Genomic DNA, 144179 nt, shown 5'->3' with positions numbered 1-144179 from the left:
TTCTGATCAGAAACTGCAAAAAGCGCAGCAAACCGCAGATCTGAATTGACCTGCGGTTTGTGGCGATCGCCGATAGGGGGGGTCACATGACCCCCCCCAGGCGTTGTGACAGGATGCCGGCTGAATGATTTCAGCCGGCATCCCGTTCCCATTAACCCCCGCGGCGCCGGAATCTGCATTTAAAGTTAGGACGTATTGGTACGCCCTGAGTCCTTAAGGACTCGGGAAATAGGGCGTACCGGTACGCCCTGTGTCCTTAAGGGGTTAAAATAGCACCCAATTTTGGCAATACCCTCCATCTGGGGCCTATGCAAGCTTTTTCAGTGTGCAATATAAGCTTGAAATACTTCAATAATTTTCTGGGTTTAAAAAAACACCCATTTTTGGCAATACCCTCCATCTGGGGCCTATGCAGCATTAGTCAGTGTGAAGTTTAAGCTTAAAATACTGCAATAATTTTCTGGGTTTTAAAAAACACCCTTTTTGGGCAAAATACTACATTTTACAGCCCTTGTTGCATCTCTCAGTGTGAAATACACGCGTTAGATACTGCTGTCATGTTCTGTTATTAAAAAAACACCCTTTTTGGGCAAAATATAAAATTTTACAGCCCTTGTTACATCTGTCAGTGTGAAATACAAGCGTTAGATACTGCTGTCATATTCTGTTATAAAAAAAACACCCATTTAGGGCAAAATCCTAATTTTGCTGCGTTTGTTGCATCTGTCATTGTTAAATACAAGCTTGAAATACTTCAATAATTTTCTGGGTTTTAAAAAACACCCATTTTTGGCAATACCCCAATACCATCTGGGGCCTATGCAGCATTAGTCAGTGTGCAATTTAAGCTTAAAATAGTGCAATAATTTCAGGGCTTTAAAAAACACCCTTTTTGGGCAAAATACATTTTTTTACATGCCTTGTTGCATCTGTCAGTGTGAAATACAAGCGTTAGATACTACTGTCATATTCTGTTATTAAAAAAACACCTATTTAGGGCAAAATAATAAATTTGTGGCCTTGGCTGCATCTGTCATTGTTAAATACAAGCTTGAAATACAGAAATCATTTTCTGGGTTTAAAAAAGCACCCATTTTTGGCAATACCCTCCATCTGGGGCCTATGCAGGTTTTGTCAGTGTGCAATATAAGCTTGAAATACTTCAATAATTTTCTGGGTTTAAAAAAGCACCCATTTTTTTGCAATACCCTCCATCTGGGGCTTATGCAGGTTTTGCCAGTGTGCAATATACCGGTAAGCTTGAAATACTTCAATAATTTTCTGGGTTTAAGAAAGCACCCATTTTTGGCAATATCCTCCATCTGGGGCCTATGCAGCATTAGTTAGTGTGAAGTTTAAGCTTGAAATACTGCAATAATTTTCTGGGTTTTAGAAAACACCCTTTTTGGGCAAAATACTAAATTTTACAGCCCTTGTTGCATCTGTCAGTGTGAAATACAAGCGTTAGATACTGCTGTTATATTCTGTTATTAAAAATACACCCTTTTTGTGCAAAATATTAAATTTTACAGCCCTTGTTGCATCCCTCAGTGTGAAATACAAGCGTTAGATACTGCTGTCATATTCTGTTACTAAAAAACACCCTTTTTGGCCAAAATACTACATTTTACAGCCCTTATTGCATCTTTCAGTGTGAAATACAAGCGTTAGATACTGCTGTCATATTCTGTTATTAAAAAAACACCTTTTTGGGCAAAATACTAAATTTTACAGCCCTGATTGCATCTGTCAGTGTGAAATACAAGCGGAAGATACTGCTGTCATATTCTGTTATTAAAAAAACAGTAATTTTGGCCAAAATACTTAATTTTACAGCCTTTGCTGTATCTGTCAATGTGAGATGCACACGTTAGATAGTGGTGTTCTATTCTGTTATAAAAAAAACACCCATTATGGATCAAATACTAAATTTGCGGCCTTGGCTGCATCTGACAGTGTGAGATACACACGTTAGATAGTGGTGTTCTATTCTGTTATTAAAAAAACATCCATTTTGGACCAAATACTAAATTTGCGGCCTTGGCTGCATCTGACAGTGTGAGATACACGCGTTAGATACTGCTGTTCTATTCTGCTATTAAAAAAACACCCATTTTAGGCCAAATACAAAATTTGCGGTCTTGGCTGCATCTGTCAGTGTAAGATACACGCATTAGATAGTGGTGTTCTATTCTGCTATTAAAAAAACACCCATTTTGGGCCAAATACTAAACTTGCGGGCTTGGCTGCATCTGTCAGTGTGAGATACACGCGTTAGATACTGCTGTTCTATTCTGTTATAAAAAAACACACCCATTTTTGGCAAAATACTTAATTTTGCGGCCTTGGCTGCATCTGTCAGTGTGAGATGCAATAATATTCTGGGTTTAAAAAAACACCAATTTTGGGCAAAGCACTTAATATTGCAGCCTTTGCTGCATCTGTCAGTGTGAAAAACACGCGTTACATACTATTGTTCTATTCTGTTATTTAAAAAAAAACTTCCTCAGGTGCGAGTAGGCGACAGAACCTTCAGCGGTATTTGGTCAGGCCTAATGCGGCTCTACGAATGGTGAGGCCAGAACAAGTACAGGCGATAGTAGATTGGGTTGCTGACTGCCTCTGGTTCCTTTACATTGTCTCCCACCCAGTCTCCTGCTGAAAGATCAAAGTTGGCACCTGCAGCCGATGTCTATCAGTCATTCATCTCACCCCCTTGCAAATCATCCAAGCAGTCTGAACCCCAAGTCATGCAGCAGTCTCTTCTGCTTTTTGATGACTCTGCTAGCAGGCTTTCCCAGGGCCATCCATCTTTGCACATTGTGCAATCAGAGCCTGAAGCGAGGCATAAACGTTCTCAGCCTGAGCACAACCTGCATGACCAGGCATCTAAGCGCAAAGCACGAGCTGCAGTGGAGTAGACACCTTTAAAAACAAGAAAGGTCTCTGGCTCCTCCTGCTTCCTCTTCGGCTGCAGTCGCGGCCTCTTCATCCACCTCTGGAGTGACAGTGGCACCTGCCACCCCGCAAACAGAGGATGTGCCAGCAACACCACCACCTGGGTCACCAAGCATCTCCACAATCTCCCACGGAAGCGTTCAGCTCTCCATCTCCCAAACACTGGAGCGGAAGAGGAAGTACCCCCCTACCCACCCGCAATCCCTGGCCCTGAATGCCAGCATTTCAAAATGACTGTCCTTTGAAATGCTGTCATTCCATCTGGTGGAGATAGAGAGTTTTAAAAGCCTTATGGCGGTGGCTGTCCCACTGTATGTCGTGCCCAGCTGCTACTACTTTTCCAGGCATGCCATCCCTTCCCTGCACAACCAAGTGGGGGACAAAATCAGGTGTGCACTGCGCAACGCCATCTGTGGCAAGTTCCACCTAACTACGGATACGTGGAACAGTAAGCACTGTCAGGGACGTTATATCTCCCTAACAGCACACTGGGTAAAGGCAGTGGCGGCTAGGCCTGAGGTGGATAGCAGTTTGGCGCATGTCCTTCCACCACCAAGGATTGCAGGGTGCTTCAGTTTGCCTCCTGTTGCTTCCTCCTCCTACTCCGCTTCCTCATCCTCTACCGGCTCCTCATCCGGTCAGCGTAAGACCTTCACCACCAACTTCAGCACAGCCAGGGGTAAACGATAGCAGGCAGTTTTAAAACTTATCTGTTTGGGGGACAAACCCCACACCGCGCAGGAGCTGTGGATGGGCCTTGAACAACAGACCGATGAGTGGCTGGTGCCAGTGAGCCTCAAACCTGGTGGTGTGCGATAATGGGCTAAATCTCGTAGCAGCTCTGGGACTAGCCGGTTTGACGCTCATCCCTTGCCTGGCGCATGTGCTGAATTTGGTGGTGCAGAGGTTCCTTAAAAATTACCCTGATATGTCAGAGCTGCTGCATAAAATGCGGGCCGTCTGTGCGCGCTTTCGGTGTACTCACCCTGCTGCTGCTCACCTGTCAGCACTGCAGCGTAACTTCAGCCTTCCCGCTCGCCGCCTCATATGCGACATGCCCACAAGGTGGAACTCCACCTTGCACATGCTGGCCAGACTGTGCGAGCAGCAGCAGGCGATATTGGAGTTTCAGCTGCAGCATGCACGGGTGAGTCACTCTGCGGAAAAGCACCACTTCACCACCAATGACTGGGCCTCCATGCGAGACCTGTGTTCCTCGTTGCGCTGTTTCAAGTACTCCACCAACATGGCCAGTGCCGATAACGCCATTCTCAGCATTAATATCCCACTTATATGCCTCCTTGAAAAAACGCTGCTGGCGATGATGGAAGAGGATGTGGCACAGGACGAGGAGAAAGAGGGATCATTTCATAGGGTTTCCGGCCATTCATTCACAAGTGGCTCCGAGGGTGGGTTCCTGCACCCACAAACGCCAGGTACACAATTGTCCAGCCAGGGCACAGTTCTGGAGGATGACGAGCTGGAAGATGAGGAGGAGGAGATGGAGGAGGAGGGACTGTGTTCACAGCAGGGTGGCACCCTCATGGCTATCACTGGTGCATGGCTGGGGGCATACAGAGGACACAGACGATACACCTCCCACAGAGGACAGCTTTTCGTTGCCTCTGGGCAGCCTGGCACACATGAGCGATTACATGCTGCAGTGTCTCCGCAACGACCGCCGAGTTGCCCACATTCTAACTTGTGCTGATTACTGGGTTGCCACGCTGCTGGATCACCATTACAAGGACAACGTACCATCCTTATTTCCGATACTGAGCGTGATTGTAAGATGCGCGAGTACAAGCGCACGCTGGTAAACGCGCTGCTGGTGGCATTCCCACCTGAGAAGGAGGAAGAGGTCTCCAACATAGCTGGGGCACCACCAGCACCTCAGAAGGTAGAGTTATCATGCCTGAAATGTGGAAAAGCTTTGTCAGCATGCCACAACAACTAGCACCACCAGCTGATATAGAACATCTTAGCAGGAGGCAGCATTTCAGCAACATGGTGGAGCAGTATGTGTGCACACGCCTACACGTACTGAATGATGGGTCTGCCTCCTTCAACTTCTGGGTCTCCAAATTGAGCACATGGCCTGAGCTTTCCCTTTACGCCTTGGAGGTCCTGGCCTGCCCTGCAGCCAGTGTATTGTCTGAACGTGTGTTTAGCACAGCAGGGGGCATTATTACAGACAAGCGCAGCCGCCTGTCCACAGCCAATGTGGACAAGCTCACGTTCATTAAAATGAACCAGGCATGGATCCCACAGGACTTGTCCGTACTTGTCCAGTATCCGTAGTTTCAGGTGCTGCACATCTCATATAATCTGAAGGCAATCGTCTATGCTGTGAAGATACGAGATGTGCAGCACCTGAAACTACGGATACTGGAAGCCTGTGCTAGCATTTCTCCTGCGGTGTTGCTATCAGTGTGTGAAGAGTGGGAGAAGAGGGTTGCATTGACAATCCAACACAATGGGCAGCACATTGAACACATTTTATAAGTGGTCAGAAACTTGTAAATAACTCATGAAATAATAAAGTTACGTTAAAACCAAGCACACCATTGTTTTTCTTGTGAAATTCCCAATAAGTTTCATGACCCTCTTCCTATTGAAAAAACTAAAGTTGGATTCAAAATGGCCGACTTCAAAATGGCCGCCATGGTCACCACCCATCTTGAAAAGTTTCCCCCCTCACATATACTAATGTGCCACAAACAGGAAGTTAATATCACCAACCATTCCCATTTTATTAAGGTGTATCCATATAAATGGCCCACCCTGTACACTGCGTGCAGAATTATTAGGCAAATTAGTATTTTGACCACATCATCCTCTTTATGCATGTTGTCTTACTCCAAGCTGTATAGGCTCGAAAGCCTACTACCAATTAAGCATATTAGGTGATGTGCATCTCTGTAATGAGAAGGGGTGTGGTCTAATGACATCAACACCCTATATTAGGTGTGCATAATTATTAGGCAACTTCCTTTCCTTTGGCAAAATGGGTCAAAAGAAGGACTTGACAGGCTCAGAAAAGTCAAAAATAGTGAGATATCTTGCAGAGGGATGCAGCACTCTTAAAATTGCAAAGCTTCTGAAGCGTGATCATCGAACAATCAAGCGTTTCATTCAAAATAGTCAACAGGGTCGCAAGAAGCGTGTGGAAAAACCAAGGCGCAAAATAACTGCCCATGAACTGAGAAAAGTCAAGCGTGCAGCTGCCAAGATGCCACTTGCTACCAGTTTGGCCATATTTCAGAGCTGCAACATCACTGGAGTGCCCAAAAGCACAAGGTGTGCAATACTCAGAGACATGGCCAAGGTAAGAAAAGCTGAAAGACGACCACCACTGAACAAGACACACAAGCTGAAACGTCAAGACTGGGCCAAGAAATATCTCAAGACTGATTTTTCTAAGGTTTTATGGACTGATCAAATGAGAGTGATTCTTGATGGGCCAGATGGATGGGCCCGTGGCTGGATTGGTAAAGGGCAGAGAGCTCCAGTCCGACTCAGACGCCAGCAAGGTGGAAGTGGAGTACTGGTTTGGGCTGGTATCATCAAAGATGAGCTTGTGGGGCCTTTTCGGGTTGAGGATGGAGTCAAGCTCAACTCCCAGTCCTACTGCCAGTTTCTGGAAGACACCTTCTTCAAGCAGTGGTACAGGAAGAAATCTGCATCCTTCAAGAAAAACATGATTTTCATGCAGGACAATGCTCCATCACACGCGTCCAAGTACTCCACAGCGTGGCTGGCAAGAAAGGGTATAAAAGAAGAAAATCTAATGACATGGCCTCCTTGTTCACCTGATCTGAACCCCATTGAGAACCTGTGGTCCATCATCAAATGTGAGATTTACAAGGAGGGAAAACAGTACACCTCTATGAACAGTGTCTGGGAGGCTGTGGTTGCTGCTGCACGCAATGTTGATGGTGAACAGATCAAAACACTGACAGAATCCATGGATGGCAGGCTTTTGAGTGTCCTTGCAAAGAAAGGTGGCTATATTGGTCACTGATTTGTTTTTGTTTTGTTTTTGAATGTCAGAAATGTATATTTGTGAATGTTGAGATGTTATATTGGTTTCACTGGTAAAAATAAATAATTGAAATGGGTATATATTTGTTTTTTGTTAAGTTGCCTAATAATTATGCACAGTAATAGTCACCTGCACACACAGATATCCCCCTAAAATAGCTAAAACTAAAAACAAACTAAAAACTACTTCCAAAAATATTCAGCTTTGATATTAATGAGTTTTTTGGGTTCATTGAGAACATGGTTGTTGTTCAATAATAAAATAATCCTCAAAAATATAACTTGCCTAATAATTCTGCACTCCCTGTATACTTACCATTAAATACCGTAGAATTGAGGTTTAATTACGGTTTATGGTTATACTCGACTGTATAATTACATTATTGGTGCTGTATGAGGTCGTCACTGTTGCTGAAGTTCTCAAGATCACCTATGGCAGGCAAAGAGGAGAGTTTCTGTGTTCTATGCCACATAAAGCACAGCATTCATTTTACTGATTATAGGACCCCCCCCCCCCCACCCCCATCTAAGGCCGTATGCACACGAACATGAGCGGTCCGTGGTTTCCCGGCCTGGCATTCTGCTGACACCAGGAGCGCACGGCGTCATTGGTTGCTATGACTCCGTGCGCTTCATGCCGCCACTGCACTACAGTAATACACTCGTATGATCTATATCTAGATCTATATAGCACTGACATATTCTGCATCCCTTTGCAGACATTATTAGCACTAGCTGTCCCTAATGATGCTCACAATATAAGTTCCCTATCAGTAAGTCTTTGGAGTGTTACTACCGATATATACTGTACCATGAAATGGATGAATGTGAAGCTTTACAGAACCTTCGCAAACCATTTAGCATGCACAGTACATGTACAGTAGCTTTGACTTTTCTTTTACCCTATTGCTTATTTTTATTCTTATTAGGAGGCAAGCTTTTATCTCCCTTTGCTTGCCAGGACTATGATCAGCTTCAAGCACATGATTTGGATATTGGACATATTTTTTTTTATAAATAGGTGGGCTCACTTCTGAGGGCAATATTTTATCAGCATACATGATTGCATTTATGATGCAATTCAATCAAAAGAAAATGTAGAATCTAGTATCTGTTTATATACACCAACAATGGAGCAGGTGGATCCGTCGCAGTTATGTAGAGGCGCCAACCTCTACATAACTTAGGTGCATCCAGCGCCAGTTCTAAATGTAACACAGCTTCCTTGCTGGCTTAAATTTAGACCATTTTCTAAGCCTAAAACAGAAGTATAAAATGATGAATGAGATGGGCCTGCTGGCCTGTCCCCTTCCCCACCCATGCCATGCCCACTTTTTTAGACGTGGTGTGAGTGGGCAAAAGTCACAGATTGCGAGGTGCAAATTATTTGTGCTGCAATCTGCACCAGAAATACACCTAATATAGGCGTATTTCTGGATAATAAATGTCTAGAGCTGCACCAGTTTTATCACAGTGGCTCAGACTGGATGATAAATTTGGTATGTGTCTAGACAGTTTTCTTTAACTCTATACCAACTAATGGTTTGATTGTGTCACACATCTGGTATCTCCGTATTCAGGAGAAGTTGGGGAATGTGTTTTGGGGTGTCATTTTACATATACCCATGCTGGGTGAGAGAAATATCTTGGCAAAAGACAACTTTTACCATTTTTTTATACAAAGTTGGCATTTGACCAAGATATTTATCTCACCCAGCATGGGTATATGTAAAATGACACCCCAAAACACATTCCCCAACTTCTCCTGAATACGGAGATATCAGATGTGTGACACTTTTTTGCAGCCTAGGTGGGCAAAGGGGCCCATATTCCAAAGAGCACCTTTCGGATTTCACTGGCCATTTTTTACAGAATTTGATTTCAAACTCCTTACCACACATTTGGGCCCCTAGAATGCCAGGGCAGTATAACTACCCCACAAGTGACCCCATTTTGGAAAGAAGACATCCCAAGGTATTCGCTGATGGGCATAGTGAGTTCATGGAAGTTTTTATTTTTTGTCACAAGTTAGTGGAAAATGGTGATTTTTTTATTTTTTTTTTCTTACAAAGTCTCATATTCCACTAACTTGTGACAAAAAATAAAAACTTCCATGAACTCACTATGCCCATCAGCGAATACCTTGGGGTGTCTTCTTTCCAAAATGGGGTCACTTGTGGGGTAGTTATACTGCCCTGGCATTCTAGGGGCCCAAATGTGTGGTAAGGAGTTTGAAATCAAATTCTGTAAAAAATGACCAGTGAAATCCGAAAGGTGCTCTTTGGAATATGGGCCCCTTTGCCCACCTAGGCTGCAAAAAAGTGTCAAACATCTGGTATCTCCGTATTCAGGAGAAGTTGGGGAATGTGTTTTGGGGTGTCATTTTACATATACCCATGCTGGGTGAGAGAAATATCTTGGCAAAAGACAACTTTTACTATTTTTTTATACAAAGTTGTCTTTTGCCAAGATATTTCTCTCACCCAGCATGGGTATATGTAAAATGACACCCCAAAACACATTCCCCAACTTCTCCTGAATACGGAGATACCAGATGTGTGACACTTTTTTGCAGCCTAGGTGGGCAAAGGGGCCCACATTCCAAAGAGCACCTTTCGGATTTCACCAGCCATTTTTTACAGAATTTGATTTCAAACTCCTTACCACACATTTGGGCCCCTAGAATGCCAGGGCAGTATAACTACCCCACAAATGACCCCATTTTGGAAAGAAGACATCCCAAGGTATTCGCTGATGGGCATAGTGAGTTCATGGAAGTTTTTATTTTTTGTCACAAGTTAGTGGAATATGAGACTTTGTAAGAAAAAAAAATCATCATTTTCCGCTAACTTGTGACAAAAAATAAAAAGTTCTATGAACTCACTATGCCCATCAGCGAATACCTTAGGGTGTCTACTTTCCGAAATGGGGTCATTTGTGGGGTGTTTGTACTGTCTGGCCATTGTAGAACCTCAGGAAACATGACAGGTGCTCAGAAAGTCAGAGCTGCTTCAAAAAGCGGAAATTCACATTTTTGTACCATAGTTTGTAAACGCTATAACTTTTACTTACACAAACCATTTTTTTTTTTACCCAAACATTTTTTTTTTATCAAAGACATGTAGAACAATAAATTTAGAGCAAAATTTATATATGGATCTCGTTTTTTTTTTGCAAAATTTTACAACTGAAAGTGAAAAATGTCATTTTTTTGCAAAAAAATCGTTAAATTTCGATTAATAACAAAAAAAGTAAAAATGTCAGCAGCAATGAAATACCACCAAATGAAAGCTCTATTAGTGAGAAGAAAAGGAGGTAAAATTCATTTGGGTGGTAAGTTGCATGACCGAGCAATAAACGGTGAAAGTAGTGTAGGTCAGAAGTGTAAAAAGTGGCCTGGTCTTTCAGGGTGTTTAAGCCCTAGGGGCTGAGGTGGTTAAAGGTAGGCAGACAATGTCATAGAGCAGCAGGAAACGCTAGCAGAATGCTTGGGTGTATAGGGAGAGGCATTACCAGTAGAAAGAGGGAGGTGCTCATGCCGCTCTATAGAGCACTAGTGAGACCTCATTTGGAGTATTGTGCTCAGTACTGGAGACCATATCTCCAGAAGGATATTGATACTTTGGAGAGAGTTCAGAGAAGAGTTACTAAACTAGTACATGGATTGCAGGATAAAACTTACCAGGAAAGATTAAAGGACCTTAATGTCATGGTCTTACCTGCTTGCTGCTCTCCTTCGTTTGACATGTGCTGGCGGCCATCTTGGGTCCTGGGTTTCTTGTAGCCTTCCACCCTGCGGCTCCTCCTTCCCCTGGGAGGAGCTGGATGCCTAGCTCATATATATAGGAGGTCTGTGGCTTCAGTTCCTTGCTTGGTCCTCTTGTGTTCACATGCTTCTAAGACTGCTGCTGCTTCTGGTTCCTGATCCTGGCCTCGTCTGACTACCCTGCTGGTTCCTGATCCTGGCTTCGTCTGACTACCCTGCTGGTTCCTGATCCTGGCTTCGTCTGACTACCCTGCTGGTTCCTGATCCTGGCTTCGTCTGACTACCCTTCTGGTTCCTGACCTCTGGCTTCGCAAAGACTCTGCTCGGTTTCACCATCCGTTTGGACTTTTGCTTTACAGCTTTATTTTCAATAAAGCCTTCTTATTTTCACTTATCTCTTGTTGTACGTCTGGTTCATGGTTCCGGGACATTAGGACCAAGCCATGAATTCTGACGGTACAGGGCCATCCTCGCTACCCACGCTGGTTGCCAGACTTGATCAGCAGGATCACCTGTTGGGTCGGTTCGCTGTGGCGTTGCAAACCCTGCTTGAACGCACGGCTCATTTCGCTCCCGTTGCCGATGGGTCGGTTGTCGCTCCTGGGCTCGCTCCTACTGCCGCTCCGGTTGTTGCGCCAGAGTCTACCCCGACACCTGTTGTTGCGCCTGCGGTGTTTCGGGGTATGACCGGTTCTGCCCCTCTTCCACAGCGCTTTGGGGGAGAGCCAACTCAGTGCCGAGGTTTCCTTAACCAGGTGGGCATTTATTTCGAGTTGCTGCCACATGCCTTTCCTACTGAGAGATCAAAGGTGGGCTTCTTGATCTCGCTGCTCTCGGACAAGGCCTTGGCCTGGGCCAGCCCTTTATGGGAGAACAACAATCCGGTGGTTGCCGAGTTTTCCGGTTTTGTTGCTTCTCTTCGGAAGGTATTCGATGTGCCGGCTCGTGCTGCCTCTGCTGCGAAGCTCCTTATGTCCATCAGACAGGGTTCACGATCCGTAGCTGAATACGCCATTGAGTTTCGTACCCTGGCAGCAGAGGTGGGCTGGAATAATGAGGCTCTGGTCGCTGCTTTCTCTCATGGTCTCTCGGATGCCGTGAAGGATGAGGTTGCAGCTAAGGACCTACCAGTTGAGCTCGAGTCTCTTATTTCTTTCCTGATTTTGATTGACACCAGACTCAGGGAGAGACCTTCCTTTAAGGAGAACCTGCGGAGGTCTTCTAACAGATTGGTGCCTACGTTTGCTGTCCCACCCGTGCCTCCCTCTCCTCCCACGCCTCCTGGGGATGACTTGTCTGGGGGTGAACCCATGCAGCTGGGGTTTGCTCGCCTGTCCGAGGGGGAGAGGGCACTCCGGAGACGCGAGGGCCGATGCATGTACTGTGGTCTCGGTGGGCATTTTCGGTTGGCATGTCCGAACCGTCCGGGAAACGCTCGTACCCTGAGATCCTGTCGGGGGCAGATCTTGGGTGGAGTCTCCTCGTCCCCGGTTTCCCGTGTTGACAAACCACTGATCACTGTTGTCCTCTCCTGGGTCGGGGGCTCGGTGACGACCCAGGCGTTGGTGGACTCTGGTGCTGGTGGTTTGTTCATTGATAGTGTGTTCGCTGCCGCCAATTCCATTCCTCTGCAGGCTCGAGGTTCCCCACTGGCTCTTGAGGCGATAGACGGCAGACCCCTTCTGCCGCCACACGTGACTCATGAGACCCTTCCAGTGGGAATAGCCATTGGTGCCGTTCACAGAGAGTCGGTCTGCCTCCAGGTTATTTCGTCTCCACACTACTCGGTGGTCTTGGGGTACCCGTGGCTCCAGAAGCATAATCCGACTTTCGATTGGAGATCGGTCGAGATCCTCTCGTGGTCACCGCAGTGTGGGGCTAGTTGCATCCATGGGTCTGTCAAGTTGCTGTGTACTTCCTCGGACTCTCTGTTGCCTCCTGAATACGAGGAGTACCGGGATGTATTCGATAAGGTGCGCGCGGTTGCCCTACCTCCGCACCGCCCATACGATTGTGCCATAGAGTTACAATCTGGTGCCGTTCCTCCTCGTGGCAAAGTCTATCCACTGTCAGTAGCGGAGAATGAGGCCATGGAGGAGTACGTGAGGGAGGCGCTTTCACGCGGACACATTCGCAAATCTTCGTCCCCGGCAGGGGCTGGATTTTTCTTTGTGAAAAAGAAGGGCGGTGAGTTGAGGCCTTGCATCGATTACAGGGGTCTCAATCGCATCACGATCAAGAACGCTTACCCGATACCCTTGATTTCCGAGCTGTTCGATCGCCTTAAAGGGGCCACGGTCTTTACCAAACTCGACCTGAGGGCGGCATATAACCTGGTAAGGATCAAGGCGGGCGATGAGTGGAAGACCGCGTTTAACACCAGGACCGGTCATTACGAATCCTTGGTTATGCCCTTTGGGTTGTGCAATGCGCCCGCAGTCTTTCAGGAATTCATCAACGATGTTTTCCGTGACCTGTTGCAGCAGTGTGTGGTAGTCTATTTGGATGACATCTTGGTATATTCTGAATCCATGGAGGCCCACATTCTGGATGTCAGACGAGTGTTGCAACGGTTACGAGAGAACAAGCTGTTCGGTAAGCTTGAGAAATGCGAATTTCACCGATCCCAGGTAACCTTCTTAGGTTACATCATTTCCGCTGAGGGGTTCTCCATGGATCCTGAGAAGGTTTCGGCTGTCTTACAGTGGCCCCAGCCCAGTGGTCTTCGTTCCCTGCAGCGCTTTTTGGGCTTCGCCAATTATTATCGGAAGTTCATCAGGGACTTTTCCATGCTGGCCAAGCCTCTCACGGATCTGACCAGGAAGGGCAGTAATTCCCAGGTCTGGCCGCTCGAGGCCATCCGAGCTTTTGAGGCCCTAAAGTCCGCCTTTGTGTCGGCTCCGATTCTGTCGCATCCCAACCCTGGGTTGCCCTTTGTCCTCGAGGTGGACGCGTCTGAGACGGGAGTAGGCGCCCTTCTGTCTCAGCGTAGAACACCAGAGGGTCCTCTGCTTCCTTGTGGGTTTTACTCCCGGAAACTGTCTTCCGCGGAGTGCAACTATCAGATTGGTGACAGGGAGTTATTGGCCATCGTGCAGGCCCTTAAAGAATGGAGGCACTTGCTCGAGGGTTCGGTGGTTCCGGTTCTCATCCTGACGGACCACAAGAATCTGACCTACCTTTCTGAGGCCAAGAGATTGACACCACGTCAGGCCAGATGGGCTCTGTTCTTGTCACGTTTTAATTACGTGGTCTCCTACCTACCCGGTTCCAAGAACATCAGGGCGGATGCCTTATCACGGCAGTACTCCGAGCTGTCCAGGGAGGAGTCGATTCCGACTTCGGTCATACCTCCGAATCAGATCCTGGCCGCCATTCGCACCAGCCTGACCTCTCCCCTGGGTGAGCAGATTTTGGCGGCTCAATCTGGTGCTCCCTCTGGGAGACCCAACGGCAGATGTTTTGTGCCTGAGGAGTTGCGCACTCGGTTGTTGCGAACCTACCATAACTCCAAGACCGCGGGGCATCCTGGAAAGAATCAGCTGTCCTGGGCTGTTTCACGTCTGTTCTGGTGGCCTTCCCTACGCTCCGACATCGCCGCATATGTAGCGGCATGCTCCGTTTGTGCCCAGAGTAAGTCCCCTCGGCACCTTCCGTTGGGCCTTCTGCAACCCATAGCCACCGGGGAGCGCCCATGGTCACACCTGGGGATGGATTTCATTGTGGACCTCCCTGCATCCCGAGGCCATACGGTCATTCTCATGATTGTGGATCGGTTTTCCAAAATGTGCCACTGTGTTCCTCTCAAGAAGTTACCCTCTGCACAAGAGTTGGCCACGATTTTTGCCAGGGAGGTCTTCGGTTGCACGGTTTGCCTAAGGAGATTGTGTCGGATCGGGGGAGTCAGTTTGTGTCCAGGTTCTGGCGCGCCTTTTGCTCCCAGTTGGGGATTCATCTCTCCTTCTCCTCGGCCTACCACCCTCAGTCCAATGGGGCCGCAGAACGATCCAATCAGGCCTTGGAGCAATTCCTTCGTTGCTATGTCTCCGATCACCAAGACAATTGGGTTGACCTCCTGCCTTGGGCTGAGTTTGCCAGGAACACGGCGGTGAACTCTTCCTCTGGGACGTCTCCCTTCATGGCCAATTATGGGTTCCAACCTGCCGTGTTACCGGAGGTATTCTCTCCCCAGGATATTCCGGCTGTGGAGGATCACCTTTCCGTCCTACGTGCTTCTTGGGTACAGATCCAGAAGTCCCTTGAGGTCTCTGCGCAGCGCCAGAGATTCCAGGCTGATCGCAGACGAGCGCCTGCTCCTTCCTACCAGGTCGGAGACCGTGTATGGTTGTCCACCCGCAACCTCAACCTTCGAGTGCCCACTCCCAAGCTGGCGCCTCGCTTTGTTGGTCCCTTCCGAGTGCTTCGCAGGGTAAACCCGGTAGCCTATGCCCTTGCGCTTCCTCCTGGCATGCGGATCTCCAACGTGTTTCATGTCTCCCTGTTGAAGCCACTGGTGTGTAATCGTTTCACTTCCTCGGTTCCTCGGCCTCGTCCGGTCCAAGTGGGCAATCGTGAGGAATATGAGGTGAGCAATATCCTGGACTCACGCCTGGTCCGCGGTCGGTTGCAGTTTTTGGTCCATTGGCGTGGTTATGGTCCAGAGGAGCGTTCCTGGGTTCCCTCCGCAGATGTCCATGCTCCTGCCTTGCTCCGAGCCTTCCACGCACGCTTCCCTCAGAAACCGTTTTGTGCTCCGCGGAGGAGGGGCCCTTGAGGGGGAGGTACTGTCATGGTCTTACCTGCTTGCTGCTCTCCTTCGTTTGACATGTGCTGGCGGCCATCTTGGGTCCTGGGTTTCTTGTAGCCTTCCACCCTGCGGCTCCTCCTTCCCCTGGGAGGAGCTGGATGCCTAGCTCATATATATAGGAGGTCTGTGGCTTCAGTTCCTTGCTTGGTCCTCTTGTGTTCACATGCTTCTAAGACTGCTGCTGCTTCTGGTTCCTGATCCTGGCCTCGTCTGACTACCCTGCTGGTTCCTGATCCTGGCTTCGTCTGACTACCCTGCTGGTTCCTGATCCTGGCTTCGTCTGACTACCCTGCTGGTTCCTGATCCTGGCTTCGTCTGACTACCCTTCTGGTTCCTGACCTCTGGCTTCGCAAAGACTCTGCTCGGTTTCACCATCCGTTTGGACTTTTGCTTTACAGCTTTATTTTCAATAAAGCCTTCTTATTTTCACTTATCTCTTGTTGTACGTCTGGTTCATGGTTCCGTGACACTTAACATGTATAGCTTGGAAGAAAGACGAGACAGAGGGAATATGATAGAAACTTTTAAATACATAAAGGGAATCAACAAGATAAAAGAGGAGAGAATATTTAGAAGAAGAAAAACTGCTACAAGAGGACATCGTTTTAAATTAGAGGGGCAAAGGTTTAAAAGTAATATCAGGAAGTATTACTTTACTGAGAGAGTAGCGGATGCATGGAATAGCCTTCCTGCAGAAGTGGTAACTGCAAATACAGTGAAGGAGTTTAAGCATGCATGGGATAGGCATAAGGCCATTCTTCATATATGATAGGGCCATAGTATTCAGTATATTGGGCAGACTAGATGGGCCGAATGGTTCTTATCTGCCGACACATTCTATGCTTCTATGTTTCTATATGTGTAATTTTTTTGGTAAATAAATTCCATTAATCTATTCACAATGTCATGCTTTTCCAGAGGTTTTTGTAAGATTATTGGGCAGTTTCTCTGCCTACAAGATATTATCACAGATGCTTGGTTTACTTTTGCAGTTCTCAAAACTGAATTTAACTTAGCAGAGATCACATGCCTCTTCTTCACAGCAAAAATGTTATAACATGAACAGAGTTGAGAAAAATACCTTAATCCTAACTTCTACAAACCTATGAATGCAGAATCAACCTAATCAAACTAATATGAAAAGTTGTTTAAATCTTCATCTACTTGCATATTATAAGTTATACCAGCAAGAATTAGTCTTTATGTAGAAAACTATGATTTAAATCAAGCCTTACTGACTAGTGATTTAAATCGTGATTTAAATCAAATCCACCCTGGGACCAAATATAATTTATGACATCTTTGCTTTTAATAAGCCTTTCAGACTCAGAGACTCATTTTGTCTGCTATGGATGAATGAGGACTTATGGCTCGAATGCATGTGGAGTTTTTTTAGATGCATACATTTAACATGTTCACAGAATGAAATGTGAGCATAGCCTTAGGTATATTGTGTTGGATAGACTCTTCTCTTTTCCTAATAATGTCATTTAACCTAATTTTGACGAATATATACTGCACCTTGCAAGCATTTGCCCATTATGCATCACACATCTACACATATTTGGGTAAAACATACTGTATATGTCAAGAATATAGCACACCTATGGAAAATAATGAGTTAAGTTTCAAATCTGTCTTCTTGTTATTTTTTTTTTAAGTACAATGTGCTATGCAGAATTTCCATTTTTGTCACAATGCATTTATGTACTATTGTTGCTTAGCAACAGCTTGTTCTTGGTTTGATCCTCATTACTTGCTACTTCCCAGTTGCTTGGAGATATTCTGAGAGTGCTCTTAGAAATTATATTGCAAAGGAAATGTATAAAGTGGGAAATTAACCTTTTCTTGCATTTGCTTTATAGAATATTCAACAATTTCAGCCTTTATATACACAATACTTCCAGACATATAGAGCTGTGGTTTGGCTGAGCTGTCACTCATTTAAAAATGCTGATAAGTAACACATGGAGCTTTAGCACTGCAACTATCTTCAAACATAATTAAGGTGCATGGCATTGCCTTTTTACAATGTGTGTCCATCAGTAAAATAACAGTTTTTTATTGACTAGTAAAGTTCAGGTGGAAGCAGTGATAGGTCAACAATTTGTTGGTCATATTTTTTTCAAACTCAGTTGGACCAGAAAAGTGGAAAAGCAATAATATTTCCCTTATACTTTTCTCTCTAGAACTTCAAAATATACATATTTCTGTGTGTCTATTGTATACAGTATAAGTACTTGTGCATATTATGTATATTCCACATCTACTGTACTGCACTTTACCAGTACTACATGCACTGTCCTGCTTTTTACCTCTTCTACAGTACCTATACTGTGCGGCTCACTAGTTGTACTGCATGTAGTGCACCAGTCTCTACCTGTACTACGTGTACTGTCCTGCTCTTTACATTTTCTACATTACCTATACTGTGCGGCTCACTAGTTGTACTGCATGTAGTGCACCAGTCTCTACCTGTACTACGTGTACTGTCCTGCTCTTTACCTGTTCTACAATACATATACTGCACTGCTCACTAGTTGTACTGCATGTAGTGCACCAGTCTCTACCTGTACTACATGCACTGTCCTGCTCTTTACCTGTTCTACAATACATATACTGCGCTGCTAATTAATTGTACTGCATATAGTGCACCAGTCTCTACTTGTACTACATGTACTGTCCTGCTCTTTACCTGTTCTACAATACCTATACTGTGCTGCTCACTAGTTGTACTGCACATAGTGCACCAGTCTCTATCTGTACTCCATGTACTGTCCTGCTCTTTACCTCTTCTACATTACCTATACTGTGCTGCTCACTAGTTGCACTGCATGTAGTGCACCAGTCTCTACCTATACTACATGCACTGTCCTGCTCTTTATCTGTTCTACAATTCATATACTGCACTGCTCACTAGTTGTACTGCATGTAGTGCACCAGTCTCTACCTGTACTACTGTACATGCACTGTCCTGCTCTCTACAAGTGCTACATGTTCTGTACTGTTCTCTGCTTGCAAGCATACACTGTACAGACCTACTCTCTGCCTGTGCCTCATCCACTGTACAGCTTTTTACCTCTGTTACATATAATGTGCTGCTATCTACATATGCTACAGTATACGCACTATGCTGAATGTTACCTGTGCTGCATGCACTGTATCATTACTATACATGTTCTACACTACTCCTTACCTGTGCCACATATATTTTACTGCTATGTACATATAGTACACATACTAGTATTAGTGCCCTCTACCTGTTCTGTGTAGACTCTAATGCTATCTACTTGCACTTTTTGTATTTTCATGCTCTCTATTTGTGTTTTATGTACTGTATTTCTATTAATACTAATTAATATTAATCTGTGTTACTTTACTGTACTATAGTCTATATTGACTACATAACTTCTCTTGACTTTTGCTGAAACTATTGTTATCTACCTACCTGTACTTTTATGTGATATATCTGTAATGCGTGAACTATACTGCTTTCTATTAGTTCTACAAGTAATGTACTATCCTCTAGCTTTATTATGTTTTACTGTACTGCTGTCTACTTGTATTATGCCGATATCTTCTTGTAAGACAGTACATGCACTATGTTGCTATATACATGTAGTACATATACCTTCATGCTAGATATCTAAACTGTGTATTTGTAGCTGTGATACATGTATTATCTGATTGTGCTCTTCTACTGTACTGTTCTCTACTCATCACACCAATTGAAAAAGCCAACTGCCATACAGTTCTCAATGAATTTAGAAAAAATGTATAGCTTTATTAGTGCATATTACATAATCTTAAAATTCATCATATAATAGCAGCATACATATACACCAAATGGAGATACACAGGACGTGTGACCCCAATGATCAATCCAATGTTGGACTCGGCGCACATGAGTTTGACGCCTTCTTCTATTAGCACATACCCCCAATAATCACATGTAAAGTGCTTAGTGCAATATACTGTAGAACAAAGGTTATAGTAAACGTAGTAATCTCATTAAATACAGTACAATCCTTCCCCTGAGGAAGATTGAGGCGAAACGTACGTTGGGGTTGGAGTTACACTGGTCACATTTTACTTGTATTATTTATTTCCCTGTGGTCTTATTTCATATGTTGCACTGGTTATGTCTATATGAACTTGCGCTGAAGGATTGTACTGTATTTAATGAGATTATTATGTTTACTATAACCTCTGTTCTATATTGCACTAAGCACTTTAAATGTGATTATTGGGGGTATGTGCTGATAAAAGAAGGCACCAAACTCATGTGCGCCGAGTCCATCATTGGAATGATCATTGGGGTCACACGTCCTGTGTATCTCCATTTGGTGTATATGTATGCCGCTGCTATATGATGAATTTTAATATTATGTAATATTATTGCACTAATAAAGCAATTGATTTTTTCGAAATTCATTGAGAACTGCGTGGGAGTTGGCTTTTTTAATTGGTGTGGTGAATTAATTCTGAACAGTGGTTATACTAATTTTGGAGCCAGATAGTAGGTGGGGTGTTCTCTACTCATACTACGAATACTGTACTAGGTACATTTCTAGGTGTGCTACATGTATTGTATTGCTAGCTACCGTATATGTACCACATATACTTCACTTTGGCCTAGCTGTACTTTATGTACTGTACTGCTAACTGTGCTACGTTCCCTTCCTCTGCTACCAATGCTACCTCTACTGTCATGCTATCTACCATCCCTTTACTATGTTTACTGTACTGCTTTTGACCTATAATACATGTAAAGATGTAGCTGAGCTAAAATTGACTGATAACTCTGACAACACATGGCACAGTGTTATCTCGTGCTATCTTGTGACTAAAGCCATTGAAATATATTGAAAGAGTTACAGAGTTATAAAAGTGAGTACACTCCTCACATTTTTGTAAATATTTTAGTATATCTTTTTATGGGACAACACTGAAGATATGACACTTTGATACAATGTAAAGTAGTCAGTGTACAGCTTGTATAACAGTGTAAATTTGGTGTGCCCTCAAAATAACTCACACAGCCATTAATGTCTAAACCGCTGGCAACAAAAGTGAGTACAACTCTAAGTGAAAATGGCCAAATTGTGTCCAATTAGACATTTTCCCTCCCTGGTGTCATGTGACTTGTTAGTTTTACAAGGTCTCATGTGTGAAAGGTGAGCAGGTGTGTTAAATTTGGTGTTATTACTCTCACACTCTCTCATACTGGTCACTGGAAGTTCAGCATGGCACCTCGTGGCAAAGAACTCTCTGAGGATCTGAAAAAAAGAATTGTTGCTCTATATAAAGATGACCTAGGCTATAAGCAGATTGCTAACACCCTAAAACAGAGCTGCAGCACGGTGGCCAATTCCATACAGTGGTTTAACTAGAAAAGTTCCACTCAGAGCAGGCCTCGCCATGGTCAACCAAAGAAGTTGAGTGCACGTGCTCAGCGTCATATCCAGAGGTTGTCTTTTCAAAATAGATATATGAGTGCTGCCAGCATTGCTGCAGAGGGTAAAGGGGTGGGGGGTCAGCCTGTCAGTGCTCAGACCATACGCTGCACAGTGCATCAAATTGCTCTGAATGGATGTCATCCTAGAAGGAAGCCACTTCTAAAGATGATGCACAAGAAAGGCCGCAAACAGTTTGCTGAAGACAAGCAGACTAAGGACATGGATTACTGGAACCATGTCCAGTGGCCTGATGAGACCAAGATAAACTTATCTGGTATAGATGGTGTCAAGCGTGTGTGGCAGCAACCAGGTGAGGAGTAAAAAGACAAGTGTGTATTGCCTACAGTCAAGCATGGTGGTGGAAGTGTCATGGTTTGGGCTTCATGAGTGCTGCCGGCTTTGGGTAGCTACAGTTCATTGAGGGAACCATGAATGCCAACATGTACTGTGACTGAAGCACAGCATGATCCTCTTCCTTTGGAAACCTGGCTGCAGGGCAATAGTCCAACATGATAACGACCCCAAACTCACCTCCACGATGACCACTGCTTTGCTAAAGAAACTGAGGGTAAAGGTCCTGGACTGGCCAAGCATGTTTCCAGATCTAAACCCTATAGAGCATCTGTGAGGCATCCTCAAACAAAAAGGTAGAGGAGTGCAGGGTCTCTAACATTCACCAGCTCTATGATGTCATCATGCTCAAGAGAGTTAAGGCAGTAATTATGGTGGCCACACAAAATATTGACACTTTGGGCAGAATTTGGCTATTTTCACTTAGGGGTGTACTGCCAGCAGTTTAGACATTAATGGCTGTGTGTTGAGTTATTTTGAGGGCACACCAAATTTACACTGTTATACAAGCTGTACACTAACTAATTTACATTGTCTCAAAGTGTCATATCTTCAGTGTTGTCCCATGAAAAGATATAATAAGATATTTACAAAAATGTGAGGGGTGTACTCACTTTTGTTAGATACTGTAGTTAACCTTTTTGTGCCATTTTTTACTTAACGCATTAACCATCAAGTTTAGCTCGGCTGCATCTGTATCATGCTACAATCTATCTATGTTACATCTACTGTACTGCTCTCTAACTGTGATGTATCTATTGTGCTGCTATCTACATATACTTTGTTCATTGCTTTCTACATGTGCTACAGTACATGCACTGTACTATTATTTACCTATCCTAAATGCACTATACTGTTCCATACATGTGCCGGCAGTTCTTTCTGACTGTGATGTTTGGATTAAAGTAGGTTCTGAATAATAAAAAGACACTAACATTTAAAAAAAATGGCTCATATTACCTAGGGCCGTTAGATATTTTACATTGGGTCGAGGATTGCTGCTGCTTGATTATTCTGTATTAGTCATCTTCTTATTTTTTTTCTTATTTTGTGGTGACATTTTAGGGATTCATAAACCAATTATGACTTTTCCAAACAGTTACAAAATATTGATGTTACAATGGTGAACCCAGAGCAAATTAATACTTTGGAGGGTCTACTATCCTTTACGTGGATTGCTTACCTTTCTCAAGATTTTAGCTTGCTATTGGAAACCGTTATTCATTTAATGGCTGTTCTGTATGAACGCATGTGTAAGCATCCATACAAAGTTTCGGAAGACTGGAGATTGTTTCTATTAAAAGTCCTTTCAATACCTCTTATCTTTAAAACTAAGCAGGTGGCTGCTGTAATACAGTATGTATTAAATATCAAGTAAACATGTTTTGCAACTATCCAAAGTATAAATAGTAAGGAAAAAATTTATGTTTGTGATTTATTGTGATCCCTTGCATATGGTTTTCAAAAAATTAAATCATACAGGAAAATGTAAGCCTTCTAAAATGGCAAGTAATGGTAGTCTTATCCCTTTGAGAGATTAAAAATTGATAGGGTTTCACATTTGTATTCAACATACATTATCTGCTGGAAAAATTAATGAGCTATAAAATAGGTGTCTTATGAGGACATTTTCCTTTACAGGATAACATTACTGCATTTCACTTACATGGTCTAAGATCTGTACTTACTTTAAAGAGTTTAAATTGTCACAACATATTGGCTTTAATCTTCATGGACACAAACTGACATAAGTACTTGAGACTCTATTACATCTGTAGTTAACATCTGAACAAGTAGATATATCTGAGTAGTAGATATATCAATATTAATGTAGTATATTAAAACAGATTTGGTGCCACAAGCTAGGCATGTTAGATGCATTTAGTTTCCATCTACATACTTCAGTTGATCAACAGTGGAGGATCCACGGTGTCACTTGAACAGATTTGGCTTGGGGCTACTCCTAAGGGCATTATTTGAGTAGCAACACTGGTCTTTACCCCTTAACCCATGTATAGGGATCTGGATTCTGTTGCAGAGATAATACCAAGCCTCTACCTCTTGTAGTAGTCTCTGTTCAAGTAATTGCTGACCCACCAGGGTCAAGAGACACCAGTGCTGAGCATCAAGGGATCAAATAAATCCATGGTCAGGAACAGGACACTGTCAGGGCATAAAAGCTTAGCACAATCTAATAAGCAGTATGAGGTCAGGCAAGGCAGCTCAGGGTCAGTACGGAGATCAGGCATGGTTCAGTTGAGGCAGCGAAGGGTCAAATCCAGAGGTCAGGCAGAAGTTGGTACACAGAATGGTTAGCATACTAGAACCTCTTGCTCAGGCACTTTCTATCAGGAGAAGATTCCTTAAATATTCCAGGGTATCCAGCCATAGGCTGGGGAAGAACAAGGTGGGCACCAGCTGGCCCTTCAAGATTTGCTGTGGATTTCACTATATGCAAAAGAAAAGGTGTACTAATTTGCTGTGAATGCTCACAACATAAATTTAAAATATGTGCTACAGGTCAATTCCTGAGAGGCTTCTATGTGGATTTTTCTGCAACATTAAAATCTCCATATATTATGTGTATGTATTTTTAAAATAAAACAATACCAATAGGGTACATAACAGTAGTGAGAACCAAACAGAATCAGTACACTCTTTAATTCAAACATTTTGAACAGTGTATACTGTTAAATTATAAGACAGAAATATATGATCGAAATATATATTAATCAGATCCTCCCTACTTAAAATGTTTACAACATTCTGAAATTCCAATTTTTTAGTCTGAAAGTAGGCGAGACCATTAAAATGTCAATGTTTTCCTAATGTCCTGTGTTGAGTCCAGAAGCAGAGGCAAAGATAATAAGCATCATATTAAACAAAAAAAACAAAAACATCCTTATGTAGAGCATTCATAAAAAAGTCAAAGGTTGAATGTCAGATCAAAATACTCAGGAGAGAAGTAAGAGTAGAAAATAAACAATCATTAATAGTAAGTAAACAAGTAGAAATAATGGAAAGGTCAAGTCTAAGCAGTCCATTACAGTAATTCACAGTAAGAAAACACTTATTTCCAAAGGTATGGCCTATAATGCCCCAACAACAATAGGTGACAAGTCATGATAAAAATACAAAACTCTATATTATATGCAGTAATCTACAGGTTGCAAGTCACAAATCACTTTTACTTAGGTCACAAATGTAGGAAGGTCAAAGGATCCTATGATGTTATGACATCTGTTCTTTTATAGCTGGACTTAATTATATGCTTACTGAAATATTGATGCATATGTAATATAAATTTTACTATTAAAGAGGTTTTCCATTATTTTATTTAGAATGAGTCTTCAATATTTAACATGGTATTCTGTTATTTAATTTTTATTTTTTATTTATTTATTGAATAAGATACAATACAGTTTTCTTATATACAGTGTAGAGAACTGCTAATACTGCTGAAATGTAGAGTATTTAGCCTCTTTGCCCCTGTTGCTTTGCTTCAGGAACCCCAGGGATTCAGTACAATGTTTGTTTTGTAAACACAGTCAGTCAGAACCATGAGGGACAGTGCTGCAGTAAGGATACATCTTATGTCTCCAGAAGTCTAAGGCAAATGGCATGTGCAATCTTTATAACTAGGAGGAATAGATAAGTAGATCTTTGAGTATCTATATCCTTAAGATCAGCTAGTAAAGCTGGAATGCATAGGAATAGATTGCCACCTGCTTCTCTTTTTCTCCCTCACACAGAGCTGGTAGTTCTGCTCTGTGTTACTTATTAGTGTCGAGCGCGAATATTCGAATCGTGAATTTTAATCTCGAATATCAGCACTTCGAGAATTTGCGAATATTTAGAATATAGTGCTATATATTCTTAATGACGAATATTCGTCATTTTTTTTCCATCTGAACACGATTCCTCCCTGCTTCTTGCTTGTGGGACAATGACATCAATGACCCATAAGCAACTTAAGCAGGGAGGAATCATGACATCAGATGGAAAAAAAAGACGAATATTCTAAAAAACAAATATATTGAATATAGTGCTATATACAGGGTGGGTCATTTATATGGATACACCTTAATAAAATGGGAATGGTTGGTGATATTAACTTCCTGTTTGTGGCACATTAGTATATGTGAGGGGGGAAACTTTTCAAGATGGGTGGTGACCATGGCGGCCATTTTGAAGTCGGTCATTTTGAATCCAACTTTTGTTTTTTCAATAGGAAGAGGGTCATCTGACACATCAAACTTATTGGGAATTTCACAAGAAAAACAATGCTGTGCTTAGTTTTAACGTAACTTTATTCTTTCATGAGTTATTTACAAGTTTCTGACCACTTATAAAATGTGTTCAATGTGCTGCCCATTCTGTTGGATTGTCAATGCAACCCTCTTCTCCCACTCTTCACACACTGATAGCAACACCGCAGGAGAAATGCTAGCACAGGCTTCCAGTATCCGTAGTTTCAGTTGCTGCACATCTCGTATCTTCACAGCATAGACGATTGCCTTCAGATGACCCCAAAGATAACAATTTGCCAAAGAGCACATTGACTGGCCTAAAGAGACATTTTGTGGATTGATGAAAGTAAGATTGTTCTTTCTGGGTCTAGTGGCCTGAGACAGTTTGTCAGACGACCCCCAAACACTGAATTCAAGCCACAGTACACTGTGAAGACAGTGAAGCATGGTGGTGCAAAAATCATGATATGGGGATGTTTCTCATGATAAGGTGTTGGACCTATTTATCGCATACCAGGGATCATGGATCAGTTTGAATACTTGAAGAGGTCATGCTGCCTTATGCTGAAGAGGAAATGCCATTGAAATGGGTGTTCCAACAAGTCGACGACCCCAAACACACCAGTAAATGTGCAACATCTTGGTTCCAGACCAACAAGATTGACGTTATGGAGTGGCCAGCCCAATCCCCGGATCTTAATTCAATAGAAAACTTGTGGGGTGACATAAAAAATGCAGTTTTTGAGGCAAAACCATGAAATAGAGAAGAACTGTGGAATGTAGTCCAATCATCTTGGGCTGGAATACCTGTTCACAGGTGCCAGAAGTTGGTTGACTCCATGCAACACAGATGTACAGCAGTTCTCAGAAACAGTGGTTATACAACTAAATATTAATTAAGTGATTCAAAGGAAAGCAAAATCTTCAAACATTTTTCAGTTTATATAGTGAATGTTTGAGTTTGTAAAGAAGAATACAAACACTGCTATTTTTTTGAACAGTCTAATATTCACTTTTTTTTTTTAAGAGGATCAAAACAAATTTGATATATTTTTCTTCATGTTTTGATTTGGAATAGAATGTGTAGTGATCCCAATGCATTTGTGTGTATGAAAATAAAAGCTATTAGAAGGACTATTAGAATCTTTATTCACTTTTTTAAACACACTGCTATTATTTTGAACACAACTGTATATACCCAGGTATATAACTTAAGTGTTGCAGGATCCCTGGTTATTGCAATACTGCTGCGTTCTCAGTATACTGCGTATGTACTATTATCCTTCTTACCCTTATAAAGTTTTTGTTATAAGCTTATGTGGTATTTATATGTATCCTTCAGACTGTGAGATTAGTACAGTAATCCTTGTTAAGGCTACTAACTGTTCTTCATAGGTAGGTCCCAGGAAGAGATCCCCCCTGTAAGGCCTCATGCACATGGCCGTTGTTTTGGTCCGCATCCGAGCCGCAGTTTTGGCTTCTCGGATGCGGATCCATTCACTTCAATGGGGCCGCAAAAGATACGTGGTCTACAAAAAAATATATAACCTGTCCTTTTCCTGTCTGCCCTTTGCGGACAAGAATAAGCAGTAATATTTAAAGGCTGTCCGTGCCCTTCCGCAAATTGCGGAACGCACACAGAAGCCATTCGGTCATGTGCATGTAGCTCAATACAGAGGCTCTAACCTGGGTGGAGGCACTGATATACTTCACTTATGTTCCCACTTTTCCATTCAGCGAAGGCTCTAGGTCCCATTGTACACACAGGTCAGCCCCAGAGTCTGTTGTGGGAGGGATATTACTCATACCCCCCCCCCCCAAATAGGGCTACAACATATACCTAAAGGTCTGCTCACTAGTGTTGATCGAGCATGCCCGGCCGAACACCAGTCTTCTCCCCGCATCTCCTCCTACGCAGCCAATAAACGTGCAGGTAAGTACTGCCACTCACTGTAATGCCATAGCCATGTTGGTTACTGGCATTACAGTGATTGGCTGGCCGAAACGTGTCATCAGGTGTATTTAACTGTATTTCTTTAACTATCAGAAATGCAGCACAGGGCAAAAAGGTACTTTATTGCACCAAAATTATTATTTTTTAACTGTAAATGAAACAGATGGATTTAAATGAGATTATATTTCACTTCACAGATGAAGCAGAGGTTTTAATTTTTTACATAAAAAATGGTGAATATGTCACCCCTACAATGGAACACATGGATTTGCTGAATTTATGTGCCTGCTTGTCACATGTGCAGGCCTCAGAAATACTGGGAATTTGAAGCCCAAATATGTAACAGTGATATTTACTGGTTTTATTTGACTGACAGGAACACAGCGTAGGCCGCAAATGTACTTTCTAGCAAAAAAATATAGAATTTTCAACAAAAAATGTAACTGCAGTTTTTGGTGGTTTTATTGGACTGTCAGAAATGTAGCACAGGGCAAAAAGGTACCTTATTGCACCCCAAAAAGGGTTTCTTTAACCATAAATGAAACAGATGGATTTAACTGAGATTATATTTCAATCTGACAAATTAAGCACTGGGGTTTTTTACATAAAAAATTGTGGATATGTCACCCCTACAATGGAATAGATGGATTTGCTGAATTTATGTGCCTGCCTGTCACATATGCAGTGCAAGCCTCAAAGGTACTTTACAACAAAAAAATTAAATATGTCACCCCACAATGGAAAAGATGGATTTAACTGATTATATTTCACTCTCAGAAATGCAGCACAGGTGTATTTTAACAGAAAAAAATTGGGATATGTCACCCCCTGGGTCCCTGAACTCACAGACGGTATTATTTTCCCTTCCCCTGGCACATATGCAGTGCAGGTGCACTTTAAAAATGGGTATATGTCGGCCACTGAACTACAAGAACAGGATTAAATGATTGTCCCTGGCACATATGCAGTGCATATTTTTTATCAATCGCAGCGGCCTCCGGTACTTCGCTAGCCTCCCCTTTGTAAGACAGGCTTGCTTTTTTTCTTGGGTAGTCTCAGGCAATACCCCTAAATTTAGTAGACCAAATGTCAAACAGGGGGTATTCTTCTGAAGAGGCCTACAGGATTCTGACCCAGTCGGATGAGGAATGGGAACCCTCATTTGACGAATCTAGCGGGTCAGAATATGAACCTGTAGAGAGCAGTGGCAGTCTGACCCAAAGTTCGAACGAGGAGGTTGAGGTCCCTGATAGCAGCAGGCGTACCCGGCCCCGTGTCGCTAGACCACAGGTTGTGCAGGATCCGTTTCAAGGGCAGCAGAGTGGGGCTGGCGCTGTCGGATCACGTGGTGAGGCATACACCAGCAGCGCAGCCCTCCCTGGACCTAGTACCAGCACTGCCGTACAACATGGTGAAGTGGCGAGCACCAGAAGGGCAGTTGAAGCTGGTACGGTGGCACGTGCAATAGTTACCCCGTCGCAGCCACCGTAAAGACAGGCCCGTAGAGCCCCTAGAGTCCCTGAGGTGCTGGCAAACCCTGATTGGCAGTCACCAACTTCAGCCGCACCTGTAGTTCCCCCTTTCACCGCCCAGTCTGGAGTTCGGGTTGAGACAGCTCAGATCGGTTCGGCCCTGGGATTTTTTGAGCTGTTCTTGACTGCGAAGCTCTTGGACTTAGTCGTGGCAGAGACAAACCGGTATGCCACACAATTTATATCCGCCAACCCAGGAAGCTATTATGCCCAGCCTTTCCGGTGGAAACCAGTCCAAGTTTCCGAAATTAAAATTTTTCTGGGCCTTCTCCTGAACATGGGTCTAACCAAAAAGCATGATTTGCGGTCATATTGGTCCACGAACCCGATTCATCACATGCCCATGTTCTCTGCTGCTATGTCCAGGGCACGTTTTGAGACCATCCTGCGTTTCCTGCACTTTAGCGATAACAGCACCTCCCGTCCCAGATGCCACCCAGCTTTTGACCGGCTCCACAAAATTCGGCCCCTCATAGACCACTTCAACCAGAAATTTGCAGATTTGTATACCCCCGAGCAAAACATCTGCGTAGACGAGTCCCTAATACATTTTACCGGGCGCCTTGGCTTTAAACAATACATCCCAAGCAAGCGTGCCCGGTATGGGGTCAAATTGTATAAGCTCTGTGAAAGGGCCACAGGCTATACCCTCAAATTTTGGATCTATGAGGGAAAATATCCGACCCTGGAATAGGTCGGTTGCCCTGACTACCTGGGGAGCAGTGGGAAGACAGTCTGGGACTTGGTGTCACCCTTATTTGGCAAGGGGTACCATCTTTATGTGGACAATTTTTACACAAGTGTGCCCCTCTTCAGGCATTTGTTCCTAGAACAGATTGGCTGCTGTGGCACCTTGCGACCTAGTCGCGTGGGCTTCCACCAACGGCTCGTTACCACCCGTCTTGCAAGGGGGGAGAGGGCTGCCTTGTGTAATGAAGAACTGCTCGCGGTGAAATGGAGAGACAAGCGTGACGTTTACATGCTCTCCTCCATTCACGCAGACACGACAATACAAATTGAAAGGGCAACCCGTGTCATTGAAAAGCCCCTCTCAGTCCACGACTATAATGCGCTCATGGGAGGGGTGGACTTCAATGACCAGATGTTGGCTCCCTATTTAGTTTCCCGACGCACCAGACGCTGGTATAAGAAGGTGTCTGTATATTTGATTCAATTGGCGATGTACAATAGTTTTGTTCTCTACAGTAAGGCTGGGAGAACGGGATCCTTCCTCAAATTTCAGGAAGAGATCATCGCGAACCTCCTGTATCCAGGAGGTTCCGTGGCCCGATCCACCAGTGTAGTTAGCCGTCTACACGAGCGACATTTCCCCAGTGTCGTTCCTGGTACCTCAACCCAACCGTCACCCCGAAAAAGATGTCGTGTCTGTAGCATGAGTGGAATAAGGCGTGACACCCGCTATTTCTGTCCTGACTGTCCTGACCACCCTGCCCTATGCTTTGGAGAGTGTTTCCGGAAGTACCACACACAGGTACACTTAGCATAGGGATTGCATCTCACAGGACAGGTACACAGGGCTATTAGGGCCCTTACACTCACAGCTACTGCAAACCTCTCCTTTCACCTGGGATAAAGTGCATAATGTACTTCGCCAAATCTTTGGGCGATTTGCGCTTTACACATTGTCCCATGGGGAAGGAGAGATTTGTCCTATAAAGGTAAAAAAACAAAAAGAAAAAAAAAATCACCAGTAATCAAAAAAGTTAACTTTCAGTTAAAAAAGTTAAAAAAAAGTTTATATGTTCTGTTCAAAAGTTATTATAAAGTTAATAAAATTTATTGCGTTGCGGCCTGGTTTTTTCTTTTTTGTTTTGTTTTTTTTACCTTCCAGGTGGACCAACCGATCGACTAGCTGCAGCACTGATGTGCATTCTGACAGAAGCATTGTGCTGCTGTCAGATTACACACAAGTCGGTGTATGCGGCGCTGCAAGACGAGATTTCTCCTCTGCAGTAAAAGATACGTTTGCTGAGGCATATGAGCTGAGGAGGCGGCGGTGTTCATATGCTTTGGCAAACACTTTGTATATATAAAAAAAATAAAAAATCCCGGCAATGATTTATTCATCCACATCGATTGATGTGAATGGATAAATCTGGTTTGCCAGGGCATACGGGCTAAGTGGGTATGGATGTTGGGCGGAGCTCCTATGTCCTGGCAGAAGCCTTTCCCCTCCTTTTTTTTTTTTGGCAGAGATTTTTTCGTCCACATTGATCGATGCGAATGAAGAAATCTGTGCCGTTCATTTTTTCTTTCAGCCCAGAGGCTGAACGGAAAAAAAAAATCTCATTACCCGTATGCTCAATATTATCCCAGGGCAGTATAACTACCCCACAAATGACCCCATTTTGGAAAGAAGACACCCCAAGTTATTCGCTGATGGGCATAGTGAGTTCATGGAAGTTTTTATTTTTTGTCACAAGTTAGTGGAATATGAGACTTTGTAAGAAAAAAAAAAGAAATCATCATTTTTCGCTAACTTGTGACAAAAAATTAAAAATTCTAGGAACTTGCCATGCCCCTCACGGAATACCTTGGGGTGTCTTCTTTCCAAAATGGGGTCACTTGTGGGGTAGTTATACTGCCCTGGCATTCTAGGGGCCCAAATGTGTGGTAAGTGGTTTGAAATCAAAATCTGTAAAAAATGGCCGGTGAAATCCGGAAGATGCTCTTTGGAATGTGGACCCTTTGCCCACCTAGGCTGCAAAAAAGTGTCACACATGTGGTATCTCCGTACTCAGGAGAAGTTGGACAATGTGTTTTGGGGTGTCATTTTACATATACCCATGCTGGGTGAGAGAAATATCTTGGCAAAAGACAACTTTTCCCATTTTTTTATACAAAGTTGGCATTTGACCAAGATATTTATCTCACCAAGCATGGGTATATGTAAAATGACACCCCAAAACACATTGCCCAACTTCTCCTGAGTATGGAGATACCACATGTGTGACACTTTTTTGCAGCCTAGGTGGGCAAAGGGGCCCACATTCCAAAGAGCACCTTTCGGATTTCACCGGCCATTTTTTATAGATTTTGATTTCAAACTACTTACCACACATTTGGGCCCCTAGAATGCCAGGGCAGTATAACTACCCCACAAGTGACCCCATTTTGGAAAGAAGACACCCCAAGGTATTCGCTGATGGGCATAGTGAGTTCATAGAAGTTTTTATTTTTTGTGACAAGTTAGTGGAATATGAGACTTTGTAAGAAAAAAAAAATCATCATTTTCCGCAAACTTGTGACAAAAAATAAAAAGTTCTATGAACTCACTATGCCCATCAGCGAATACCTTAGGGTGTCTACTTTCCGAAATGGGGTCATTTGTGGGGTGTTTGTACTGTCTGGCCATTGTAGAACCTCAGGAAACATGACAGGTGCTCAGAAAGTCAGAGCTGCTTCAAAAAGCGGAAATTCACATTTTTGTACCATAGTTTGTAAACGCTATAACTTTTACCCAAACCATTTTTTTTACCCAAACATTTTTTTTTTATCAAAGACATGTAGAACAATAAATTTAGAGAAAAATTTATATATGGATGTCGTTTTTTTTGCAAAATTTCACAACTGAAAGTGAAAAATGTCATTTTTTTGCCAAAAAATCGTCAAATTTCGATTAATAACAAAAAAAGTAAAAATGTCAGCAGCAATGAAATACCACCAAATGAAAGCTCTATTAGTGAGAAGAAAAGGAGGTAAAATTCATTTGGGTGGTAAGTTGCATGACCGAGCAATAAATGATGAAAGTAGTGTAGGTCAGAAGTGTAAAAAGTGGCCTGGTCATTAAGGGTGTTTAAGCTAGGGGGGCTGAAGTGGTTAAACAATATTAGGCAGGTGCATAAATTTGGGCACCACAAAAAAGAAATGAAATCAATATTTAGTAGATCCTCCTTTTGCAGAAATTACAGCCTCTAAACGCTTCCTGTAGGTTCCAATGAGAGTCTGGATTCTGGTTGAAGGTATTTTGGACCATTCCTCTTTACAAAACATCTTTAGTTCATTCAGGTTTGATGGCTTCCGAGCATGGACAGCTCTCTTTAAGGGCTCTTTCACACTTGCGTTGTTCTGTTCCGGCATAGAGTTCCGTCGTCGGGGCTCTATGCCGGAAGAATCCTGATCAGGATTATCCCCATGCATTCTGAATGGAGAGAAATCCGTTCAGGATGCAGCAGGATGTCTTCAGTTCCGGACCGAAACGTTTTTTGGCCGGAGAAAATACCGCAGCATGCTGCGCTTTTTGCTCCGGCCAAAAATCCTGAACACTTGCCGCAAGGCCGGATCCGGAATTAATGCCCATTGAAAGGCATTAATCCGGATCCGGCCTTAAGCTAAACATCGTTTCGGCGCATTACCGGATCCGACGTTTAGCTTTTTCTGAATGGTTACCATGGCTGCCAGGACGCTAAAGTCCTGTTTGCCATGGTAAAGTGTAGTGGGGAGCGGGGGAGCAGTATACTTATCGTTCGTGCGGCTCCCGGGGCGCTTCAGAGTGACGTCAGGGCGCCCCACGCGCATGGATGACGTGATCGCATGGATCACGTAATCCATGCGCATGGGGCGCTCTGACGTCATTCTGGAGCGTCCCGGGAGCCGCACGGACGGTAAGTATACTGCTCTCCCGCTTCCCACTACTACTATGGCAACCAGGACTTTAATAGCGTCCTGGCTGCCATAGTAACACTGAACGCATTTTGAAGACGGATCAGTCTTCAAATGCTTTCAGTTCACTTGCGGTGTTACGGATCCGGCGGGCACTTCCGGCAAATGGAGTACACGATGGATCCGGACAACGCAAGTGTGAAAGAGCCCTTAGTCACACCACAGATTTTCAATTATATTCAGGTCTGGGGACTGAGATGGCCATTCCAGAACGTTGTACTTGTTCCTCTGCATAAATGCCTTAGTGGATTTTGAGCAGTGTTTAGGGTTGTTGTTTTGTTGAAAGATCCAGCCCTGGCGCAGCTTCAGCTTTGTCACTGATTCCTGGACATTGGTCTCCAGAATCTGCTGATACTGAGTGGAATCCATGCGTCCCTCAACTTTGACAAGATTCACAGTCCCTGCACTGGCCACACAGCCCCACAGCATGATGGAACCACCACCACATTTTACTGTAGGTAGCAGGTGTTTTTCTTGGAATGCTGTGTTCTTTTTCCTCCATGCATAACGCCGCTTGTTATGGCCAAATAACTCAATTTTAGTTTCATCAGTCCACAGCACCTTATTCCAAAATGAAGCTGGCTTGTCCAAATGTGCTTTAGCCCACCTCAAGCGGCACTTTTTGTGCTGTGGGCGGAGAAAAGGCGTCCTCTGCATCACTCTCGCATACAGCATCTCCTTGTGTAAAGTGCGCCAAATGGTTGAACGATGCACATTGACTCCATCTGCAGCAAGATGATGTTGTAGGTCTTTGGTACTGGTCTGTGGGTTGACTCTGACTGTTCTCACCATTCGTCGCTTCTGTCTATCCAAGATTTTTCTTGGTCTGCCACTTTGAGCCTTAACTTGAACTGAGCCTATGGTCTTCCATTTCCTCAATATGTTTCTAACTGTGGAAACAGACAGCTGAAATCTTTGAGACAGCTTTCTGTATCCTTCCCCTAAACCATGATGGTGAACAATCTTTGTCTTCAGGTCATTTGAGAGTTGTTTTGAGACCCCCATGTTGCTACTCTTCAGAGAAAATTAAAAGAGGAGGGAAACTTACAATTGACCCCTTAAATACTCTTTCTCATAATTGGATTCACCTGTGTATGTAGGTCAGGGGTCACTGAGCTTACCAAGCCAATTTGAGTTCCAATAATTAGTTTTAAAGGTTTTGGAATCAATAAAATGATAACAGTGCCCAAATTTATGCATCTGCCTAATTTTGTTTAAACAATTATAGCACACTTTCTGTAAATCCAATAAACTTCATTTCACTTCTCAAATATCACTGTGTGTGTCTCCTATATGATATATTTAACTGACATTTTTTATCGTAACAACCAACGATTTATACAGGAAAATCATGATGATTAACAAGGTTGCCCAAACTTTTGCATACCACTGTAATAACTATATCTTCAATTGTGTATTTATATGACTGTCTGTTTCTAGGTGATTTGTAAAATGGCAGCATGTCTATAGATGATGTTTTCATGTTGTTAATAAAGTAAAATTTTTCAAGCCTGATAAATAAAAATAGCAACACCAAGGCTATTAACATCTTCTCCCTCCCCCCAAAAAACATAAACTGTCTGTGGTCTGACCGTACCCATGCCATTGCCCCATTGTTGGCCACTTCCAGTGCCCACAGGACCAGGAAGTGACTTGGACCTTTGATCAATGTGACCAATCACAGGCCTCAGCTTTCAAGTCTGCTCGAACAATACAGGGAGTGCAGAAATTTTAGGCAAGTTGTATTTTTGAGGATTAATTTTATTATTGAACAACAACCATGTTCTCAATGAACCCAAAAAACTCATTAATATCAAAGCTGAATATTTTTGGAAGTAGTTTTTAGTTTGTTTTTAGTTTTAGCTATTTTAGGGGGATATCTGTGTGTGCAGGTGACTATTACTGTGCATAATTATTAGGCAACTTAACAAAAAACAAAGATATACCCATTTTAATTATTTATTTTTACCAGTGAAACCAATATAACATCTCAACATTCACAAATATACATTTCTGACATTCAAAAACAAAACAAAAACAAATCAGTGACCAATATAGCCACCTTTCTTTGCAAGGACACTCAAAAGCCTGCCATCCATGGATTCTGTCAGTGTTTTGATCTGTTCACCATCAACATTGCGTGCAGCAGCAACCACAGCCTCCCAGACACTGTTCAGAGAGGTGTACTGTTTTCCCTCCTTGTAAATCTCACATTTGATGATGGACCACGGGTTCTCAATGGGGTTCAGATCAGGTGAACAAGGAGGCCATGTCATTAGATTTTCTTCTTTTATACCCTTTCTTGCCAGCCACGCTGTGGAGTACTTGGACGCGTGTGATGGAGCATTGTCCTGCATGAAAATCATGTTTTTCTTGAAGGATGCAGACTTCTTCCTGTACCACTGCTTGAAGAAGGTGTCTTCCAGAAACTGGCAGTAGGACTGGGAGTTGAGCTTGACTCCATCCTCAACCCGAAAAGGCCCCACAAGCTCATCTTTGATGATACCAGCCCAAACCAGTACTCCACCTCCACCTTGCTGGCGTCTGAGTCGGACTGGAGCTCTCTGCCCTTTACCAATCCAGCCACGGGCCCATCCATCTGGCCCATCAAGACTCACTCTCATTTGATCAGTCCATAAAACCTTAGAAAAATCAGTCTTGAGATATTTCTTGGCCCAGTCTTGACGTTTCAGCTTGTGTGTCTTGTTCAGTGGTGGTCGTCTTTCAGCCTTTCTTACCTTGGCCATGTCTCTGAGTATTGCACACCTTGTGCTTTTGGGCACTCCAGTGATGTTGCAGCTCTGAAATATGGCCAAACTGGTGGCAAGTGGCATCTTGGCAGCTGCACGCTTGACTTTTCTCAGTTCATGGGCAGTTATTTTGCGCCTTGGTTTTTCCACACGCTTCTTGCGACCCTGTTGACTATTTTGAATGAAACGCTTGATTGTTCGATGATCACGCTTCAGAAGCTTTGCAATTTTAAGAGTGCTGCATCCCTCTGCAAGATATCTCACTATTTTTGACTTTTCTGAGCCTGTCAAGTTCTTCTTTTGACCCATTTTGCCAAAGGAAAGGAAGTTGCCTAATAATTATGCACACCTAATATAGGGTGTTGATGTCATTAGACCACACCCCTTCTCATTACAGAGATGCACATCACCTAATATGCTTAATTGGTAGTAGGCTTTCGAGCCTATACAGCTTGGAGTAAGACAACATGCATAAAGAGGATGATGTGGTCAAAATACTCATTTGCCTAATAATTCTGCACGCAGTGTATGTCAGTGCTGTATTTACAAATTCTGAGTAAATAATATAAATAAAATATATATTTTTTTCCAATGTGGATTATATGGAGGGAGAAAATCTCATTCAAAAGGGGTTTAACCGCCTCAGGACCGCCGTACGCAGGATTGCATCCTGGCGGCGGCCCTGCTCTTCTGGGTGGACGCATATACGCGTCCTCTCGCGATAGCCGAGATTTCCTGTGAACGCGCGCATACAGGCGCGCACGTTCACAGGATCGGAAGGTAAGCGAGTGGACCTCCAGCCTGCCAGCGGCGATCGTTCATTTTTTTAACCCCTAAAAGGTATATTAGACGCTGTTTTGATAACAGCGTCTAATATACCTGCTACCTGGTCCTCTGGTGGTCCCTTTTGTTTGGATCGACCACCAGAGGACACAGGTAGCTCAGTAATAAGTAGCACAAAACACCACACTACACTACACCCCCCCCACTGTCACTTATTAACCCCTTATTCACCCCTGATCACCCCTGATCACCCCATATAGACTCCCTGATCACCCCACTGTCATTGATCACCCCCCTGTCATTGATCACCCCCCTGTAAGGCTCTATTCAGACGTCCGTATGATTTTTACGGATCCACTGATACATGGATCGGATCCGCAAAACACATACGGACGTCTGAATGGAGCCTTACAGGGGGGTGATCAATGACGGGGGTGATCACCCCATATAGGCTCCCTGATCACCCCCCTGTCATTGATCACCCCCGTGTCATTGATCACTCCCCTGTAAGGCTCCATTCAGACGTCCGTATGTTTTTTTCGGATACACGGATACATGGATCGGATCCGCAAAACACATACAGACGTCTGAATGGAGCCTTACAGGGTGTGATCACCCCATATAGACTCCCTGATCACCCCCCTGTCATTGATCACTCACCTGTAAGGCTCCATTCAGATGTCCGTATGTTTTTTACGGATACACGGATACATGGATCGGATCCGCAAAACACATACAGACGTCTGACTGGAGCCTTACAGGGGGGTGATCACCCCATATAGACTCCCTGATCACCCCCCTGTCATTGATCACCCCCCTGTAAGGCTCTATTCAGACGTCCGTATGATTTTTACGGATCCACTGATACATGGATCGGAGCCGCAAAACACATACGGACGTCTGAATGGAGCCTTACAGGGGGGTGATCAATGACAGGGGGGTAATCACCCCATATAGACTCCCTGATCACCCCCCTGTCATTGATCACCCCCTTGTAAGGCTCCATTCAGACATCCGTATGATTTTTACGGATCCACTGATACATGGATCGGATCCGCAAAACACATACGGTCGTCTGAATGGAGCCTTACAAGGGGGTGATCAATGACAGGGGGGTGATCACCCCATATAGACTCCCTGATCACCCCCCTGTCATTGATCACCCCCCTGTCATTGATCACCCCCCTGTAAGGCTCTATTCAGACGTCCGTATGATTTTTACGGATCCACTGATACATGGATCGGATCCGCAAAACACATACGGACGTCTGAATGGAGCCTTACAGGGGGTAATCAATGACAGGGGGGTAATCACCCCATATAGACTCCCTGATCACCCCCCTGTCATTGATCACCCCCTTGTAAGGCTCCATTCAGACATCCGTATGATTTTTACGGATCCACTGATACATGGATCGGATCCGCAAAACACATACGGACGTCTGAATGGAGCCTTACAAGGGGGTGATCAATGACAGGGGGGTGATCACCCCATATAGACTCCCTGATCACCCCCCTGTCATTGATCACCCCCCTGTAAGGCTCCATTCAGACATTTTTTTGGCCCAAGTTAGCGGAAATTTATTATTTTTTTTCTTACAAAGTCTCATATTCCACTAACTTGTGTCAAAAAATAAAATCTCACATGAACTCCCCATACCCCTCACGGAATCCAAATGCGTAAAAATTTTTAGACATTTATATTCCAGACTTCTTCTCACGCTTTAGGGCCCCTAGAATGCCAGGGCAGTATAAATACCCCACATGTGACCCCATTTCGGAAAGAAGACACCCCAAGGTATTCGCTGAGGGGCATATTGAGTCCATGAAGATTGAAATTTTTGTCCTAAGTTAGCGGAAAGGGAGACTTTGTGAGAAAAAATAAATAAATCAATTTCCGCAAACTTGTGCCAAAAAAAATAATAATTCTATGAACTCGCCATGCCCCCTCATTGAATACCTTGGGGTGTCTTCTTTCCAAAATGGGGTCACATGTGGGGTATTTATACTGCCCTGGCATTTTAGGGGCCCTAAAGCGTGAGAAGAAGTCTGGGATCCAAATGTCTAAAAATGCCCTCATAAAAGGAATGTGGGCCCCTTTGCGCATCTAGGCTGCAAAAAAGTGTCACACATCTGGTATCGCCGTACTCAGTAGAAGTTGGGCAATGTGTTTTGGGGTGTCATTTTACATATATCCATGCTGGGTGAGATAAATATCTTGGTCAAATGCCAACTTTGTATAAAAAATGGGAATAGTTGTCTTTTGCCGAGATATTTCTCTCACCAAGCATGAGTATATGTAAAAAGACACCGCAAAACACATTGCCCAACTTCTCCTGAATACGGCGATACCACATGTGTGACACTTTTTTGCAGCCTAGGTGGGCAAAGGGGCCCACATTCCAAAGAGCACCTTTCGGATTTCACAAGTCATTTACCTACTTACCACACATTAGGGCCCCTAGAATGCCAGAGCAGTATAACTACCCCACAAGTGACCCCATTTTGGAAAGAAGACACCCCAAGGTATTCCGTGAGGGGAATGGCGAGTTCCTAGAATTTTTTATTTTTTGTCACAAGTTAGCGGAAAATGATGATTTTTTTATTTATTTTTTTCTTACGAAGTCTCATATTCCACTAACTTGTGACAAAAAATAAAAACTTCCATGAACTCACTATGCCCATCACGAAATATCTTGGGGTGTCTTCTTTCCAAAATGGGGTCACTTGTGGGGTAGTTATACTGCCCTGGCATTTTAGGGGCCGAATGCGTGAGAAGTGGTTTGAAATCAAAATCTGTAAAAAATGGCCGGCGAAATCCGAAAGGTGCTCTTTGGAATGTGGGCCCCTTTGCCCACCTAGGCTGCAAAAAAGTGTCACACATCTGGTATCCCCGTACTCAGGAGAAGTTGGGCGGGGTGTCTTTTTACATATACCCATGCTGGGTGAGAGAAATATCTTGGCAAAAGACAACTTTTCCCATTTATTTAAACAAAGTTGGCATTTGACCGAGATATTTATCTCACCCAGCATGGGTATATGTAAAATGACACCCCAAAACACATTGCCCAACTTCTCCTGAGTACGGCAATACCAGATGTGTGACACTTTTTTGCAGCCTAGGTGGGCAAAGGGGCCCACATTCCAAAGAGCACCTTTCGGATTTCACCGGTCATTTTTTACACATTTTGATTTCAAACTTCTTACCACACATTTGGGCCCCTAGAACGCCAGGGCAGTATAACTACCCCACAAGTGACCCCATTTTGGAAAGAAGACACCCCAAGGTATTTCGTGATGGGCATAGTGAGTTCAAGGAAGTTTTTATTTTTTGTCACAAGTTAGTGGAATATGAGACTTTGTAAGAAAAAAAATAAAAAAAATCATCATTTTCCGCTAACTTGTGACAAAAAATAAAAAGTTCTATGAACTCACTATGCCCATCAGCGAATACCTTAGGGTGTCTACTTTCTGAAATGGGGTCATTTTTGGGGTTTTTCTACTGTCTGGGCATTGTAGAACCTCAGGAAACATGACAGGTGCTCAGAAAGTCAGAGCTGCTTCAAAAAGCGGAAATTCACATTTTTGTACCATAGACCGAGCAATAAACGGTAAAAGTAGTGTAGGTCAGAAGTGTAAAAAGTGGCCTGGTCATTAAGGGTGTTTAAGGTAGGGGGGCTGAAGTGGTTAAGAAGGTACAAGGATTAATTGTGGATGATAGGTATATGTCACCAAGGTTCCTGGCCTTGGTGGAGTAAGAGCCAGTTTTCATGTGTCAGCAGCAGTTGCTATGTGACACCTTGCTATCTAGTATGGTTGTAAATAGCTGATCTGGGACAGCTCTTACTGGGAGTAGTCAAAGTGCTGGGTGGGTGACTACTCCCTACGCTCCAGGCCGGGTTTTGACAGGCCTATTAAAAAGCAGCCAGCAGTGTCAGGTGGGTGGATTACTCCTCTCTAAATCTGGAGCTGTGTGAAACTCTGCTGAGATCTGAGGCCTGTGTGTGAAATGAAAGCTGAAGACAGTGTGTCGGGCGAGCAGGCCGCATAAAAAGCCTATAGGTGGACTTTCTGAGGCTGAGCATTCAGACAGTTGTGGATGTTTTTCTGTATGAACTGTTTTGGGTGTGAACTAACACCAATACTGAAAATGGACTGTCATACTGTGAACCTGCAACTAGGGTGAATAAACACTGCAGTTTTTGAGTTACAAACGTGTATTTGCCTCTATACTGCACCCGCTTGTCCTGTCTACCAGAGCGAATCCCCACAGGGGTTATCTTACAAAAAGTATTTAGCACCTATCCATGGGATCATTCCCAGTGATCCAACATTTATCATCTATCCTGTGAATAGCTAAAACTTTGCATGGGATCACCCTCTTTAATTCCTTTCCGACCAGCATCATACATGTACACTGTTGATCAGGTCTTTAAAGATGGCACCTCCTCTGGACTGGAGGTGGCCTCTATAGCCATCATGTTTCTGCTGTTTCACACAGAGATTTAAACCATCAGTTGGCAAGGTCCGTTGTGACAATGGTTTCCAAGGTGGCTTTCCTTGAGTGTGCTGCACTAAAGGATCCTGGGCTACCACAGCAGTAGTTCATATGGAGGCCTGCAGGTGAGAGATCTCCATAGGAACTTAATGAATGTCTCATAGATTCCAATGGCATTTGTAAATTCTTTGCAGTCTATGGGACAAGTAATCTATCAATCACATGTTCAAGTCCCTAAGGGGACCTTTTCTAAACGTAAAGAAAAAAAGTAAAAATAAAATATAATAAAATATATAAATAAAAAATAAATAAAAATAAAGACCATTTGCATTTGCATCGGGTCCCAAAATGTCCGTACTATTAAAATATAAAAGTATATATCCCGGTAACGGTGAAAAAAATCAAGATCGCCAGTTCGCTGCTTTTGATCAAAAAGTCTTACACATTCCAAAATGGAATCCAAAATAAAATCAATAAAAGCTACAGATTGCTCTTCATAAAATGAATCTTTACTCAGGAGACATAACTATAAAAAGTTATGGGGGTCAGAATATGGCAATGCAAAGAAAAAAATTATTTCCAATGTTTTTCTAGGTGTTAAAATACTAGAAATTTATATAAATTTGGTATTGGTGTAATTGTACTGACCTGGAGAATGAAGGGAACAGGTCAGTTTTACTGCATAGGAAACATAAAAATGAAACTCATAAAATGATGGTGGAAATTTTTTTTTTTTTTCCAATTCCACCAATTTTTTTATTTTTTTTTAAAAGCTTTATACTATATTACATGCTAAATTAAATGGGGCCATAAAAAAGTACAACTTGTCTGGCAACAAACAGGCCCTCATACGATGTGAATAGAGAAAAAAAAAGTTATGGCTGTGGGAAGGCAGGGAGTGAAAAGCAAACATGCAAAAAAGGGAAATTGACAGGGGCTGAAAGGGTTAAGTTCTTATCATTTTAACCCCTTAAGGACCCGCTCCGTACATGTACAGCACTGGTGGATGTGACTTTAGGACCAGCGCTGTACATGTACGGCGTGCTTATCAGGCGGGTGCAGGAGCTGCGCCCGCCGTCCGTTTAGCGACATGGACCCGGCAGTCACTGTCAGCTAGAGATGTCGCAAACATAAAATTTTCCGTTCGCAAACGGCGAATGCGAATTTCCGCAAATGTTCGTGAACGGGAAAACCGCCCACAGAGTCGGGTTTTAATCCATAAAGGGCATAAATCACCTAACATTCCTAAATTGTTTGGAATAACGTGCTTTAAAACATCAGGTATGATGTTGTATCGATCAGGTAGTGTAAGGGTTACGCCAGCTTCACAGTGACAGACCAAACTATGACAGACCAAACTCCCCGTTTAACGCACCTCAAACAACCGCAAACAGTCCATTTGCACAACCGCAAACTCCCCATTTGCACAAGGTTGGATAGCAAGCTAGCTATGTCCCGTTCCTTGTCCTCACTGACGTCATTGAAGGTCTCTTCCTCCACCCAGCCATGTACAACACCAAGGGTCCCCGAAAGGTGGCAACAAGCCCCCTGGGACGCCTGCTGTGGTTGGTCTTCCACCTCCTCAAAGCCACCTTCCTCCTCTGACTCCTCTTCTTCAGACTCCTCTCTCTGCGTTGCCGCAGGTCCAGCAATCGACGACGACAAGGCTGCTTCTGGTGGTGATGGTGACCACAACTCTTCCTCTTCATGCTCATCTATGGCCTGATCCAGCACTCTTCGCAGGGCACGCTCCAGAAAAAAGGCATATGGGATTAGGTTGATGATGTTGCCTTGGGTTAGACTGACCAGGTTTGTCACCTCCGCAAAAGGATGCATTAGCCTACAGCCATTGTGCATGAGCGTTCAGTAATGCAGCCAAAAAATACCCAGCTCTGCAGAGGCTGTCCTCTTTGTTTTAAATTAAAAAAATCTGTTCTTACCAGTTTAATCTCTGTTTTGTCCCCTATCAGTGGCCATTGTATGGAATAGATTTTAGGAACTGGGAGATGGAAAAAGATGCTTGGTCAGTCCTCTTACTTCCAATTTGGGGCACTGCGCGTGCAATGTACTGTGCTACCTTATATGAGTGGTATGTTAAGTAGTACTATTCCTATCAGTTTAATCCCTGTTACGTCCCCTATCAGGGGCCGGTGTATGGAATAGATTTTAGGAACCGGGAGATGGAAAAAGATGCTTAGTTGGTCCTCTTACTTCCAATTTAGGGCACTGCGCGTGCGCCGTGCAATGTACGGTGCTACCCTATATGAGTGGTATGTTAATTAGTACTATTCCTATCAGTTTAATCCCTGTTACGTCCCCTATCAGGGGCCGGTGTATGGAATAGATTTTAGGAACCGGGAGATGGAAAAAGATGCTTGGTTGGTCCTCTTACTTCCAATTTGGGGCACTGCGCGTGCGCCGTGCAATGTACTGTGCTACCAGATATGAGTGGTATGTTAAGTAGTACTATTCCTATAAGTTTAATCCCTTTTACGTCCCCTATCAGGGGCCGGTGTATGTAATAGATTTTAGGAACCGGGAGATGGAAAAAGATGCTTGGTTGATCCTCTTACTTCCAATTTGGGTCACTGCACATGCGCCGTGCAATGTACTGTGCTACCTGATATGAGTGGTATGTTAAGTAGTACTATTCCTATCAGTTTAATCCCTGTTATCAGGGGACGTGTATGGAATAGAGTTTAGACAACCGCAAAGAGTTGTCAATAGTTGACACACTCATGACAAATTTTATTCCTCTATGTGTCAATCTTGGTGTAGTGATGACTGTGCTCGTGCGCACGTTTGGGAGATTGCAGTCGATGGCGGTTTTTCAAAGCCTATGGTCGTGCTGAGGTAGTTCAGTGACAGTTAAGTGACCCAGAAAACAATGATTCTGCAGTTTGGGCCCATTGTTGGCCTAGTAGGCTTTAATGATCACCTTAGATGATCACAAAGAAAATTAATGTTTTTCTATGCATAATTATCCAGCCGATCGCATTTGGTCTGTTCACAATGAAGCAACGACCTTATCTCATCTGGGGTGTGCCAACATTGCCATTGCCAACACACTCATAGAGGTGATCGCTTCATTGTGATACCCAAGTCCCTTCACCACAACAAGGTAACGATCACGAAGGGGAATTGACACATGTATGTGCCTTTTTTTTGTTTTGTTTTTGCAGCCACAGTGCAGCACTAGAGGCCAGAAAAATTAGGCATGTACACATGCTTGAAAAATTTGGTATTGTTGCAGCCGCTGCTGTAGCAGCGGCCAGAAAAATTAATGTTTTCCAGGCAGAAAGTGCACTAAAACATTGCGGCTTGAACCCTAGTTGGTGGAGGAGAAGTCACGCAAGTCATCCAGCATGCAGAGATTAAATACAGCAGCGTGTGGACCATTTTATAGCCCAAGGCATCTCATCAGGCTTTTTTAGTCAAATGCATCCCCCACTGTCAGTCCCTTCGGGATCCATGCCTCATTCATCTTAATAAAGGTGAGGTAATCTAGACTTTTTTGACCTAGGCGACTTCTCTTCTCAGTGACAATACCTCCTGCTGCGCTGAAGGTCCTTTCTGACAGGACACTTGAAGCGGGGCAGGCCAGAAGTTCTATCGCAAATTGGGATAGCTCAGGCCACAGATCAAGCCTGCACACCCAGTAGTCAAGGGGTTCATCTCTTCTCAGAGTGTCGATATCTGCAGTTAAGGCGAGGTAGTCTGCTACCTGTCGGTCGAGTAGTTCTCTGAGAGTGGACCTCAAAGGGCTGTGGCGATGCGTAGGACTTAAAAAGCTCTGCATGTCCTCCATCAACAACACATCTGTAATGCGTCCTGTCCTTGCCGGCGTGGTCGTGGTAGGAGAAGGATTACTTTCACCTCTTCCCCTGTTAGATTCCCATTGTGCTGTGACATCACCCTTGTACGCTGTGTAAAGCATACTTTTTAACTAGTTTTGGAACTGCTGCATCCTTTCCGACTTCCGGTAATTCGGTAACATTTCAGGCACTTTCTGCTTATACTGGGGGTCTAGTAGTGTGGCCACCCAGTACAGGTCGTTCTCCTTCAGCCTTTTTATACGAGGGTCCCTCAACAGGCATGACAGCATGAAAGACCCCATTTGCGCAAGGTTGGATGCCGAGCTACTCATGTCCCGTTCCTCGTCCTCACTGATGTCATTGAAGGACTGTTCTTCCCCCCAACCACGTACAACACCAGGGGTACCAGATAGGTGACAACGAGCACCCTGGGATGCCTGCTGTGGTTGGTCTTCCTCCTCCTCAAAGCCACATTCCTCCTCTGACTCCTCTTCCTCAGACTCCTCTTCCAGCGTTGCCGCAGGTCGATCAACCGATGCTGATAAGGCTGTTTCTGGTGGTGATGGTGACCACAACTCTTCCTCTTCCTCTTCACGCTCATCTACGGCCTGATCCAGCAATCTTCGCAGGGCACGCTCCAGGAAGAATACAAATGGGATGATGTCGCTGATGGTGTCTTCGGTGCGACTGACTAGGTTTGTCACCTCCTCAAAAGGACGCATGAGCCTACAGGCATTGCGCAAGAGCGTCCAGTAACGTGGCAAAAAAATACCCAGCTCCGCAGAGGCGGTCCTAGCACCCCGGTCATACAAATACTTGTTGATGGCTTTTTCTTGTTGGAGCAGGCGATCGAACATTAGGAGTGTTGAATTCCAGCGTGTCGGGCTGTCGCAAATCAAGCGCCTCACTGGCATGTTGTTTCGCCGCTGAATATCTGAAAAGTGCGCCATGGCCGTGTAGAAACGCCTGAAATGGCCACACACCTTCCTGGCCTCCTTGAGGATGTCCTGTAAACCTTTGTACTTATGCACAAAGCGTTGTACGATCAGATTCAACACATGTGCCATGCACAGCACATGTGTCAACTTGCCCAAATTCAATGCCGCCAGCAAATTTCTTCCGTTGTCACACACCACTTTGCCGATCTCCAGTTGGTGCGGAGTCAGCCACTGATCCACCTGTGCGTTCAGGGCGGACAGGAGTGCTGGTCCGGTGTGACTCTCTGCTTTCAGGCAAATCAACCCCAAGACGGCGTGACACTGTCGTATCCGGGATGTGGAATAGCCCCTGGGGAGCTGGGGGGTGCAGTTGATGTGGAGCAAGACGCAGCAGCAGAAGAGGACTCAGCCGAGGAGGTTAGCGAAGAGGATGGAGTAGGAGGAGTAGAGGAGGTAGCAGCAGGCCTGCCTGCAAGTCGTGGCGGTGTCACCATCTCCTCTGCAGAGCCACGCGTTCCATGCTTGGCAGCCGTCAGCAGGTTTACCCAATGCGCAGTATACGTGATATACCTGCCCTGACCGTGCTTTGCAGACCAGGTATCAGTGGTCAGATGGACCCTTGCCCCAACACTGTGTGCCAGACATGCCATGACTTCCTTTTCCACAATAGAGTACAGGTTGGGGATTGCCTTTTGTGAAAAAAAAATTCGGTCGGGTACCTTCCACTGTGGTGTCCCAATAGCTACAATTTTTTTGAAGGCCTCAGACTCCACCAGCTTGTATGGTAAAAGCTGGCGGGCTAAAAGTTCCAACAAGCCAGCTGTCAGACGCCGGGCAAGGGGGTGACTCTGTGACATTGGCTTCTTACGCTCAAACATTTACTTGACAGACACCTGGCTGTGGGCAGATGAGCAGGAACTGCTGAAGGTGAGAGGCGGAGTGGCGGATGGTTGAGAGAGGGCAAGGAGGACAGCAATGGTTGACGTGGCTGAAGATGCTGAACCAGGAGGAGGATGGTGGCTTTGAGTTTGTGTGCTGCTTGTACTCATCATGTGTTGATCCCATAGGCGTTTGTGATGTGAGATTATGTGCCTTCACAAAGCAGTTGTACCTAGGTGGGTGTTGGACTTCCCACGACTCAGTTTCTTTTGGCACAGGTTGCAAATGGCATCGCTGTTATCAGAGGCAGACACACCAAAAAAATGCCACACTGCTGAGCTTTGCAATGACGGCATTCTGGTGGTGGCAACAGCATGCGTTGATTGGCGTGCTGTCTGGCTGACCCCGGGTGCCGATACATGCTGTCTGACTGTGCCACTAGCTCCTTGCGACGACCTCCCCCTGCTTCCAACTCGTCTCCTCCTCCTCTCTGTCTCCCCATCTGAACTTTCCCCCTGTTCTTCTTCTCTTCGAACGGGCACCCACGTGACATCCACGGACACATCGTCATCATCATCCGCTTCATTTGTATCTGACAACTCAGCAAAGGAAGCAGCAGCGGGTACAACATCATCATCATCACACCGTACGTCCATGTGTGTAATGCTGCCTGACTGAGACATATCCCTGTTATCTACATCCACTGGCAATAATGGTTGCGCATCACTCATTTCTTCCAACTGATGTGTAAATAACTCCTCTGACAGATCAAGTGAAGCAGCTGTGGTGCTAGTGTTGGTGGTGGCGGCAGAGGTGCCCGAAGCTGAGCTGGAGGAGGATGGTGCGTCAAGGTTCAGAGCGGAAGCTGTAGAAGATTGGGTGTCCTGTGTTAGCCAGTCAACTATGTCCTCAGAACTTTTAGAGTTCAGGGTACGTGGCCTTTGAACACTGGGCATTATTCTAGGGCCAAAGGAAATCACAGCACCATGATGGCCCCTGCGGGGTGGCCTGCCTCTGCCTGTAATTTTTTTTTCAATTAGTTGTACTATGCGTGCAAGCTACTATGACACCAGATATGAGTGGTGCAACTGGGCACTGGCAGTAGTGGGAACAGTACACGCTGTGGGCCTGACACACACGCTTGCAGGAAACTGCAATTAGATTACAGTGAAAAAATTGTTTTATTTTTTTAAATGCAAGCTACTGTGACACCAGATATGAGTGGTGGCACTGGGCACTGGCTGTAGTTGGCACAGTACACTCTGTGGGCCTGACACACACGCTGGCAGGCAACTGCAATTAGATTACAGTGAAAAAAAATTTAAATGCAAGCTACTGTAACACCAGATATGAGTGGTGGCACTGGGCACTGGCAGTAGTGGGCACAATACACTCTGGGGCCTGACATACACGCTGGCAGGCAACTGCAATTAGATTACAGTGAAAAAATTGTTTAAATGCAAGCTACTGTGACACCAGATATGAGTGGTGGCACTGGGCACTGGCAGTAGAGGGCACAGTACACTCTGTGGGCCTGACACACGCTGGCAGGCAACTGCAATTAGATTACAGTGAAAATTATATATATTTTTTTTTAAATGCAAGCTACTGTGACACCAGATATGAGTGGTGGCACTGGGCACTGGCAGTAGTGGGCACAGTACACTCTGTGGGCCTGACACACACACTGGCAGGCAACTGCAATTAGATTACAGTGAAAAAATAGTTGTTTTTTTAAAAAATGCAAGCTACTGTGACACCAGATATGAGTGGTGGCACTGGGCACTGGCAGTAGGGGGCACAGTACACTCTGTGGGCCTTACACACATGCTGGCAGGCAACTGCAATTAGATTACAGTGAAAAATTTGTTTAAATGCAAGCTACTGTTACACCAGATATGAGTGGTGGCACTAGGCACTGGCAGTAATGGGCACAGTACACTCTGTGGGCCTGACACACACGCTGGCAGGCAACTACAATTAGATTACAGTGAAAAAATTGTTTAAATGCAAGCTACTGTGACACCAGATATGAGTGGTGGCACTGGGCACTGGCAGTAGTGGGCACAGTACGCTCTGTGAGCCTGACACACGCTGGCAGGCAACTGCAATTAGATTACAGTGAAAATTATATATTTTTTTTAAATGCAAGCTACTGTGACACCAGATATGAGTGGTGGCACTGGCAGTAGTGGGCACAGTACACTCTGTGGGCCTGACACACACTGGCAGGCAACTGCAATTAGATAACAGTGAAAAAATGGTTTTATTTTTTTAAATGCAAGCTACTGTGACACCAGATATGAGTGGTGCAACTGGGCACTAGCAGTAGTGGGCACAGTACACGCTGTGGGCCTGACACACACGCTTGCAGGCAACTGCAATTATACTACAGTGAAAAATGTGTTTTATTTTCTTAAATGCAAGCTACTGTGACACCAGATATGAGTGGTGGCACTGGGCACTGGCTGTAGTTGGCACAGTACACTCTGTGGGCCTGACACACACGCTGGCAGGCAACTGCAATTAGATTTCAGTGAAATTTTTTTTAAATGCAAGCTACTGTGACACCAGATGTGAGTGGTGGCACTGGGTGTAACGGACCGTTTCAGCAGACAAGGGGTTAAAATCCGTTTAGGCGATGTGCCCCTTTCTGAGAGACAGGCACAGCTACTGCAGGACACCAACCTCCCGAACTGGATACAAAGTAGCACTCCAAACTGGAACCTCACGAATAGCTGCTAGCAGACGAACAGGAATCAGCTTACACTCCTGGCAATCAATCTCTAACAGCATACAGCGGATCCCCCCAATAACGAGACAAGGCTCCGTGTTGAGGGTCAAGCAGTGGTCTGAGGTGCTGGCACACCCAGCCTGGTTTTTATTACAGTTGTTGCAAATACAGGTCCGCCCACAGGGGTTTGAAATACAGCCAATCAATATGTTACAACACATACAATGTAAGTACACGCCCCTAGGGGACCAGAAGGAAGACTTGTGACATAGGACAGATATGCAGCTCTGTAGGATACACAGAGACAATACATCCCCACAATGCATCATGGTCTCCTCCTCTCTGCCCTGGAGACACCCGAGACGTAATCCAATTATCTCTCAAGACAAAGAGAAGTCACCAATACACATGTGCAAACAATAGGACAGACATCACCCTTTAAACACACAATGGGACAATGGCACAATAGAAACACACCCAGCATTTTCCTCCCAAGCTGACAAGTTACACTTATTATAAATTGTTACAACTTTGTGAGTTTACATTGGCCATACATATAATTTACATCAATTTAAACAGTATAACTTTGGAACAAACCTATCCAAAATTCACTTGAATAGGTTCAGGGGTTTAAAAGTTAGTATATGGCCCATAATCCTGGGGCAAGAGGCCAACAGCCAGGCCTCTACAAAACCCAGTGGCGAGGTTGGTTTCGCCACAATGGGCACTGGCAGTAATGGGCACAGTACACTCTGTGGGCCTGACACACACGCTGGCAGGCAACTGCAATTAGATTACAGTGAATTTTTTTTTTAAATGCAAGCTTCTGTGACACCAGATATGAGTGGTGGCACTGGGCACTGACAGTAGTGGGCACAGTACACTCTGTGGGCCTGACACACGCTGGCTGGCAACTGCAATTAGATTACAGTGAAAATTATATTTTTGTTTTAAATGCAAGCTACTGTGACACCAGGTATGAGTGGTGGCACTGGCAGTAGTGGGCACAGTACACTTTGTGGGCCTGAAACACACGCTGGCAGGCAACTGCAATTAGATTACAGTGAAAAAATTGTTTAAATGCAAGCTACTGTGACACCAGATGTGAGTGGTGGCACTGGGCACTGGCAGTAATGGGCACAGTACACTCTGTGGGCCTGACACACACGCTGACAGGCAACTGCAATTAGATTACAGTGAAAAAAAAATTAAATGCAAGCTACTGTGACACCAGATATGAGTGGTGGCACTGGGCACTGGCAGTAGTGGGCACAGTACACTCTGGGGGCCTGACACACGCTGGCAGGCAACTGCAATTAGATTACAGTGAAAATTATATATATTTTTTTAAATGCAAGCTACTGTGACACCAGATATGAGTGGTGGCACTGGGCACTGGCAGTAGTGGGCACAGTACACTCTGTGGGCCTGACACACACGCGGGCAGGCAACTGCAATTAGATTACAGTGAAAAAAAAATTAAATGCAAGCTACTGTGACACCAGATATGAGTGGTGGCACTGGGCACTGGCAGTAGTGGGCACAGTACACTCTGTGAGCCTGACACACGCTGGCAGGAAACTGCAATTAGATTACAGTGAAAATTATATATTTTTTTTAAATGCAAGCTACTGTGACACCAGATATGAGTGGTGGCACTGGCAGTAGTGGGCACAGTACACTCTGTGGGCCTGACACACACACTGGCAGGCAACTGCAATTAGATTACAGTGAAAAAAATTGTTTTTTTTTTTAAATGCAAGCTACTGTGACACCAGATATGAGTGGAGGCACTGGGCACTGGCAGTAGTGGGCACAGTACACTCTGTGGGCCTGACACACACGCTGGCAGGCAACTGCAATTAGATTACAGTGAAAAAATTGTTTAAATGCAAGCTACTGTGACACCAGATATGAGTGGTTTCACTGGGCACTGGCAGTAGTGGGCACAGTACACTCTGTGGGCCTGAAACACACTGGCAGGCAACTGCAATTAGATTACAGTGAATTTTTTTTTAAATGCAAGCTACTGTGACACCAGATATGAGTGGTGGCACTGGGCACTGGCAGTAGTGGGCACAGTACACTCTGTGGGCCTGACACACATGCTGGCAGGCAACTGCAATTAGATTACAGGGGTGAAAAAAAGGAGACTGATGTACTAGCCCTAAAAAGGGCTTTTTGGGGTGCTGTCAGGATGCTGTCCATACAGCAGATCAGATGAGTCTTTGAGGACTGGAGTGGACACTGAATACACTGGCAGCAGCTGCACTGTCCCTGATCTCACTAACACTGCAGCTTCCGAATGAATCTAAGATGGATGCTGTCCTTGCTTTTTGATAGGAGGTGGGAGGGTCTGGGAGGGAGAATAGCTGCTGATTGGCTGAAATGTGTCTGCTCACTGTGAGGTACAGGGTCAAAGTTTGCTCAATGATGATGTATAGGGGGGACCGAACATCGCATATTTTCGCCCGCCGCGGCGAACGCGATCAAGCGTTGTTCGCCGGGAACTGTACCCCGGCGAATAGTTCGGGACATCTCTACAGTCAGCCAGGCCCCTGCTGCATACACCGTCATCTGTGAAAACACAGATCCCGGCGTGTTAACCCCTGTGTATGCCCTGGTCAAATGTGACCGCTTCATGCAGGCGGTTCGCGGAGGGTACGGGTGCCCTCCACTTCCCCATTGGGTCCGCGCCTTGCACTGGAAGCCTGTGAGAAGTAAAAAAAAGTGTTTCTCATACAAAAAAAATAAAGTTCAAGTATAAAAAATTCTCTAAATAAAAAAAAAGACAAAAAAGAAAACCAGACATATTGGGTATTGCCGCGTCTGTAAGGTGCAGCACTACAAAAATATTACATTATCCACCCCCTCAACTGAACGCCATAGAAAAAATAATATGAAAACTGTGCTAAAACAATTATTTTTTTGTCACCTTACATCACAAAAAGTACAACAAGCCATCAAAAAGGCTTATGCCCCCCAAAATAGTACCCATTAAACCGTCATCTCATCCCGCAAAAATAAAAAGAGCCCCTACATAAAACAATCAGGCAAAATAATAATAATAATAATAATAATAAACTATGGCTCTCAGAATATGGAGACACTAAAACATGATTTTTTTTTATTTAAAAAATGGTGTAATTGTGTAAAACTTAAATAAATAAAAAAAAGTATACATATTAGGTATCGCCACGTCCATAAGAACCTTCTGTATAAAATATCACATGATAAATTTAAACTGTGTCAAAACAGCCATTTTTTGTCACCTTACATCACTAAAAGTGTAATACCAAGCGATCAAAAAGTCATATGCCCCCTAAAATAGTACCAATCAAACCGTCATCTCATACCGAAAAAAATGAGCCCCTACATAAGACAGTCGCCCAAAAAAATAAAAACTATGGCTTTCAGAATATGGAGACCAGTCATGGACAAAAATCGAACGCCACTTTCGCGAACGTGGGCCCCATTGACTTTAATGGCGGGCCAACCTGTTAAACCTTCAAGTCAAATTTGCCGCCACCAAATACTTACTAGAAGTGCACAAATAGTCCCAGAACATGGACAGTGACATACTAGAGGGGATCATTGGCAATTATTCCCACCAAAAAATATGTATTTTAATCAGGGGCCATTTTAAAGGGAAACTCTCAAAAATGTGCCCCGCTGGAGCCTAGAAAACTTTTATTTTAGGCCACGTGAGTACAGGCCCCAAAAATTAGGCATTTACCTGACAGAAAAGAACTTGTGATGATGTGGCTGGAGGTACATTAGGCAGTCACTGGATACAAATTTTACTGTAGGCCAGTACAGGCCCCAAAAATTTGGTATTCACCTGCCAAAAAAAATTTGTGATAATGTGGCTGGAGGTACAATAGGCGGTCACTGGATAAAGTTTTTACTGTAGGCCAGTACAGGCCCCAAAAATTAGGCATTCACCTGACAGAAAAGAACTTGTCATGATGTGGCTGGAGGTACATTCGGCGGTCACTGGATACAAATTTAACTGTAGGCCACTGCAGTACAGGCCCCAAAAATTAGGCATTCACCAGACAGAAAAGAACTTGTGATGATGTGGCTGGAGGTACATTAGGCGGTCACTGGATACAAATTTTACTGTAGGCCACTGCAGTACAGGCCCCAAAAATTAGGCATTCACCAGACAGAAAAGAACTTGTGATGATGTGGCTGGAGGTACATTAGGCGGTCACTGGATACAAATTTTACTGTAGGCCACTGGTGTACAGGCCCCAAAAATTAGGCATTTACCTGACAGAAAAGAACTTGTGATGATGTGGCTAGAGGTACATTAGGCGGTCACCGGATACAAATTTTACTGTCGGCCACTACAGGCACCAAAAATTAAGCATTCACCTGAGAGAAAATGCCTTTTATGCCGCTGTATTTACATAAGACAAGGACCATTCTGTGTGGTGGCGGATATGTGTGGGCTGGCATGAGGAAATTCAATTACACGTGGTCATCACAGGTGTTGAATTCCTCCGAGATCCATGCCTCATTTATTTAAAAAAAGATAAGGTAGTCCACACTGTCGTGAGCTAGGCGAGTGTGCTTATCGTTTACGATCCCCCCTGCTACACTGAACGTCATCTTGGACAGGAAAATCGACGAGAGGCAAGCCAAGAGTTCCATGGAAAATTGTGCCAGCTTTGGCCACAGGTCAAGCCTGCACACCCAGTAGAACAGGGGTCCCATGCTTCCCAGAGTGTCCACATAGGCCGTTAAACCTTTGTAGTCGGACACCTGTCGGTCTAGGCGTTCCCTGAAGTTGGATCTGGAGGGCAGCTGTCGATGGGTTGGCTGCAAGAATTATTTCATATATGAATTGACCAACACATATTCAAACTGCCCTCTTCTTGCAGGTGCAGTAGGATTGGTACCTTCACCTGTTTTGCTGTGGGTGGAAATTCCTCTGCCAGTGCTCGCAACAGAAGAATGCAGCATCTCTCGCAGCAAGGCCTGGAAATGCTGCATTCTGCCAGCCCTCTGTGATGCTGGAAACATGTCCGACATTTTATGTTTGTACCAGTGGTCTAAGTACGTTGCCACACAGTACTGGTCCTTGCCCTTTATGCTTTTTATACGGGGGTCCCTCTTGAAACACTGGAGCATGAAGGCCCCAATTTGCACTAAATTGGAAGCGGTAGAGCGCCCTGGCTTCTGCTCATCACCCAGGAGAATGTAGTCCTTGGTCTCCTCCCTCCAGCCACGGACAACCCCAGGGATCCCCAAAAAGTTTAAAGTCCCCCTCAAAGCCTGCTCTTCTTGCTCCTCCTTCTCCCCCCAGCCACCATCCTCCTCTGACTCCTCTTCAGACTCCTGCTGACATGTCTCAGATGGAGTAGCCCCCACTGGGAATTAATTCAGCATTGCGACTTCCTCATCTTCCAGCTCTTGCTCCTCGATGGCTTGACACGATGCAATGCATGCTCCAGAAAGAAGGTGCAAGGTACGATGTCACTGATGGTGCCCTGGCTGCAACTGACCAGTTTGGTGATCTCATCAAATGGCCACAGAAGTCTGCATGCATCGCGCATAAGCAGCCACTGGCACGGTGAAAAGAAACCAAGCTCCCCAGAACCTGTCCTGCTGCAGAGTTCGTACAGGTAGTCATTAATGGCACGTTGCTGCTGGAACAGCCTATCAAGCATATACAAGGTAGAGTTCCAGCGCATCAGGCTGTCACAAATCAGACGTCTAACAGGCAGGTGTTGTCGCCACTGAACATCGGCAAGGCGAGCCATGGCCGTGCAAGATCTTCTAAAATGGCCAAAGATTTTCCTGGCCTGCCGCAAAACGTCCTGGACCCCGGGGTATTTGGCATTGAATCGCTGCACAACTAACTTCCGGACGTGTGCCATGTACGTGCCGTGTCATTTTGCCCTGTTTCAGCTTGCTCAGCAGATTGCCATCATTGTCGCACACCACTTTACCAACTGTCAAATTGAGCGGGGTTAGCCACTGATCGGCCTGTGATGGCAGTAATGAAAGCAGTGCAGTACTGGGTGTGGCTCTTGGCTTCCAGGCACAACAGCCGCAGCACATCATGGCAACGTCTCTCCTGGCACGTCGAATAGGTTCTGGGGAGCTTGGGGGGCGCAGCGGAAGAGGCAGTAGCACTGGAAAAGGAGGAGTCAGCCAAGGAGGAGATGGAGGATGGATAAGGAGAAGAAGAGGCAGGCCTGAATGCAATCCATGGCGGTAACACCAAATCAACACGGGTTACATGCTTGACGGCCGTCAGAAGCTTCACCCAGTGGGCAGTAAAAGTTATGTACATTCCCTGCCCGTGTTTGCTAGACCACGTGTCTGTTGTCAGATGTACTGTATCTTGGCACCGACACTGTGTGCCAGAGATATATTTACTTGCCGCTGAACGTGTCCATATAGCTCTGGGATGCCCTTCTGGGAGAAATATTTCCTTCCGGGGTTCTTCCATTGCGGTGTGCCAATGGCTACAAATTTTCTAAAGGCCTCCGAGTCCACCAGTTTATATGGTAGTAGTTGGCGGGCTAGCAGTTCTAACAAGACAGCGGTCAGACGTTGGGCAAGAGGGTTATCCGACGTCATCAACTTTTTACGCTCAAACATTTGGGCCACGGAAGCCTGCCTTCTGCCAGATGAACGTGACGAAGGCATGCAACACTTATGGCAAAGTTAAAAAAAAAGCCCATACTGCGGAGCAATGTGCCGGCATCCTGGGAGCATCAGAAGAGACTGTGCATGGTGGATGTCTCGATCCAAATACATTTGCAGTCTGCTTTTTGCCTCCTGTGCCCTGCGAGTTCTGCCTGCTTCTCCTCCTTCTCCTCCCTCTCTGCTGCTCCGTCTCTCTCTCTGAACTCCCCTCCTCTTCCTCTCTTGTGGGCACCCACGTGACATCCATCGACACGTCATTATCGTCACCTTCACCACCACTGACATTTGAGATCTCGGAGTAGGCAGCAACAGCAGGGACATCCCTCCTTGGGCTGATCTGGGCACTGTGGTTAGACCACTGGGTGGCTGCTGTTGCTACCCCCTCTTCCTCATCTGAAGTCAAGAATGGCTGCGCATCGGTAAGGTCTGGGAATGGATGGGAAAATAATTCCTCTGACTCGAGTGGAGGGGCTATGGTGGTGGTGGTGTATTTGGCGATGCATAAAGCAGAGAGTGAGGAGGGTGCAGATACAGAGGATGAGGAGAGTGCAGAAGCGGAAGGCTGAATGAACCACTCAACCAACTCTGGTGCGTCCTTTGAAGTAATCGCATGTGCCTTCTCCAACTTCCCCCTTAGGCTCTGGCCTGGTGCACCTGCCCGACCCCTACCACCCCTGCTGAATGGCCTGCTTCTTCCTCTGCCTGTCATTTTCAAAATGACCCTGGGTCTAAGTCTCTAGAGAAGAGCTGTATTTATGGAAGCAGGTATGTCGCAGGCCTTAATCAATATTTGGTGTAAACAGGTATATCAAACCCCTTAATCAGTTATTTGTGGAAGTAGGTATCTATCAGGCCTCAATCAATATTTGGTAAATGCAGGTATATCAATCCCCTTAATCAGTATTTTGCAGAAGCAGGTATATCGCAGACCTCAATCAGAATTTTGTTGAAGCAGGTATATTAATCCCCTTAATCTGTATTTTGTGGAAGTAGGTATATCGTAGGCCTCAATCAATATTTTGTGGAAGCAGGTATATCAAACCCCTTAATCAGTATTTTGTGGAAGCAGGTATCTTTCAGGCCTCAATCAATATTTGGTGGAAGCAGGTATATCGTAGCCCTTAATCAGTATTTTGTGGAAGCAGGTATATCGCAGTCCTCAATCAATATTTGGTGGAAACAGGTATATCAAACCCCTTAAAGGGAACCTGTCACCTCCCAAAACCATCCCAAGCCACCAGCAGTACCTGCGTGTAGCCATCAGTGTGTTTCTGATGATGCCTTTCTTTGTGACTGACAGCGCTTATGCACAAGAGTTCGGCTGCCTTTGCCAAACAGCCGGCTGTCAGTCACAGTGAAGGAGCAGGGAAGGGGGCGTGGTTACCGTGACTTGAAGCAAGGAGACTGCTGCCTCCTTGACTTCAAACATGTGTGGAGAAGCATGCCGGGCAGGGGATAAAACAACCTTTTTAGTACTTTTACTGCATCTGCGTTCAGGAAGAAAGGCATCATTAGAAACACACTGTGCTACAAGCAGGTACTGCTGGCAGCTTGGGATGGTTTTGGGAGGTGACAGGTTCCCTTTAATCAGTATTTTGTGGAAGCAGGTATATTGCACGCCTCAATCAATATTTTGTGGAAGCAGGTATATCAAACCCCTTAATTAGTATTTTGTGGAAGTAGGTATCTTGCAGGGCTTAATCAGTATTTTGTGGAAGCAGGTATATCAATCGCCTTAATCAGTATTTTGTAGAGGCAGGCATATCGCAGGCTTCAATCAATATTTGGTGGAAACAGGTATATCAAACCCCTTAATCAGAATTTTGTGGAGGCAGGTATATTGCAGGCCTCAATCAATATTTGGTGGAAACAGGTATATCAAACCCCCTAATCAGTATTTTGTGGAAGCAAGTATATCGTAGGCCTCAATAAATATTTTGTGGAAGCAGGTATATCAAACCCTTTAATCTATATTTTGTGGAAGCAGGTATCTCACAGGCCTCAATCAATATTTGGTGGAAGCAGGAATATCAAACCGCTTAATCAGTATTTTGTGGAAGCAGGTATATCGCAGGCCTCAATCAGTATTTTGTGGAAGCAGGTATATCAATCCCCTTAATCAGTATTTTGTGGAAACAGGTATATCGCAGCCCTCAATCAGTATTTTGTGGAAGAACGTATATCACACCACTCAATCAGTTCTTTTGGGGGGGCAACAGATATATCACACCAGTTGCAAATAGTTGTTCCAATAGTGCTTGTTCCTCTGTATAGCTGAGGTATCGCAGCAGAACCGCACACAACTGCTGCACAATACAAATGCACTATATAACTTTCTATGTTTTAAAGTATATTATAGGTATATCACACCCCTCAATCAGTTTTTTTGGGGGCAACCGGTATATCACACCTGTTGCAATTAGTTGTTCCAATAGCGCTTGTCCCTCTATATAGCTGCAGTATCGCAGCAGAACCGCACACAACTGCTGCACAATACAAATGCACTATATACTTTCTATGTTAGAAAGTATATTACAGGTATATCACACCCCTCAGTCATTTTTTTTGGGGGGGGCAATAGGTATATCACACCTGTTGCAATTAGTTGTTCCAATAGCGTTTGTCCCTCTGTATAGCTGCGGTATCGCAGTAGAACCGCACACAACTGCTGCACAATACAAATGCACTATAATATACTTTCTATGTTAGAAAGTATACTATAAATATATCACACCACTCAGTATATCACACCTATAACTAGCACACCTATATTAGTCCTTAAAAGGACTTTTGTGGCCCTATTAGCTAGCATTTTGTGTCCCTAACAGCCTGTCCCTACTCCACAAAGCAACCTCTCCCTACACTGGCAAAACACAGAATGTAAAATGGCTGCCTAATCGGGTTCTGTTAGGGTGGGGGGGGTGGGGTGTCCATGTGCTGAAACATCTCAATTGGCTGTCCTGTCCCACCTTATGGATGTGTCATGGGTCAAAGTTCGGTGCAATGCAAAAGAATATGGTGCTGGCGGAGCCAGTGAATAATACACTAAAGGAGCGGCCAAAGAGATAGGAAGAGAACCAAGAGAGAGCAGTGTCCTTAAGGCCAATTGAGTGAAGCATGATGAGGAGAAGTTTATTGTCTACGGTATCAAACGCTGCAGAGAGATCCAGCAGAATCAGTAGAGAATAGTCACTATTTCTTTTTGCTGTTAGGAGATCATTAGACACTTTAGTAAGGGCAATTTCTGTAGAGTGAAGAGGGCAAAAGGCAGATTGTAAGGGGTGAAGAAGAGAGTTTGCAGAGAGATAGCTTATTAAGCGAGAGTAGACAAGACATTCAAGGAGTTTAGAGATGAAGGGATGGTTAGAAACAAGTCTGTAGTTAGCAGCACAGGTCGGGTCAAGAGATGGTTCCTTTAGTAGTGAGGTTATAATAGAGTGTTTGAAAGAGGATGGAAAGATACCAGAAGAGAGAGAGAGGTTACAAATTGTAGTTAGGTGAGTGATGACAGCTGGGGAGAGGGATATCGTCATATGTTCGCATGTTCGGCGAATCGCGAACGTGCAAAGTTCGCTGCGAAATGACCGCCGGGCGAACCGCACGGCCATCTCTAATGGAGATACTAAAAAGTAATTTCTTTCAAAAATGCTTTATTATGTAAAACTGAAAAAAACAACAACAAAAAAGTAGTCATATTTGGTATTGTCGCGTCCTTAACAACCTGCTCAATAAAAATGGCACATGATCTAACCTGTCAGATGAACATTGTAAAAAAAAAAAACAGTGACAAAACAGCTATTTATTGTTAACTTGCCTCACAAAAAGTGTAATATAGAGCAACCAAAAATTACATGTACCCTAAACTAGTACCAACAAAACTGCCACCTTATCCCATAGTTTTGAAAATGGGGTAACTTTTTTGGAGATTCAACTCTAGGGTACATCAGGGTGTCTTCAAATGTGACGAGGGTATCGAGAACCACGCCTGACTCCGTTATACCCGGGGTCAGGAAGTCGCAGCGGTTGGCTGCACGCTCTATTTAAGATAGGGCTGTTTTCCTTATGGTAGCTTTCTGGGTTTGCTTTGCAAACCCTTTTGGCTCACTCAGGGATCCGTAACTCCTTCTCCTCAGCTGTTCTTTGTCCAGCACTCCCAAACCTCCTTATATTCCTCTCTCACACTTCTCTGGTTGCCAGAGATAGAACTTCCTGCCTGGACATCTATTCTGACCTTCTGGAGCTGTGTTGCTGCATTCTCTGGTAGTTGGTCCAGAACGCTACCCTCCGGATCCCTGTTGGACCTTTGTGGTCTATTGTGATCGCCCACCTGGGTGTATGTGTTTGTCTGTTTTGTCTGTCCTCTCCCTGGTGTTTCCCTCTAAGTGATAGTGGTGCGGACTAGCGATCCCACCGGCCCGTTCACTATCTAGGGCTCATTTTAGGGAAAGCCAGGGTTTAGGCACGTGATCGCCGCACGGGTGAGGAACCCGTCTAGGGACGTCAGGGCAGTCAGGTGCCAGCCGCAAGGTGAGTTAGGGGTCACCACCTTACCCTCTCCCTTGGGCAGGGCTTTCCCTTTTCCCTCCCTGTGCGTGACGCCGGTCATTACATTATCTCTGGCCCTTTCATGGCCTGTCTTTTGAGGTGGCAGGATTGAAGGCGTCGGTCCTCCAGCAACAGCAGCGATTACAACTGACCGCAAGCCCAGCGGTTGATACTGGTAACCAGGTTGTTGCGGAACCCAAGGTCCCTCTCCCTGACAGATTTTCTGGGGGAAGGGACAAGTTTTTAACATTCCGCGAGGCCTGTAAGTTATATTTTAAATTGCGCCCTTACTCCTCTGGTAATGAAGATCAGCGGGTGGGGGTTGTTATTTCCCTGCTGCAGGGGGACCCGCAGTCCTGGGCGTTCTCTTTACCTACTGATTCCCAGGCTCTCCGGTCAGTGGATGAGTTTTTCAGGGCTTTGGGTCTCATATATGACGACCCTGACCGAGTCGCACTAGCTGAATCAAGATTACGGAGACTCTTACAAGGAGAACGGCCGGTAGAGGAGTATTGCTCTGAATTCCGTAGGTGGGCTACGGATACCCAGTGGAACGACCCGGCTCTCAGGAGTCAGTTCTGCTCTGGGTTATCCGAAAGGGTTAAGGATGCGCTTGCATTATATGAGACCCCCTTTTCCCTTGATGCTGTTATGTCCCTTTCTATCCGTATAGAGAGACGCCTTAGGGACAGGTTGAAAAAACTGGAGCAATTGGTAACCCCTCCCAAGCAGCAGTTAGTCTGTACGGACTTAGACGAGCCTATGCAGCTAGGAGGAACTACTCGTCAGGTCCGTCCTCCTGAGGCTCGCCGTAGGCGTGGGGTTTGTTTTTTTTGTGGGGAGAGGGGTCATTTCATTAATGTCTGTCCTTCTTTCCTTAGAAACAAAAAACCGTCGGAATAACTACTAACCCCAGGCTGTGTGGAGGATGTCAGCCAGGGGGTATACGTTTCCTCCATACGTACATCGCAATTTGTGTTGCCAGCGGTTATTATTTTTGGTGATAAGACGGAGACTATTTCTTTCTTTCTAGACAGTGGAGCAGGGGTAAATTTGATAGATGCCCATGTTGCCCGCACTATGGGTTTGTCTCTCTGTACGTTACAGAGACCCATTCCCATATTCGCTATTGATTCTGCTCCCCTGTCTCAGAGAAACCTCACCCAAATTGTTCATAATTTACACCTTCGGGTAGGGGACCACCATAACGAGATGCTTTCAGGTTATGTTCTGGAGGGGCTTCCCACTCCGGTAGTGCTGGGTCTTCCCTGGTTGGTAGCGCACAATCCAGTAGTGGATTGGCAGGCCAGGGAGATATTGGAGTGGAGTGAGCAGTGCAGAGAAAATTGCTTAAATAGCAATTGCTTAGTCGCCTCCATAACTACCCTACCTACATTTATTTCGAATTTTGAGGATGTTTTTTCTGAAAAGGGTTGTCAGAAGTTACCACCTCATCGTCCTTATGATTGCCCGGTTAACCTTATCCCCGGCGCAAAATTACCCAAGACCAGGTTATATAATCTTTCGGGTCCAGAGAGACAAGCCATGAAAGATTATATCTCCGAGAGCTTGGCTAAGGGACACATCAGACCCTCTTCTTCACCCGTGGCTGCAGGGTTTTTCTTCGTTAAAAAGAAAGATGGGGTCCTGCGTCCTTGCCTAGATTTTCGCGAATTAAATCGGATAACCATCCGAGACCCATACCCTCTTCCTCTCATTCTTGACCTTTTTAACCAGATTGCGGGTGCTAGGTGGTTCTCCAAACTTGATCTTAGGGGGGCCTACAATCTGATTCGTATTAAGGAGGGGGATGAGTGGAAGACAGCGTTTAACACCCCTGAGGGGCATTATGAAAATCTAGTTATGCCTTTCAGTCTGACCAATGCTCCTGCCGTCTTTCAACATTTCGTTAATGACATTTTTAGTCATCTAATCGGCAGGTTTGTGGTAATATACCTAGATGATATTTTAATTTATTCGTCTGATCTGAAAACACATGAGGTGCATGTCAGACAAGTACTGCAGGTCCTACGGACGAATAAATTATATGCTAAAATTGAAAAATGTGTCTTCGCCGTTCAGGAGATACAATTCCTAGGTTATTTTTTATCTGCTTCAGGTTTCCGTATGGATCCTAGGAAGGTCCAGGCAATTTTAGATTGGGATCTTCCTGAGAACCTCAAAGCACTACAACGGTTCTTGGGCTTCGCGAATTTCTATAGGAAATTCATTAAAAATTATTCACTTATTGTAAAACCGCTTACTGACATGACTAGGAAGGGGACAGATTTTTCTAAATGGTCTGACGCCGCTAAAGTTGCTTTTTCCTCTCTAAAAGAGAGGTTTACCTCAGCACCTGTACTAGTCCAACCTGATGTCTCTCAGCCTTTTATTGTTGAAGTCGATGCGTCAGAGGTGGGAGTGGGGGCGGTGCTGTCTCAGGGTCCGTCTCCTGGCAAATGGCGTCCTTGTGCTTTCTTTTCTAAAAAACTATCTGCAGCAGAAAAGAACTACGATATTGGCAATAGGGAACTATTAGCTATTAAACTTGCGTTTGAGGAGTGGCGTCACATCTTAGGGGGGCAGTCCACCCCGTCACTGTGATTACGGACCACAAAAATCTTCTGTACCTCGAATCAGCTAAGCGTCTCACCCCTAGACAAGCTTTACCAGGTTTAACTTTGTGATTACCTATCGTCCTCGGGCAAAGAACACCAAGGCTGATGCACTATCTCGTTGTTTCCCTGGAGGGGGTAATGTGAGTGATCCGGTGCCCATTCTTCAAAGAGGAGTGGTTGTTTCTGTGGTACACTCTGTTTTGGAGAGGAAGGTGTTAGAGGCCCAGGGGGACGCCCCGGTCTCTTGCCCCTCAGAGAAATTGTTTGTACCGTTGAAGCTACGTTTCGAAATTATTAAAGGAACATCATAGTTCGGCACTTGCTGGGCACCCGGGTAGTAAAGCAACCTTGGAGCTATTGTCTCGTCGTTTTTGGTGGCCAAGGTTGCGTCAGGATGTATTGGATTTTGTGTCTTCTTGTTCTACCTGTGCGCGCGCAAAAGTTTCACATACACGTCCTGCAGGGTCTCTATTACCACTCGTCATTCCCAATAGACCGTGGACACATCTGTCAATGGATTTTATCACTGACTTACCTTTGTCTGCGGGTAAAACAGTTATTTTGGTAGTAGTGGACAGGTTTAGCAAAATGGTACACTTCATTGCGTTACCCGTACTACCTAATGCTAAGACTCTTGCTCAGGTATTCGTCAGTGAAATCGTGAAGCTTCACGGGGTCCCCTCCGATGTTGTTTCGGATCGGGGTACCCAGTTTATTTCTAAATTTTGGAAAGCTTTTTGTTCCCGTTTGGGGGTACACTTGTCCTTTTCCTCAGCTTTCCATCCTCAGTCGAATGGACAGACTGAGCGTACCAACCAAAACCTTGAGACATATCTAAGATGTTTTGTGTCTGAAAACCAAGAGTTGTGGTCATCATATTTACCGTTAGCTGAGTTTGCCATAAATAATCGTCGTCAGGAATCCACTGGCAAGTCACCATTTCTTGGTGGATATGGTTTTCATCCCCAATTCTGTACTTTCAAAGAGGGGGGGTCTTCTGGGGTTCCCGAAGAGGAACGGTTTTCGTCATCTCTTTCATCGGTATAGCAGAAGGTGCAAGCTAACTTGAAAAATATGGGAGGTAAATACAAATGCATGGCTGATAAGAGACGGTCGCCAGGTCCGGACCTAGGAGTGAATGACTATGTGTGGTTGTCTACTAGGAATATTAAATTGAAGGTTCCCTCTTGGAAACTGGGTCCTAGGTTTATTGGCCCTTACAAAATTGTAGCCATCATCAACCCCGTGGCTTTTCGCCTGGAGTTACCTCAGACTTTTAAAATTCATAATGTTTTTCATAAGTCGTTACTCAAAAAATATGTTCCACCTCTAGAACCGTCACCGCTACCACCCCCTCCTGTTATTGTGGATGGTAATCTAGAATTTCAGATATCCAAAATTGTTAATTCTCGTCGGGTCCGCCGCTCTCTTCAATATCTGGTGCATTGGAGAGGTTACGGTCCCGAGGAAAGAATGTGGGTTCCTGCGTCTGAGGTAAACGCCGACAGGCTAGTTCGGGTTTTTCATGCCTCTCATCCTGAGAGACCTGGTCCTGAGTGTCCGGAGGCCCCTCGTAGAGAGGGGATTACTGTCACGAGCGTATCGAGAACCACGCCTGACTCCGTTATACCCGGGGTCAGGAAGTCGCAGCGGTTGGCTGCACGCTCTATTTAAGATAGGGCTGTTTTCCTTATGGTAGCTTTCTGGGTTTGCTTTGCAAACCCTTTTGGCTCACTCAGGGATCCGTAACTCCTTCTCCTCAGCTGTTCCTTGTCCAGCACTCCCAAACCTCCTTATATTCCTCTCTCACACTTCTCTGGTTGCCAGAGATAGAACTTCCTGCCTGGACATCTATTCTGACCTTCTGGAGCTGTGTTGCTGCGTTCTCTGGTAGTTGGTCCAGAACGCTACCCTCCGGATCCCTGTTGGACCTTTGTGGTCTATTGTGATCGCCCACCTGGGTGTATGTGTTTGTCTGTTTTGTCTGTCCTCTCCCTGGTGTTTCCCTCTTAGTGATAGTGGTGCGGACTAGCGATCCCACCGGCCCGTTCACTATCTAGGGCTCATTTTAGGGAAAGCCAGGGTTTAGGCACGTGATCGCCGCACGGGTGAGGAACCCGTCTAGGGACGTCAGGGCAGTCAGGTGCCAGCCGCAACGTGAGTTAGGGGTCACCACCTTACCCTCTCCCTTGGGCAGGGCTTTCCCTTTTCCCTCCCTGTGCGTGACGCCGGTCATTACAGTGACATGGCAACTTAGAATTATCCCAGTGAAATCTGCCCTCCAAAAACCATTTGGCGTTCTTTTCCTCCTGCTCCCTGCTGTGTGCCCGTACAGCAGTTTACAATCACAAATGGTGTTTCTGTAAACTACAGAATAAGGTTAATAAATATTTGTTTGGCTGTTAACACTTGCTCTGTTACTGGAAAAAATGGATTAAAATGGAAAATCTGCCAAAAAAGTGAAATTCTGAAATTTCATCTACATTTTCCTTTAATTCTAGTAGAACACCTGAAGGGTTAACAAAGTTTTTAAACTCAGTTTTGAATACCTTAAAGGGGTGTTGTTTCTAAAATTGGGTTGTTTTTGGATGGTTTCTATCATGTAAGCACCACCAAGTGACTTCAGATCTGAACTGGTCCTTAACCGCCTCCGGACCGCCTAACGCAGGATCGCGTTCCGGAGGCGGCAGCTCTGCGCACAGTCACGCATATATGCGTCATCTCGCGAGATGCTAGATTTCACTCAAAGCCAGCCCGCGCATGCGCATCGCGGGTCGGCAAAAGTTAGAGGGGGGTCGGGTCATCAGCTTGCCAGCCAATGATCGTCGCTGGCAAGCTGATGATTTTAAAAAAATCGAATCAGAAGCCAGTTAACACATTATATTTGTAAATATGACGTTTTAAATGGCTTCTCTGCTCCTCTGCTGGTCCTTTTCGTCGGTTGGTTCCAGCAGAGGAGCAGACATCACTGTGAGTACCCACCAACTCTACACTTAGCCCCAGATCACCCCCCATCACCCCAATTAACCCCTTGATCACCCCTTGATCGCCCCTGTCAATCACCTAGTGAAAGGAAAAAAGTGATCAGTGTAAACTGTCACTTTTTTTTTTACTGGTATTGACTGATAGGTTTTAGGATAGTTAAAGAGGACCTTTCACCGATTCTTACCCTATGAACTAAGTATACATACATGTGGAGCGGCGCCCGGGGATCTCTCTGCACTTACTATTATCCCCGGGCGCCGCTCCCTTCTCCTGCTATGTCCTCCGGTATCTCCGTTCCCTAAGTTATGGTAGGCGGAGTCTGCCCTAGCGCTGGCCAATCGCATTGCAGAGCTCACAGCCTAGGAGAAAATAACCTCCCAGGCTGTGAGCTCTGCGCTGCGATTGGCCAGCGCTAGGGCAGACTCCGCCTACCATAACTTAGGGACTGGTATCTCCGCCTACTATAACTTAGTGAGCGGAGATACCGGAGGGCATAGCAGGAGAACGGAGCGGCGCCCGGGGATAATAGTAAGTGCAGTGAGATCCCCGGGCGCCGCTCTACATATCTGTATAGTTAGTTCATAGGGTAAGAATCGGTGAAAGGTCCTCTTTAAGGTCCCTTAGTTAGGTAGTTTAGCGTCAGTTAGCGCCCAGCCCACCACACCGCAGTCACTGATTAGCTGATTAGCGTATCGCTAATCAGCATTTGTACTTTTATAGTATCTGTAAGTGATCAAAACTGATCACAGTCAGATCTATAATTGTATTAGTGTCACCTTAGCTCGCCCTCCACCCAAAATGCAGTGTTTGCCCGATCAGGCCTGATCGGTCGCCCACACGTGCGTTCACCCACGCCGGCCCCCCGCAGTGACAAAAAATAAATATTTTTTTGATCACTGCACAATCACTTTCCAAGCACTGCGGCGATAAAAAAATCAGTTTTGATATTTTTTATCAATCGCAGCGGCCTCCGGTACTTCGCTAGCCTCCCCTTTGTAAGACAGGCTTGCTTTTTTTCTTGGGTAGTCTCTGGGAATACCCCTAAATTTAGTAGTCCAAATGTCAAACAGGGGTATTCTTCTGAAGAGGCCTACAGGATTCTTACCCAGTCGGATGAGGAATGGGAACCCTCATCTGACGAATCTAGCGGGTCAGAATATGAACCTGTAGAAAGCAGTGGCAGTCTGACCCAAAGTTCGGACGAGGAGGTTGAGGTCCCTGACAGCACCAGGCGTACCCGGCCCCATGTCGCTAGACCACAGGTTGCACAGGAACCACTTCAAGAGCAGCAGAGTGGGGCTGGCACTGTCGGATCACGTGGTGAGGCATACACCAGCAGCGCAGCCCTCCCTGGACCTAATACCAGCACTGCCGTACAACATGGTGAAGTGGCGAGCACCAGAAGGGCAGTTGAAGCTGGTACGGTGGAAAGTGCAATAATTACCCCATCGCAGCCACCGCACAGACAGGCCCGTAGATCCCCTAGAGTCCCTGAGGTGCTGGCAAATCCTGATTGGCAGTCCCCAACTTCAGCCGCACCTGTAGTTCCCCCTTTCACCGCCCAGTCTGGAGTTCGGGTTGAGACAGCTCAGATCGGTTCGGCCCTGGGATTTTTTGAGCTGTTCTTGACTGCGAAGCTCTTGGACTTAGTCGTGGCAGAAACAAATCGGTATGCCACTCAATTTATATCCGCCAACCCGGGAAGCTTTTATGCCCAGCCTTTCCGGTGGAAACCAGTCCAAGTTTCCGAATTAAAACATTTTCTGGGCCTTCTCCTGAACATGGGTCTAACCAAAAAGCATGAATTGCGGTCATATTGGTCCACGAACCCGATTCATCACATGTTCATGTTCTCTGCTGCTATGTCCAGGGCATGATTTGATGCCATCCTGCGTTTCCTGCACTTTAGCGACAACACCACCTCCCGTCCCAGAGGCCACCCAGCTTTTGACCGGCTCCACAAAATTCGGCCCCTCATAGACCACTTCAACCAGAAATTTGCAGATTTGTATACCCCCGAGCAAAACATCTGCGTAGATGAGTCCCTAATATATTTTACCGGGTGCCTTGGCTTCAAACAATACATCCCAAGCAAGCGTGCCCGGTATGGGGTCAAATTGTATAAGCTCTTTGAAAGGGCCACAGGCTATACCCACAAATTTCGGATCTATGAGGGAAAAGATCAGACCCTGGAATCGGTCGGTTGCCCTGACTACCCTTGGGAGTAGTGGGAAGACAGTCTGGGACTTGGTGTCACCCTTATTTGGCAAGGGGTACCATCTTTATGTGGACAATTTCTACACAAGTGTGCCCCTCTTCAGGCATTTGTTCCTAGAACAGATTGGCTGCTGTGACACCGCGCAAACTAGTCGCGTGGGCTTCCCCCAACGGCTCGTTACCACCCGTCTTGCAAGGGGGGAGAGGGATGCCTTGTGTAACCAAGAACTGCTCGCGGTGAAATGGAGAGACAAGCGTGACGTTTACATGCTCTCCTCCATTCACGCAGACACGACAATACAAATTGAGCGAGCAACCCGTGTCATTGAAAAGCCCCTCTGTGTCCACGACTATAACTTCTCATGGGAGGGGTGGACTTCAATGACCAGATGTTGTCTCCGTAATTAGTTTCCCGACGCACCAGACGCTGGTATAAGAAGGTGTCTGTATATTTAATTCAATTGGCTGCATATAATAGTTTTGTTCTCTACAGTAAGGCTGGGAGAACACGATCATTCCTCAAATTTCAGGAAGAGATCATCGAGAACCTCCTGTATCCAGAAGGTTCTGTGGCCCCATCCACCAGTGTAGTTAGCCGTCTCCACGAGCGACATTTCCCAAGTGTCGTTGCCGGTACCTCAACCCAACCGTCACCCCGAAAAAGATGTTGTGTCTGTAGCAGGAGTGGAATAAGGCGTGACACCCGCTATTTTTGTCCTGACTGCCCTGACCACCCTGCCCTATGCTTTGGAGAGTGTTTCCGGAAGTACCACACACAGGTACACTTAGCATAGGGATTGCATCTCACAGGACAGGCACACAGGGCTATTAGGGCCCTTTCTCTCACAGCTGCTGCAAACCTCTCCTTTCACCTGGGATAAAGTGCATAATGTACTTCACCACATCTTTGGGCGATTTGCGCTTTGCACATTGTTCCATGGGGAAGGAGAGGTTTGTCCTATAAAAGGTAAAAAACAAAAAACAAAAAAAACACCAGTAAGCAAAAAAGTTAACTTTCAGTTCAAAAAGTTAAAAAAAAGTTTATATGTTCTGTTCAAAAGTTATTATAAAGTTAATAAAATTTATTGCGTTGCGGCCTGGTTTTTTCTTTTTTGTTTTGTTTTTTTTACCCTCCAGGTGGACCAACCGATCGACTAGCTGCAGGACTGATGTGCATTCTGACAGAAGCATTGCGCTGCTGTCAGATTACACACAAGTCGGTGTATGCGGCGCTGCAAGACGAGATTCCTCCTCTGCAGTTAAAGATATGTTTGCCGAGGCATATGAGCTGAGGAGGCGGCGGTGTTCATATGCTTTGGCAAACACTTTGTATATATAAAAAAAAATAAAAAATCCCGGCAATGATTTATTCATCCACATCGATTGATGTGAATGGAGAAATCTGGTTTCCAAGGGCATATACGGGCTAAGTGGGTATGGATGTTGGGAGGAGCTCCTATGTCCTGGCAGACGCCTTTCCCCTCCTTTTTTTTTTTTGGCAGAGATTTTTTTATCCACATTGATCGATGCGAATGAAGAAATCTGTGCCGTTCATTTTTTCTTTCAGCCCAGAGGCTGAACGGAAAAAAAAAATCTCATTACCCGTATGCTCAATATAAGGAGAATAGCAGAAACTCCTAATGCTGGCCATACATGTAATGATTGCGGAGACCCTCAAATGCCAGGGCAGTACAAACACCCCACAAATAACACCATTTTGGAAAGAAGACACCCCAAGGTATTCGTTGAGGGGCATATTGAGTCCATGAAAGATTTAAATTTTTGTCTCAAGTTAGCGGAAAGGGAGACTTTGTGAGAAAAAACCCCAAAAAATCAATTTCCGCTAACTTGTGCCCTTAAAAATTTTTTTTTCTATGAACTCGCCATGCCCCTCATTGAATATCTTGGGGTGTCTTCTTTCCAAAATGGGGTCACATGTGGGGTATTTATACTGCCTTGGCTTTTTAGGGGCCCTAAAGCGTGAGAAGAAGTCTGGGATCCAAATGTCTAAAAATGCCCTCCTAATAGGAATTTGGGCACCTTTGCACATCTAGGCTGCAAAAAAGTGTCACACATGTGGTATCGCCGTACTCAGGAGAAGTTGGGGAATGTGTTTTGTGGTGTCATTTTACATATACCCATGCTGGGTGAGAGAAGAATCTTGGTCAAATGCCAACTTTGTATAAAAAAATGGGAAAAGTTGTCTTTTGCCGAGATATTTCTCTCACCCAGCATGGGTATATGTAAAATGACACCCCAAAACACATTGTCCAACTTCTCCTGAGTACGGCAATACCACATGTGTGACACTTTTTTGCAGCCTAGGTGGGCAAAGGGGCCCACATTCCAAAGAGCACCTTTCGGATTTCACCGGCCATTTTTTACAGATTTTGATTTCAAACTACTTTGCACGCATTTGGGCCCCTAAAATGCCAGGGCAGTATAACTGCCCCACAAGTGACCCCATTTTGGAAAGAAGACACCCCAAGGTATTTCGTGATGGGCATAGTGAGTTCATGGAAGTTTTTATTTTTTGTCACAAGTTAGTGGAATATGAGACTTTGTAAGCAAAAAATAAATAATTAATCATCATTTTCCGCTAACTTGTGACAAAAAATAAAACGTTCTATAAACTCACTATGCCATCAGCGAATACCTTAGGGTGTCTACTTTCCGAAATGGTGTCATTTGTGGGGTGTTTGTACTGTCTGGCCATTGTAGAACCTCAGGAAACATGACAGGTGCTCAGAAAGTCAGAGCTGCTTCAAAAAGTGTAAATTCACATTTTTGTACCATAGTTTGTAAACGCTATAACTTTTACCCAAACACTTTTTTTTAATCAAAGACATGTAGAACAATAAAATTAGAGAAAAATTTATATATGGATGTCGTTTTTTTGCAAAATTTTACAACTGAAAGTGAAAAATGTCATTTTTTTTGCCAAAAAATCGTTAAATTTCGATTAATAACAAAAAAAGTAAAAATGTCAGCAGCAATGAAATACCACCAAATGAAATCTCTATTAGTGAGAAGAAAAGGAGGTAAAATTCATTTGGGTGGTAAGTTGCATGACCGAGCAATAAACGGTGAAAGTAGTGTAGTGCAGAAGTGTAAAAAGTGGCCTGGTCATTAAGGGTGTTTAAGCTAAGGGGGCTAAGGTGGTTAAAAAGTGGGATTTGGAAATTTTCGGAAAAACATCCCCAAAAAATATAATGGCATTCACAAAATGATACAAACATGAAGTAGACATATGGGAAATTTAGGAGGTATCACTATCTGTTTTAAAAGCAAAGAAATAGAAATTTTGATAATTGCGTATTTTTCCAAATTTATGATAAATTTGGTATTTTTTTATAAATAAACATGAAATATTTTGACTCAAATTTACCACTGTCATGAAGTACAATTTGTGACGAGAAATTAGTCTTAGAATGGCTTGGATAAGTAAAAGCGTTTTAAAGTTATCACCACATAAAGTGACATATGTCAGATATGCAAAAAATGGCCTGGTCCTTAAGGTGTTAAGGCTGAGTTCACATCACCATTTAACTTTCTGTTCTTTGGATCCATCAGAAGAAAAAAAAATGGATCCTTTAAAAAAAAAGTATCCTGTTGCATCAGTTGGCAACCTTTTGAGCCATTTTCATCAGAGATCTGTTTTTATAGATGAAAAAAAAGTCCTGCATGTATTACTATTTATTTTTCCATCTAAAAAATCAGCTCTCAGACAGAAATGGCTCAAACATATGTCAACTAATGCAACAGGATTCTATGAAAAACGGATTCTATGCATAAGGGCAGGATCAAAATTTAGCCAACTAAGAGAGGCCATAGGCGTAACTAACTGGGACAAAGTCCTCAAAAATAAAGATACCGCCACAAAATGGGATATTTTTAAAGCATCCTAAAATCTAATTGTGAGAGGTACATACCTGAATATGAATAAAGAGTTAAGGAACAAGAAGAAACCAAGAACTGAAAAAAAGCAATAAATGACAAAAAGAAAGCATTTAAATCACTAAAACAGGAGGGTAGCGAGGAAACACTGAAAAACTATGAGGAAAAAAATTGAATATGTAAAAAACAAATAAAAGCCGCCAAACTAGAGACCAAGAGATTAATTGCCAAAGAGAGCAAAACTAACCCTAAAATGTTCTTCAATTATATAAATGGTAAAAAGTATAAAGCTGTTGGCCCTTTACAGAGTAATGAGGGGGAAGTTGCAGAGAGTGATAAGGAGAAAGCAATGCTAGTAATTATTTTTTTCTCCACTGTATTCACTGAGGAAAATAAACTGTCAGATGACATGAAGAATGTAAAAGTAAATTCCCCATTAAAAGTGCCCTGACTGACCCAGGAAGAAGTTCAACAGCGACTTAAAAAGAGTGCATGCAGTACTATTTATTTTTCCATCTAAAAAATCAGATCTCAGACAGAAATGTCTCAAATGTATGCCAACTAATGCAACAGGATCCCTTTTTTACATTATCCTATGAAAAAACGGATTCTATGCATAAGGGCGGGTTTACATTGGCGTTACGGAATTCCGTGATAGGTTCCATTATAACAGAATTATATATATATAATGGATTTTTAGGACGGAAAGCAAAATGGAAATCTTTAAGAGGCATTCTGTTTTGCTCTATCCTAATACATGTCTATGGGGACACCTAACGGTTCTTTTTGGTTCTGTTATACATGACGGAAAAAAATAATCCTCTTGACAGGACTTTCTTCTGTGTCTTGCAGTGGAGATCATAGTTAACCAGGTACAGTGTCTGTTGCTCTGTGGCAGGCTGTTCCTCTTCCTGCCGCTTTTGAATCAACAGTTGACAGAAGGAAATGTGACCTCTGAAGCCAATCACAGGCAGCAGAAGTGACCTGCTCCCATTGTGCCAGATGACCAGTTGTTGGGACACAAAGAGAGCATTTCACCTCTGCGGCCTGTGATTGGCTGCAGCGGCCATGTGTCCCACCATCTACAGATATTGATTTCAGAGCAGCAGGAAGAGAAAGAGCTGGCCTGGGAGTGACAGTGTCACAACCAGACAGTTGAGAAGCTCTGACAGGAGCTTTCCAGATCCTCCTCCTTGAGTTTCTTTGTTTTGGTTAAGTTCCTCATCTCGTTAGTCTATCTCAGCTGTCATGCAGTTGGACTGATTGCTTCCCTTTAAGTTCCTCCCCATGATGCATTAGGTTGCGGCTTATACAACTTCCTGGAGTGTGTGTGCATGCTGTTTCTATTCCTCAGTCCTCTGCAAGATAAGTGCTGTTCCTTTATTTGTGATTTTCTGTCTGCTGGATTTTCAGGTGACCCTGACTCCCTCCGTGTCTTGTGTAGGGAGCCGGTGGTCGCGTCCCCTCACTATTGTAGGGTCTTCAGGTATTAGATAGCCGAGGTACGTGGATAATCACCCATCCACCTTTGGGGTGTTCGCATAGGCTGAGCAATTAGGGAGAGTGGCAGGACTCGTGTAGGGGTCTCCCTTTTGTTCCTTAGTTGTGGATCCAGTGAGTCATTAATTGTATTGCATTGTCTTGTTTCCTGTACACCATCCGTGACAGACAGACACCAAACCCAATGGTGCGGACCAGGTAAGTATGATCTGCACTGCAGTTTGGCCATTCTGGGAGGTCTTTCGTTTGCTTGGATAACCCCTTTAAAAGTGTATGTGGCGAAACCAACCTCGCCACTGGGTTTTGGAGGGGCCTGGTTGCCAGCCTCTTGCCCCAGGATTATGGGCCCTCTCATCAGCCCATGCAAAACTTAAACCCCATGGCGAATTGACTGTGTTTATGGCATCTGAGCGCTCAGATCCAAGCAATATGGGGACATGTGGGGTTTTGAGGTGTGTGACAGTACCATCTGTCTGTGTAATTGTATTGTATGTTATGTAATGGTACCCAGATAGCTAATTTTATTGTATTTGTGTATTCTGAGTGCTATTCACCTAATGATATGCACTCAGACTTGAGCTATCTGGGAATATGTTAAATGTCTGTGTTTGCTGTGAGGGTGTGACATTGTGTGTTTGGGTGGTGATTCCTGTCCTGTTGTTCCCACATGTGTATTGGTGATTTCCCTTTGTCCTGAGAGATAATTGAATTGCTCCTCGGGTGTCTCCAGGGCAGAGAGGAGGAAACCATGATGCATTGTGGGATGTGTTGTGTCTGTGTATCCTGAGTGCTACGTATCTGTCCTGTGTCACAGTCTTCCTTCTGGTCCCCTAGGGGCGTGTACACCAGATGGGGACCTGCATAAATACGGGCGGGTAGCCCTTAATAAAGTGTTCCTGTTTTACATTCAACATAGAGCCTCGTCTCATGTGTGTGGGATTGCTATACTTGTATACTCCCCTGGCTATTACTCCTAGCTCTTGTAAGAGCTGTTCCTTTTCCTGGTTCCTGTGGTGGTATCGGTGTCGAGCGGAGTGCTTGGAGTCCTCGGGAGGCGCTGGGAGCATTTATCAATGGAGGTACCCGGTCAGGGTGCTAGGAGATCCATTACATTGGTGGCAAGCGGCGGGATCGTTCCCACAGCCAAAAGGACAGCTACAGGAGACACCATTCCCTGGAATTACAATTTGAGGGCAACGCATGTCCCAGTACAGCGACCCTGACAGCAGCAGGATGGAACCAGCAGTGGCATACGATGAGGAAGACCTGGATGGCCGGGATGCATTAAGGAAAGGCATCTGGTACCAGGCCCTGGACAATGTACAATACCAGTGAGGCGAGAGTCTCCCCAGTGAAGAGCAGCGATTGCAGAAGCAAGTGGCCCTGCGGATGCCCTTCCTGGGAGAGCATCCCCTGGAGGAATGGGTGAAAGAACTAGAGCACCGGGTATGGCAGGAGCTATGGCTGGAGGATGCCTACCAGGCGCTCTGGTGGTATATGGCACAGTATATACCCTGGACAGCTGAGCATGACAAGCCGGAGGGAGAGGAGTTTGATGGTCCTGGCTTGTTATGGGAGTCCTTTGCAGAGCCTGACTTCGGGAGCCCTGCACAGTCCAGACTTCAGGACATTTTCTACGAGAGGGAGGCTAGGCAGGATTGGGATGACCCCCATGAGGTAGAGAAAGACCTGGCTCACCTAGCAACCCTGGAGTGGGAACTGGAGCAGGACTACAGAGATCTCTTCCACTCCATTGGGAAGGCTCAGCAGGACAGCAAGAAGTCAGACTCAGGTCCAGAGCCCTTCAGCTGGGAGGTTATTGTGGATGTTTACTGGGAAGAACCCCAGGTGGCCAGTGGAGATGGGACCGAGGTCTCTCCACTGCTCCTGCAGGGAATTGGGAGCCCAGTCTCCATTCCCCAGTGGCAGGCTGAGGTACAGGGGGCAGAGACAGTCAGTCCTGTCCCCCAGCGGCAGAGTGTCCTACAGGGAACAGAGAGCCCAGTCTCCTTTCCCCAGCAACAGGACACTGTATTGAGAGCGGTAACAGTCGGTCTCCCTCCCCAGAGGCTGGAAGTATGTATGGGAGAGGTGCTTGTTACCCCCTCTCCCTATTGGCAGTGTGAATTGCAGGGAATTGGGAGCCCAGTCTCCATTCCCCAGCGGCTGGGTGATTTACAGGGAATTGGGAGCCCAGTCTCCATTCCCCAGCGGCCGTGTGATTTATTGGGAATTGGGAGCCCAGTCTTCATTCCCCAGCGGCCGTGTGATTTATTGGGAATTGGGAGCCCAGTCTCCATTCCCCAGCGGCCGTGTGATTTATTGGGAATTGGGAGCCCAGTCTCCATTCCCTAGTGGCAGGCGGAGTTACAGGGGGCAGAGACAGTCGGTCCTGTCCCCCCAGCGGCAGAGTGTCCAGCAGGGAAAAGAGAGCCCAGTCTCCTTTCCCCAGCAGCAGGACACTGTATTGGGAGCGGAGACGGTCGGTCGCCCTCCCCAGCGGCTGGAACTATGTATGGGAGAGGAGCTCATTACCCCCTCTCCCCAGCGGCAGCTTAACGCACCAGGGGGAGACAGTAAGCCCCACAACAGTGCAGATGGGACCGTGGTCTCTGCACTTACAGCACAGGGGGTAGGGACAGTTGGTCTCCCCCTCCAACAACCAGGCTCCAACCTGGCTTCTTCCGTGGTAGCGCTGGCACCAGAGCAGAGTACCGCTGATCCCTGCCCACAAAGCAACCTCCACTCCAAGCCAGGGAGCAACACAGAGACCAGGAGTACCAGCTACCAATATAACCTTGGTGGACTCACTGGACAGAGACAGGCTACCAAATTCAACAGGTCCAGTATTTGGTTGTGGGTGGGCTGCCAGACTAACTCAGGTACCGACCGACGTGAGGTCAGGTATCTGGTTAGTCTTCCCTGGGAGGGGGAGATGTGTGGCGAAACCAACCTCGCCACTGGGTTTTGGAGGGGCCTGGTTGCCAGCCTCTTGCCCCAGGATTATGGGCCCTCTCATCAGCCCATGCAAAACTTAAACCCCATGGCGATTTGACTGTGTTTGTGGCATCTGAGCGCTCAGATCCAAGCCATATGGGGACATGTGGGGTTTTGAGGTGTGTGACAGAACCATCTGTCTGTGTAATTGTATTGTATGTTATGTAATGGTACCCAGATAGCTAATTTTATTGTATTTGTGTATTCTGAGTGCTATTCACCTAATGATATGCACTCAGACTTGAGCTATCTGGGAATATGTTAAATGTCTGTGTTTGCTGTGAGGGTGTGACATTGTGTGTTTGGGTGGTGATTCCTGTCCTGTTGTTCCCACATGTGTATTGGTGATTTCCCTTTGTCCTGAGAGATAATTGAATTGCTCCTCGGGTGTCTCCATGGCAGAGAGGAGGAAACCATGATGCATTGTGGGGATGTGTTGTGTCTGTGTATCCTGAGTGCTACGTATCTGTCCTGTGTCACAGTCTTCCTTCTGGTCCCCTAGGGGCGTGTACACCAGATGGGGACCTGCATAAATACAGGCGGGTAGCCCTCAATAAAGTGTTCCTGTTTTACATTCAACATAGAGCCTCGTCTCATGTGTGTGGGGATTGCTATACTTGTATACTCCCCTGGCTATTACTCCTAGCTCTTGTAAGAGCTGTTCCTTTTCCTGGTTCCTGTGGTGGTATCGGTGTCGAGCGGAGTGCTTGGAGTCCTCGGGAGGCACTGGGAGCATTTATCAACGGAGGTAACCGGTCAGGGTGCTAGGAGATCCGTTACAGTGTACTCCCAAAATTGACATTTATTACCTATTTAAAGATCACTAGAATGAGGACCTGAGCATCCTGTTTCTCTGCACTCAAGGACAACGGTAAGGAGAAGTTTACATGGAATGGCAATTGAGTATGCACTGTGTCGCTTCATTTGATATCTGTGGACATAATGGAACGACTGGAGGTAGTATACTGGAAAAAAAGAGAAACTTGATCCAAAATTTAAGAATCTCCCCTTTTTACATAAAATTAGTAGCAAATGGCTAGAAAAATGAAAATATGATGGTTAAAAGAGTTAAATAAGAACATAGGCAGCCCCATGAGCTAAAATAACAAAAGAGGCAGTACTCACACTTTTTCTCCCATGCTGCTTCCAGTGCTGTGCTCTGGTCCTTCCCCCTGCTGTTTGTTTTCCTGACTGCAGCTGTTACATCCCATGCACACAGGTCACCGCTGTAGCCAATTACTCGGCTCGGACTGGCCCACAGGGGTACAGGTGAATCCCCTGGTGGGCCCCTGAGCAAAGTCGGCCCCTAGTCCCCCACCCCCTGCACAAGTGACACATAACTCAGTAGACTTACTGCACTACATACATATATTCAATGTACAGCACCTCAACTAGCATATGTTCATATAAAAAACATGATAGATTATTAAAGAAACTCACAGTTTATTATTCTAGACACGATCAGAGCTGAGATGACTTCTAGGTATAGAGGCAGACCAGCCAGAATGCCCTTCTCCCCAGGACCTACCTTCTCAAAGTTGCTGCAGGGATCCCCATATTAAATCATCTGGTAGCATCTTGCTGCTGTTTGAGCAGGTAATGTTTGAATGCATCCGTACTGTGGGCCCCCAAAAATAAATTTTACGGGTGGGCCCTAGGCACCCCAGTCCGACACTGATGTCCTGTTTACTGCTGAGACTAGTGATTCAGCTGCATAGTGTCCTCTGTGCACAGAATGTCACCACTGCATCCAGGAAGGTGATGTCAGCAGCAGGGAGGACTAAAGCACAGCATTGGAACTGTGTACAGAGGTTGCCTGAGTTTTTATTTAACTCGGACAACACTTTTCATGTTTCAAATAAAACCAGGTTGGTCCCATTACGAGTGATGTAGGATTTTTTTATAGTAATTCTGATTGCTACCATTCCTGTTAACAGAAAAAAATTCTACTTCGAAATGCTTCTTAAGGCCTCTTGCCCATGTATGTAAAGGCTCTGTGCCTGTGCTGAAGATCGCAAATTGCGGTCCGCAATGCATGGGCACCAACCGTGGGGAAGCCGCATGCGGATCGCAGACCCATTCACTGGAATGGGGTCCTTAATCCGTCCGTTCCGCAAAAAGATAGAACAAGTTCTATCTTTTTGCGGAACAGAACACCACAGAAGCACTTCGTAGTGCTTCCGTGGGGTTCCGTTCTGTGCTTCCGTTCCGTACCACACAGCATCACCGGATTTGCGAACCCATTGAAGTGTATTTACATTTGTGTGAAAGAGGCCTTATATTAGATGATTGTTGGGGCAATTATCGTCAAGGAGCTCGTTCACTATAATTGCCCTTTGTAAACGATGAATGAACAAACACTCGCCCATCAGTGAAAGCATCTTTGATTCAGACACCAATATCATTTCTGGGCAGCAGATATCATTTCTGTGCTGTAAAAACTGCAATCTTCTGCCCAGAAACAATAAATCTTTATTAGGACAAACAACAGCAGTTGCAATTGCTCATCCCCATACAGAGAAGATGAGTGCTGCATGTACTACCCAGATATAGACTGGGAAATTGAAAGCTGTACATCTCATAAAGGAAACAGGTTCTTGGCAATAGCCAAAGACAATTACCTTTCCCAACTGGTTCAGAACCCAACTAGAGGGACGGCAATACTGGACTTAGTATTAACCAATATACCTGACAGAACAACAGATGTGCAGGTTGGGGGACACCTGGGAAATAGTGACCATAAAGTAATAACCTTCCAATTATCCTTAAAACGAGCGTTTCTACAGGGAGGAACAAAAATACCAAACTTCAAAAAAGCTAAATTTTGTCAACTAAGAGAGTCCCTAGGCGTAACTAACTGGGACAAAGTCCTCAAAAATAAAGATACCGCCACAAAATGGGATATTTTTTAAAGCATCCTAAAATCTAATTGTGAGAGGTACATACCTTATATGAATAAAGGGTTAAGGAACAAGAAGAAACCAATGTGGATAAAAAGAACTGAAAAAAAGCAATAAATGACAAAAAGAAAGCATTTAAAATCACTAAAACCGGAGGGTAGCGAGGAAGCACAGAAAAATTATAAGGAAAAAAATAGAATATGTAAAAAACTAATAAAAGCCGCCAAACTAGAGACCGAGAGATTAATTGCCAAAGAGAGCAAAACTAACCCTAAAATGTTCTTCAATTATATAAATGGTAAAAAGTATCAATCTGAAGGTGTTGGCCCTCTACAGAGAAATGAGGGGGAAGTGGCAGACAGTGACGAGGAGAAAGCAAAGCTAGTAATTATTTTGTTCTCCACTGTATTCACTGAGGAAAATAAACTGTCAGATAAAATGCAGAATGTAAAAGTAAATTCCCCATTAACGCCTTAAGGACCGGGCTCATTTTCACCTTGAGGACCAGGCCATTTTTTGCAAATCTGACCAGTGTCACTTTATGTGGTGATAACTTTAAAACGCTTTGACTTATCCAGGCCATTCTGAGATAGTTTTTTCGTCACATATTGTACTTCATGAAATTTGCAAATTTCCAAGTTTCAATTTCTCTACTTCTATAATACATAGTAATACCTACAAAAATAGTTATTACTTTACATTCCCCCTATGTCTACTTCATGTCAGGATCATTTTGAGAATGAGATTTTATTTTTGGGGGACGTAACAAGGCTTAGAAGTTTTGAAGCAAATCTTGAAATTTCTCAGAAATTTTCAAAAACCAACATTTTAAGGACCAGTTCAGGTCTGAAGTCACTTTGTGAGGCTTACATAATAGAAACCACCCAAAAATGACCCACTTTTAGAAACTACACCCCTCAAGGTATTAAAAACTGATTTTACAAACTTTGTTAACCCTTTAGGTGTTCCACAAGAATTAATGGAAAATAGAGATACAATTTCAAAATGTAACTTTTTTGGCAGATTTTACATTTTAATAATTTTTTTCCAGTTACAAAGCAAGGGTGAACAGCCAAACAAAACTCAATATTTATGGCTATGATTCTGAAGTTTACAGAAACACCCCATATATGGTCGTAAACCGCTGAACGGGTACACGGCAGGGCGCAGAAGGAAAGGAATGCCATACGGTTTTTAGAAGGCAGATTTTGCTGGACTGGTTTTTTGACACCATGTCCCATTTGAAGCCCCCCTGATGCACCCCTAGAGTAGAAACTCCAAAAAAAGGGACCCCATTTTAGAAACTATGGGATAGGGTGGCAGTTTTGTTGGTACTAGTTTAGGGTACATATGATTTTTCCTTGCTCTATATTACACTTTTTGTGAGGCAAGGTAACAAGAAATGGCTGTTTTGGCACCGTTTTTATTTTTTGTTATTTACAACATTCATCTGACAGGTTAGATCATGTGGTATTTTTATAGACCATGTTGTCACGGATGCGGCGATACCTAATATGTATACAATTTTTTTATTTATGTAAGTTTTACACAATGATTTCATTTTTGAAACAAAAAAAAATCATGTTTTAGTGTCTCCATAGTCTGAGAGCCATAGTTTTTTCAGTTTTTTGGCGATTATCTTGGGTAGGGAATGAATTTTGCTGGATGAGATGACGGTTTGATTGGCACTATTTTGGTGTTCGTATGACTTTTTGATCGCTTGCTATTACACTTTTTGTGATGTAAGGTGACAAAAAATGGCTTTTTTTCACACCGTTTTTTTTTTTTTACAGTGTTCATCTGAGTGGTTAGGTCATGTGATATTTTTATAGAGCAAGTTATTATGGACGCGGCGATACTTAATATGTATACTTTTTATATTTATGTAAGTTTACACAATGATTTTATTTTTGAAACAAAAAAAATCATGTTTTAGTGTCTCCATATTCTGAGCCACAGTTTTTATTTTTTGGGCGATTGTCTTAGGTAGGAGCTAATTTTTTTGTGGGATGAGGTGATGGTTAGATTGGTACTATTTTGGTGGGCATACGCCTTTTTGATCGCTTGCTGTTGTACTTTTTGTGATGTAAGGTGACAAAAAATTTTTTATTTAGCACAGTTTTTATTTTTTATTTTCTACCGTGTTCATCTGAGGGGTTAGGTCATGTGATTTGTGTATAGAGCCGGTCGATATGGACGCGGTGATACCTAATATGTAAACTTTTTTTTTTTCCCTAATTTTTACCAATTTTTTTAACTTTATTTGGAGAAAATTACGTTTTTGTTTATTTTTACTTGAAACTTTTAATTTTGGGGGGGGGAAACTTTATTTTTTCAACTTTTTTTTTTACTTATTTTTTTTGTCCCACTTTGGGACTTCAACTTTTGGGGGTCCAATACCCTTTACAATGCATTCCAATACTTCTGTATTGGAATGCATTGGCTGTATGAGTAATACAGTGTGTATTACTCATACAGCTTCCGGCCTGTATGAGTATTCCCCAAATAAAGTTTAAAAAAATTGGTAAAAAATAGGGGAAAAAAAAGTAGACATATAAGGTATCGCCGCTCCCGTATGGACCGGCTCTATAAAAATATCACATGACCTAACCCCTCAGGTGAACACCGTAAAAAATAAAAAATAAAAACTGTGCTAAATAAACAATTTTTTGATCACCTTACATCACAAAAAGTACAACAGCAAGCAATCAAAGAGGCGTTTGCCCACTAAAATAGTACCAATCTAACCGTCACCTCATCCCGCAAAAAATGAGCCCCTACCTGAGACAATCGCCCAAAAAATAAAAAAACTATGGCTCAGAATATGGAGACACTAAAAGATCATTTTTTTGGTTTCAAAAATGATATTATTGTGTAAAACTTACATAAATAAAAAAAAGTATACATATTAGGTATCGCCGCATCCATATCGACCGGCTCTATAAAAAAAATCACATGATCTAACCCCTCAGATAAACACCGTAAAAATAAAAAATGAAAACTGTGCTAAATAAACAATTTTTTGTCACCTGAGGGGTTAATTGTGCAAATCACAGCCCCCTGTAAGAGATCGGGTGCTGCCAGGCAGCAGGGGGCAGTTATGTCACAGTTCTCAGTATATTCTAATTTGAAGCGTCCCCATCACTATGGGAACGCCTCTGTGTTAGAATATACTGTCGTATCTGAGTTTCACGATCTAACTCAAATCCGATGGCATATTCTAACAGAGGCGTTCCCATGGTGATGGGGACGCTTCAAGTTAAAATATACCATCGGATTGGAGAAAACTCTGATCCGATGGTATAATAGGGACTCCTGACTTTACATTGAAAGTCAATGGGGGATGGATCCGTTTGCAATTGCACCATATTGTGTCAACGTCAAACGGATCTGTCCCCATTGACTTGCATTGTAAGTCAGGACGGATCCGTTTGGACACCAAAATGACTTTCCTTCATGTCCGTGGATCCTCCAAAAATCAAGGAAGACCCACGGAAGAAAAAATGGTCACGGATCACGGAACAACTTAAATCCGTTTTGCGGACCGCAAAAAAAAAACGGTCGTGTGCATGAGGCCTTAATTTGTTTTTTGATGCTGCCTGTGTGGCCTGCTGACTCTGTGGCATCCTATTTGTCCTCTCTTTTGGGGGGGGGTTCTATTTGCTGCTAATTTTACCGACCATCGTTCTATGTATTTTGGTCATATTGAATAAAGACATTTTATTATCTCTATACGGAGGTTTGTGTTTACTTGGTATCGGTTATGGTGATTTAGCAATTAATACCTCTGTTCATTTGTTATTGGTATCTGAATTTTTACATCTCCTGTGTAAAGTGTGCACATCAAGAAAATATCTGTGACATACAGTGTACTTTTTCCGTAGATGATGTCCGTTTCTGACAGTGACCTTACCAGGGCCACATCTGCAGTGTAATGTGTGCGCTTAAAAAATTTATCTGTGACATACATTGTAATTTTTCCATAGGAGGTGGCCGCTTCTGACAGTGACCATACCAGGACCACATCTGCAGTCTAATGTGTGCGCTTAAAAAATTTATCTGTGACATACATTGTACTTTTTCCATAGATGGTGTCCGCTTCTGACAGTGACCTTACCAGGTCCACATCTGCAGTGTAACGTGTGCGCTTCAAAAATAATTCTGTGACATCCAGTGTACTTTTTCCATAGACAGTGTCTGCTTCTGACAGTGACCTTACCAGGGCAACATCTGTCATGTAACATGTGCTCTTCAAAAATGTATCTGTGACATACATTGTAATTTTTCCGTAGACGGTGTCCGCTTCTGACAGTGACCATACCAGGGCCGCATCTGCAGTGTAACGTGTGCGCTTCAAAAATTTATCTGTGACATTCATTGTAATTTTTCCGTAGACGGTGTCCGCTTCTGACAGTGACCTTAACAGGGCCACATCTGCAGTGTAGCTCGTGCGCTTCAAAAATGTATCTGTGACATACATTGTAATTTTTCCGTAGATGGTGTCCACTTCTGACAGTGACAAAACCAGGGCCACATCTGCAGTAAAGAGTGTGCGCTTCAAAAATGTATCTGCGACATATACAGTAGTGTACTTTGTCCTCTTTGAAACCATACTCCCCCCGGAACCCATAGACTTTGGTTTCCCAGAAGCAGCTCAGCAGGTCATGGGAATAACGCCGCTGGATCGCCGGTCGTTATCACTGGAACTACGACGTTATCTGATCAACTTCGAACCTCCGACTTTTGTTTTTGATTAATGAAAAGTTTCTTGGCAAATGCTTTCGCTTTGGTTCGTCTTGTGCCGGTCCAAGAATTTCACCTCTAGCGGCGGAATACGGATGCCCCTGGCCGTCCCTTTTAATCATGGCCCCAGTTCCGAAAACCAACAAAATAGAACCGGAGTCCTATTCTATTATTCCTAGCTGAAGTATTCAGGCGACCCGGCCTTCTTTGAACACTGTAAATTTTTTCAATGGTCAGCTATGCAGCAGGTACTCTCCCATTATTTTTTAAATGGTCAGCTCAGCAGCAGGCCCTCAAGCATAATGTTTTAGAGGGTCAGCTCAGCAGCAGGACCTCACATATATTTTTTTAGAGGGTCAGATCACCTGCAGGCCCTCACCTGCATTCTTTTAGAGGGTCAGCTCACCAGCAGGGCCTCACCTGCAATCTTTTACAGGGTCAGATCACCTGCAGGCCCTCACCTAATTATACCTAATAGGTAATTTGCGAGCATGCTACTTTACTTCGATGTGGTAGCCGCAGCTGTTTCTCAGGCTCCCTCTCTGGAATCGAACACTGATTCCCCCTTACCCGTGGTCCCCTTTTTTTGGAGCTGAAAATAACATTGTAAGTTAATAGGGCAGACATCCGAATGGATCGTCTCCGTGACGGGGATGTGCGATCGGCCCCAGATTATCTACAGTCCTCAAAGCGGCAGCAGGCCCTCGCCTATAATGTTTTAGATGGTCAGATCAGCATGCGCTTGCTCCAAATGTTTTTGAGGGTCACCAGCAGGCCATCAATCATAATTTTTCAAGGCTGTGTATGATGCCCTTCTTTGTGTGTAACAAAGGGTGTTTTGGAGTGCCAGTTCCTTCTAATTTTTGGCAGCCCCGAATGGATTGTCGCCGGCACGGGAACGTGCGATCGGCCCCAGGTTATCTAGAGTCACCAAAGCGGCAGCAGATCCTCACCCCTAATGTTTTATATGGTCAGATCAGCAGCAGGCCCTCGCCCCTAATGTTTTAGGGGGTCACCAGCAGGCCCTTGCTCCTAATTTTTTTAAGGGTCACCAGCAGGCCATCAATCATAATTTTTCAAGGCTGTGTATGATGCCCTCCTTTATGTGTAACAAAGAGTGTATTGGAGTGCTGGTTCCTTGTAATTTTTGGCAGCCCTTTCACTTAGTGCATAGGCTTTATGAGTGTATGAGTCCCACTACCTGAACAATTGTACCACAATGTGAATGAGGCCCTCCTTTATGTGATATACAGGTTGTATCGGAGTGCCTCTTCCTTGTAATTTTTGGCAGCACTTGCACTTTATATACAAGTAAATATACAGGAAAGAATGTTTCCTAACAATGTTTCCTCTAAAATAGATTTTATCTTCGGTTTGGTGCGTAATATTATAAGTGGCGTACTACTCGGACAACATCGTTCCCAGCAGCGACCTGGGAGTCCAAGATGCATCCAGACATCCTCCCCATGCTGTTCCTGAAACACTTAGGTGGTGTTTCCATCATTTTATAACCTTTTCCTATGAACCAGGCACCCTCCCCTCTTCAGAGCAGGGGGTGCCTGGTTTAATGCTCGGGTTCTCCCATTGACTTCCATTATATTCGGGTGCTCAGTAGAGCACCCGAGCATCCCGTTGTGTTCGGCCCGAGCCCCCGAGCACTATGGTGCTCGATCAACACTGATGTCTACACGTTGTAAGGCTGCATTTTAGTTGTGTTTTAATGAGACATACTGTATATCCAAAGGATGCTTCAGGTCACTATATAGCCATACACTGGCATATGTGCCTCATAGATTCTCATGTTAAATGAGTATTCTGCATCGTATACAGTACATTGTTATGTGGGATGCCACTGTATTGAATAGTGTACCAAAGAAGGTTATTCTATACAGCAGAAAATAGTATACCAGCATATACCAGCCCAATGAAGACCAAAAGAGCACTTTTACCAATATGGTGCACCGATACCCTGGGAGTTTTCCCAACGCATACAGCAAGCAGGCACTGCAAATGTGGTGTAAATGCAGAATAAACAGTGTTTTATGGACATCAGACAAACTGAGGTCTTGGACTTTATGTGAGTAGAGGAAATTACATAAGGATTTATAGTATACATAGTATGAAGCCTGATATTGTATGTACTGTACAATGTATTCGTTACAATGAATTTGGATAGATTCTGCCACTACTTTTAAAAGGACAATCTTTTCACAGTTTGCTAGATTCATATTCATAACAACTCAAGGTGATCTTCGTTTCATCACAAACATCTGCTGCAACATTGCCCACGTTGTCTTTTGGCAGATATTTACAACGCCTAAGATGCCAGGTGTTCTTGTCTAGTATAATAGAAGTGTTTTCCACCTGAAGAATTTTGTCAAAAACAACAGAATTCAAACTCCTACACAAGTTAGATACTCTTAAATACAAAGGAGATCTTCAAGATATACTTATTCATTGAATGTAGATGCACAATAGGATGATAACATTTAATAAAAAAGATATTCATGTTTAATCAATATTTGTTTCTACAATATTTTGTAAATCGCTACAATTTTTGTTTTTGCATTTTCATTTATTTTCTTCCTCAGCTTCCAAGAGCCATAATGTTTTTGCTTTTCTGTTTATGTTAATGGCACAATTTTATTTACTGTATCTTGTTCTGAAAATAGGGGAAAAATTGTATGTGGAGTGAAATTAGAAAAAAATATATATACATTTCCGCCACTGTATTTTGGGTTTTATTTTTATAGCGTTCACTTTGAACCAAGTGTTAAATAAAGACTTTAGGCTACATTCACACGACTATATCCGTTTTGCTGTCTGCAATTTGCAGATACAAAAAAATGCGGATGCTATCCATGTTTCATAAGCAATTGTTTGCGGACCCATTGACTTCAATGGGTCTATCGTCCGAGGACCGGAATAGGACATATTCTATAATTTTTGGAACGGACATATGGACGCACACATTTTTGAATATAAATGTGGACCACAGACCCATTGAAGTCAATAGGTCTGCAAAAATATGTGGACATCACACGGATGGTACCCATATTTTACTGATCTGCGATTTGCACATCCACTTTCCTGTTTGAATGGGATAAATTGTTTTCATAGGGCATTGGGTTTCAGGTTCACAGATTTAATGGCAAGATCAGCCCATATGCAGGAAAAGTATATAGGCCCCTTGCTCCTATTTTAGCACATCACAAAGCATAACCTTTTTGTCTCTATAACAATCCAGTTTTGAAAATCATTTGCTCAGGTGCTTACATGGAATCTTACAGTAGAATGCTGCTTCTAAATGAACATTTGCATGAATTAAGTTTTTATGTTAAACATTCTTTGACAATTTTTGGTTGAACTATTTTTAAAAGTGTAGTCGGCTTTCCTATTGATGACCTATTCTCAGGCTAGTTCATCAATATCAGATCAATAGGGGTTCGACTCCTGGAACCCTCGCCGATCAGCTGTTTGAAGAAAAAGCACTGCCTTCTCTGCTCCGTTTACCTGTTCGCCGCAGCAATTGCAGTGATGAGCAGGTGTAATTACAAGTATGGCATCCCCATTTCTTTGAGACAGCTCCTTCTGTTCAACTGCATAGGACTGAGCCATCCCCTTAAAGTGAATGGGGACGTCATACTTGCAATTACACCTGCTCACCGCTGCAATTGCTATGGTGAGCAGGTAAACAGAGCTCCTACGATCGCTGCCTTGTATTCAAACAGCGGATCTGCTGAGGATAGGTCATCAATAGTAAAAAGTGGACAAACCCTTTAATATTCCATGTCACTATATTAACCCCTTCAGGACCCTGACATTTTTCACCTTAAGGACCAGGCTGTTTTTTGGAAATTTGACATGTGTCGCTTTATGTGGTAATAACTTTGGAATGCTTTAAGGGTACTTTCACAATAGCGGCAGGACAGATCCGACAGGCTGTTCACCCTGTCGGATCCGTCCTGCCGCTATTTTGCCGTGCCGCCGGACCGCCGCTCAGTCCCCATTGACTATAATGGGGACAGGGGCAGAGCTCCGGCGCAGCACGGCGAGAGGCCGTCGGACTAGAAAGTTGGACATGTCATAGTTTTAGTCCGGCAGCCTTTCGCCATGCACTGCCGTGCTGCGCCGGAGCTTCGTCCCCGTCCCCATTATAGTCAATGGGGACGGAGCGGCGATCCGGCGGCACGGCAAAATAATGGCAGGACGGATCCGACAGGGTGAACAGCCTGTCGGATCCATCCTGCCGCTAGTGTGAAAGTACCCTTACTTATCCAGGCCATTCTGAAATTGTTTTCTCAGGACACATTGTACTTCATGATAGTGGTAAATTTCAGTAAATATTTTTCATTTTTATTTTAAAAAAAGGTACAAGGAATCATCGTGGATAATAGGTATGTGTCACCGAGGTTCCTGGCCCCGGTGGAGTAAGAGCTGTTTTTTATATGTCAGCATCAGTTGCTGTTTGACACCTTAATACTTAGGATGGCTGTATAGCTGATCCGGGACGGCTCTTACTGGGTGAGTGACTACTCCCCATGTTCCAGGCCGGGTTTGGCCAGGCCTAAAAACCAGCCAGCACTGCGAGGTGAGGAGGATTACCTCACTCTGACAATGGAGCTCAGGAGGTGTGCACGCTGGGATCTGAGGCTTGTGCCGTGCTAGAGGGCTGAGACAAATCTATAAGGGAAACGGGCCCCCTAAAAGCCTGCTATGGACTGCTGGAGGCAGAACTGCCAACAAGGTGATTTTTTGCTATGTGGACTTTCCATTGTGAGTGAACTAACGCCAAGGCTGCAAAGTGAGGTTTTGCTGTATGTGTGAATAAACATGGAAGTTTGATTTAAGAACTTGTAATTTGCCTCTGTACTGCTTCCGCACACCCTGTCTACCAGAGCGAATCCCCACAATTGGTGGAGGATGCGGGCAAGAGCAGTGAGGCTGCGTGAACACTGATATTTTTGGGTTCTGCATTTTTCTAGGCACGGTTGTATTTCATACATTAAACCAGCTGTATTACAACCCGTGCCCCACGACAAAATGGAGGCTGTTGTGAAGTCCCTCGTGGAGGCTAATCTGCAGCAGCAAGAGACAAACCTGCACCAACACAAGGCTAACAAGCAGCAGCAGGAGACCAACCAGTTGCTGCTACAACATGTGATGGCTTTGCAGACAGCAGGAGCAACCCCAAATGTCCACGATACCCGGAAAGCAGTCCGTGCCACGATTCCTAAGATGACCCCCGCAAATGACATTGAAACCTACCTGCCGATGTACGAGAAAGTGGCCACAAGGGAGAAGCTACCCCGAGACCAGTGGGCTGAGGTTCGTCGCTCCATTCTTGGCATCCGATTCCCAGCAAGTGTATTTCAACTTGCCGGACGATCAAGCGGCCGACTACAAAAAAGTAAAGTGTGAGATTTTGGCAAGACTGGGGGTGAATGTGTTCGTCCGGGCCCAGCGGGTACATCAGTGGGGGTTTAAGCCGGCTGAGCCTGCGAGACCCCAGTATTATGACCAGTGGACTGAGGTCGTCGCAACACATCCTGCTTGTCCTAGATTACGCCACTCAGTACCCGGAGGCGATGACTCTGCGACATACGTCAGCTAAACTGATAGCTAAGGAGTTAATGGAAATGTTCTCTTGAGTGGGGCTACCTAAAGAGGTTCTGACTGACCAGTGGACGCCTTTTATGTCTAAAGGTCATGAGGGAGCTCTGTAAGTTGCTGTATATCAAACAGTTTTGGACGTCCGTTTGCGGTCTGGTTGAAAGGTTTAATAAAACATTAAAAACCATGTCAAAAAGGGTGGTGTCTAAAGATGGGAAGAACTGGGACCTTCTTCTGCCCTATCTCATGTTCGCTGTGCGAGAGGTGCCCCTGGCCTCTACTGGGTTCTTGCCCTTCCACTTGCTATATGGCAGACATCCTTGCGGTTTGTTGGACGTAGCCAAAGAGGCGTGGGAACAGCAACCCACTCTGCATAAAAGTGTCCTTGAGTATGTTAACAAGATGCAACAGCAGATAAAGACCGTTGTGCCTCTTGTCAGGGAGCATATGGAGGCCGCTCAGCTTCGGATCTAAAATTGGCAGGCTCGGGTCTGGATCTTTAACCCGGGTGATCGGGTTTTGGTTCTGGTGCCGACCGTGGACAGAAAGTTCCTGGCCAGGTGGCAGGGGCCCCACGAGGTACTTGAGAAAATTGGATAGGTAAATTACAGGGTACACCAGCCAGGGAGGCGAAAGCCGGAGCAGGTGTACCATGTGAATCTACTCAAACCGCGGAAATATAGGGAAACCTGTACTTAAGACAGCCTGTGGCCAGGTTTTCTAGGGGAAGCGGTTTCGGCACCTCTGTCTGAAGCAAGGGAAGTGGCTGCCACAGTAAAAATTGCTGACAGCCTCTCCTCTAAGCAGGCTCAGGAGGCCAGAGAGTTTATTTGCCGGAACACGGATGTGTTTTCGGATCTCCCTGGACGCACTTCCACAATTCGGCATTGTCACTGAGTCTCAGACAAAAGTCCAGCTAAAACCACACCAGGTACCCGAGGCTCGGCAACAAGCCATCTCAGAGGAAGTGCAGATGATGAGGCTAGATGTCATTGAGGAGTCTAAAAGTGAGTGGGCTAGTCGTATAGTGCTAATACCCAAGCCGGACGGGACACTCCGGTTCTAAAGCGATTTTCGTAAACTGAACAAGATTTCCAAATTCGATGCGTATCCCATCCCCCGGGTGGATGAGCTTATCAAGAGGTTAGGACAAGTCCGGTATTTTTCAGTTTTTGTCCTCACAAAAGGGTACTGGCAGGTGCCCTTAACAGAGGCTGCCAAAGAGAAAGCTGCCTTTATCACACCTGAAGGGCTGTATCAGTACAAGGTGCTACCCTTTGGTCTGCATGGTGCCCCCGCCACTTTTCAACAGCTCATGGACATTGTGCTGCATCCACATCGTCGGTACGCTTCGGCTTACCTGGACGATATTGTCATCCACAGTACACACTGGGAAAGTCATCTACCCAAAGTGCAGGCTGTAGTGGACTCCCTTAGGAAGGCTGGACTGACCACTAACCCAAAGAAATGCGCTATAGGGTTAGAGGAGACAAAGTACCTGGGGTATGTCATTTGGTATGGAGTCTTCAAACCCCAAGTAAACAAAATAGATGTGATTCAGAATTGGCCCCGACCTGTCACCACTAGGCAAGTAAAGTAGTTTCTGTGAATGGTGGGCTATTATATGAGGTTCGTTACCCATTTTGCCACTTTAGCGGCTCAGTTGACAGGGTTCTTGAAGGGATGGAAGTCCGTGATGGTCCGCTGGAATGACCAGGCGGAAGAGGCTTTTTCTGTGTGAAATCGGTCCTGTGCGGGTCTCCTGTTTTGGTGACGCCTGACTTCAAGAGGGAGTTTGTGGTACAGACTGATGCCTCTGAAGTAGGCCTCGGAGCTGTACTCTCTCAGGAAATCAATGGGGAGGAACATCCCATTGTTTTCCTGAGCCGCAAACTCACCCCAGCTGACACCAGGTACAGTATAGTGGAGAAAGTGTGCCTGGCCATCAAGTGGGCACTCGAGTCTCTATGCTATTATCTGTTGATACAGGCGCGGCGAGGAAGCTGGCAGCCTGCGAGTGTCTTTCCCTCACATCGCCTGCGTGGAATTCTGAACCGCGTGAGATTTCACCAGAGCACAGGGCTGGCAAACAGATGCGAGCGCTGCCTGGCCCTGTCAATTAGGACTTGGAGGGAGGCGATAAAGGTGGGAGAACGGAGTCTCTAGGAGCAGGAACAACGCCCCCCTGCTCCTAGAGGCTAATTAGCATATTATAAAAGTTAGCTTTCTGGCGTAACGGGGGCTTAGATAAAAGTAGAAATAGGCTAGTTAGGTTTAGCTGACATCAGAACATCGCTAATGTCAGCTAGCTTAATAGGGTTAAATCTGGTGACAGAATCCCATTAAGGACCTGTTCAGGTCTGAAGTCACTTTGTGAGGCTTACATAATAAAAACCACCCAAAAATTACCCAATTTTAGGAACTACGCCCCTCAAGATATTAAAAACTGATTTTACAAATTTTGTTAACCCTTTAGGTGTTCCACAAGAATTAAAGGAAAATGGAGATGAAATTTCAGAATTTTATTTTTTGGGCAGATTTTCTATTTTAATCCATTTTTTCCAGTAACAAAGCCAGGGTTAACAGCCAAATAAAACTCAATATTTATTACCCTGATTCTGTAGTTTACAGAAACACCCCATTTGTGATCGCAAACTGCTGTATGGGCACACAACAGGGCGCAGAAGGAAAGTAGCGCCATGTGGTCTTTGCAGAGCACATTTCACTGGGATAATTTTAAGTTGCTATGTCACATTTGAAGACCCTCTAATGCACCCCTAGAGTAGAAACTCCAAAAAAGTGAACCCATTCTGGAAACTATGGGATAAGGTGGCAGTTTTGTTGGTACTATTTTAGGGTACATATGATTTTTAGTTGCTTTATATTACACTTTTTGTGAGGCAAAGTAACAAATAATGGCTGTTTTGGCATCTTTTTTATTTTTTGTTATTTACCATGTTCATCTGACAGGTTCGATTATGTGCTGTTTTTATAGAGCAGGTTGTTACGGACGCGACAATACCAAATCTGACAATTTTTTGGTGGTTTGTTTCAGTTTTACATAATAAAGCATTTTTGTAAAAAAAATATTGTGTCTCCATATTCTGAAAGCCATAGTTTTTTTTTTGGGGGGGGGGGGGGTGACTGTCTTATTTTTATCAGGATGAGATGACGGTTTGATTTGTACTATTTCAAAGTGCATATGACTTTTTAATTGCTTGGTATTAGACTTTTTGTGAAAATGTTGTGTCCAACTGAGGGGTAAGTTCATGTAATAGTTTTATACAGCAGGTTGTTACGGACACAGCAATACCTAATATGTATACTTTTTTTTATTTATTAAAGTTTTACACAATAAAATCATTTTTGAAACTTTGAAAAAAAAATCATGTTTTAGTGTCTCCATATTCTGAGAGCCATAGTTTTATATTTTTTTTGGACGATTGTCTTAGGTAGTATCTCATTATTTACGGGATTAGATGACAATTTAATTGGTAATATTTTGGGGTGTGTATGACATTTTGATCACTTGGTATTACACTTTTTGTGATATAAGATGACAAAAAATTGCTTTTTTACACCGTTTTTATTATTATTTATTTACAGTGTTCATCTGAGGGGTTAGTTCATTTGATATTTTTATTGAGCAGGCTGTTACAGATGTGGCAAACTTATATATATATACTATTGTTTTTTCTTTTGTTTTTTTTTTTACTTTTTATTTTTGTCTCACACTGGGACTTCAACTTCTGTGGTCTGATCCCCTCTACAATGTTTTATAATACATCCTTTATGCAGCAGGGGTCCGGCTGTATATATATATAGAATAAAGAACGACACCGCAGCACGTCCGTTGAAGTGAAAAAAGTAGGACCCTTTATTCACCTGTGCTAAAGGGTCCTACTTTTTTCACTTCAACGGACGTGCTGCGGTGTCGTTCTTTATTCTACATTGCACACCTTGGTAAGGTGTTGTCGCCGCTGGCACCCATACAGCTATACTAGGAGTGCTGCCTTGAATTTTTCTCTCTCTCTATATATATATATATATATATATATATATATATATATATTATTTCATTTATTTATTTAAGTTTTACTCAATATAATCTTTTTTTAAACAAAAAAAATACATGTTTTAGTGTCTCAACAGTCGGAGAGCCATTTTTTTTTGGGCAATTGACTTTGGTAGGGTATAATTTTTGTGGGATGAGATGATGGTTTGATTGGCTCTATTTTGGGGTGGCTATGTGTCACGGATGTAGTAGGGGAGAACACCAAAAGACAACAAGAAGGAAGGGAAAAGACACTAGGCCTCACCGCTAGGGAAGGAAAAGGGTCACCACCTATAAAACCCTGCTCCTGGCCCTAACTCCTATCCGTATGGGCACCTCTCAATGGTAGAGATGCCCATACACAGGAACCTAGAAAACCCTGGTGGTCCTCGGATGCCCTAATGGGAATGACAGGGCAGAGACAACCCGCTCCTTCCCTGGTGAAGGAACCTGCGTCTCGCTGAGGCCTAGTAAACAACAAAGGTGGGGGGGAATACAAAATACAACAAGCGGAACACTTAACTTCTGAGGCTGATGGATGATTGATGATGGATGATGGATGAACAGGACTTCAACTAGAACCACACTACAGCTCTTCCAAAAACCAAATGAAGCTATCCAGAGCAAGGAGTGATGGGTAAAGTCAGACTAAATAGGGGGAGGTAAAGGTCACATGATCCACACCTGAACAGGAGGTATGGACATACAAGCAACACACAGACAAAGTGAAACCAAAGCCAAAAGAGGCTGTCAGATCACTAATGTGCAGATAATCTTTCAGACCTTCTAAAACCTGTCACCGGTGTGACACTATGACTTTTTGATCGATTGCTATTACACTTTTTGTTATGTAAGGTGACAAAAAAAGGCTTTTTTAAAACAGTTTTTATTTTTTATTTTTTACGGTGTTCGTCTGAGGGGTTAGGTCATGTGGTATTTTTATAGATACAGACAGACGCGACGATACCTAATATGTCTACTTTTAATGATTTTTTTTTTACATTTAACACAATAAAAGCATTTTTGAAACAAACAAAAAAAAAATCATGTTTTAGTGTCTCCATAGTCTAAGATCCATAGTTATTTTTATTTTTTTGGGCGATTGTCTTAGGTAGGGGCTAATTTTTTGCGGGATCAGGCGGCGATTAAAATTGGTACTATTTTGGGGGGCATATGCCTTTTTGATCGATTGGTGTTGCACTTTTAGTGATGTAAGGTGACAAAAAAATGTTTTTTTAGCACTGTTTTTACTTTATTTATTTGACGTGTTCGCCTGAGTGGTTAGTTCATGTGATATTTTTATAGAGCTGGTTGTTTTTTTTTTACTTGAAACTTTATTTTTTTATTATGGAAAACACATTTTTTTCTTTTGTTTTTTTTTTACTTTTTATTTTTGTCCCACACTGGGACTTCAACTTCTGTGGTCTGATCCCCTCTACAATGTTTTATAATACATCCTTTATGCAGCAGGGGTCCGGCTGTCAATGCCTGCCAGACCCCTGCCGCTGATCGGGCGGGCACAGCACCTGCACGCGCCCGATCAACCCGCTGTACATATATAGCACTGGTCCTTAAGACATGTCCACCAGCCCCGTACATGTACGGTGCAGGTCATTTAGGGGTTAAAAAATGAAATATTGCAATGTTCACACCAAATTGTTTGTCAACTCAGTGACTATATACCCTGTTGTTTTTTTAAATTCTCACAAAATGTTTTTCTTTTGAAATCCACTGCTTGTCTTGACACTATTTTATGTCACGATTAAGCTAGTAAGATATCGATTGGGGTCATTAAAATACTATTTTCATTTAATGGCGAAACACAATGATATAATTTAATATTATGATGCTAATGTAACTGCTGCATGAACAGTTACAGCATATATTGCCAAAAGACATTTATTTAAATTGATCAATTTACAAAAAAGATGAGAGAACAAGTTACAGAGAGCAAATAGTAAAAATGAAGCTTTCATCCAATTAAAAAAACTTGAAGTTGAATCATTTGCAACAGCAAATAAATGTGTGCTGTGATATTCATATAAAAAAATTATCTTTAATAAAGGGTAATCTGTAAATAGTTTCAGCACAATAAAGTCTGTCTTCATACACGTTCACCCAGTGTGCAGTCTGACATTCAGTATAAACCATTTCTGTCTTCCAAATAAGAGGACTGTTTTCTGTAGTCTAACTTGTTTATTGGTCAACAGAATTGTGAATTGGTAAAACTACAAGAAAACAAATGGCTTGTTTAAGTAAAAGATATAGAATAGAATGTACAGTAATACATTGACAGAGAAAGCATATGTCTAAAATGGCTGCCTATAAACTGCATGTCTAGCTAACAGAAATGATCCAGTGCAATTATAGGGTATATAGAGCAGGCATGTGCAAATCAGTATGGCGACAGGATGTTTCGGCCTGTCAGGGCCTTCTTCAGCGGTCTTAATCTGTAGCTGTGTCCCTGTAGTGCGTGGCGCCGGATGAACTTCACCGGGTTCACTTAACACTAGTCCTCGGCTGTCGGCTGTGCAGGGCTGCGCACAGGCATGAGGGCAGAGGCACTCTGTGACGTCACTCTGTGCGCAGCCTTCACAACACAGCCGACAGCAGGATCATCACCTAGGAGGAGAGGAGCGGCAGTGTCCAGGAGCAGGAGAGGGTAAGTGTTTTTTATTTATTTTATGAGGCTGGTGGAGAGGCACTGACTGCGGGGCCTGGGGGCTGATGGAGAGGCACTGACTGGGGGGCCTGGGGGCTGATGGAGAGGCACTTGGGGGCCGCTGGTGAGAGGCACTGGGGGCCGATGGAGAGGCACTGGGGATGATGGAGAGGCACTGGGGATGATGGAGAGGCACTGGGGGCTGATGGAGAGGCACGGGGGGCTGATGGAGAGGCACAGGGAGCTGATGGAGAGGCACGGGGGGCTGATGGAGAGGCACGGGGGGCTGATGGAGAGGCTACTGGGGGCTGCTTTGAGGCTACTGGGGGCTGCTATAAGGCTACTGGGGGCTGCTATAAGGCTACTGGGGGCTGCTATCAGGCATGGGGCTCTTATCTGAGGTCTGATTGGGGGTTATTCATATTGGGGTCTGAGCTGAGGTGTGATATGAGGTCTTATTGGGGTCTTATTAACATTGAGGATCTTATTGGGGCTGTTAGCTGAGGTCTGATTAACATTGGTGGTCTGACCTGAGGTGTAATTCATTTTTTTTTTCCGGAGCAGCTTGGAGAAAAAAGGCCTCACAGTCTCCCACACTCCTTCTGCCTGGCCAAGCCTGTCAGCACCCCTGAGGCCAAGCCTGCCAACACCTCTGAGGCTAAGCCAGCCAGCACCCCTGAGGCCAAAACTGCCAGCACCCCTGAGGCCAAGCCTGCCAGCACCCCTGAGGCCAAGCCTGCCAGCACCCCTGAGTCTTCAGAACTGTAAGTAAATTATAAAAGTAAAAAGTTCCATAGGCTGCGCTCACCTGATCAGTCTTGCGATGGAAGCACGGACTGTGCTTGGAAAAGGCACCAGTTAGGACTATGTAAAAATAAGACTGGATGTCCAGCTTCGAAAAAAGACGTAGTTCTTTATTCCAATATCACACAGAATAAAAAATCCAACACGGCAAGCAAGTCTACATGTTTCGGATGCTCTAATACTGATTCTTATTCATGACAAGTTTGCTGCTGAATGGCTACATACTTAAATTGCTGAACTTCCTGGCACTCACAGATGATTTTGATAAGCAGGGACGAACACACAAATTGGGTTCCGCCTACTATCCAAGTGCCAGGTGAGTATAAAAGCAAAGATACACATAAAAAGTTGGATATATCAAAAAACATAAACTTTTTTTTTTAAATATATAATATGAGCAAAGATTTATAATGCAGGATTAGATCATGTTTACGATTCAATCCTGCTGGAACTCGAGAACCCATGCGAAAGATCCAATAGGACTCCTTATTCAGGAGCTTTCGCTTGTAGTCCCCACCTCTTGCAGGAGGATTAACCCTTTCTAGGGCCTGAACTTGGAAACCTGCGGTATCACCCTGGTGAGAAACCGCGAAATGTAGACTAGTTTCTGAAACATTTCTCACTCTGGTGTATGGAATGTCTGAAAGGTGTTTGCTAATTCTTACTTTTAAACTATTGGTTGTACATCCAACATATTGCAAACTGCATATAGAGCAGGTAATGCAATACACCACATAGTTTGTGTTGCAATTCACATATTGTTTGTTATTAAAAGAGTTATGAGTGGCTGTTGAAAAAATTCAACCAGCAAAAAAGAAAAAAAGTGCTTGGTTGAGGCACAAGGGTACATTTAAATGCGGCCACCGCATCTGTGCATGTTGCAACTACATAAAAACGGGCTCTATTATTTTTTCAACAGCCACTCATAACTCTTTTAATAACAAACAATATGCGAATTGCAACACGAACTATGTGGTGTATTACATTACCTGCTCTATATGCAGTTTGCAATATGTTGGTTTCCGCTGGGGTGAGTTTGCGACTCAGGAAGACAACGGGGTGTTCCTCCCCACTGATTTCCTGAGAGAGTATTGCCCCTAGGCCCACTCCAGAGGCGTCCGTCTGAACGACAAATTTCCGTGTGAACGCCTCTTCCGCCTGCTCATCCCAGCGGACCATCACCGTCTTCCTCCCCTTTAAAAGTCTTGTCAACGGGGCCGCTACTGTGGCAAAGTTGGAGATAAAGCGCATGTAATATCCTATCATCCCTAAGAACGAACGTACTTGCTTGGTGGTAAGAGGTCTGGGCCAGCTCTTTATCGGCTCAACCTTGTCTACCTGGGGTTTGACAACTCCCCGTCCAATCATGTATCCCAGGTACTGGACCTCCTCGAACCCGATCGAACACTTTTTTGGGTTGGCAGTCAGTCCGGCTTTTCTAAGTGAATCGACTACGGCCTGTACCTTGGGCAGGTGACTCTCCCAGTCCTGGCTAAACACGATGATGTCGTCCAGATATGCCGAAGCATATAGACGATGGGGCCATAGGATGACGTCCATAAATTGCTGGAAGGTGGCTGGAGCGCCATGTAGGCCAAAGGGCAAAACTTGGTTCTGAAATAACCCCTTGGGGGTGACAAAGGCCGTCTTCTCCTTTGCCGCCTCTGTGAGAGGCACCTGCCAATATCCTTTTGTGAGGTCAAGGACCGAGAAATAGCGAGTTTTCCCTAGCCGTTCTATGAGCTCGTCTACCCGGGGCATGGGGTAGGCATCGAATTTCGACACTTCGTTGAGCTTTCTAAAGTCATTGCAGAAGCTCAGAGTACCGTCAGGTTTAGGGATGTCCTCCCAGCACGTGTGAGTGGGCCAAGTCCAGTACCACACAGCGGTATGGCTGGGGTACCACCAGCTGCTCCACTACCTCCTGCTGCAAATTGTCCACCCTGTACAGCAGGTCCTGGTTAAAAGCCAGATGGGGAAACACCGAGTCGGCCCCTGGGTGCTGAGCCACCCCATTTTCCACTGTCACCCCTTCCCTCGCCCGCAATAATGTCGGATCCTGGAGCTGGGAGGTCCCGAACGTGTCATGGGATACCTCCAGGTCCGGGATGGATGGGGTTTCCACGGATTCGCCTGCCAACACCTCTAGGGGAAACCTATCGGGATGACACTCTACAGGTGATGTGGTGACCCCTACGGCTGGTATCCCCGCATCGGGATCTTTGGGCACTGGGCCCGATTGTCACCTGTCCCTAGGGGAAGGCATATCGCTCTTCCATAGAGTCCAGAACAAAGGAAAATCCCTTCCCAGTATGGCGGCATAAGGGATTTGGCGTCCCACTCCGACGACATGCTGCACCTCTTGGCCCAACACAGACATGGTAACCCTGGCAGTGGGGTACTCCCGGCGGTCCCCATGGATACAGACAATGGACAGGGTTTGCTTCTCTGGGAGTGTCTCAGACACTAAGGACTCATGCACTAGGGTCACCAGGCTCCCAGAGTCCAGCAAAGCATTAATCGGATGCCCATCGACCAAGACTTGGCACAGAGGCGGCATATCGGCGGCCGGCCGGGCATCCGCGGTACATACAGGCCGGGCAAAGAAAGAGGACCGGCGAGCGAACCTGCAGTCCATGGGTTCAGGTGTTTGAGGACAGTTTGCTGCACTATGTCCCGGGCAATGGCAGTGCCAACATTGAATCCCCGTGGTCTCTCCCCGGTCTCTCTTCCCTGAAGTAGGACTAGCCTCCCCCCCTTTGTGGTTGGGTCCCTTTTTCCGGATCCCTAGCCCGAGAGGGAGCCTGACGGGATTTCCGTGCCTGCGTTGAGTCCCGCACCAAGTCCTGGGTCGCCACATACCTCTCGACTAGGCTTACTAACTGATCCAGGTTGCCGGGTCTCCCTGACCAACCCAGCGCTGTATGGCCCTTGGCAGTGTCCGCACTAAACGGTCCGCGACCACTCGCTCGGCCATTTGGGAGGGGCTCAAAGTTTCCGGCTGGAGCCACTTCCTCACCAGATGTACCAGGTCATATGCCTGAGACCGGACGGGTCTGGACTCAGAAAAGGCCCACCAATGTACTCTCTGCGCCCACCCCCAAGCGCGCCACAACCTCAGCCTTCAGCTTCCCATAGTCCTAGGCGTCCTCCCTGCTGAGGTCGAAGTACGCTTTTTGGGCGTCCCCGAGTAGGAATGGTGCCACCACCTCAGCCCACTGTCCCGACGGTAAGTTCTCCTGCTCCGCGGTCCTCTTGAACACCATTAGGAAGGCCTCTACATCGTCCTCTGGAACAATTTTCCTTACTGCTGAACGGACTTTATCCCTGGGAGCCGACGGCGATGGAATCACTGCCGGTGGGGTCTCTCGCTGGGACGCACGCAGAGCCTCTTGCATAAGCGCCATTTGTTGTACCAGCAAACAGTTTGTTTGTTATTGTTGTGCAATGCTCTGCACCAACTGCTTAACCAGCTCCTCCATTTTGTCCGGGATGACCAAGCTGGCTGGTTTAATGTATGACATGCAGCCATGCACCACCCGGATAAATATTCTTGGCCAGCCTCACTGCAGTATGCACGCATCCTCCACCAATTGTGGGGATCCGCTCTGGTAGGCAGTGGTAGCGAGTGCAGTATAGAGGCAACACAGACCGGTCTTGGTGTAAAACAAGATGCTTTATTTATTCACACGGTGCATACAAGTGAAAGACGGTGCAGTTCATAGGGAGGGTGGTCACACACAACAGCAAAATAATAGTTCAAACACAGCAAGTCCCTGCTGCAGGCTACTTGGGGCCTGTTTCTGTCACATAAAGCAAAGTCTATTTAAAGCCAGGAGTAATGTCACCTTTTTCTCCTTGGTGAAGTAAGTCCCTGGGCCCGGCTTCTAGCCACGGAACACGGATCCCTCCTGGCTTCAGCTGCGGGTTCCCGCACACTCCTTTACAGGCCTCAGCACACAGCCCAGCTCACTTCCACTTCTCACAGCCAGAGAGAAAAAAAGCTCCAAATTGCACCACACCCTTGTTGCTGGTCGGGTTTTAACCCTTCCCTGCAAAACCTGGCCTGGACCGTGGGGAGACAGGCACCCGCCCGCATATCTGCCTGCTCCCAGTAAGAGCGGGCCCGGATCCACTGTGTTAACAGCATAACCGCTGCAAAATGCACTTTTCCGGCTGTTATTCCACCGGGGCCAGGACCCCCGTTGGCACGTACCTCCCATCTACCACCACCCCAGGTACTCTCCTACAATATCGATGTTTACTAATTTAGCAAACTAACTGGTGGTCCAACCGGACCCATGTACGTCTTTTATTATGTGCTGTTATATAAAGCTAAAACATTTATTCATTATTTCCTTTTAAAATCACTTATAAGTAATACATTTTACTATATGCCAATATTATTGCTGTTACTTCACAGCAAGTGCCTAGTGCCAATATTGATTACAACCTATGCACGGTTTGTAGCCATCTTCTTATTATCGCCTATATTAGCTGTAAATTTACTCCTGTTATGGAGCTCCTTCACTACCACTGAGCCTAAAAACTTAAACACTCATACACCCTGCATCCCGACATGTTTCGCTGGTCACCCAGCATCTTCAGGGGATCGTGCAGGTATGAGTGTTGGGGGTGGGTACCATCTTTTGAAGGCTCGTATTTCGGTGACGTATTTGTGGCTACTACTACAGTAGCGTCACATCGTACACACCTTCCTTTATGCCACACCTCCCTCATTCTGATAGGTTCACGTATGCCGGGACTGCCAGTGTCAGATCTCACAATGTATCAAGTAAGTTTGCGCATGCGCGTGAACTTTTAAATATTTCTCTCTCGGCAGTGCGTATTCAATTGGGACTGCGCAGGCGTGTGAACTTAGAAATTTTCTTTATTGTGCAATATATCAGGTAGGTTCACGCATGCGCGTCAACTTAGAAATATTTTATTCCCAGCAGTACGTGTTCTGTTGGGACGGCGCAAGCGTGTGACCGTTGTAGAAAGAGACAGAACTCACCAGTGCAGAGGAGAAGTGGTGCAGAAACTGTGTTATGTCACAATGTGCGGGAACAGAGGAGCTGTGCTGTGTATGGAGGAGAGTATAGTGGTTTCTTTTCCTCTGTATGTTGTAATGTCCTGTGATAGCCCATAATATCATCCTAGAAATGCTGGGAATTGTAGTTTTTTATATGTATCATGATGGTCTGCAGCAGCTGAGGTGTGTATCATGAAGTTCTACAACAGCTGAGGTCTGAATTATGATGTTCTACAACAACTAAGGTATGTATTATCAGGTTCTTCAGCAGCTGAGGTGTGTATTATCATGTTCTGCTGCTGAGATCTGTACTATCATGTTCTGCAGCAGTTGAGGTGTTTATTATCATGTTCTGAAACAGCTGAGGTATGTATTGTTATGTTCTGCAGCTGCTGAGGTGTGTATTATGAGGTTCTGCAGCAGCTGATGTGTGTATTATCATGTTCTACAGTAACTGAGGTGTGAATTGTAATGTTCTGCAGCAGCTGAGGTGTGTATTTTGAGGTTCTGCAGCAGCTGAGGTGTGTATTATCATGTTCTGCTGCAGCTGAGCTGTATATTGTTATCTTCTGCTATGTTCTGACCTGAGTCAGCAACGTCACCAGTCCAGACTCCAGTTTAGCACTGTGAAGATCTGCAACTGGCATTGAATGTGCACAAAGACAACTGGCTACAGCAGCACACTCAGTAAGTCACCACGGGGGAAGGTGGTGTGGGGGAGGGGTTAGGAAGAGAGGAGGAAACAGCAGCAGGTGCAGTTCATGGGAGAGGTGTGGAATACTATATGATAAACAGCAGGCATAGTCCATGGGGGAAAGGATGACACACTATATAAAAGGAAGCAGCAACTTGCACAGTTCATAGGGTTAGATTAGATGAACAATTGTGTCCAGATTCTAGTATTTTGTCCCAGCATCGAAGCAGAATACTGAAATTACTGGATCCAGCATATGCTCAACACCACTGGCACCCGAAGGATCCCATTCACTATAATGGCATCCATTGGGATCTGGAGTGAGTATAGACATTTTGTCAGGCAAAATACTACTAGATGCAACATTCTTTTGTCCTCTATTTTTGCTGAAATATGTGACAGAACCTCTGCAGTATATGTGTACATAGCTTAAGGGGTGCTTTTGGTGGCTCATAAACCTGCAGCCACAGCGATATCAGCGATCGCCGATTAATACATTGTAACACTTGTATAATATTCACAGGAAGAAAAGTTGGAATTTTACTTACGTAATTATACTTTCTTCGAGTCCGAAGGCAGCACAGAAGGGATATTTCCCGTCCGTCACTCTATCATAGGACCGCCCACCTAGAAAAATCTAACAATTAAACAATTAAACAATTAACAGAATTGGCAATACCGTAGGCACTCTATATAAGACGTCAAGGCACTGCATCCATTGTGTAATAACGTAGACCAACTCATGCAAGTAAAATTTATTGGGAGGGTTAGTGTGCTGCCTTCGGACTCGAAGAAAGTATAATTACGTAAGTAAAATTCCAACTTTCTTCTTCGTCCTACAGCAGCACAGAAGGGATATAACATAGAAATTAAAGGGGGGAAAGCTTTCTTTTACTGCTGACAAAACTGCTGTGCTGAAGGCTGAGTTCTCGGGTCCTCTGCTGAGCCTGTAGTGATGAACAAACGTAGAGGATGAAGTCCAGGAAGCTGCATTGCAGATGTCTAGGAGATCAACCTGCTGTCTTTCGGCCCAAGATGTAGAAGTTGCTCTCGTGGAGTGAGCCCTCAATGGCCGAGGCGGTTCTTTACCATCCAAAATGTAGGCCTCCGAGATGGTTGTTTTAATCCAACGACCCAGAGTGTCTTTTGAGGCTTTCATACCCTTCCTCGGACCAGAGAATAAAATGAATAAATTTTCTTCCTTCCGGAAATCTCTCAGCCTTTCAAGATAGCAAATTAATGCTCTACGAATGTCCAGGGTATGGAGTCTCATTTCCTCATCTGACTTAGGATCAGGGTAGAATACTGGAAGAACAGATTCTCTATTGATGTTAGTTGAAGACACAATCTTTGGTCTAAATGAAGGCATGGTTCTTAGTCTGACACCATTCGGCAAAATTTTCAAATATGGCTCTCTGGAGGACAAAGCCTGCAACTCCCCTAGCCTCTTTGCGCAAGTAATGGCAATGAGAAAAGGGATTTTGTAGGATAACCAGCTAAGATCCACTTCGGCAATAGGTTCAAAGGGAGGACCTGTAAGTCTATTTAGAACCAGTGATAATTCCCAGATGGGCATAGGTGGTCTCACAGAAGGCCTCAACTTTTTCAACGCTCTGAAATACCTGGCTATTAAAGCGTCACCTGCATATTGTCCATCTGTCCAAGCATTAATGGCTGTCATGTGGACTCTTAATGTATTAGGCTTTAGGCCCTTTTCGTGCCCCTCTTGCAGGAATTGCAAAATGGAGTTGGTAGAGACTAGTAACTCTTTTTCCTGCAACCAGGAAGAAAACTTTCTCCATAATCTGTTATAAACTGCAATAGTGGACTGCTTTCTGGAGGACAGTAAAGTAGAAATGACCTCATCTGAAAGGCCTTTCTCTTTTAATCTTTCCCTTTCAGGTGCCGTCTGGTTAAATGCAACTTGTTCAGTTGAGGATGATAAAGGTCTTCTTGTAGAAGAAGATCCGGGTACAGAGGCAAAGTCCAGTGATCGTTTTTCGAAAGTTGAGATACGACAGAAAACCAAGCCCTGCGGGGCCAATATGGAGCTATTAGTATTGCTTCCGGTGCTTCTGAGAGGTGTTTCGGTATGATCTGAGGTAATATTGGTATGGAAGGAAACAGGTAGATAAACTTGTGGCTCCAATTCAGAGAGAAGGCATCCAGACAGTCGGGTCTGTTCCCTCTCCTGAGAGAACAAAACTTCAGGGCTTTCTTGTTCTTCCTCGTTGCAAAGAGATCCCATTCTGGACGACCCCATTTCTCCACTACTTGGGCGAAATATTTTGGGTTCAATTCCCATTCTCCTGGGCACACCTTCTGTCGACTGAGTCGATCTGCTCTGATATTCTCGGAGCCCTTGATGTGAACTGCCACTAGGCTGTGTAGGACTGGCTCTGCCCAAGACATTATCCTGTCGCAAATGGACTGTAGAGAGAGACAACGCGTTCCCCCCTGTTTGTTTACATAATATGCCGCTGTTGCGTTGTCTGTCTGCAGGAGAACTGCTCTGTGGTAGAGATAAGGTTCGAAATGCTGCAGGGCTAGCTGAATGGCTTTCAATTCCCTGAAGTTTGAGGATTGCCTCATTATGGTTGAGGGCCATTCCCCTTGAATCCACCGATCTCCCATGTGCGCACCCCAAACTATGCGGGAAGCATCTGTGGTTATCACTACTCTTTGAACGACTCGTAAATCTCTTCCTTTTTCCAGATTTTCTTCTCTTGTCCACCAAAGCAGCCCTCTGCGTGTTGCATATGATATCTTCATCATAGTGGTTAGGGATTTGGGATTCTTGTCCCAACAGTGGAGAATCTCTCTTTGCAGGTCTCTCATATGAGCCTTCGCCCATGGCACCGCCTCTATAGCAGCTGTCAATAACCCGAGGGTACTCATCGCCGAACGTATGGATATCTTCGTTGTAGAGATCAACAACTGAATTCTGTGAAGAATCTGAGCCACTTTGAGAGGAGGAAGAAATACCTTCATTACTTCTGAGTCTAACAAAAGACCCAGGAACTGGATTCTCGTAGTGGGGACAGGCTGCGACTTCTTTTGGTTGACAATGAACCCGACTTGCTGAAGTAGATTCAGAGCAGTGTGAAGATCCGATCTCAGAGCCTCCTTGGAAGCTGCAATAAGCAACCAGTCGTCCAAATATGGCACTATCCTTAGACCTTGAACCCTCAGAGCTGCAATAAGGATGACCACCACCTTCGTAAAGATACGAGGTGCCGGAGATAGCCCGAAGGGAAGAGCCCTGAACTGATAGTGCCAAATCTGACCTAGAGTCTTGACCGCCACCCTCAGAAATCTCCTTGATTCTTTGTGGATAGGTATATGAAGGTATGCATCTTTCAGATCTATGGATGCCATAACCTCCCCAGGTTGCAGGATGCTCAGGACAGATCTTATGTTGTCCATCTTGAATTTTACCTTCTTCAAATGGTTGTTTAGAAACCTTAAATCTATGATGAGGCGCCACCTGCCGTCTGGTTTCGGAACGGGAAACACTCTTGAATAGACCCCTGAATATACTTCCTCCTCTGGAACTCTCTCCATTCATCTGTAGGAACTCCTGAAGAAGAGGCATGATTCTTGGATCCTCTGTGTTGTTTAACAGGAACCTTTCCCTTGGAAGATGAATGAACTCGAGTGAATAACCGTTCTTGATGATATTCCGAACCCAGTTGTCTGAAGTGACACTCTCCCATTTCAAATAAAAGCTTCTTAACCTTGCGCCTACAGTGAGGGCAGGCTTGACGTCAGAACTTTGAATTGGAGGCAGGGGCTTCAGAGGGTTTCTTCTTTCCCTTGTCCTGGTAGCGGGGGCGAAACTTCCTCTCTTGCTCCTGTCTATTACGACCCTGAAAGGAAGATCTTCCCCTCTGCGTACGAAATCTGGTAGACCTGGGCCTGAAAGTTTGCGGAAAAGCTAAAGTCTTCTCCTTTTTATTTTCTTCCAGGATCTTATCCAACTGGGATCCTATTAATTTTCCCGGTTCAAATGGGAGAGCGCAAAAGTTGGATTTAGAGGAAGCGTCTCCCGTCCAAGGTTTTAACTAGATCGATCTTCTTGTGGAATTCGCTAAAGCCATGTTCTTGGCTGAGATCTTTATGACATCAAGCGGAAAATCACAAAGGAATTCCGCAGCCGTCTTAAGGGTCGATACTTGATCCAGCAGTTCATGCCTTGGTACCCCCTCTTGGATGTCTCTGGTTAGTTCGCTGAGCCAGACTCTTAACGCTCTTGCCACAGGCACTGAGGACATAGCTGCCTTCTGCAGAGAAGCCAGGTTGCAATGAGATCTCTTTAGGAAGGTGTCGGCTTTCCGATCCATAGGATCTTTTAACAGAGACGAATCGTCTGATGGAAAAAAAGATCTTTTGGACAGACGTGCAATGGCTGGGTCAACTTTAGATGGTAATTTCCATTCCTCTGATGCAGCCGGGTCTAACTTGTATAGAGACTTAAAGCGAGGTCCTAAGTCCAGGCGTTTATCGGGCCTTTTCCATTCCCTTTCCATGATGGTTTTTAAAACCGGATGCGCAGGGAGAACTCTGGATTTCTTCTTAGGGAAGTAATACAGGTTACCCTTATCCTGTACCAAATCTTCTTCCTCATTAGTTTCCAGACAACGCTTTACGCGTCTGACGAGCTTTTCTGCTGAATCCTTTTTCAATAGGAAAAATTCTTCACTACCTGTATCTGAATCCGAAGATAGATCAGATTGAGAGACAATAGCTGATGATTGAGACATGTCATCTGAATGATGATGATGATGATGGCTTTTTTCCTTTTTGCTGCCAGAAGTAGAAGCCAAATTCTGCATATTTTCTCTGAACCAGGAAAACATTTTTTTTGCTTCTTCTGCTAACGGGTCCTGTGGGGTACAATCCATACAGATATTGGATGTCGCTTCTGGTGATAAGGGCTGTAGACAAGTGATGCATAGCTTAGATCTTGCGGGCTGCGGAACAGGCGTGCGTAACTTCTCTGCACAGAGATCACAGATGTCATCATGTAAATCATCTGGAAGCGGCAATCTACAACCTGCACAAACACGGTGCTTTATCTTTTTATGGCTCTTCCGGCTCGACATCTAAAAAAAAATTGAATTTATTAGATGTACATCTATAATGCATAAGGGAGGCAGACAGGGCAGCAACACCCTTAATAATACCTTTAGAGACTCAGAACTCAGCTGCCTCGCACAGCAGGAAAGTGCACACAGCTTCTGAGTCTCTAAATAGGAACCAAGTTTGAATTTGCTGCCCTAGACACGCCCCCGACGCCTAGACACGCCCCCCCCCCCCCCCGACGCCTAGACACGCCCCCATGTGATGACGTCACAGGACCAGAACGCCGCACAGGAAGAGGAACGAGGGCTAGGCATAAGGGGAGGTGTGTGTGCGCGCGCGCGCGCCCCTATACCACAGAGACTGCAGCGCATAGAAGAGGTAATTAACCCTTCTTGAACTCACCCGGAGTGTTCATACATCAGACATGAGCCAGGCAACGCCGGAAGACAGCCTAATACTTACCCGGCTGTAACCGTCTGAAAACCGGGAACCAGGTCAGCCAGGCAAATGCACTGGACACAGACCGGCGACCTACTACAGGTATTACCAGGCAAACGCACTGGTAGGCAACAGCCACCATACACTATAGTAGGTCTGGGCTAGGAACCCACTAGCCAGACCGACGGAGCCTGAACAACGCAAGGCTCAAGTCCTTTCCAGGTGGGCAGCAAGGTGAGCAATCACCTGCTAGAGTAAGGACTAGAAAAAACACAATGGATGCAGTGCCTTGACGTCTTATATAGAGTGCCTACGGTATTGCCAATTCTGTTAATTGTTTAATTGTTTAATTGTTAGATTTTTCTAGGTGGGCGGTCCTATGATAGAGTGACGGACGGGAAATATCCCTTCTGTGCTACTGTAGGACGAAGAAGAAAGACTAGTTTCAGTTAGATTATTGGCTGTGAGTTGCAGATGTTGTATTGGTCCAACACCATATATTCGGGCGGCTCACAAAGTCAATATTTCGTAATAGAAACTCTGTATAATAATTCACAAATTATCGCAGCTTGAATTATTCCGGGTTCCAGCTCTTTGGTGGCGTCCCACCTGTTTATGAGCTGTACTGCTCCCTTACCTCCAAGCGAAGTACGGCTTTTTCCTGTGATCTTCGCTACTTCAGCGTCTCTCGTGCTCGAATCCTGACTTGTTCCGAACAAGGTGGAATGGAACGGTGTAACTCCGGTGATCACCTGATCGGAAAGGCAGCTCGAATAATCATTATATTCGCCAACCAGATTATATTGTGGTGGACATACCAATTGTGGATATCGAATATCCGGTGATTACCTGATCGAAAATCCGGTCTGAACGATCATTATAATTTGAGATGGGACGGGGGATTCGTCGAATCCACTAATCCCTCGAATCTTGCTGGATTCGTGGGATTCGTGGACTCGAATCACGACGTAATTTACCGGATACGAATCCGACGAATCCCGGTGGTGCCCAGACTGGTGGTGGCGGCGGCAGGGCACTCTAGAAGATGAGCGCTTCGCTGCTGCAACAGGGGAGAGCGGTTTCCTTTCCCTGTTCCTCTGATAGGCTGCGATGTATCAGCGGAAAGGGACTGGGAGGAGGAGCTGGGGGCTGGTGCGTTCACTGTGCTCCGGCCCCGCCGCTCCAGTACAGTTATAAAACGTGTAATTCAATTAATAATGATTCATGCTGCCCCCTCTGTAGTATAACATTCAATATATCCTACTCACAGGGCTACTGTTATATTGTAATGCAGGCCGGCCGGGCAGACGAGCGGCAGAGTGACTGACTCACATCACGTGCCTGCCCGGCCTACTTTATGAATGAAGCAGGCGGCGCAGGCACGTCACGTCAGTCATTCACGCTGCTACTCGTCTGCCCGGCCGGCCTGCATTACGATATAACAGTAGCCCTGTGAGTAGGATATATTGAATGTTATACTACAGAGGGGGCAGCATGAATCATTATTAATTGAATTACACATTTTATAACTGTACTGGAGCGGCAATGGGGGGTCTGTGGATGACACTGTTATGGGGTGGGGGGTCTGTGGATGGCACTGTTATGGTGTGGGGGGGGGTCTGTGGATGGCACTGTTATGGTGTGGGCGGAATCTGTGGATGGCACTGTTATGGGGTGGGGAGGTCTGTGGATGGCACTGTTATGGGGTGGGGGGGTCTGTGGATGGCACTGTTATGGGGTGGGGGAGTCTGTGGATGGCACTGTTATGGGGTGGAGGGGGTCTGTGGATGGCACTGTTATGGGGTTGGGGGGTTTGTGGATGGCACTGTTATGGGGTGGGGGGGTCTGTGGATGGCACTGTTATGGGGTGGGGGGGTCTGTGGATGGTACTGTTATGGGGTGGGGGGGTCTGTGGATGGCACTGTTATGGGGTGGGGGGGGTCTGTGGATGGCACTGTTATGGGGTGGGCGGGTCTGTGGATGGCACTATTATGGGGTGGGGGGGTGTCTGTGGATGGCACTATTATGGGGTGGGGGGGTGTCTGTGGATGGCACTGGTATGGGGTGGGGGGGTCTGTGGATGGCACTGGTATGGGGTGGGGGGGTCTGTGGATGGCACTGTTATAGGATGAGGGGGTCTGTGGATGGCACTGTTATAGGATGGGGTATCTGTGGATGCCATCCACAGATCCCCCATAACAGTGCCATCCACAGATCCTCCACCCCATAACAGTGCCTTCCCCAGATCCCCCATTAACAGTGCCATACCCATCTGGGGGGTTTCTTTGCTGGGCTGGACTTTTATAGCCCCCCCAAATTTTACTTGCATCCCTGTTCTCTAAAGGGCGGTTTAGGGGGCGGTCCTAGGGGTGGGTATGGGGCGTGGCCAGGGGAGGGGGGTGAGTTCCACCACCTTTTCTCTGAGAAAAAAAGCCCTGAGTAAAAGTGTTTTTTTTATTTTTTTTATCTATTACTGGCACATTGGCGAGGGGGAGAGGTGAGAGGCACTATGATACTACTGGCACATTATGGGGGGGAGGCACTATGACACTGGCACATTATGGGGGGAGATGGCACTGATACTACTGGCACATTGGGGGGGAGGCACTATGATACTGGCACATTATGAGGGGAGATGGCACTATGATACTGGCACATTATGGGGGGAGATGGCACTATGATACTGGCACATTATGGGGGGAGGTGGCACTATAATACTGGCACATTATGGTGGAGATGGCACTATGATACTGGCACATTATGGGGGGAGGTGGCACTATAATACTGGCACATTATGGGGGAGATGGCACTATGATATTGGCACATTATGGGGGGGAGATGGCACTATAATACTGGCACATTGGGGGGGAGATGGCACTATGATACTGGCACATGGGGGGGAGGAGAGAGGCACTCCGCACTTGATACCGGCACATGGGGGGAGGAGAGAGGCATTTGATACTGGCACATGATTAGGGGGGCATCTATGGGGACAGTTACTGGCACATTATTGGGTGGCGCTGTGGGGCTACATCTTATTGGCACATTATTGGGGGGCACTATGGGGGCATCTACTGAGGCCACAAAGAAGGGGTATTTTATATTGGGGGCTCTGTGTGGTACTAGTATTTTCAGGGGTATTATCTGTTTCTGCAGTATAGTATTGGGGAGCACAGTGGAACAGTATTGGGGGTGTTAGGATGATTTGTCCAGAAGATGGGAGGATGATGGAAAAGTAGTAAACTTTTTGTCAAACTGCAGAGACGAAAAATGGCTGAAAAATGGTGGTCTGATGTGAAGGTCTGAAAGGAGAAGATGAGGAAAGAGAACATCTACATCAAAGGAGACGTCACTGGATGTAAGAGGTATGTGGTGCTGTATTACCCTGTATGTTCTGTAGTGATAGGAGCAGGGGCGTAACGATCGCGGTCATATAGGGTGCGACCGTGACTGGGAGGTGGAGGTTCAGACAAACTGACGCGGTCTGACTTTGTTTCTTACACCGTTCACACAATTATGTACAGGATTCGTAGGATTCGAGATTCGAAAGATTCGATATATTCGAGAACCTTTTCGGATTCGGATTTGAAAAAAATTTGATTCGTCCCACCTCTAGTTATAATCGATAATCAGATTCTACTGTGGTGGACATACCAAGTACAGCTAGGTTCACTGAATAACCAGTCATCTTATGCCTTAGTGATTCTCCTAATGAATCGTCATTTTTAGTGATGTTTTAATAATTCTTGTTTTATTTTCTGTACAATATACGTATCTTGTATTACTATTTTAGATTTATGACCTTTTAACAATGATGACCTGTGGGACATTATATTATTAGAATTTTATAAAATTGAATGTTTGAGCAGTCCTCCAGATATATGAGTGCCATATCTTCCTAACTATCTTTCATACTAAAATATATCTTTTATTGAAAATTATTAGAAAATATATCATAATGGGCACTCACCAGAGCTATCCCTAAACTATTGCAGTGACTCACTGGTTCACTGCTAAAGGAATAATGATATGGTTACATAGTAACATAGTAACATAGTTTATAGTGATGAGTGGCTGGGGCTATATTCGAATTTGCGATATTTCAGGTGTGGGTCACTCTGGCTACATTTTTCAAGCTGATATAAGTTTCCAGAGACTGTAGAAAATGGTTGGCACGGCAGAACATTAGATTAGCTTTATATGCAGATAGAGTCAAGTGCTCCAATATATTCGCGATTGCGCTAATAGGCAGTGATTAGAATATTTTTTCGCACTACGTGCAACTTCACGTTTTAGCAGGTCTGACTACAGATTACTGATTGGTGCACTAAGTATTGTTGTGAACTTGACATTGCTTCCTTCTCATTGGCCTACAAGCAAGAAGCAGAGAAGAATCATGTGTTCAGATGGAAAAAAATGCTGAATATTCGATATAACGAATATATAGCACTACAGTAAATTTAGAATATTTGTGAATTCTCGAAGTGGCGATATTCGCAATAAAAATTCGCTATTCAAATATTCGTGCTCAACACTAATATTTTATAAGGTTGAAAAAGACATCTGTCCATCCAGTTCAGCCTATTATCCTGGAAGTTGATCCAGAGGAAGACAAAATAAATCCCTGTGAGGTAGAAGCCAATTTTCCTCACTTTAGGGGAAAAAATTCCGTCCCGACTCCAATCAGGCATTTAGAATAACTCCCTGGATCAACAACCCATCTCTAGTAATTATAACCTATAATATTATTACCCTCCAGAAATACATCCAGGCCCCTCTTGAACTCTTTTAGTGAATTCACCATCACCACCTCCTCAGGCAGAGAGTTCCATAGTGTCACTGCTCTTACCATAAAGAATCCTCTTCTATGTTTGTGTATAAACCTTCTTTCCTCCAGACGCAGAGGATGTCCCCTTGTCAAAGTCACAGTCCTGGGGATAATTAGATGATGGGAGAGATATTTGTACTGACCCCTGACATATTTATACATAGTTATTAGATCGCCCCTTAGTCGTCTTTTTTCTAAAGGAAATAGCCTTAATTTTGATAATCTTTTAGGGTACTGTAGTCCATCTATTACAGTTATTACTTTAGTTGGCCTTCTCTGAACCTTCTCCAGCTCTGCTATGTCTGCCTTGTTCACAGTAGCCCAGAACTGTACACAGAACTGTACACATTACTCCATGTGTGGTCTGACTAGTGATTTGTAAAGTGGCAGTACTATCTACTCATCACGGGCATCTATGCCCCTTTTGATGCAGCCCATTTTTTTATTGGTCTTGGCAGCAGCTGCCTGCCACTGATTTCTGCAGTTTAGTCTGCTGTCCACTAAAATTCTTAAATTCTTTTCCATGTCAGTGTTACTCAGTATTTTACCATTTAGTATGTACTGGTGACTAGGGATGAGCGAACCCGAACTGTATAGTTTGGGTTCGTACCGAATTTTGGGGTGTCCGTGACACGGACCCGAACCCGAACATTTTCGTAAAAGTCCGGGTTCGGGTTCGGGGTTCGGCGCTTTCTTGGCGCTTTTTGAAAGGCTGCAAAGCAGCCAATCAACAAGCGTCATACTACTTGCCCCAAAGGGCCATTACAGCCTTGCCTACTATTGGCATGGCTGTGATTGGCCAGTGCAGCATGTGACCCAGCCTCTATATAAGCTTGGGTCACGTAGCACTGCACGTCACTCTGCTGATTCAAGCATAGGGAGAGGTTGCAGCTGCGACGTTAGGGCGAGATTAGGCAGATTAACTCCTCCAAAAGACTTCATTCTGTGATCGATCTGCAGCTGTGGATCATTGAAGTGCTAATATCGACTTGCTCACTTTTTTGAGGCTGCCCAGAGCGTTTTTAGATCACTTTTTTCTGGGGTGATCGGCGGCCATTTTGTGACTTGTGGTGCGCCAGCACAAGCTATCACCAAGTGTATTTAACCATCAATAGTGTGGTTATTTTGTGCTATATCCTACATCAGCTGCAGGCTGAGCCTGTGTCACCGAAGTGCATTTAACCATCAACAGTCTGGTTAATTTTTGGCCATATACTAAATCTGGTGCAGGCTGAGCCTGTGTCACCCAAGTGCATTTAACCATCAATAGTGTGGTTATTTTTTGGCCATATACTACATCAGGGGCAAGTTGAGCCTGTCACCCAGCGCCTAAAAAATAGACCTGACATTTCTATTCAACCAAATCTGTACTGTTTTAGCTGGTCAAGTTATTTGTAGTGACCGTAATAGCACATTTTTTGTTCTGGGTTGAAAAACTATTCCCAAATTTATGCAGCAGTCTCTTATGCTGTTTGAAGACTCTGCTGCCAGGGTTTCCCAAGGGCATCCACCTAGCCCTTCCCCAGGGGTGACAGAGATAGAATGCACTAACGCACAACCACTTATGTTTCCTGATGATGAGGACATGGGAATGGGACATGGGAATACCACCTCAGAACGTCTCTGATGATGACGAAACACAGGTGCCAACTGCTGCGTCTTTCTGCAGTGTGCAGACTGAACAGGAGGTCAGGGATCAAGACTGGGTGGAAGACGATGCAGGGGACGATGAGGTCCTAGACCCCACATGGAATGAAGGTCGTGCCACTGACTTTCAGAGTTCGGAGGAAGAGGCAGTGGTGAGACCGAGCCAACAGCGTAGCAAAAGAGGGAGCAGTGGGCAAAATCAGAACACCCGCCGCCAAGAGACTCCGCCTGCTACTGACCGCCGCCATCTGGGACCGAGCACCCCAAAGGCAGCTTCAAGGAGTTCCCTGGCATGGCACTTCTTCAAACAATGTGCTGACGACAAGACCCGAGTGGTTTGCACGCTGTGCCATCAGAGCCTGAAGCGAGGCATTAACGTTCTGAACCTTAGCACAACCTGCATGACCAGGCACCTGCATGCAAAGCATGAACTGCAGTGGAGTAAACACCTTAAAAACAAGGAAGTCACTCAGGCTCCCCCTGCTACCTCTTCTGCTGCTGCCGCCTCGGCCTCTTCTGCTGCTGCCGCCTCGGCCTCTTCTGCTGCTGCCGCCGCCTCGACCTCTTCTGCTGCTGCTGCCGCCGCCGCCTCGGCCTCTTCCTCTGCCTCTGGAGGAACGTTGGCACCTGCCGCCCAGCAAACATGGGATGTATCACCAACACCACCACCTGCGTCACTAAGCATCTCAACCATGTCACACGGCAGCGTTCAGCTCTCCATCTCACAAACATTTGAGAGAAAGCGTAAATTCCCACCTAGCCACCCTCGATCCCTGGCCCTGAATGCCAGCATTTCTAAACTACTGGCCTATGAAATGCTGTCATTTAGGCTGGTGGACACACACAGCTTCAAACAGCTCATGTCACTTGCTGTCCCACAGTATGTTGTTCCCAGCCGCCACTACTTCTCCAAGAGAGCCGTGCCTTCCCTGCACAAACAAGTGTCCGATAAAATCAAGTGTGCACTGCGCAACGCCATCTGTGGCAAGGTCCACCTAACCACAGATACGTGGACCAGTAAGCACGGCCAGGGACGCTATATCTCCCTAACTGCACACTGGGTAAATGTAGTGGCGGCTGGGCCCCAGGCGGAGAGCTGTTTGGCGCACGTCCTTCCGCCGCCAAGGATCGCAGGGCAACATTCTTTGCCTCCTGTCTCCTCCTCCTCCTACTCAGCTTCCTCCTCCTCTTCTTCCACCTGCTCATCCAGTCAGCCACACACCTTCACCACCAACTTCAGCACAGCCCGGGGTAAACGTCAGCAGGCCATTCTGAAACTCATATGTTTGGGGGACAGGCCCCACACCGCACAGGAGTTGTGGGGGGGTATAGAACAACAGACCGACGAGTGGTTGCTGCCGGTGAGCCTCAAGCCCGGCCTGGTGGTGTGCGATAATGGGCGAAATCTCGTTGCAGCTCTGGGACTAGCCGGTTTGACGCACATCCCTTGCCTGGCGCATGTGCTGAATTTGGTGGTGCAGAAGTTCATTCGCAACTAACCCGACATGTCAGAGCTGCTGCATAAAGTGCGGGCCGTCTGTTCGCGCTTCCGGCGTTCACACCCTGCCGCTGCTCGCCTGTCTGCGCTACAGCGTAACTTCGGCCTTCCCGCTCACCGCCTCATATGCGACGTACCCACCAGGTGGAACTCCACCATGCATATGCTGGACAGACTTTGCGAGCAGCAGCAGGCCATAGTGGAGTTTCAGCTGCAGCACGCACGGGTCAGTCGCACTGCGGATCAGACACACTTCACCACCAATGACTGGGCCTCCATGCGAGACCTGTGTGCCCTGTTGCGTTGTTTTGAGTACTCCACCAACATGGCCAGTGGCGATGACGCCGTTATCAGCGTTACAATACCACTTCTATGTCTCCTTGAGAAAACACTTAGGGCGATGATGGAAGAGGAGGTGGCCCAGGAGGAAGAGGAAGAAGAGGGGTCATTTTTAGCACTTTCAGGCCAGTCTCTTCGAAGTGACTCAGAGGGAGGTTTTTTGCAACACCAGAGGCCAGGTACAAATGTGGCCAGACAGGGCCCACTACTGGAGGACGAGGATGAGGAGGAGGTGGAGGAGGATGAGGATGAAGCATGTTCACAGCGGGGTGGCACCCAAAGCAGCTCGGGCCCATCACTGATGCGTGGCTGGGGGGAAACACAGGACGATGACGATACGCCTCCCACAGAGGACAGCTTGTCCTTACCTCTGGGCAGCCTGGCACACATGAGCGACTACATGCTGCAGTGCCTGCGCAACGACAGCAGAGTTGCCCACATTTTAACGTGTGAGGACTACTGGGTTGCCACCCTGCTGGATCCCCGGTACAAAGACAATGTGCCCACCTTACTTCCTACACTGGAGCGTGATAGGAAGATGCGCGAATACAAGCGCACGTTGGTAGACGCGCTACTGAGAGCATTCCCAAATGTCACAGGGGAACCAGTGGAAGCCCAAGGCGAAGGCAGAGGAGGAGCAAGAGGTCGCCAACGCAGCTGTGTCACGGCCAGATCCTCTGAGGGCAGGGTTAGCATGGCAGAGATGTGGAAAAGTTTTGTCACCACGCCACAGCTAACTGCACCACCACCTGATACGGAACGTGTTAGCAGGAGGCAACATTTCACTAACATGGTGGAACAGTACCTGTGCACACCCCTCCACGTACTGACTGATGGTTCGGCCCCATTCAACTTCTGGGTCTCCAAATTGTCCACGTGGCCAGAGCTAGCCTTTTATGCCTTGGAGGTGCTGGCCTGCCCGGCGGCCAGCGTTTTGTCTGAACGTGTATTCAGCACGGCAGGGGGCGTCATTACAGACAAACGCAGCCGCCTGTCTACAGCCAATGTGGACAAGCTGACGTTCATAAAAATGAACCAGGCATGGATCCCACAGGACCTGTCTATCCCTTGTGCAGATTAGATATTAACTACCTCCCCTTAACAATATATTTGTCACGGCTGAGGATGGGGGAAACCCTCAGCCGTGTGCCGGAGGATGATGGTCGCTGCTTGACCAAGACAAACAGGATAAGGGAGCAGGTCACCTCCTAACAGCGTCCCTAACCTGACCCTAACTCCTACCTGCATGGGCCGACCTTGAAGGTAGGAGGACCCATGCGCAGGAACCTCGGATCCCTACTCGCCCTCCGCCGGTCCCTAGGCTAGGAGTCAGAGTAAGACATCCTGTTCCTTCTGGATACGGAGGAACAGGAGTCTAACTGGCCAAGCTGCAAGGAAGGGAGAACAAGTGCAACCTGTGGCAATGGCAGGTACTTGCCACAAACATCACACTGACCTGCCACAGACAACCAAGCCTGGAACCCATGTGGGTGTACTGCCCACAGACAGCAGGACTCAGCACACACACATACAACACACGGGAACCCAGGACCACAGGTGCAATAAAACAACATAAAGCAAACACATCTTCAGACACCAAAGGACATATATAAGCTTATGACCAGAAGGTTGGCCCCCACTGGCAGTTGGTAAGTAACCAGGAGGATGTCTACAGCCAGCATGGCTGAAACACCCTCTCTGGCTACTGCCTACAACTGAGGCTATATAGGGCCAAGAGGCCACACCCAACAGTCAGACACACCCCGTGACTCAGACACACAGAAAGGGAGTTAACCCTTCCAATACCACAGAAGGGAAAACATAACATAAAGGGGAAGTGTCAAAACTACAAACACACTGTGGCTGTTGCCGCAGGCAACGACATGGGTGGCAAGCGTGTCCTGGGAGTCAGCCCGAAGGCCGGGACACTGCCACCACATGTACACATACAACCAAACGTTGCCACGGGCAACCACAGTGAAGGGAAGATGTCAGTGCACACCACACACAAAACAGAGTGCACACAGACATACGAAAGTGCATACAAACGTGCACATAACTCCAAGGGAACCGCACACATAGCTGTTGTCCGCGGCAACCGCACCTGAGGCCAACTACATTATGCCTCAAGCTGCGGTTGACACTACAACCCAAAACCGCGGGCAACAGTATGCGGCTCCCAAGGAGTCACGGCCAAAACCGTGGCCCTGACAATATTATTCTACTCCAGGGCACTTCCTCATTCAATACTATTTTTAATTTCATTTTACCATTATATTGCGGGGCAACCCAAAGTTGAATTAACCTCTCTCCTCTGCCTGGGTGCCTGGGCCTAAATGTGTGACAGTGGCCTGTTCCAGTGGTGGGTGACGTGAAGCCTGATTCTCTGCTATGACATGAAGACAGATTCTGTGCTGACATAAGGCCAGATTCTCTGTTACGGGACCTCTCTCCTCTGCCTGGGTGTCTGGGCCTAAATGTGTGACAGTGGCCTGTTCCAGTGGTGGGTGACGTGAAGCCTGATTCTCTGCTATGACATGAAGACAGATTCTGCGCTGACATAAGGCCAGATTCTCTGTTACGGGACCTCTCGCCTCTGCCTGGGTGCCTGGGCCTAAATGTGTGACAGTGGCCTGTTCCAGTGGTGGGTGACGTGAAGCCTGATACTCTGCTATGACATGAAGACTGATTCTGCGCTGACATAAGTCCAGATTCTCTGTTACGGGACCTCTCTCCTCTGCCTGGGTGCCTGGGCCTAAATGTGTGACAGTGGCCTGTTCCAGTGGTGGGTGACGTGAAGCCTGATTCTCTGCTATGACATGAAGACAGATTCTGTGCTCACATAAGGCCAGATTCTCTGTTACGGGACCTCTCTCCTCTGCCTGGGTGCCTGGGCCTAAATGTGTGACAGTGGCCTGTTGCAGTGGTGGGTGACGTGAATCCTGATTCTCTGCTATGACATGAAGACTGATTCTGCGCTGACATAAGGTCAGATTCTCTGTTACTGGACCTCTCTCCTCTGCCTGGGTGCCTGGGCCTAAATGTGTGACAGTGGCCTGTTCCAGTGGTGGGTGACTTTAAGCCTGATTCTCTGCTATGACATGAAGACAGATTCTGTGCTGACATAAGGCCAGATTCTCTGTTACGGGACCTCTCTCCTCTGCCTGGGTGCCTGGGCCTAAATGTGTGACAGTGGCCTGTTCCAGTGGTGGGTGACGTGAAGCCTGATTCTCTGCTATGACATGAAGACAGATTCTGTGCTGACATAAGGCCAGATTCTCTGTTACGGGACCTCTCTCCTTTGCCTGGGTGCCTGGGCCTAAATGTGTGACAGTGGCCTGTTCCAGTGGTGGGTGACGTTAAGCCTGATTCTCTGCTATGACATGAAGACTGATTCTGCGCTGACATAAGGCCAGATTCTCTGTTACGGGACCTCTCTCCTCTGCCTGGGTGCCTGGGCCTAAATGTGTGACAGTGGCCTGTTCCAGTGGTGGGTGACGTGAAGCCTGATTCTCTGCTATGACATGAAGACAGATTCTGTGCTGACATAAGGCCAGATTCTCTGTTACGGGACCTCTCTCCTCTGCCTGGGTGCCTGGGCCTAAATGTGTGACAGTGGCCTGTTCCAGTGGTGGGTGACGTGAAGCCTGATTCTCTGCTATGACATGAAGACTGATTCTGCGCTGACATAAGGCCAGATTCTCTGTTACGGGACCTCTCTCCTCTGCCTGGGTGCCTGGGCCTAAATGTGTGACAGTGGCCTGTTCCAGTGGTGGGTGACGTGAAGCCTGATTCTCTGCTATGACATGAAGGCAGATTCTGTGCTGACATAAGGCAAGATTCTCTGTTACGGGACCTCTCTCCTCTGTCTGGGTGCCGGGGCCTAAATATGTGACAGTGGCCTGTTCCAGTGGTGGGTGACATGAAGCCAGATTCTCTGCTATGGCATGAAGAGACTGATTCTCTGATGACATGAAGCCAGATTCTCTGCTATGGCATGAAGAGACTGATTCTCTGCTGACGTGAAGCCAGATTCTCTGCTATGGGACCTCTGTCCAATTGATATTGGGTCATTTTTATTTTTTTAATTTTTATTTTAATTCATTTCCCCATCCGCATTTGTTTGCAGGGGATTTACCTACATGTTGCTGCCTTTTGCAGCCCTCTAGCTCTTTCCTGGGCTGTTTTACAGCCTTTTTAGTGCCCAAAAGTTCGGGTCCCCATTGACTTCAATGGGGTTCGGGTTCGGGACGAAGTTCGGTTCGGGTTCGGATCCCGTCATGGCACTGTTTAGGGGAGGGGGGATCTGTGGATGGCACTATTTAGGGGGGATCTGTGGATGGCACTGTTTAGGGGGGAGATCTGTGGATGGCACTGTTTAGGGGGGAGATCTGTGGATGGCTCCCTGTATTTAATGCAGAGTGTGTGTGTATATAATGCACACACTCTGCATTAAATACAGGGAGTCACCCTCTTGCAGATGTGTGTATATAATGTAGAGTGTGTGCATTATATACACATACACTCTGCATTATAGCTGCATTTCCCACCCTAGTCTTATACTCGAGTCAATAATTATACTCGGGTCGGCTTATACTCGAGTATATACGGTAGTTTCCTTATGAAGCCATGCTGATATGGCGTGCTTATTTTCATTGAGGTACTCCAATATAGCATCTCTTAGAAAGCCTTTAAACAGTTTACCCACGACAGATATTAAACTTACCGGTCTATAGTTTCCGGGCTCTGTTTTTGGACCTTTGTTGAATATTGGCACCACATTTGCTATGCTCCAATCCTGTGGAGTACTCCCTGTCAATATAGAGCCCATAAATATAATAAATATGGGTCTGGCTATGACATTACTTAATTCTCTTAGGATACGAGGGTGTATGCCCTCTGTTCCCGGCGATTTGTCTATTTTCATAAGCCGTAGCTCCACATCTTCATGGGTCAGATAGGGCATTTTTAATGCGGAATTAACTTTTACATTCTGCATTTCATCTGACCGTTTATTTTCTTCAGTGAATACATTGTAGAAAATAAATATTTAATAGTTTGCTTTCTGCTCATCGCTTTCTGCAACTCCGCCCTCATCACTCTGTAAAGGACTGACACCTTCAGAATTATATCTTTTACCATTTACATTTTAAAATTCCATTGTGTGGCTGTATTTTTTATTTTTGATGACTTTGTCTTAGTTAGTTAGGCCAATGGCTTCTATTAGTTGGCAAAATTTAGCTTTTTTGAAGTTTGGTATTTTTGTTACTGAAGAAACACTCTTTCGAATGACAACTGGAAGGTTATTATTTTATGGTCACTATTTCCCAGGTGTCCCCCAACTTGCACATAAGTTGTTCTGTCAGGTCTATTGCTTAGTACTAAGTCTAGTATGGCCATCCCTCTAGTTGTGTAATGAACCAGTTAGGAAAGATAATTGTATTTGGTTATTGCCAAGAACCTGCTTCCTTAATGAAATGTATAGGTTTCAGCTTTCCCAGTCTATATCTGGGTAGTAGAAGTCCCCCAATCTCATTTAGAAGTAGATTTTCTGTGGACTCTGGTATATTAGGTGGCTTATAATAAACTCCTATTAGTATTTTATTATTGTTTTTGGCTCCATGTATTTCTACCCACAGTGACTCCACATGTTCATGTCTCTCACTTATATCTTCCCAGAGTGTGGGCTTTAGACAGGACTTTACATAAAGGCAAACCCCTCCCCTCTCCGGTTTTGACGATCCTTTCTAAACAGACTGTAACCCTGTACATTAACCGCCCAGTCATAGCTATCATCCAGCCATGTCTCAGTTATTCCACTATGTCATAGTCCTCCTCACACATCACTAATTCCAGTTCCCCAGTTTTATTAGTCAGGCTTCTGGCATTAGTGTACATACAATGGAGAGGTTTATATATATATATATATATATATATATATAATTTTACCCTACACCTTTCCTTATGAACTGTTCTAGTCCCTCCTTCCATTTCTCCCCAGTTCCATTACCTGTCCCCAGGTCTCTATCTGCACTATCTTCTCCTCCTATAATGTAATCACCCTCCCTCCAATCCCTAGTTTAAACACTCCTCCAACCTTCTAGCCATCATCTCCCCCAAAACAGCTGCACCTTCCCCATTGAGGTGCAGCCCATTCTTACGATAGAGACTGTAGCCGACAGAGAAGTTGGCCCAGTTCTCCAGGAACCCAAACCCTTCCTTCCTACACCAGGTATTGAGCCATTTGTTAACCTCCCTAATCACCCGCTGCCTTTTTTGAGTGGCTCGTGGTACATGTAGTGTTTTGGAAAACACTACCTTTGAGGTCCTTGCCCTAAGCTTGTTACCTAAGTCCCTAAAATCATTTTTAACGATGCTCTACCTACCTCTAACTTTGTCATTGACAAAGTTAGTGATAAGATGTTTACTGAAATGTTAACTTTATACCATCTGTTATACAACTACTTAATGCAACTTTTCTATGGAATTTGTATTCCAAAAGGCTGAATATTGGAAGGAAATAACTGGCAGTTCTTAGTATTAGTTACCAGGTTGCCAGGTAGTGGGCTGGTCCCATTTCCCCTGTATAGGGAGTCTGCTAGTAAGCAAGCCAGACAGAAGACCTGATTTTGGTGTATGCTGCTGGAAAATTGGCCATCAAAAAATCCTTCTCCAGGAAGATATAATTCCTGTAAGTGAAAGATGCCAGCAAAGCAACTTTAATGGGAACTAACCTCTGAGGTAAGATGCTTTGAATTATTGAAGAATGTTGAGGACCATGTAAGGGCTGAGCTCAGGCTTAGTCAGTAAAGGTGATGCATATGGCTTTAGACTTTACTTCCAGTGGTTTGCGTTATATTGCTTCTGGCACTTGCCACTCTATTCAGACAGACTGGCATCTGATCTAGGACTGCACCCTGCAGTTAGGCTTTGTAGAGAAACATTGAGGAATTGCAGGACTTTGGTCAGTTAGGAAGATTCCTAGTGTCTATAGACTCATAGAAGACAACCATTATAATAGCCCTCTCCTATACACAACCCTTAGTAAAAGCCTACTCTGTAAAGTACTTAATAACCATGCCTACTTCTTGTGTCAGTACCATAACCCCCACCATCTATTCAGAAAAGGGGAGACTATTTATAATCAAGAAATCCTGGTCATAGGACTCCCTACCCAATCCGAGTTGCTGTTCCCGATACTCCAGCCTTGCAATTTTCTGCTCACTTAACATCAAGGACACCCAAGCCACCACCAGGCAGGAAACTTTAAAAGTCCAGGGTGTTCCCCAAGGAGAATAAGGATTGCTCCCCTCCACTTCACTGCACTGTAATGAGGGCCTGCAAGTGTGCTGAGGCAGGGAATAGCTACAATGAGGACAATGACCACCCTTAATTTCTCCATCTCCACTCCATCCTAAACAACAACCAGCATGCCTCCCCTGCGGGCTGACACACTGCACTATGACCTATCAAGATAGGATACTTGACCTGATAAGAGCCATACGAACCACCGCCCTATCCTTTTTAAAACTTATTGGCCCTAAAAAGATGACCTAAGTGTAGGATACTGGGATCAATGTATGGGAGGAGTCAGGAGGATGAGAAGCAAAAAGAAAAAATACAAACAAGGCAATAACTCCTGTAATAATAAAGCAGCATTGAGCAAAAGTGGCTCAAGAATATAGATCCCCAGTGCTTTCCCCTGCGGTCTGTGGGTTTGTCAAGGGACCATAACAAAATGCAGACTCAAGGGACAACAACATCACATAGATAATCAAGTACAAGGACAAAGCAAAAATCAAACTGAGTATGGGCTGCAAAATAGCCAAATGTCACAACTAGACAGCTGAGAAGCTCTGACAGGAGCTTTCCAGATCCTCCTCCTTGAGTTTCTTTGTTTTGGTTAAGTTCCTCATCTCGTTAGTCTATCTCAGCTGTCATGCAGTTGGACTGATTGCTTCTCTTTAAGTTCCTCCTCATGATGCATTAGGTTGCGGCTTATACAACTTCCTGGAGTGTGTGTGCATGCTGTTTCTATTCCCCAGTCCTCTGCAAGATAAGTGCTGTTCCTTTATTTGTGATTTTCTGTCTGCTGGATTTTCAGGTGACCCTGACTCCCTCCGTGTCTGGTGTAGGGAGCCGGTGGTCGTGTCCCCTCACTATTGTAGGGTCTTCAGGTATTAGATAGCCGAGGTACGTGGATATGCGCCCATCCACCTTTGGGGTGTTCGCATAGGCTGAGCAATTAGGGAGAGTGGCAGGTCTCATGTAGGGGTCTCCCTTTTGTTCCTTAGTTGTGGATCCAGTGAGTCATTAATTGTATCGCATTGTCTTGTTTCCTGTACACCATACGTGACATTATAAGCCGCCAAAACCGTCTCAAGCATGGATCCGGTTTCACTTTTGGCTGAGCGCTTCCAGGGTCTTTCATTGGAGGTAGCTGATCTCCGTAAGACTTTTTCTCAGTTTCAAGTGACCGGTTCAGCTTGCGTTCATGGAGTTTGTTCTGAGCCTAAGATCTCACTCCCTGATACGTTCTCCGGGGGTAGTGAGTATTTTGTGCGTTTTTATCATTTAATGGGAAAATTTGTATTAGTGTATTTGGATGACATTTTGATTTTTTCTCCTGATTTCAAGACTCATAAGTAACACTTACGTCAGGTCTTGCTCATCCTGCGGGAGAATAAATTATACGCGAAACTGGAAAAATGTGTGTTTGCGGTTCCAGAAATTCAATTTCTGGGGTTTCTTCTCTCCGCTTCTGGTTTTCGCATGGACCCCGAGAAGGTCCGCGCTGTGCTTGAGTGGGAGCTTCCTGAGAATCAGAAGGTGCTGATGCGTTTTTTGGGCTTTGCCAATTATTATTATTATTATTATTATTACAGGAAATTTATTTTGAATTATTCCTCTGTTGTTAAACCACTCACTGATATGACCAGAAAGGGGGTAGATTTTTCTTCCTGGTCGGTAGAGGCGCGTAAGGCCTTTTCTTATATCAAGGAGAGTTTTGCTTCCGCTCCCATCCTGGTACAACCTGATATTTCGTTACCCTTCATAGTTGAGGTTGATGCTTCTGAGGTAGGGGTGGGTGCGGTCTTGTCTCAGGGTTCCTCTCCTGCCAAATGGCAACCATGTGCCTTTTTCTCGAAGAAACTCTCCCCCGCAGAGAGAAATTATGATGTGGGAGATAGGAAATTGTTGGCCATCAAGTTGGCTTTTGAGGAATGGCGCCATTGGCTAGAGGGAGCCAGACACCCTATTACCGTGTTTACTGACCATAAAAATCTGGCCTACTTGGAGTCAGCCAAGCGTCTGAACCCGAGACAGGCCAGATGGTCTTTGTTCTTTTCAAGGTTTAATTTTGTTGTCACGTTCCGCCCTGGGGTTAAGAATGTGAAGGCAGATGCCCTGTCACGTTGTTTTCCGGGAGGTGGGAATTTTGAAGACCCGGGTCCCATTTTGGCTGAAGGTGTGGTGGTCTCTGCTCTTTTTCCTGAATTGGAGGCAGAGGTGCAGGCAGCCCAGTCAGAGGCTCCTGATCTTTGTCCTCCTGGGAGGTTGTTTGTGCCTCTCACTTTGAGACACAAGATTTTTAAGGAACACCACGATACGGTCCTTGCTGGGCACCCGGGGGCAAGAGCCACACTGGATCTTATCGCTCGGAGATTCTGGTGGCCTGCGCTTCGTAAGTCGGTTGAGGGTTTTGTGGCAGCTTGCGAGACTTGCGCTCGTGCCAAAGTCCCTCATTCACGGCCATCAGGTCCTCCCCCTCCCTTACCCATTCCTTCCCGTCCTTGGACACATCTGTCCATGGACTTCATAACGGACTTGCCTCATTCCTCGGGGAAGACTGTGATTCTGGTGGTGGTGGACCGTTTTAGCAAAATGGTGCATTTCATCCCTTTTTCTGGTTTGCCCAATGCTAAGACGCTGGCGCAGGCATTTATTGACCACATTGTCAAATTGCATGGTATTCCTTCAGACATAGTCTCTGATAGGGGCACGCAGTTTGTTTCCAGATTCTGGAAGGCTTTCTGTTCTCGCTTGGGGGTTCGGTTGTCATTCTCTTCTGCTTTCCACCCGCAGTCGAATGGCCAGACAGAGCGCGTCAATCAGAATCTGGAGACATATCTGCGCTGTTTTGTGGCGGAGAATCAGGAGGATTGGTGTTCTTTTTTGCCCCTTGCTGAGTTTGCTTTAAATAACCGTCGTCAGGAGTCCTCTGATAAGTCACCATTTTTCGGTGCATATGGGTTTCATCCGCAGTTTGGGACTTTCTCGGGAGAGGGGTCTTCTGGTTTACCTGATGAGGACAGATTCTCCTCGTCTTTGTCATCTATTTGGCAAAAGATTCAGGATAATCTAAAGAGCATGAGTGAGAGATATAAGCGTGTGGCAGATAAGAGATGTGTGCCTGGTCCGGACCTGAATGTTGGTGATCTGGTGTGGTTGTCTACCAAGAATATCAAATTGAAGGTTCCCTCCTGGAAGTTGGGTCCTAGGTTTATTGGGCCTTACAAGATCCTGTCTGTCATCAATCCTGTTGCCTACCGTCTTGATCTTCCTCAGACTTGGAAGATCCATAATGTTTTTCATAAGTCCTTATTGAAACCTTATCTTCAACCTATTGTACCCTCACCTTTGCCTCCTCCTCCGATTATGGTTGATGGAAATCTTGAATTTCAGGTCTCTAGGATTGTGGATTCTCGTCTTGTCCGCGGTTCCCTCCAGTACCTCGTTCATTGGGAGGGTTATGGTCCTGAGGAGAGGATGTGGGTCCCAGTGACGGACATTAAGGCCACTCGTCTCATCAGGGCTTTCCATAGGTCCCATCCTGAGAAGGTGGGCCCTGAGTGTCGGGAGTCCACTCGTAGAGGGAGGGGTACTGTCACAACTAGACAGCTGAGAAGCTCTGACAGGAGCTTTCCAGATCCTCCTCCTTGAGTTTCTTTGTTTTGGTTAAGTTCCTCATCTCGTTAGTCTATCTCAGCTGTCATGCAGTTGGACTGATTGCTTCCCTTTAAGTTCTTCCTCATGATGCATTAGGTTGCGGCTTATACAACTTCCTGGAGTGTGTGTGCATGCTGTTTCTATTCCCCAGTCCTCTGCAAGATAAGTGCTGTTCCTTTATTTGTGATTTTCTGTCTGCTGGATTTTCAGGTGACCCTGACTCCCTCCGTGTCTGGTGTAGGGAGCCGGTGGTCGTGTCCCCTCACTATTGTAGGGTCTTCAGGTATTAGATAGCCGAGGTACGTGGATATGCGCCCATCCACCTTTGGGGTGTTCGCATAGGCTGAGCAATTAGGGAGAGTGGCAGGTCTCATGTAGGGGTCTCCCTTTTGTTCCTTAGTTGTGGATCCAGTGAGTCATTAATTGTATTGCATTGTCTTGTTTCCTGTACACCATCCGTGACACCAAAGCAGTGCATATGTTGGCTTAATCGCTATGTGAAAGGCAGGCAGTACCAGGTTTGTACATTGCAGGTAACTCATGTGGCCCATGAGCAGTGGTGTAGCTATCGTGTAAGCAAGGTAAGCGGCTGCTTCGGGGCCTGAGCTGAGAAGGGGCCCGGGAGCAGAAGCGCAGGGGGGGGGAGGGGTCATCAGGGCCCTATTAAATTATTTTATTTTTATTTGGATATTCCGCTCTTTCCCTTATGGTGGTGGTGGTGGTGGTGGGGGGTTCCTAATGCTGCGGCTTCTAATGAAGCAAGAGGAGAGGGGAGAGAGGGATTCTCATACCTCTCCTCTGCTGCACTTTGTTATATGATTGGTGGAGCAGCAGTGGGCGTAAGCTGCTGCTCCACCAATCATTCATATGGACCCTGGATGCGCTCTGACATCCCGCCCTCTTGTCCACCCGCACCACACGTTTGTATGGCTGCGCGCCTTCTAGCCCAGCTACCCCGCACGTTTGAATGGCTGGCGGTCCTCCCGCACGTTTGTATGGCCTCCCACCTTCTCGCTCAGCCACCCCGCATGGTTTAATGGCTGCCCACCATTCCACCCAGCCATATTGTATGGCCGCCTGGCCTCACGTTTTTATTCCCGTCCGCCAAGCTGCAGCTTTGAATTGCCGCCCACCTCTGAGAACCGCTGCAAGCCAGAGCCAGGAGTCAGGACCCTCCTGCTTCAGACTTCCTCCCAGCTTTGGTGAGTCTGATACCCTGGAATGTGCCCCCTACCCTGGACTGTGCCCCCTAAACATACACTGTTGGCGGCACAGTACAAGGGTATATGGGGATACACCTGTACTGTGCCTCCTAACCTCTACAATGCCCTCTTATACCCTATAATGTACCTCCTACCCTGTACTATGCCCTATTATGCCCTCCATTGTGCCCCCTTACCATACCCTGTGCTGTGCCCTCTAATACTCTATATTGTGCCCCTTATACCTTATATCCAGTCACTGTATGGAGGCTTTATCCAGTCATTGTATAGAGGCATTATCCAGTTTAATGGCGGTGTTATCCAGTCACTATATGGAGGTGTTATCCAGTCACTGTATGAAGGTGTTATCCAGTCACTGTATGGAGGTGTTATCCAGTCACTGTATGGAGGTGTTATCCAGTCACTGTATGGAGGTGTTATCCAGTCACTGTATGGAGGTGTTATCCAGTCACTGTATGGCGGTGTTATCTGGTCACAGTAAGGTGGCGTTGTCCAGTCACTGTATGGCGGGTTTTCTAGTCACTGTATGGAGGCATTGTCCAGTAACTGTATGGCGAGTTATCCAGTCACTGTATGTAGGTGTTATCCTGTCCCTGTATGGAGGTGTTATCAGGTCCCTGTATGGTGGTGTTATTATTTTGTTGTAGCGCTAATATATTTACAGTGTATACTGTAGATTCCCGTATATTATGCTGTAGTGTGGCCTGTATTTCCCAGTCGGGTAAATGAGCCTTGTAGAACACAGTCCACATCACTGACCACTTCTGTAATATAGCCTACAGTACATGGCAGCCTCCCTTCTCTGCCTTGTTGCTCCGCTGTGTACTAATGCTTATTTTGGCACACTTAAGCTGAGTTCACATCACCTTTTTGCCATGCGTTTAACATATACAAAAACGTATAATGCAGATTGATGTCATTCAGTTGCATATATAAGATTCCATTGTAAAAGAAAGTCCACTTTTTTGCCGGACTCTTCAGGATACAAAAGCATGGTGTACTGCGTTTTTGTATCCTTTTTTTCCAAGTATACGTCAAACAGATGGTAAAAAGGTGATGTGAACCCAACCTTACATATGCACACATGCAATGCTAGGATGGTCATGAAGAGAGGGCCCAGTGCAAAAATTTGCTGTGGGGCCCAGTCAGTTCTACCTACATCCCTGCCCATGAGATAATACTGAGCAATCAGTAGGAACCCAGTTTGGGAGGAGGGTAAGAGATTTATCTCTGTGGTTCTTATTTCAGCTCCATTACTCAAGTTACACATGCTCTCTCAGGCATATTGCTGTCTCAGGGGGCATGTGTATCTGGAGTAAAGGTATGTAAATCTAGAGCCTTTGTCCTCCCTAACTACTAATCCCTTGTTTTGACCCCATGGAGGCATGAAATACTTAGCAGTGCATGAAAAACTTAAGTAAGAAGAGAAGGAACTGGCAGAGAAAAGAGGCAGTAGAAAAAGGGAAACAAGTTAGTATTGATCAGCTATATCACTGTGTACTGGCCATTCTAAGGTACTGCAGCTGATTGGTGGGAGTGCTGGATGTTGGACCCCCAAAAATCTCATATTTATGACTTATTATATGGCTAGATCATCAATATGAGAGTCCTGGAAAAGCCCTTTAATGCATGAGATGTAGCATATTATTGAATAAATATGGTCTTGTAGGATTCTAATACCTTCATTTGAAGAAGTCTCCTCCAGAAACTACAGTTGTTTTGAGAGTTAAGTAAAACTGATAAAACCTCAGCTCACTCTAACCAATGTACCATGTCAAAAAGTGATTGAGTCACAGACCTACCTGTCTGGTTCATAAAATGTCCCTCTCATCTCATTATGGCTAACCTCCGGCACTCCAGCTGTGGTAAAACTACAACTCCCAAAATGCACACTTGCTTGGATGTTCTCAGAACTCCATAGAAATGAATGGAGCATGCTGGGAGTTGTAGTTTCCCCAAAGCTGGAGTGCTGGAGGTTAGCCATCGCTGGTATAGGCTAAAAAAGGTACACAGTGTTAGGCCCTCAGGCACACGACCGTTGTTCTGGTCCGCATCCAAGCCGCAGTTTTTGTGGCTCGGGTGCAGACCCATTTAGTTCAATGGGGCCGTAAAAGATGCGGACAGCACTCCGTGTGCTGTCCGCATCTGTTGCCCCGTTACATAGACCCACAAAAAAAAAAAAAAACATGCCCTATTCTTGTCTTTTTTGCGGCCAAGAATAGGCATTTCTGCAATGGGCCGCCTGTTTCGTTCCGCAAATTGCGGAAGGCACACGGGCGGCTTCTGTGTTTTGCGGATCCGCAGTTTGTGGACCATAAAAAACTGAACGGTCGTGTGCATGAGGCCTTAATAGCATTTTGATTTCTGTTAGAGGTGGTAGAATCCTTTTGCTAGGTTTCAGATTTGCAGTAAATTAGTGATTTGTATTTTGGAAAACAGATGAAGAATCAAATTAAAAAATCTGTTCATAAATGAATCAATTTGTCTGCAGCTAATTCCCAATGAAAAACTTCTATATATACTGTATTAGGCTTCCAGCTTTAGGTTTACAGTAAAATAAGCTGCTGCCTTACCAAAAGTAGTTTAGCTTTCTAATCCTTATCTCCTTTTTAGAAATTCTATAACATCAAAATGTAAAGTAATCAGATTTATCATCTGTTTTTATTAGAAGTAATCATGAACAATATTTGGCATCTCTTATCAGCAGTCTGAGGTAAAATCTCTGGAATTGCTGATCTTAAAGATTAATGCTTCAAATATATATCTACCAACAGCAGCAATATTTCAAGATTGCATTTACAGTATATTGGTAGTGTAAGAGTATACATATGTACACTATATTGACAAAAGTATTGAGAAACCAATGCATTACACCTACAGTAGCTTTAATGACAACCCATTCTGAATCCATACATAGGTATTATTATGGAGTTGGTGTCCCCTTTACAGCTAAAACAACTTTCACTCTTCTGGGAAGGCTTTCTACAAGATTCTGGAGTGTATATCTGGGACATTTGGCCTATTCTGTCCAACCTATATTCTAGTTCATCTCAAAGTTGTTGGATGGGGTAGATGTTAGGGCTCTGTGAGGGCCAAATTCTTTCATATCAAACTCACGTAACCCTGCCTTTATGAGCCTTGCATTATTCACTGGGGCACAGTCATGCTGGAACAAACAAGGCCTTTCCGAAACTGTTTCCACAAAGTTGGAAGCATACAATTGTTTAAAGTTAAGCATTAAGATTTCCCTTTACTGGAACTATAGGGCACAGACCAATCCCTAAAAGCATCCCTATAGCATTACCCCTCCTCCACCAAATTTTAAAGTTAGCACTGTGCAATCAGGCAGCTAACGTTCTTCTGGCATTCGCTAAAACCAGACTTATCCATCATCATGCCAAATAGAGAAGCATGATTCATCACACCACTCCATCCAACACTTGGCATTGGTGATGTAAGGCTTGCACCCAGCTTCTCGGCTATGGAAACCTGTGCTATGAAGCTCCTGGTGCAGTCTTTGTGCTGAAGTCAATGCCACAGGAGGTTTGTAACTCTGCAGTTATTCAGTCAGCAGCTTTAGCGACTTTTATGTGCTATTCTTCTCAGCTTTTGGCCGACCCCGCACTGTAACTTTATGTGGTCTTTAAAACGCTTCAACTTTACAATTATATCAAAGCTGATTGTGGAATATCTATGAGGGAAATTTCTCGAACTTACATGTTAAAGCAGTGATATCCTATTATAGTACCATACTTGAATTCATTGAGCTCTTTGTAATGGCCAATTCCTTCACAAATGTTTGTAAAGGCAGACTACAGTGCTAGGTATTGGATTTTATAAACCAATAGCAATGGTAATGAACAAAACACCTGAATTCAGTGAATAAGACTGTGTCCCAATACTTTTTATCCATATAGTGTGTGTGTGTGTGTGTGTGTGTACATACACATATATACAGTCAGGTCCATAAATATTGGGACATCGACATAATTCTAAAATTTTTGGCTCTATACACCACCACAATGAATTTGAAATGAAACGAACAAGACGTGCTTTAACTGCAGACTATCAGCTTTAATTTGAGGGTATTTACATCCAAATCAGGTGAACGGTGTAGGAATTACAACACTTTGCATATGTGCCTCCCACTTGTTAAGGAACCAAAAGTAATTGGACATAATAATAATCATAAATCAAACTTTCACTTAATACTTGGTTGCAAGTCCTTTGCAGTCAATTACAGCCTGAAGTCTGGAACGCATAGACATCACCAGACGCTGGGTTTCATCCCTGGTGATGCTCTGCCAGGCCTCTACTGCAACTGTCTTCAGTTCCTGCTTGTCCTTGGGGCATTTTGCCTTCAGTTCTGTCTTCAGCAAGTGAAATGCATGCTCAGTCGGATTCAGGTCAGGTGATTGACTTGTCCATTGTATAACATTCCACTACTTTCCCTTAAAAAACTCTTCGATTGCTTTTGCAGTATGCTTTAAGTCATTGTCCATCTGCACTGTGAAGCGCCGTCCAATGAGTTATGAAGCATTTGGCTGAATATGAGCAGATAATATTGCCTAAAACACTTCAGAATTCATCCTGCTGCTTTTGTCAGCAGTCACATCATCAATAAATACAAGAGAACCAGTTCCATTGGCAGCCATACATGCCCACGCCATTACACTACCACCACCATGCTTCACTGATGAGGTGGTATGCTTAAGATCATGAGCAGTTCCTTTCCTTCTCCATCCTATTCTCTTCCCATCACTCTGGTACAAGTTGATCTTGGTCTCATCTGTCCATAGGATGTTGTTCCAGAACTGTGAAGGCTTTTTTAGATGAGATCCAAGAGCTGTCACTATCAGTGAAGCAAGTCATCATTTCCCCCCCATCTCACTCAGCCCCCCATCAGACCTATATATCACAGTCAATGGCTTCACACTCTCCCTGGTCCACCAAGTCCGCAGCCTTGGAGTAACCTTTGATTCTGCTCTATCCTTCAAACTGCACATCCAAGCCCTTTCCAACCTCCTGCCACCTCCAACTCAAAAATATCTCTCAGATCCGTACATTCTTCAATGCAGAGTATACAAAATGCTTGTAACATGCCCTCATCGTCTCCCGCCTAGACTACCGTAACATCCTCCTCAGTGGCCTCCAATCTAGCACTCTTGCACCCATCCAATCTATCCTCAACTCTACCGCTTGACTAATCCACCTCTTCCCTAATTACTTTCCTGTCTCTTCTCTCTGCCTATCCCTTCAATGGCTCCCTGTTGCCCAGAGAATCTAGTACAAAACACTTACTATAACATGCAATGCAGTCCACAACCTTTCTCTTCCATACATCTGTTACCTGATCTCCAGATATCTTCCCAAACGCAACCTACGATCCTCCCAAGACCTCTTTCTCCACTGTCCTCTTATCTCCTCTTCCCACAATCTCCTCCAAGATTTATCCTGTGTAGCCCCTGTTCTTTGAAACTCTCTACAGCAACACAACAGACGTTCACCTACGATGGAAACCTTCAAAAGAAACCTGAAAACCTACCTCTTCAGATAAGTCTACAACCTACAGTAACCCTGCTGCCACTATACACCCATTACCAGCTTTACCCTCACCTACTGTAACTTTCGCCCATTCCTTGTAGATTATGGCAGGCAAGGTTCTCTCTCCTTCTGTACCAGTTTGTAATGCGTCTTGTTCATGCTTATTGTACTTTTACTATTATGTATCTATACTCCTTTTTATATGTACAGTGCAATGGAATGATTGGCGCTTTAATAATAAATAATAATACTGTGTGTGTGTGTGTATATATATATATATATATATATATATTGTAAGAAGGTACAAGAAATCATCGTGGATGATAGAGACATGTCACTGAGGTTCCTGGCCTCGGTGGAGTAAGAGCCAGTTTTCTGTGTCAGCTTGACACCTTGCTATCAAGTATGGCTGTAAATAGCTGATCCGGGATGGCTCTTACTGGGGATTGTCAAAGTGCTGGGTGGGTGACTACTCCCCACGGCCTACAGCCTGCAGGTGGACTTTCTGAGGCTGAGCATTCAGCCGGGTGTGGATTAAACACCCAGGATCAAAGGTGAATGTTTTTTCTGTATGAACTGATTTGAGTGTGAACTAACGCCAATACTGAAAATAGACTGTCATACTGTGAACCTGCAACTAGTGTGAATAAACACTGCAGTTTTTGAGTTACAAACGTGTCTTTGCCTCTATACTGCACCTGCTTGTCCTGTCTACCAGAGCGAATCCCCACAATTGGTCAAAGGGCCATGGAGTGAGGCTGGCATGAACGCTGATATTTTTGGTTTCTGCATTTTTTCAGGCACGGTTGTCTGTCGTACATTAAACCAGCTGTATTACAACCCGTGCTCCACGGCAACATGGAGGCTGTTGTGAAGGCCCTCATGGAGGCTAATCTGCAGCAGCAGGAGACAAACCTGCACCAATGCGAGGCTAATAAGCAGCAGCAAGAGACCAACCAGTTGCTGCTACAACATGTGATGACTTTGCAGACAGAAGGAAGTACATGCAGCGATTCCTAAGATGACACCCGCAGATGACATCGAAAACCTACCTATCGATGTACGAGAAAGTGGCCACAAGGGGCAAGCTACCCTGAGACCAGTGGGCCGAGGTCGTCGCTCCGTTCCTGGCATCCGATTCTCAGCGGGTGTATTTCGACTTGCCGGATGATCAAGCGGCCGACTACCAAAAAGTAAAGGGTTAAATTTTGGCAAGACTGGGGGTGAATGTGTTCGTCCGGGCCCAGCGGGTACATCAGTGGGGGTTTAAGCCGGCTGAGCCTGCGAGACCCCAATATTATAACTTACTCCACCTTTTGAAAAAGTGGCTACAGTGGCTGATGTGCTGAGTCCCACGGCTATGCTGGATAGACTATTGGCCGATATCTTCTGGAGGCCTCTGCTACCCCCTCTCCAGCACTGGATCATTCAGGTGTCTCCTGGCAATGGCCTGGAGATGGTGGACCTGGTGGAACCCTACGAGGCTACTAAGAATCTTACGGGGAGTTCTTTCGGGAGGGGGGCAGTCAAACCCCATAAATCTCCACCCCAGACCCGGGGACTTGTGCCAACCAAGCCAGCCCCGGGTTGTACCCCCCAGCTCCGATAGTCTGCTGGCGGTGTCGGGAGCCTGGCCATGTACGAGCTGACCGTCCACATCAGGTGGAACCCATGGACATGAACTATGGCTTCCTTCAGTCATTATATGCCAGGAAGCCATGTGCAGCGGGAACCCCAGAAACTCTAAATCACTTGTGCCAGGTGGAAGTGGGAGACACTCCAGCGGAAGCCCTGCTGGACTCGGGGAGTCTGGTAGCCCTAGTAAGGGCTCCCCTGGTATGGTCTGCTGAGTATAATGGCCGGAAAGTCGGGGTCATGTGCATTCATGGGGACTTAAAAGATTATCCCACTGCCCTTGTGTCTCTAATCACGGGGGCCGGCACGTGGACTCAGGAAGTTGCAGTTGCCACAAACTTACACTACGAACTTATAATAGGGAGAGATTTCCTGGGCTTACCGGCACTGTGGCCTGCCTCGAGAGTGACTGATACACATGAGACAGGGGTAACCCCAGCATAGTGGCCTTGCTCGGGGGGGGACGCCAGAACCCTGGGAACCCGAGGCCAAAGGGCCATCGGTAGGGGTAACCACCACTTCGGTGGAAGAGAAGGATACAACCCCACTGAATGTATTGGTGGAAGACATGGAGGACTTGCCGCCAGGGCCTGAGCTTGCAGACCTCAATGTCTCCGGGGATAATTTTGGTACTGCCCAACACCAAGACCCAACTTTATCCCGTGCCTGGAAAAATGTATTGATAGTAGATGGTGAACCATAACAATCGGGGGCAGAGTCGGTGTTCCTTCGTTTTGTGGTTCTTCAGGATATATTGTATCGGGTAAACCAACTGGTACAGTTTGAGCAAATCGGTATGGACCTCGTAGGCCCGGTACCGAAGTCGGCTAGAAGACACCAACACATCCTGATTGTCTTAGACTACACCACTCGGTATCCGGAGGAGATGCCACTGCGACATACATCGGCTAAACTTTTAGAGCTAAGGAGCTAATGGAGATGTTCTGCCGAGTGGGGCTACTTAAAGAGGTTCTGACTGACCAGGGGACCCCTTTTATGTCCAAGGTCATGAGGGAACACTGTAATTTGCTGCATATTAAACAGTTACGGACGTCCGTGTACCATCCGCAAACAGTCTGGTTGAGAGGTTTAACAAAACAATTAAAACCATGTTAAAAGGGTGGTGTCTAAAGATGGGAAGGACTAGGACCTTCTTCTGCCCTATCTCATGTTCGCTGTGCGAGAGGTGCCCCTACTGGGTTCTCGCTAGTGATGATCGAGCACCTAAGTGCTCGGGTGCTCTGGCCGAGGACATCGGGATGCTCGGGTGCTCTACTGAGCACCCCAGTATAATGGAAGTCAATGGAAGAACCCAAGCATTAAACCAGGCACCCCCTGCTCTGAAGAGGGGAGTGTGCCTGGTTCATAGGAAAAGGTCAGAAATTAATGGAAACACCACCAAAATGGTTCGGGAACAGCATGGGGAGGATGTCTCAATACATCTTGGACTCCCAGGTCACTGCTGGGAACCACGTTGTCCGAGTAGTATGCCACTTTTACAGACTGACAATAATAAGCACAAAACTGAAAAAAAAATATTTTGAGGAAAATTTGTTAAGAAACATTCTTTCCTGTATATTTACTTGTATATAAAGTGCAAGTGCTGCCAAAAATTACAAGGAAGAGGTACTCCGATACAACCTGTATATCACATAATGGAGGGCCTCATTCACATTGTGGTACAATAGTTCAAGTAGTGGGACTCCTACACTCATAATGCCTATGCACTAAGTGAAAGGGCTGCCAAAAATTACAAGGAACCGGCACTCCAAAACACCCTTTGTTACACGTAAAGCAGGGCAACATACACACCCTTGAAAAATTATGATTGATGACCTGCTGGTGACTAGTGATGAGCGGGAGGTGCCATATTCGATTTTGCGATATTTCGCGAATATTCGATTGAATATTCGTATTATATTTGTCGAAATCGAATATTCGTAATTATTTCATTTATCGCGAATAATATGCGATTAAATTAATTGTACGATTTTTTATTTTATTTTTTCTGTATAAGGCAGCGTTCCTATGACTATGGCTAGGCTAATATGTGTATTTTACGAATATTCTTAATATTAATATTCGTAATATTCTAAAAGACGAAGTTAGAGCAATATTAAGAATTTTCGTAAAATACACATATAGATTGTAATTTAGCTAATATACTGCTATAGTAATTTTTTTAATAGTGTACATATTTTCCAAAACTGAAGTTCAGAAGAGGCAAAAAAAATTTGACAAAAAAAAAAAAAGGATTATAGCACTATATTAGCTAAATTACAATCTATGTGTATTTTACGAATATTCTTAATATTGCTCTAACTTCGTCTTTTAGAATATTCGTAATATTCTAAAAGACGAAGTTAGAGCAATATTACGAATATTCTAAAAGACGAAGTTAGAGCAGTATTAAGAATATTCGTAAAAGACGAAGTTAGAGCAATAATATTCCACTTTGGCATACTGCTCCCTGACAAGCGTCCCCGTCACCATGGGAACGCCTGTGGGTTAGAATATACCATCGGATCTGAGGTTTTACGATCTCAGGGAAAACTCAAATCCGATGGTATTTTCTAACCCACAGGCGTTCCCATGGTGACAGGGACGCTTGTCGGGGTGTTTGTTGTATGCTGAAGTTGATTAAATAACGATTTTGTCATGCGCTCGGGCACACGTATTAACCATTACGATTTTTCTGTTGCAATATTCGTGAACTCGAATATTATAATCGAGATTATTGGTTTCGATTAGAATAGGACGAATATTCTAAAATTGAATATACAGCAATATATTCTTTATTTTGAATATTCCGGTCCATCTGAAAACGTGATTCCTTCCAGCTTCAATTTAGTTGGTTTTGGGCCAATGGCTCATTGACCCACAAGCAAGAAGCAGGGAGGAATCATATATTTTCAGATGAAAAAAATAAAAATAAAAAATGCGAATATTCGATTTCGCAAATATATGGAACTATATTCTAAATATTCGCGAAATCTCGAAATTGCGATATTCGAGATAAAAATTTGAAATTCGAATATTCGCGCTCAACACTAATAAGCAGCAGGCACTCGCCCCTAATGTTTCAGAGAGTCAGCACGGCAGCAGACCCTCACCCCTAATGTTTTCGATGGTCAGCTCGGCAGCAGGCCCCCGCCCATAATTTTTTCCATGGTATGATCAGCAGAAGGCACTCGCCCCTAATGTTTTAGAGAGTCAGCACGGCAGCAGACCCTCACCCCTAATGTTTTTCATGGTCAGCTCAGCAGCAGGCCCTTTCCCCTAATGTTTTAGAAGGTCAGCTCAGCAGCAGGCCCTCGCCCATAAGGTTTTAGATGGTCAGATCAGCAGCAGGCACTCGCTACTAATGTTTTAGAGAGTCAGCTCAGCAGCAGACCCTCACACCTAATGTTTTAGATGGTCAGCTCTGCAGCAGACCCTCATCCCTAATGTTTTAGCTGGTCAACTCAGCAGCAGGCGCGCGCCCATAATGTTTTAGATGGTCAGCTCTGCAGCAAGCCCTCGCCCACAATGTTTTAGATCAGGGCTGGCCAACCTGCGGCTCTCCAGCTGTTGCAAAACTACAACTCCCAGCATGCCCAGACAGCCTACAACTATCAGCCTACAGCATGGCATGGTGGGAATTGTAGTTTTACAACAGCTGGAGAGCCGCAGGTTGGCCAGCCCTATTTTAGATGGTCAGTTCAGAAGCAGTTCCTCGCCCATAATGTTTAGATTGTCAACTCGGCAGGAGTTCCTTGCCCATAATGTTTTAGATGGTCAGCTCAGCAGCAGGCCCTCACCCCTAATGTTTTAGATGGTCAGTTCAGCAGCAGGCCCTCGCCCTTAATGTTTTAGATGGTCAGATCAGCAGCAGGCACTCGCCCCTAATGTTTTAGAGAGTCAGCTCAGCAGCAGACGCAGACCCTTACCCCTAATGTTTTAGATGGTCAGTTCAGCAGCAGACACTCACCCCTAATGCTTTAGATGGTCAGATCAGCAGCAGGCCCTCGTGCCTAATGTTTCAAAGGGTCACCAGCGGACCCTTGCTCCTAATGTTTTTGAGGGTAACCAGCAGGCCATCAATCATAATTTTTTTAAGGCTGTGTATGATGCCCTCCTTTTATGTGTAATAAAGGGTGTATTGGAGTGCCAGTTCCTTGTAATTTTTGGCAGCCCTTTCACTTAGGCATAGGTTTTATGAGTGTAGGAGTACCAAACCGGAACTATTGTACGACAATGTGAATGAGGCCCTACTTTATGTGATATACAGGTTGTTTCGGAGTGCCTCTTCCTTGTCATTTTTGGCAGCACTTGCACTTTATATACAAGTAAATATACAGGAAAGAGTTTCCTAACAATTTTTCCTCTAAAATCGATTTTATCTTCTGTTTTGTGCTTATTAATGTCAGTCTGTAAAATTGGCGTACTACACGGACAACATCGTTCCCAGCAGCGACCTGGGAGTCCAAGATGCATCCAGACATTTTAGTGGTGTTTCCATCAATTTCTGACCTTTTCATGTGAACCAGACACCCTCCCTTCTTCAGAGCAGGCGATGCCTGGCTTAATGATCGGGTTGTCCCATTGACTGCCATTGTGCTCGAATGCTCGGTAGAGCACCCAAGCATCCCGAGGTGTTCTACTCGAGCACCTGAGCACTCGAGGACTTTGGTGCTCGATCAACACTAAAAAACACATTATGAATGTATCTCTCTTTTTATGCACCCTAAAATATATTTGCTTTTGCAGCTGCTGTCTGACATTGAGTACTGCTGCTTAGCTTACTTGTGATCAGAATACCCCAGTCGATAGAATAACGATAGAATATAGAAATAGAGTTCATGGAACAAGGCAATACATCATGGCTGGACAAGTTAACAATAATATCAAAAAGGAAGAACATAAGAAGACAAGAATATGTGCATATAACCATGATGGCGACGGTCCAGTTTACCCTGTATAGCATAACCCTCAATGCTCTTTTCGCCACAAGTTTGGCTATGCCAGAAATAGCGGTTTTGTACCTGTAGTGCAAAATACTGCTATTGAAACATTTATTTTGACAGTGAGAAGACAGATTGCCCCATTAAAAACACAATATGAATTAATCTCTCTTTTTATGCACCCTAAAATCATATTTGATTTTGCAGCTGCTGTTTGACATTGAGTACTCCCGCTTAGCTTATTTGTAACCAGAATACCCAAATCCTTCTCTTGTTTTGCTGTCCCCAGTTTTATTTCATTTAATGTGCACGCAGTCATACAATTATTGTGGCCTCGCCGCATTACATTTATCAACACTAAAATTCATCGGCCATGCTCCTACCCATGTTGCCAGCTTTTCTGGGTCTTACTGTAACATTCGACAAACTGGGTTTTAAGTATCTTACCCAGTTTTGTGTAATTAGCAACAACTGTCCCTTTACTTTCAATCCCAACTACAAGATCATTAATAAAGATTAAAGAGAAATGGCTTTAAGGAGGATTTTGGCTTTATAAGCCATTTTAAAATTTGGCCAGTACTACACTGTGACAAAACAAAAAATATACTCACCTGTTCCCAGATGCTCTCTCTGAAGGCCTGATCTTTGCCCCTTCTGGTCCCTGGCCTGTAAACATTCAGAGTCACATGCATCGCTGCAGTCAATCACTGCCCCCTAGCAACCCGTGACTGCAGGGTTACTCGTCTGCCCCTCCTGAAGCGGTGGGAAGCAGATGAGTTTACTCTTTTGCTTTGTTACAGCACAGTATTGGCCAAATTTAAAAGGGGTTATAAAGTTGGACAAAATTTAAAGGGGGTTATAAAGCTGGACAACTCCTTTAACACAGTTCCTGGTGATACCTCACTGCTGACTTTAGCTAATTTTAAGTATGTACCATTTACAATGATTGTTTTCTGTGTTGTAACCAATTCTTTACTCAGTTGCATATATTGTCCTCCAGCCCTTTTATCTGTAGCTTCAGTACAAGGCTGTTGTGTTATACAGTATCAAATATTACATAAAGAAATGGATTGTTAAATTTATTTCTGAAAAAAAAAAAAAAAAATTCAACTGGGACCTTTAATAGAGGCAAATATTTAAAGTTATGGACATTTTTTGGGACAATTCTGTTTTTATTATTGCATTCTACTCACTTTGGGCTAAAAATCTTTTTTTTTCAATTGGTCTATATTAAACATTTTCAGCAGTTTTCCCTGTACAGCTTTCAGTTTCTGCATATTTGCAGACTGACAAGCTTTTTATAGTTCAGTTCTTATCAGGTTAATATAAATTTAGCTTAATTGAGTGTTTATGAGCTGTCAGAAGTTCAGAGATAAGGACTAGTGTTGAGCAAATTGAAGTATCAAAAGTGGACTTCGATCTGAAATTTAGAGAAAATTTGATTCACTGCAAAGCCAAATTTCCTCTTGCTTCATAGTAACAAATCAATTTTCCCTGAAATAAAAAAAAATTGTACTCACCTAATCCATTTGAGCGCAAAGAGGCCGCTGGGGCCTTCTTGCCTGAAGATTCTGTGCAAAATATTGCGCGTGGTGACGTATGACATCACGCTGGCCAGTGTGATGATGTCATTACGAACCATGCAAGATTTTACACTGGATCTTCAAGCAAGATGGCCACGGCAGCCTCTTTGCGCTCAAATGGATAAGTTAAGTACAATTTCATGATTTAATGATTAACGCCTGAAATGCCTTAATATTAATCTCAGATGCCATGTTCTGTGATGAACGTGGCATCTGAAGGGTTCAATAATGGGAGGTAGTGCAATCACCGTTTCCCATCATTGCACATGCTACTTACAAAAAAATGTGCTTCGTGACGAAGTAATTTGCCACAAAGTGAATTTTTTTATGAAATA

Source organism: Bufo bufo, chromosome 3 (assembly GCF_905171765.1).
Source record: "Bufo bufo chromosome 3, aBufBuf1.1, whole genome shotgun sequence".
In the NCBI taxonomy this organism is placed as follows: domain Eukaryota; kingdom Metazoa; phylum Chordata; class Amphibia; order Anura; family Bufonidae; genus Bufo; species Bufo bufo.
The sequence above is the reverse complement of the archived record's forward strand: the minus strand, read 5'-3'. Positions refer to the sequence as shown.